We start from the raw sequence: 141,355 nt of genomic DNA on the forward strand, positions 1-141,355 counted from the left end.
TCTGCTGTAAATAGTTCTTGCACAATTTGGAGGTGTTTAGGGTCATTGTCCTGTTGTAGGATGAAATTGGCTCCAATCAAGCGCTGCCCACTGGGTATGGCATGGCGGTGCAGAGTGATGGCCTTCCTTATTCACAATCCCTTTTAGGCTATGTTCACACTACGTAAAACTACAGCCGTTGTTGCCGATGGCAACAACGGCCGTAGTTTTTGTGCAGTGCAACACAGCCTATTGAGCAATGGCATCCCGGCCGGCGCGTACACACATCGTATACGCTCTGGCCGGGATCTGTGCAGCCTCGCAAATAACTGACAGGTCAGTTTTCTGCGCCCGGAATTCAGTAAATTCCGGCCACAGAAAGACCTGTCAGTTCAAACAGTGAAGCGAGCGGCTCCGGTACTTACACCTATGTAGATATTGCACCAAAAACCAGACATTTGCAGCTAGAATAGTCATTTACCACATTAGCAATGTATAGAGTGTATTTGTTTAAAGTTAGGACTAGTGTAAAGTTATCTTCATTGAAAAGTACAGTGCTTTTCCTTCAAAAATAAGGACATTTCAATGTGACCCCAAACTTTTGAACGGTAGTGTATGATATTGAATCCTCTTTCCTTAATAAAATATAATATTGTATACTTGTTTGTTTGATTTCATTCTTTTAATATCTATAATATAGATATAGGGGGAAAAAAAAACATTTTGGAGGGTTCACAAACTTTCAAGCAGCACAGGATATCTCTCAGCCCTGCATCTTATTTCCCCTACTATTTACATTAATTCACAAATTTTACCTCATATCTAATGTCAAGGTAAGTCTTCCTGAGATGGTAGATGTAAGGGTGAGGCTTGATGTCTGGACTAGGTTGTCCCATTCAATGGACGGTTTCCTCTATATAAAATATCTTGGTGTCCATGTGGCCACTGATACAGAACTGATAAAGAGCTTGTCTTGCGGTGGACAAAAGTAATTTAAAGTTTATGGTGTAGCTGTAAGGGTTCCTGGACCCTTAAATCCACTGTCCTCTAATGTGCTGTACCACTGTCCTCTGTAATGTACTGTACCACTGTTCCCCAATATTGTACTGTACCACTGTCCTCTCTAATGTACTGTACAACTGTCCCCTCTAATGTACTGTACCACTGTCCACTAATGTACTGTACCACTGTCCTCTCTAATGTACTGAACCACTGTCCTGTGTAATGTACTGTAGCTCTGTCCCCTCTAATGTACTGTACCACTGTCCTCTCTAATGTTCTGTACCACTGTCCCCTCTAATGTACTGTACCACTGTCCTCTCTAATGTACTGAACCACTGTCCTGTGTAATGTACTGTAGCTCTGTCCCCTCTAATGTACTGTACCACTGTCCTCTCTAATGTACTGCACCACTGTCCCCTCTAATGTACTGTACCACTGTCCGCTCTAATGTACTGTACCACTGTCCTCTCTGATGTACTGCACCACTGTCCCCTCTAATGTACTGTACCACTGTCCTCTCTAATGTATTGTACCACTGTCCCCTCTAATGTACTGCACCACTGTCCCCTCTAATGTACTGTACCACTGTCATCTCTAATGTATTGTACCACTGTCCCCTCTAATGTACTGTACCACTGTCCTCTCTAATGTACTGTGCCACTGTCCCCTCTAATTTACTGTACCACTGTCCTCTCTAATGTACTGTACCACTGTCTTCTCTAATGTACTGTACCACTGTCCCATCTAATGTAATGTACCACTGTCCTCTCTAGTGTACTGTACACCTGTCCTCTCTAATGTACTGTACCACTGTCCCCTCTAATGTACTGTACCACTGCCCCCTCTAATATACTGTACCACTGTCCTCTCTAATGTACTATACAACTGTCCCCTCTAATGTACTGTACCACTGCTCCCCTCTAATATACTGTACCACTGTCCTCTCTAATGTACTGTACCACTGTCCTCTAATATACTGTACCACTGTCCTCTCTAATGTACTGTACCACTGTCCTCTAATGTACTGTTGTTGTCAAGGGAGATGAACCTGACAGTTGATGGATGTGACCTGAGAGAGGTCTGGAGCAGCCATTTTGAGAGGGCTGGCTGTAGTAGATGCAGACTGAGACCTGACGCCATCTACGTGAAGCAAATATCTTCTAGGACTCCCCAACTGCTGTGGAGAGCAGCTATACTAGTCTGTGACTGGGTCTTGTTGAGAGATTCGCAGAGACAGCATAGGAGTTGTGTCCAATCCAGTTGTGAAGGGAAACAACCGCCATCTTTGCTACAGAACTTTGACAAGAGGGGCCCCCTCATTCAGTAACCATCTAAAGGAGACCCGGGTAAGTAAGCGTGCATGCTAAACTTTCTGGGACAGATATTGGGCCTGTGGATAATTTAGTCAGGGCTATTGTCTGTGACAGGCCACGTTATATTGTGTAATGAACCTCACAGCACACTGTATATTCATGGGATTAGTGGGTATATGGCAGCCGGCCTATCTGAGCTTGCTAATAGTTGAAGGCACTGTGTGTGTAGTCATACAACATATTTCCAGGCAACACGCTGTGTAGCATAGGGGCCTCGGCCTAAGCCTGATTGTATATAATTTGGGTATATTTGAGTTGCTAGTGTGGTACTTGGCCAGTTACTGTAATGTTATTTGTCGTTATGCCAGCACTGTAGTAGTACACAGGTGTGATGTTGGTACCTGTTTTGTGACCACTTTATGTCCCCAATTGGTCGATAACCTCCGGGCTTGTTGCAGGTCCCTTGAGCACTTGTCACAGCAACCTGGAGTGGTAGTTGACCCACCCGGGATGTCGGTACCGCCACCCACAGAGAAGAGGAAAAATAACCTAAGGTAAATGGTGATGCGTATATGGGTGCAGGTGCGAATAGAGGAGGCCCCTGCGTTCAGTATAAAAAATAGAACACTTTACTGATTAATGTTGCAGGGAAACAGTACACTCAATACAGGTAGTGCAAATCTTGATAAATGTAGCTGCTGACAATAGAGTAAGAAACAGTGCTTTTCGGAGTAGGTGCTTGATGTAGTAGAGCTTTTGTAGAGAAGGAAGAGGAGAGGAGTTGCCAGAGGATCCCTGCCCAATGTAGGATATGTACTCTGCCGGAGTGTAGATGAGAAGTAAGTGATAAGTGATACTCGTGCTCACGTTTAGACTAAGTCTGACCCCCTCCTGCCCTCTAGTTGCGTAGAACCCATCCTAGGTGGGTAGCACGAGGCTCAGTCATCGGTTATCTGGGTGTAGCAGACTTCTAAGGTTACCCGGTAGTCCTGCACTGCGCAGTAGGATACGTAGACCTATTCTGGTAGCTTTGTCTTTGTGGGGTAAGCTCCTTTTGTATCAGGAGTCTGCCCTGCACAGTTTAGACACATTCCTGGTGTGGGCTAGGGTGATCCCAGGTGGCCTCTCTCCCCTACTTGGAGCTTAGCACTGCATAACTGTAGTAACTGCTTGCATAAAGAAAGTATTTGCGAGAGCTAGCTTCTCACAACATCCATTCACACTAAGAACCTAGTCTGAACTGCCTCACTTCCTCCCACACTGAACTAATTCCTCCTACAGGGGCTATATCTAAACCCTCCTGTGAGTGGTGGGGGTTAGTGTGTGCAAGAGAGAAAGGAGACAGGATAGGACAGAAAGAAAGAAAGAAAGGAAGAGCACCTGTAACTGGTCAGCAGAGAAACATATGACACAAGACTAGAGATGAGCGAACCTCGAGCATGCTCAAGTCCATCTGAACCCGATCGTTCGGCATTTGATTAGCGGTGGCTGCTGAACTTGGATAAAGCCCTAAGGCTATGTGGAAAACATGGATATATTCCTTGGCTGTATCCATGTTTTCCAGACAACCTTAGAGCTTTATCCAAGTTCAGCAGCCCCAGCTAATCAAATACCGAACGATCGGGTTCGGATGGACTCCAGCATGCTCGAGGTTAGCTCATCTCTACACAAGACCCATTACCCCTCAGCTGTGCATATAAGTTACAAAACAGTAGAGACATCTAGTGGGGAAGACAAAGCACTTCATCTCCCACTTAAACCTGAGTGAACGACTTACTGGGGTGCATACACAACACCTGTGGTGGAACACCACAATAATACCTTTGTATGTTTCAATAAAGTGCAGTTTTGTTTAAACTGGTGTTGGAGTCGCTTCCCTGGTTCCTGACTTCACTGTATCCTGGGGAGCCCACCCCGGTACACGGCTTACAGGAGGGCCATCTATCAGAACACTTGGCGATAACATATTGGCCTAAGACTGGAAGATCGCGTATGACATGATATGGACGACTACTGGATGCATGCAGGATACCATTACATGATGTGGCTTTTACAAAATAAAGAAGAGCAAATACTATAAATGATACGATGTACAGAAAAAATGAGGTTCAACTAACACAAAATCATATTGCTTTTGGTTAAGGAGCTGCATTTCTAGACCACACTGCAATACCTGAACAACTTTTGCTTGACCCATCATGTAGGGTTATTGGATAGGGGTCTGTACTTATGGGTATCCAATAACATAATAAAAATGTCACTTTCGTACAGAGCCCTGTCCAACACCACGACTGACCCTACCTTGTCCGAATTACGGAGAACAATGTATGGATAACTACTTAGGTCTTTAAGCCCTTACATTTACTCCTCATTAGATTATCATTGCATGGACCAATATTCAAGTTTACATTTCTAACATCTGTCTCAGCACGTGACTGGACGGAGTTCATGGACAGAGTGTGCAACTGTAAAGGGTAAAAGTCTGTTTAACCTTTTCTTCTCTGCATGCTGTTAAAAAAGACACAGCACCCTGGCGGCATTCAACGCAATGCCTGGACAGGCCGGATAAGGATTTACTGAGCGCGAGTCTGGATGCAGCAGATATAGCAGAGATATGTTCAGCAAGGCGTTTCTCCAACTTTTGTGACTTGTGACTTAGTGTTTTGCGTGCTACTTACCAGATGTCAGAAAGACCAACTATCAAAACGCTTGACGATAACATATTGGCCAAAGACTTCCCCCTCCTCGCTGCACACATAACCCCAGAAGAAAGGATCTTAGTGCACTTATCAACCATCATTGGTACAGGTAAGAGTTTATATACAAAAGAAGGAATTTCTAATGCACTGTACTGCTGTCCTCTAATGTACTGTACCACTGTCCTCTAATGTACTGTACCACTGTCCTCTCTAATGTACTGTACCACTGTCCTCTAATGTACTGTACCACTGTCCCATCTAATGTACCGTACCACTGTCCTCTCTAATGTACTGTACCACTGTCCTCTAATATACTGTACCACTGTCCCCTCTAATGTACTGTACCACTGTCTTCTCTAATGTACTGCACCACTGCCCCCTCTAATGTACTGTACCACTGTCCCCTCTAATGTACTGTACCACTGTCCTCTCTAATGTACTGTACCACTGTCCTCTCTAATGTACTGTGCCACTGTCTTCTCTAATGTACTATACCACTGCTCCCCTCTAATGTACTGTACCACTGTCCTCTCTAATGTATTGTGCCACTGTCCCCTCTAATGTACTGTACCACTGTTCCCCTCTAATGTACTGTACCACTGCTCCCCACTATTGTACTGTACCACTGTCCTCTCTAATGTATTGTGCCACTGTCCCCTCTAATGTACTGTACCACTGTTCCCCTCTAATGTACTGTACCACTGCTCCCCACTATTGTACTGTACCACTGTCCTCTCTAATGTATTGTGCCACTGTCCCCTCTAATGTACTGTACCACTGTCCTCTCTAATGTACTGTACCACTGGCCTCTCTAATGTACTGTACCACTGCTCCCCTCTAATGTACTGTACCACTGTCCTCTCTAATGTACTGTACCACGGTCCCCTCTAATGTACTGTACCACTGTGCTCTCTAATGTACTGTACGACTGCCCCCTCTAATGTACTGTACCAATGTACTCTAATGTACTGTACCACTGTCCTCTCTAATGTACTGTACCACTGTCCCCTCTAATGTACTGTACCACTGTCCCCTCTAATGTACTGTACCACTGTCCTCTCTAATGTACTGTACCACTGTCCTCTCTAATGTACTGTACCACTGTCCCCTCTAATGTACTGTACCACTGTCCCCTCTAATGTACTGTACCACTGTCCTCTCTAATGTACTGTACCACTGTCCTCTAATGTACTGTACCACTGTCCTCTCTAATGTGCTGTACCACTGTCCTCTCTAATGTGCTGTACCACTTTCCCCTTTAATGTACTGTACCACTGTCCTCTAATGTACTGTACCACTGTCCCCTTTAATGTACTGTACCACTGTCCTCTAATGTACTGTACCACTATATGTGGCAACTCCTATCATGAACTGTCAGCAGCAACCAGGGGAATACAGCCCACCGCACAGGCACATAACACTACAGGGGCCTAATAGCCAAAAAGGGCCACAGGACGGATCAATCATGTGCAGCTACTGTAACCAAGTGCTGATCACTGTGATCGGGTCACCTGTTAGGGCCTTTAACTCCAGAGGTAAACAGTTCTGGTCTGGGGCGGGGTGGGGTTGTAGGTTAAAGGACGTACCACACCAGAGCATAGCCCCATGGGTAACAGTATTAGTGTAGGTCATACTCTATAGGTCTTGGAGAAGCACAATGTATTATAACATTTTTATTGTTTCATAGCAATTTCTTAGCCCTGCATATATTTCTTACATTTCTCCAGCCTCTAATGGTTGGAGAACCCCTTAAAATAGTCAAAAACTTCCCGAAAAGAAGGAGTTCCCCATCTGTAGGCAGCTGCTCCGGGGTCCTTGCCACTCATTGTCTGGTGGAGAGTCCATTGACATAGGTCTGAGCGGGTAACCTGTCTCATTGGAGAGACCTCCAAGCTGTCTAAAGATGAGTGACTCTTCTTTCTGGAGGTTTAGCTGATAATCCTTGAGACTGATTCTAGAGGAGAAGGAATGATTGCGTCCAGTAGGTGGCAGCAGTGGGATGCAGCCTATGCTATGGAAACGACCCAGGAGCTGGGATGGGAAAGAGTGGCAGGCCCATGCTGCAAGGATGGAGGAGGATTGGCTGCAGGGATGGAGGAGGATTGGCTGCAGGGATGGAGGAGGATTGGCTGCAGGGATGGAGGAGGATCCTCCTGAGACTTGTCCATGTTTTGTAGTGACGTTTGGTTTACACTGCCCCTGTCTGTTCCTTCCATCCTCTCCCCTACAGACGTCCTTTGTGTGCTTGGGGCCCCTCCATCCCCCTCACAGAGCATTGCCACATCACATCCTCTATTTCCCAAAGAGCCCCCACCAAGTAACATCGACACCTGACCCTTTCCATTCCCTAGCCCAAACATAACCCATCCACCTTGTGCCCCCCAACCCCCACAGAATCCTGCCAGGTAGCTTTCCACCATACTGTCCTCCCCAGATGAGACAGATGATATCTATATAAGATCAAGCAAATATAGAAAAAGTTAATTAAGCATATACACTAGACTGTGTACTGACCGGGGGCAGCATATACACTAGACTGTGCACCGACCCGGGGCAGCACTTACACTAGACTGTGCACCGACCCGGGGCAGCACTTACACTAGACTGTGCACCGACCGGGGGCAGCACTTACACTAGACTGTGCACCGACCCGGGGCAGCATATACACTAGACTGCACTGACCGGGGGCAGCACTTACACTAGACTGTGCACTGACCGGGGGCAACATAATCACTAGACTGTGCACTGACCGGGGGCAACATAATCACTAGACTGTGCACTGACCGGGGGCAGCACTTACACTAGACTGTGCACTGACCAGGGGCAGCACTTACACTAGACTGTGCACTGACTGGGGGCAACATAATCACTAGACTGTGCACTGACTGGGGGCAACATAATCACTAGACTGTGCACTGACTGGGGGCAACATAATCACTAGACTGTGCACTGACTGGGGGCAGCATTTACACTAGACTGTGCACTGACCGGGGGCTTTGGTTACACTAGACTGTGCACTGACCGGGGGCTTTGGTTACACTAGACTGTGCACTAACATGGGGGCAGCACTTACACTAGACTGTGCACCGACCGGGGGCAGCACTTACACTAGACTGTGCACCGACCCGGGGCAGCATATACACTAGACTGCACTGACCGGGGGCAGCACTTACACTAGACTGTGCACTGACCGGGGGCAACATAATCACTAGACTGTGCACTGACCGGGGGCAGCACTTACACTAGACTGTGCACTGACCAGGGGCAGCACTTACACTAGACTGTGCACTGACTGGGGGCAACATAATCACTAGACTGTGCACTGACTGGGGGCAACATAATCACTAGACTGTGCACTGACTGGGGGCAACATAATCACTAGACTGTGCACTGACTGGGGGCAGCATTTACACTAGACTGTGCACTGACCGGGGGCTTTGGTTACACTAGACTGTGCACTGACCGGGGGCTTTGGTTACACTAGACTGTGCACTAACATGGGGGCAGCACTTACACTAGACTGTGCACCGACCTGGGGCAGCATATACACTAGACTGCACTGACCGGGGGCAGCACTTACACTAGACTGTGCACTGACCGGGGGCAACATAATCACTAGACTGTGCACTGACCGGGGGCAGCACTTACACTAGACTGTGCACTGACCAGGGGCAGCACTTACACTAGACTGTGCACTGACTGGGGGCAACATAATCACTAGACTGTGCACTGACTGGGGGCAACATAATCACTAGACTGTGCACTGACTGGGGGCAACATAATCACTAGACTGTGCACTGACTGGGGGCAACATAATCACTAGACTGTGCACTGACCGGGGGCAACATAATCACTAGACTGTGCACTGACCGGGGGCAGCACTTACACTAGACTGTGCACTGACCGGGGGCAGCACTTACACTAGACTGTGCACTGACTGGGGGCAACATAATCACTAGACTGTGCACTGACTGGGGGCAACATAATCACTAGACTGTGCACTGACTGGGGGCAACATAATCACTAGACTGTGCACTGACTGGGGGCAACATAATCACTAGACTGTGCACTGACTGGGGGCAACATAATCACTAGACTGTGCACTGACTGGGGGCAACATAATCACTAGACTGTGCACTGACTGGGGGCAACATAATCACTAGACTGTGCACTGACCGGGGGCAACATAATCACTAGACTGTGCACTGACTGGGGGCAACATAATCACTAGACTGTGCACTGACCGGGGGCAACATAATCACTAGACTGTGCACTGACCGGGGGCAGCACTTACACTAGACTGTGCACTGACCAGGGGCAGCACTTACACTAGACTGTGCACTGACTGGGGGCAACATAATCACTAGACTGTGCACTGACTGGGGGCAACATAATCACTAGACTGTGCACTGACTGGGGGCAACATAATCACTAGACTGTGCACTGACTGGGGGCAACATAATCACTAGACTGTGCACTGACTGGGGGCAACATAATCACTAGACTGTGCACTGACTGGGGGCAACATAATCACTAGACTGTGCACTGACTGGGGGCAACATAATCACTAGACTGTGCACTGACTGGGGGCAGCATTTACACTAGACTGTGCACTGACCGGGGGCTTTGGTTACACTAGACTGTGCACTGACTGGGGGCTTTGGTTACACTAGACTGTGCACTGACCGGGGGAAACAAATTCACTAGACTGTGCACTGACCGGGGGCTTTGGTTACACTAGATTATGTACAGCGCAGCAGCAGTATTTATACTAAATGAAAGGAAAGAAAAGGAAGGCAGGCGGCTGCACCTTGTGTGATACCGTACAGGTATATGCAGTGGAGCAGGTGAGCAGATTCAGCGCCACCTTTTTTCCCTTGGGCTTTGTGCGTTCTGTAAAAGAATAATGTACAAAAAGGGGGGAAAAAGGCCAAACTCAAATCTGCCAGAGCTGCCCCCAAAAACAGAGGGAAGTCCAGGATGTATAAACATAGAACATTTATTGTAGAATAATGAAAACAGGTATTACTGACTGTTCAAGAGTGACAAGAGCAGCATCTATAGTGATCAGCAACACTGACTATAGTGATCAGCACCACTGACTAAAGTGATCAACACCACTGACTATAGTGATCAGCACCACTGACTATAGTGATCAGCACCACCGCCTATAGTGATCAGCACCACTGACTAAAGTGATCAACACCACTGACTATAGTGATCAGCACCACTGACTATAGTGATCAGCACCACTGACTATAGTGATCAGCACCACTGACTATAGTGATCAGCACCACCGCCTATAGTGATCAGCAACACCGCCTATAGTGATCAGCAACACCGCCTATAGTGATCAGCACCGCCTATAGTGATCAGCACCACCGCCTATAGTGATCAGCAACACCGCCTATAGTGATCAGCACCACCTATAGTGATCAGCAACACTGACTATAGTGAACAGTACCACCGCCTATAGTGATCAGCAACACCACCTATAGTGATCAGCACCACTGACTATAGTGATCAGCACCGCCTATAGTGATCAGCACCACCTACAGTAAACAGCACCACCTATAGTGATCAGTACCATCTATAGTGATCAGCACCACCTATAGTGATCAGCACCATCTACAGTATTGTGATCAGCACCATCTATTGTGATCAGCACCACTTATAGTGATCAGCACCACCTATAGTGATCAGCACCACCTATAGTGATCAGCACCACCTATAGTGATCAGCACCACCTATAGTGATCAGCACCACCTATAGTGATCAGCACCATCTACAGTATTGTGATCAGCACCATCTATTGTGATCAGCACCACCTATAGTGATCAGCACCATCTATTGTGATCAGCACCACTTATAGTGATCAGCACCACCTATAGTGATCAGCACCACCGCCTATAGTGATCAGCACCATCTACAGTATTGTGATCAGCACCACCTATAGTGATCAGCACCATCTACAGTATTGTGATCAGCACCACCTATAGTGATCAGCACCATCTGGCTTGTGTGCCCGGTATAAGAGTAACCACCAAGCGTAGTGTACCTCTGTACTGAGAGAAGAAAGAACATTTAATATCTCCCCCCATCTTGGTCTGTGACTGTTTCTTTAATTGCTACCATGCCAAATCCACCTCTCACAGTCACATGACCTCTCTTAGAAGTTGCAGGGTCTGCCCCTTGCTTCGTCCCGTTCAGTCTCTTCCTTAATGAATACTTGTGTGCCAGGCTGTGCCATCCCTCAGGTAGGCTCTGCACTCTTATCCCGGGGTTACTGCTCACAATCCGGGGTGCAGCCGCAGTGCTTATATACTACAATCCTCCATGGGGAACCTCCACTAGACAGGGCTGACAAGACTGGGGTGGCCTGATCGATGTGGGGGGGGGGGGGAGGTTCTGCTAGTCTGCACACGCTGCCCTGGCTCTTAGGAGTGCTCCATCCTACTCTTTGTATGCCCCATCCTACCCTATGTATGCCCCATCCTACCCTATGTATGCCCCATCCTACCCTATGTATGCCCGTCCTACCCTATGTATGCTCCATCCTACTCTATGTATGCTTTATCCTACCCTATGTATGCCCCATCCTACCCTATGTATGCCCCGTCCTACCCTATGTATGCCCCATCCTACCCTATGTATGCCCGTCCTACCCTATGTATGCTCCATCCTACTCTATGTATGCTTTATCCTACCCTATGTATGCTTTATCCTACCCTATGTATGCCCGTCCTACCCTATGTATGCCCCATCCTACTCTTTGTATGCTCCGTCCTACCCTATGTATGCCCCGTCCTACCCTATGTATGCTTTATCCTACCCTATGTATGCCCCATCCTGCTCTATGTATGCCCCATCCTACTCTATGTATGCCCCATCCTGCTCTATGTATGCTCCGTCCTACCCTATGTATGCTCCGTCCTGCTCTATGTATGCTCCGTCCTGCTCTATGTATGCTCCGTCCTGCTCTATGTATGCTCCGTCCTACCCTATGTATGCCCCGTCCTGCTCTATGTATGCTCCGTCCTACCCTATGTATGCTCCGTCCCGCTCTATGTATGCCCCGTCCTGCTCTATGTATGCTCCGTCCTGCTCTATGTATGCTCCATCCTGCTCTATGTATGCCCCGTCCTACCCTATGTATGCTTTATCCTACCCTATGTATGCCCCATCCTACCCTATGTATGCCCGTCCTACCCTATGTATGCCCCATCCTACTCTTTGTATGCTCCGTCCTACCCTATGTATGCCCCGTCCTACCCTATGTATGCTTTATCCTACCCTATGTATGCCCCATCCTACCCTATGTATGCCCCATCCTACCCTATGTATGCTCCGTCCTGCTCTATGTATGCTCCGTCCTACCCTATGTATGCTCCGTCCCGCTCTATGTATGCCCCGTCCTGCTCTATGTATGCTCCGTCCTACTCTATGTATGCTCCATCCTACTCTATGTATGCCCCATCCTACCCTATGCATGCCCCGTCCTGCTCTATGCATGCTCCGTCCTGCTCTATGTATGCCCCATCCTGCTCTATGTATGCCCCGTCCTGCTCTATGTATGCTCCGTCCTACCCTATGTATGCTCCGTCCCGCACTATGTATGCCCCGTCCCGCTCTATGTATGCTCCGTCCTGCTCTATGTATGCTCCGTCCTACTCTATGTATGCCCCATCCCGCTCTATGTATGCCCCGTCCTGCTCTATGTATGCTCCATCCTGCTCTATTTATGCTCCGTCCTACTCTATGTATGCTCCACCCTGCTCTATGTATGCCCCATCCTACTCTATGTATGCCCCATCCCGCTCTATGTATGCTCCGTCCTGCTCTATGTATGCCCCATCCTACCCTATGTATGCCCCATCCTGCTCTATGTATGCTCCGTCCTGCTCTATGTATGCTCCGTCCTGCTCTATGTATGCTCCATCCTGCTCTATGTATGCTCCGTCCTGCTCTATGTATGCTCCGTCCTGCTCTATGTATGCTCCGTCCTGCTCTACGTATGCCCCATCCTACCCTATGTATGCCCCATCCTACCCTATGTATGCCCCATCCTACCCTATGCATGCCCTGTCCTACCCTATGTATGCTCCATCCTGCTCTATGTATGCTCCGTTCTGCTCTATGTATGCTCCGTCCTGCCCTATGTATGCCCCATCCTACCCTATGTATGCCCCGTCCTACCCTATGTATGCTCCATCCTACTCTATGTATGCCCCATCCTGCTCTATGTATGCCCCGTCCTGCTCTATGTATGTCCCGTCCTACCCTATGCATGCCCTGTCCTGCTCTATGTATGCTCCATCCTACTCTATGTATGCTCCGTCCTACCCTATGTATGCTCCATCCTACTCTATGTATGCCCCATCCTACCCTATGTATGCCCCGTCCTGCTCCATGTATGCTCCGTCCTGCTCCATGTATGCTCCGTCCTGCTCTATGTATGCCCCGTCCTGCTCTATGTATGCTCCATCCTGCTCTATGTATGCTCCGTCCTGCTCTATGTATGCCCCATCCTACCCTATGTATGCTCCATCCTGCTCTATGTATGCTCCGTCCTGCTCTATGTATGCCCCATCCTACCCTATGTATGCCCCATCCTGCTCTATGTATGCTCCGTCCTGCTCTATGTATGCTCCGTCCTACCCTATGTATGCTCCGTCCTACCCTATGTATGCTCCGTCCTGCTCTATGTATGCTCCGTCCTGCTCTATGTATGCCCCATCCTGCTCTATGTATGCCCCATCCTGCTCTATGTATGCCCCGTCCTGCTCTATGTATGCTCCATCCTGCTCTATGTATGCTCCGTCCTACCCTATGTATGCCCCGTCCCGCTCTATGTATGCTCCATCCTGCTCTATGTATGCCCCATCCTGCTCCATGTATGCTCCATCCTGCTCTATGTATGCTCCATCCTGCTCTATGTATGCTCCATCCTGCTCTATGTATGCCCCATCCTGCTCTATGTATGCCCCATCCTGCTCTATGTATGCTCCATCCTGCTCAATGTATGCTCCGTCCTGCTCTATGTATGCTCCGTCCTACCCTATGTATGCCCCGTCCCGCTCTATGTATGCCCCATCCTGCTCCATGTATGCTCCATCCTGCTCTATGTATGCTCCATCCTGCTCTATGTATGCTCCATCCTGCTCTATGTATGCCCCATCCTGCTCCATGTATGCTCCGTCCTACCCTATGTATGCTCCGTCCTGCTCTATGTATGCCCCATCCTACTCTATGTATGCTCCGTCCTGCTCTATGTATGCCCCATCCTGCTCTATGTATGCCCCGTCCCGCTCTATGTATGCTCCGTCCTGCTCTATGTATGCTCCGTCCTGCTCTATGTATGCCCCGTCCCGCTCTATGTATGCTCCGTCCTGCTCTATGTATGCTCCGTCCTGCTCTATGTATGCCCCGTCCCGCTCTATGTATGCTCCGTCCTGCTCTATGTATGCTCCGTCCTGCTCTATGTATGCTCCGTCCTGCTCTATGTATGCCCCATCCTACTCTATGTATGCTCCGTCCTGCTCTATGTATGCCCCATCCTGCTCTATGTATGCCCCGTCCCGCTCTATGTATGCTCCGTCCTGCTCTATGTATGCTCCGTCCTGCTCTATGTATGCCCCGTCCCGCTCTATGTATGCTCCGTCCTGCTCTATGTATGCTCCGTCCTGCTCTATGTATGCCCCGTCCCGCTCTATGTATGCTCCGTCCTGCTCTATGTATGCTCCGTCCTGCTCTATGTATGCTCCATCCTGCTCTATGTATGCCCCGTCCCGCTCTATGTATGCTCCGTCCTGCTCTATGTATGCTCCATCCTGCTCTATGTATGCCCCATCCTCCGTTATAAGGAATGGAGCAACTTGGCAAAGAACCTTCATTAAACTTGATGAGGAACTCTGTAAGCAATGCAGATTTATGTGTCTCCATGGTTACAGATATAAAAACACAGGGGGAGATTTCTCAAACATGGAGTAAAGTGAAACTGGCTCAGTCGCCCCTAGCAACCAATCAGATTCCACTTTTCATTTTCGAAAGAGTCTGTGAGGAATGAAAGGTGGAATCTGATTGGTTGCTAGGGGCGACTGAGCCAGTTTCACTTTACATGTTTGATAAATCTCCCCCACAGAGTGTACTCTGCTCCCATGTGTTCTGTGCGATTTCCTCTTCTACGGTCGGGAGACTATGAGGAAGGGAGAGCCTTGGCCGAGGAGTCGGACAGTTTTGCTGACTCATAACTTTTGGACTCTCTACAACACCATAGATATATCCCGTCTGTAAAGAAGAACATAACAGTCTCTTTCCTCAAAATGTCCGGCCAATAAAACGCAAAAGATCTTCAGCATTAAAGGGGTTCTCCAGTGTTAGAAAAACATGGCCACTTTCTTCCAGAGACAGCACCGCTCTTGTCTCCAGGTCAGGTGCAGTTTGCAAAGTCTAACAGTCATGTAAATGTCACTTTGCAAAATCAATAACTATCAATAGTACAAGCGATTTTAATAACCTCTGTAATAGGTTTTATTAAGCAAAAGAGTTTCCTTTTGTACTCACAAAACTCACTACCTTCCTCCTTCACCTCAGAAGAAGCAGGATTTCTGTGTCCATTATGGTCTATGGAGAGGGGAGGGGTCAAGGGGGATGAGTGAGCACAGGAAGGACAAAAGGAAGCCCTGTACAGCACATCATCCTGCAATCTTCTGTCACCAAGCTCTCAGACAAGCACTGACCTTTCTGACCTATGAATCCAGCGTTTTATGTGCCCAGACAGTCTCCAAATTGCTAACTGCTACTTGTCTGCTCTCCATGCTCACTCATACCCCTCGGACCCTCCCCCCTCCATAGGTTATAATGGACTAAGCAAACCTGTTTTCACTTTGCTCCTCTTTAATGTAGGCAACTTTGGCTGATAATGAAAAGAAAGAAGCAAGGGGGCGGGGGGCTGCAAAACAGCTTGCTGAACCTTGCAAGATTCTGTGTGAGTGGACATATAAGAAACAGCAGCAGGACAGTAAGGGCAGGGTTACACAAAATACTGAACTTCTGCTAAGTAGGTAAAAGGAGGGAGAGATTACACTGCAGCACCATGGGCATACAGCATTAGGTCCACTGTTCTTTACACAAGCAGAGTCTGAGGTTTAAGGGTGATGAAAGATGAGAGGGAAGCCTTGATTTACCTTTTTTGACTTTTTTGGCACAATTTTGACTGGCTCAGCTAGCAGTTACATAATCTTTCATTCTGCACATAGCATCTAAGCCCCACCCCATTTCTTGTGTTCTGTCTCGATTTATCTGTTACTAGAGACAGAATTCCTATAACAACAGGCAGTGGTTAGCAGGTTGCAGGGAAAAGAGACACCTAGTAGCCAATACTTTAGAGCTGTTTATCTGGGGTAAGGATGAAATGGTTTATAAATATGTTGTTTGAAATGACGGTCACCATGTAAGGAATGAATGTATAAAATGGAGCCTGAAGTACAGTGGGAACTTTAGCTGAGAGAGAGAGAGAGTAAAGACGAGATATAATAGTACATGGGTGATTATCCTGCCTATTAAAGGGGTACTCAGACGTTAGAGGGAAATATGCTGCAGCAGCACATAGAATTTCTTACACATCTGCCCCAGTTCTAAAATTACAGAAAAACCATTTGTTTTGTTGGTATATAATCATCTCCCCATGTACTCTCCTGTACCATACTACTTCCTGGTTGAGCATCTGCTCAGTACTACAAGTCCCAGAATGCATTGTTTCCTTCAGCTCTCACATCCCTCCTGTCCTCCCTACTCACCAGTCCCGCCAGTTCCCTTCTTAGAGCTGCAGAACCTGCTGCATTCACTATCGGTCAGCTTCTCCGCCTGTGGCATTGCTCAAGTACCCAAATTGCCTAAATGCCAAGATCCACAAAAAGATCCATGAAATTCCCTTGAGACAGCAATGAATGATGCATTGTCTTGTCTTAAAAAAAAGGTGCATAAGGTATTATTTTGGCATGAAAGTTTTATTCTTTTGCTGGAATCTTGTTGCACTGGTCCTAAGTTGCATCATTTCTTATGTTCTAGTTACATCCAGAGCTGTAATCCCAGTTCAGTTCTAATCTCCTTTCTCGTAAAGTCTCTCCACCTATCCTCCCATCTCCTAGGCTGCGGGACCTACAGCCATGGTTAACCGCCCTCCAATAAAAGTGGTGAGTGGGATGCCCATCCTGGGACCCTTTGCAGAAAACTGGGAAAATGTTAAACGTTTCCAGGCTAAAGATGGCGACCTGCTGATAGTTACTTACCCCAAATCAGGTGAGATCATGGAATTTTATCCACATATAACACACAAGGGGATGATCACGGTTTTGAGGCTGATTGTATTCTGATTACATACCTCTATGGCTTTAAATGAAGTCATAGTCGGCCATCTTGAAGGCTATGGAGACTTGTCTTTGGTCACCTGGCCACGCATCAGCACATATATCTACTCCTCTCGATACGTGTACAGATTCTCCATGTTGTTGCCATCGTCAGCTCCCTACCCAAAATGTCATTTTGACTGACAGATCCAAATTATTTTGGTGCTAAAAATGCATCTATTACCCAATAATATCCAAGGGTGGATTGTGGAACTGGAGATGTCTGTGTTTGATAAATGTCTCTTCTTACAGGCACCACTTGGATGAGTGAGATTTTGGACTTGATAGTACATAATGGAGATGTTACGAAAACCCAACGTGGAGCCATATTCGAGCGGGTGCCCTTTCTGGAGTATGCAGTGCCTGGCATGCCAACAGGTAAGTGATTACACAGTGGGGTATTATATATTATGGGGTTTCTATTGCACCACAACTGATGGGGCTACACCAACCAGTGGATGCTCCAGTGCACCGGGTGAACCATTGGCCGTGTATCTTTGAGTCCATGACTTATCTTGTCCAGCAGATTCATGCATATATAAGTCTAATTTGTCACCTCTCCTTCAGGAACCGAAGTCCTTGACGGACGGAATTCTCCACGCGTGATCAAATCTCACTTACCCGTGCATCTCCTGCCAAGCAGCTTCTGGGAGAAGAAATCCAAGGTGCTGGAAGTGGGATGTGCGTTCTGTGTAGATCATGGCAGATCACAAACCAGTATCTTCCTGATCTTCTGAGTGGACGCGGGTGTGATGAGAATTCTTTTCCATTTTTTCGTTGGTTTTTGTCCTACATCTTTCACCACTCATTATGTATAGCTGGTTTCATCCCCTGTTCTATATGAAAAGTCGTACTTCTAGTAGAACCAAGTCTATTTTCCACGCTTCAGAGCCTGGCTCTCTTGCTGTCTGTCTTTCTGTACAAGACTACTGGACTTTTTCTATATAAAATGTTGGATTGGATCTCTTGCCTTAAAGTATAGCTTCCTCTTAATCTGTTTGAGACTGACTGGTCACTGTTGTAAGATAACCACATCTATGAGCACCAAAGAACGAGCTCTACCACTGTAGTACGTAATCACTCCCGGAGGAGAGTCTCTACCAAGATCCTGCTCTCTTTCTGTAGCAATGGAACCAGCTCTTTCTCTCTTCTAGTGACTTGGACTATTCTTGGACAACATGTCCAGATGACTTTGTGGTAATCTGACTCTAAATCCAGATTTCTGGGTGGCTTGTTGGTCTGGGTGGTCTTGGACAATAATCTAAACAATCTACAATAATCTTAAATGGCAAATGGCAGAAGAATCCCTGCTATGGTCTGTGGCTTGGACTAGGCCTCCATTGAGGAAATGCAGATCTGTTTTTCATAATAAATGAATTTCAAAACTCCGGCACATGACAACCTAAAAAATCTAGCACAGCAGGTAACCTTTGGATAATTGAAAATAATTATGAATCAACATCTGTCATGTTCATTCACGTTACTATAAGGCTCCTAAATCATTATTTTCTGATGTCCAAAACTTCTAGTGTCCGACAACTAGATAGGTCTCCCTTTTCCTACATGACCAGAACTATGTGTCTCTATAGAACTAGATCTCTCTCTGGCCCTGTAACAGGTTTATCCAGGTAGACCTCGGCCACACTGTGTCGCCATATAGTGATTCTACAGACTGAGACATCACCGATTTTCCATCAGCAGAATATTTCAGTAACTTTATCTTGTGCTTTTCCCCCCTGCAGATTATTTACATGGCCCGAAATCCCAAAGATGTAGTTGTGTCATATTATCACTTTTACCGCATGGCCATTGTGCATCCAGATCCCGGGACCTTTGAAGAATTTATACAAAAGTTCATTGAGGGGAAAGGTACAGATAATAATATCTTTTTTTTTTCTTTTTTTTTTTTTTAATCAAAAGAATTTTATTATTTTTTGGTCAGACAACAGCAGCAGGGGTGGAGAACAGACACAGAGTCCACCCCTGGAAAAGACAACATACCCAAAGAAACAAAAATAAAGAATATTTTGGCAAAGTCCCAGACAATGTATCATAAAGTCCATCCTGAGGAATATAAAGATGAAGCGTCACAATGAGAGAAAATGATTGGGATTGAGTTCCATAACTTTGGATACAAATTAGGTTAATGCTCAGCTATCCAGCAATCAGCAAAGACAGTTCACCTGCCCGATGGTACTCCATCCGGGGGCGAGGGCGAAGGGGGGGTCCTGCCCCTAGTAAGCGATGCGGGCGCCAGTCCTGGCGTGTCAAGCCACCGTGCCCAGATTTTATCAAATTTCTTCAGAGCCTCTCTTTTTTCATAAGCATATTTCTCATTGGCTATGAGCCAGTTTACCTTAGCTATAAATGAGGATAAAGTTGGGGGAGTTTGATCCAGCCAGGACTGTGCTATCAATTTCCTGGCCATATAAAGTATACGGGCCAGGGCCAACAGATAATAATATCCTTAAACCATAACTGTGTCTTGTTAACACTTCACAGACTTCACAGACCTTGAGACTTATTATATCTGAGAACGTCAGACCAGACCTCTAACCTGATTAATAAAATTATTCCCAGAACAGCATGTAAAATATACTCAGATCCCAGAAAATAAATTAGACCCCAAACCAGACACTAAAATTACCAGATCAGGCTGCCAAAATTATTTCCCACTACAAACCAAATTCCTGTATATATCCAGACCGCAGTATGGTATCAGACCCCACAGCGGACCCCCTAGACCACAGACCAGACCCTAAAATAATTCGGACCCCAGAGCAGACCCTAAAATAATTCAGACCCCAGACCAGACCCTAAAATAATTCAGACCCCAGAGCAGACCCTAAAATAATTCAGACCCCAGAGCAGACCCTAAAATAATTCAGACCCCAGAGCAGACCCTAAAATAATTCAGACCCCAGACCAGACCCTAAAATAATTCGGACCCCAGAGCAGACCCTAAAATAATTCAGACCCCAGAGCAGACCCTAAAATAATTCAGACCCCAGAGCAGACCCTAAAATAATTCAGACCCCAGACCAGACCCTAAAATAATTCAGACCCCAGACCAGATCCTAAAATAATTCAGACCCCAGACCAGACCCTAAAATAATTCAGACCCCAGAGCAGACCCTAAAATAATTCAGACCCCAGAGCAGACCCTAAAATAATTCGGACCCCAGAGCAGACCCTAAAATAATTCAGACCCCAGACCAGACCCTAAAATAATTCAGACCCCAGAGCAGACCCTAAAATAATTCAGACCCCAGACCAGACCCTAAAATAATTCGGACCCCAGAGCAGACCCTAAAATAATTCAGACCCCAGACCAGACCCTAAAATAATTCAGACCCCAGACCAGACCCTAAAATAATTCAGACCCCAGACCAGACCCTAAAATAATTCAGACCCCAGAGCAGACCCTAAAATAATTCAGACCCCAGACCAGACCCTAAAATAATTCAGACCCCAGAGCAGACCCTAAAATAACTCAGACCCCAGACCAGACCCTAAAATAATTCAGACCCCAGAGCAGACCCTGAAATAATTCAGACCCCAGAGCAGACCCTGAAATAATTCAGACCCCAGAGCAGACCCTAAAATAATTCAGACCCCAGAGCAGACCCTAAAATAATTCAGACCCCAGACCAGACCCTAAAATAATTCAGACCCCAGAGCAGACCCTAAAATAACTCAGACCCCAGAGCAGACCCTAAAATAATTCAGACCCCAGAGCAGACCCTGAAATAATTCAGACCCCAGAGCAGACCCTGAAATAATTCAGACCCCAGAGCAGACCCTGAAATAATTCAGACCCCAGAGCAGACCCTGAAATAATTCAGACCCCAGAGCAGACCCTAAAATAATTCAGACCCCAGACCAGACCCTAAAATAATTCAGACCCCAGAGCAGACCCTAAAATAACTCAGACCCCAGGCCAGACCCTAAAATAATTCAGACCCCAGAGCAGACCCTGAAATAATTCAGACCCCAGAGCAGACCCTGAAATAATTCAGACCCCAGAGCAGACCCTAAAATAATTCAGACCCCAGAGCAGACCCTAAAATAATTCAGACCCCAGACCAGACCCTAAAATAATTCAGACCCCAGAGCAGACCCTAAAATAATTCAGACCCCAGAGCAGACCCTGAAATAATTCAGACCCCAGAGCAGACCCTGAAATAATTCAGACCCAGAGCAGACCCTGAAATAATTCAGACCCCAGAGCAGACCCTGAAATAATTCAGACCCCAGACCAGACCCTAAAATAATTCAGACCCCAGAGCAGACCCTAAAATAATTCAGACCCCAGAGCAGACCCTGAAATAATTCAGACCCCAGAGCAGACCCTAAAATAACGCAGACCCCAGAGCAGACCCTGAAATAATTCAGATCCCAGACATAATCCCTAAAGTTATTTAGACCTCAGACCAGTTCTCAAAAACTATAATAGAGAGAGGGGGCTCAACCTATGTCTATGTATGTATAATGCACAACGGGGGTGACACTCAGTGTCTGCAAACTATAATCTAAGCACAGACAATAGAGTAAGAAAAGAGGCAAGAGAAGCGTGAAACCCACACAGGCCATTAATATTAAATCACAAGATTTATTTTATTTTCATTCATGACAGGAAACACCACAAAAATTGTTAAAAACACTTAAAAATCCCAACAGGGAACAAGATATCTAAGGTTCACCCAAAGAAAAATATAACAATGGGTGTATAACCGACAGGGGGCTGCGTGCAAATACTATTGCTACCATGATCAGAGTGAGCAGAACACGTAAAATATATATGTGTAAGTATTTCAATAACAAATAATTCAAACCAAGCCAAAATATTAAGTGCAAAAAAAGTAAAAAAAAAAACGAAGTCACCGGCGACGGTGCGCGAGAAGTCTGCCCCGGGGCTCGCTGCTGAATGATCGACTGATTGAGTGATTAGGGTGTTGTTGCTTTGTGTGGAAGGACTTTTTTGCGCTTAATATTTTGTCTTGGTTTGAATATTTTTCTTTTTCTTTTTTTAATTCTAAATTTTATTCAATTTTCCAAATAAAGAATTCTTAACAAAAGGCACCAATTAGGCGCAAAACACATTTCAAATAATACAACAAATAAACAACAAGACAGGCGGTAATTGTGGTTACATATCAAGGACAAATTCTTTAACACACAGGGAAAACAACGTGGAACTCCCGTGCGTGTGCATGAGATGGTAGGGCAAAGTTCTGGGAGCAGGCTAGTGCCCAAAACAATCTGAAAACGGGAGGGAGGAAAGTGACAGATAGAAGAGAGTTTGGACTATTTTTTTCGTGGACGGGTTGACCCCAATTGGAAGTCTATATTATATTTGTACGTCAGCACTTTATTTTTTTCATAGTTATGAACACTTTTCACTGAGAAATGTACTGTGGGAATCCCTTCACAATCAGACCCCAGAAACAATGAATATATTGAGACCCCTTAAAGTGACACTGTCACCCCCTCTGTGCATTCTGACATCTCTACACAGGTGTAATGGGTAAATTTAGCGTTTTTCATACCTTATTTCATATCATACGTCATGGTGTGTGTTCAAGTAAAAAGTGTCCTTTTATCAACTGCAGATTGTATTAAGTGGGCGTGGTCTCATGGCATTAGCGCCACTTAGCACCATTGTCCCCGCCCCTTGACGCCCGTTGGTTGGCCGACGTAAAGGGGGTGGGGTCTAGACCAGCCTGTTCCAATGGCCGGCGAGGGGGCGGGGCCAACTGTGGCGTTGTGGGCGGGGCTAAGTGGCGCTATTGCCACGAGGCCTCGCCCACTTAACACAATCTGCAGTTGATAAAAGATGACTTTTTACTTGAACAAGCCCCATGACGTATGATATAAAATAAGGTATGAAAACTGCAAAACTTACCCTTTACACCTGTGTAGAGATGTCAGAATGCAAAAAGGAGGTGACAGTGTCACTTTAAGTTACTAGACCCCGGTCAGACCCCTGCAATGATTAAGAGCCCAGAAAAAACCCTAAAATAATTCAGACCTCAGATTAGACCCCGCTGGATTGTTTCATGATGCAAAAACAATCTGGTATCAAAATGGTTTAAAGGGATTATCCAGCCTTAGAAAAACATGGCCACTTACGACTCTTCTCTGCAGTTTGGGTGCAGGTTTTGCAACTTGGTTCCATTGAAGTGAATGGAGTGCAAACCACACCTGGACTGGAGACAAGAGTCATGTTGTCTCTAAAAAAAAAAAAAAATAAAGACCATTTTTTTTAATGCTGGGAAACTCCTTTTATCCCATAGGTGTCGGGAATGGGGGGACTGGACTGTGACCTTCTCTGGTGCAAACACTGATGCAAGTAGATATATCTTTTAACTAGGTCGGCAGCCTGGGCTCCAACTCTTGTAGAACTACAACTCCTAACATGCATGTGCAATCTCTCTATGTCTTTGCCAGGCTTTTACTTTGACCTCATCATTGTCCTTTTATCCCTAGTTGCCTTTGGATCATGGAGTGATCACGTGAAGGACTGGTGGAAGATTAGACACCAGGAAGACATCCTCTACCTCTTCTATGAGGACATGTTAGAGGTAGGAAACGATAGCCCTCCCGTGCATTGTCCTGGGACCTCCTCTTGTTTCTTCTTGTCAGCCCGTTCTGCTCCTCCTTTCTCGACCCAGCCAAACCAAAAAGCAGCAAAGTTTTCATCTGTAATTCCTGGTTTTGTTGAGTAAAATAGATCAAAAAGTTGTAAAATTTTCATGAATATAAAATTCTATAAATGAAGTGATGCTGATATGACACGAGACCCCTGGAGGCTTATATCATCACCCACATGTAGAAAAAGAAGCCAAAATCGTGACATCTGAACTCCAGGAACAGAACTCCCCCAGACCAGCCATGTTAGGTCAGGTTTTGCGTAAACTTCCTCCCTCTTTCTATCCGATTCATGGTATCGTCCTGTGGTATCTGGTTTGGTATTGGATGAAGAGCAGGGTAGGCTTTGAGGCTTTTTAAAATTTCCTATTCTCTTGGTGCAGGACCCAAAACGTGAGATCAGAAAAGTGATGAAATTCATAGGGAAGGATTTACCTGAAGAGATGGTGGAGAAGATCCACCAGCGAACTACCTTTAAGACCATGAAAGAAAACAGCATGGCCAACTACAGCACCATCCCCTCCTCCGTCATGGACCACAGTGTCTCTCCCTTCATGAGAAAAGGTACTGTGCACTTGGGACTCTACATATTGTAGTATTTATGGTCCCTCAACCTTGTATATCTGTCTTTGTAGGCATTTGCGGGGACTGGAAGGACCATCTCACGGTGGCTCAGAGTGAATTATTAGATGACTATTATAAGAGGGAGCTGTCTGACACCGACCTGACCTTCTGCTTCGAAGACTGAGAGGACAACCTGCAACCCCCATGTCTACCCACACTGTACCTGGGTGGAGATATTATGAAGAGTATTGAAGTAACAGCATTGGTGCCACCACACAAGATTTTATTGTTCATTCATATATCACCACGTAAAATAAAAATATATGACTTTTACCAGTAGTATAATAATTTTTCAGATTTTGGGGAGGCAAGTGACAGCTAAACTGTGTATAAGTCATGGCTTAAAGGGAAACTACAACATCGAGCTTGATTTGAGGGTTTTTGCTACAATAGATCAATATCCTATTATCTGCGGAGCCCAGAAGATGGCAGCAATGACCTGGAATCAGTCGCATCCAGATTAGTAAAGTAAATAAAAGCGTTAAAGAACAAGAATGTCGGCCAGCAAACGAATATAGCCACAGAAACATCAAGTTCAACATTAAAACTTAGAAATCTCAGCTGATCTAGAAGAGGGCTGGGCCGTATTGTGTTGTATACTGGCTGTCCATACAGTTACAGCTACACAGTAATCTCTACCTGCCTCCCTGCACTCATCTCTATCATCATAGAGAGAACTGTGTGGCTATACAGTTACAGCTATACTTACTGTATCCAAGTCCAGTCTCCTAAAGGCTGCTATAAAACAGCTATTACTTACTGTATCCAGGTCTAGTCTCCTGAAAGCAGATATATAACAGCTATACTTACTGTATCAAGGTCCAGTCTCCTGAAGGCTGCTATATAACAGCTATACTTACTGTATCCAGGCCCAGTCTCCTGAAGGCTGCTATATAACAGCTATACTTACTGTATCCAGGTCCAGTCTCCTGAAGGCTGCTATATAACAGCTATACTTACTTTTATCCAGGTCCAGTCTCCTGAAGGCAGCTATATTACAGCTATACTTACTGTATCAAGGTCCAGTCTCCTGAAGGCAGCTATATAACAGCTATACTTACTTGTATCCAGGTCCAGTCTCCTGAAGGCTGCTATATAACAGCTATACTTACTGTATCCAGGTCCAGTCTCCTGAAGGCTGCTATATAACAGCTATACTTACTTTTATCCAGGTCCAGTCTCCTGAAGGCTGCTATATAACAGCTGTACTTACTGTATCCAGGTCCAGTCTCCTGAAGGCTGCTATATAGCAGCTATACTTACTGTATCCAGGTCCAGTCTCCTGAAGGCTGCTATATAACAGCTATACTTACTGTATCCAGGTCCAGTCTCCTGAAGGCTGCTATATAACAGCTATACTTACTGTATCCAGGTCCAGTCTCCTGAAGGCAGCTATATAACAGCTGTACTTACTGTATCCAGGTCCAGTCTCCTGAAGGCAGCTATATAACAGCTATACTTACTGTATCCAGGTCCAGTCTGCTGAAGGCAGCTATATAACAGCTATACTTACTGTATCCAGGTCCAGTCTCCTGAAGGCAGCTATATAACAGCTATACTTACTGTATCAAGGTCCAGTCTCCTGAAGGCAGCTATATAACAGCTATACTTACTTGTATCCAGGTCCAGTCTCCTGAAGGCTGCTATATAACAGCTATACTTACTGTATCCAGGTCCAGTCTCCTGAAGGCAGCTATATAACAGCTATACTTACTGTATCCAGGTCCAGTCTCCTGAAGGCTGCTATATAACAGCTATACTTACTGTATCCAGGTCCAGTCTCCTGAAGGCTGCTATATAACAGCTATACTTACTGTATCCAGGTCCAGTCTCCTCAAGGCAGCTATATAACAGCTATACTTACTGTATCCAGGTCCAGTCTCCTGAAGGCAGCTATATAACAGCTATACTTACTGTATCCAGGTCCAGTCTCCTGAAGGCTGCTATATAACAGCTATACTTACTGTATCCAGGTCCAGTCTCCTGAAGCTTTTTAGTCTTGTGCTGGTAGAAAAAAAGAGACTAAACACGGGAAGTCTCGGCCAGTACAGGCTGTCACGGCTCAGATGAGCACAAATGACCAGTACCTTGTCTTTTTTTTTGACCAGCACAATACTAAAAAGCTTGAGACTGGACTTGGATTTCAGATGATGATAATATGCACTAATGATACTGTACAGACCTTTGTATTCATGGAGTTCGGGGTTGGAGCGTTCAGATAATAATAGTCATTATTTTATAATGACGGCCGTAACTAATGATCATGATCATTAATAATGGCTTTTTGTCAAAAAGATGTGTGCACACAGTCTTAAAGGGGGTTATCCAGTCTTAAAAACATGGACACTTTCTTCCAGAAACAGCACCACTGTTGTCCTCAGTTTGGATGTATTATTGCAGCTCAGTTCCATTGAAATGCATGGAGCTGAACTGTTATACTACACATAACCTGGAGGCAAGGGATGTGCTGTTTTTGAAAGAAAGTAGCTGTGATTTTTCTATTCCTGGATAACCACTTTAATAATGTTTCCTGAATGCTGTGTGACCTTTTATTTGGCTGCTATGGAGTTAATTTTTAGAAGGTTTTATGTTTTACCCAGTTTAGAGGGAATGGTGCCCAGGTGTCTAAATGTCACAATCACCAGCTCCAAAGGCTGATATTCTAAAGGTCCGGGGATTGGTAGTCTCGCGGTCCAGTCTGGGCTCTAGTAGTCTCGGGGTCCAGTCTGGGCTCTGGTAGTCTAGGGGTCCAGTCTGGGCTCTGGTAGTCTAGGGGTCCAGTCTGGGCTCTGGTAGTCTACAGGTCCGGTCTTGGCTCTGGTAGTCTACGGGTCCGGTCTTGGCTCTGGTAGTCTACAGGTCCGGTCTGGGCTCTGGTAGTCTATGAGTCTGGTCTAGGTTCTTGTAGTCCAAAGGTCCGATCCAGGCTCTGGCAGTCTACGAGTCCAGTCTGGGCTCTGGTAGTCTAGGGGTCCGGTCTGGGCATCTTGTAGTCTACGGGTCTGGTCTGGGTTCTGGTAGTCTAGGGGTCTGGTTTGGGTTCTTGTAGTCCAAAGGTCCGATCCAGGTTCTTGTAGTCCAAAGGTCTGTTCCGGGCTCTGGTAGTCTACGGGTCAAGTCCGGCCTCTGGTAGTCTATGGGTCTGGTCTGGGCTTTGGTAGTCTAGAGGTCCAGTCTGGTCTGGGCTCAGGTAGTCTTGGAGTCTGGTCTGGATTCTTGTGGTCCAAAGGTCCGATCCGGGCTTTGGTAGTCTAGAGGTCCGGTCTGGGCTCTTGTAGTCTAGGGGTCCGGTCTGAGCTCTGGTATTCTAGGGGTCCGGTCTGGGCTCTGGTAGTCTCGGGTCTGGTCTTGGTTCTGGTAGTCTAGGGGTCTGGTCTTGGCTCTGGTAGTCTAGGGGTCTGGTCTGGATTCTTGTAGTCCAAAGGTCCGATCCGGGCTTTGGTAGTCTAGAGGTCCAGTCTGGGCTCTTGTAGTCTAGGGGTCCGGTCTGAGCTCTGGTATTCTAGGGGTCCGGTCTGGGCTCTGGTAGTCTCGGGTCTGGTCTTGGCTCTGGTAGTCTAGGGGTCCGGTCTCGGCTCTGGTAGTCTAGGGGTCTGGTCTGAGTTCTTGTAGTCCAAAGGTCTGATTCAAGCTCTGGTAGTCTAATTCTAGTTTAATTACCAAGCTTAGAGGGAATGGTGCCCAAGTGTCTAAATGTCGCAACCACCAGCTACAAAGGCTGATATTCTAGAGGTCCCGTCTTGGCTCTGGTAGTCTAGCATTCTGGTCTGGGCTCTGGCAGTTTTGGGGTCCTGTCTTGGCTCTGGTAGTCTAGCATTCTGGTCTGGGCTCTGGCAGTTTTGGGGTCCTGTCTAGGCTCTGGTAGTCTAGCATTCTGGTCTGGGCTCTGGCAGTTTTGGGGTCCTGTCTAGGCTCTGGTAGTCTAGCAGTCTGGTCTGGGCTCTGGTAGTTGTGGGGTCCAGTCTAGGTTCTGGTAGTCTAGCAGTCTGGTCTGGGCTCTGGTAGTTTTGGGGTCCAGTCTAGGTACTGGTAGTCTAGCATTCTGGTCTGGGCTCTGGCAGTTTTGGGGTCCTGTCTAGGCTCTGGTAGTCTAGCAGTCTGGTCTGGGCTCTGGTAGTTTTGGGGTCCAGTCTAGGCTCTGGTAGTCTAGCAGTCTGGTCTGGGCTCTGGCAGTTTTGGGGTCCTGTCTAGGCTCTGGTAGTCTAGCAATCTGGTCTGGGCTCTGGCAGTTTTGGGGTCCAGTCTAGGTTCTGGTAGTCTAGCAGTCTGGTCTGGGCTCTGGCAGTTTTGGGGTCCTGTCTAGGCTCTGGTAGTCTAGCAGTCTGGTCTGGGCTAACATCAGTGCTTTGCTGCATACTATACTATTGCTCACCTGTAAGGATAAGGACATCTGTTTGTAGTCTTTATGTGACTTGGCAGTGGAACATGTCCTTATCTTCACTTTCATATGGAGCTGGTAAATGTTTACGCTTGGGGGTAGCATTTAAGCATTTGCTACAGTGCTTATTAGTATTATAATCCTATTATGAATGATACTGTCTGTCAGGCAGGTGTATCTAAGCCTAGTATGTGTGTGACCAGTGACACCTCCGGATTATGTCTCATTTCTCAACTCATTCATGGAAATAAAACTTTTCAGATAAGGTTCATAAAACGAGCGGGGTAACGTGTGAGGTCACCTGAGGATAATATTTGCCAATTCCTACCATCCTATCACTGGTGTTGGATTATAGCTTGTCCCTGATCCACCTCTTTTCCCATTGTGTCTCTCCTCCTATATATAAGAGGCCGGTGTGATTCCTGGCTGTGCCCGTCCTTCCCTGCGCCATCTCTCAGGTAGGTCCCGTCCTTATTCTGGATATGGCAGGTTGTTGGTTGGTTTTAGTGCTCCAGATTACTTAGCAACAGTGTAGCTGGAAATATTACTGGGAGTGTAACTGGAAATATTAGCGGGAGTGTAACTGGAAATATTAGCGGGAGTGTAACTGGAAATATTTTTAGTATTGAGATCTATAGATTTTGCAGTCCAAACAATAGCTGTATCAAATCAAATCTGTTAAATATCAGGCTATGTTCACACTCTGTATATTTTCATGCAACAACGGCCGTGATTTATACGAAAATATACATCACATTGCATTCTATGGAATCCCAGCCGGAGTGTATACACACGGTATACACTCCGGCCAGGATCCCTAGCGGCGCCACGAGAAACTGACATGCCAGTTTTCTGTGGCTGCTATTCGATGAATAGCAGCCACAGAAAACCCTGTCAGTGCACACAATGGAGCGAGCGGCTCCGGCCGTACACTCCATTGTGTGCAGTGGAGAGTTCTGATGCGGGCACGCACGGATACGCCCGCATCAGAACTCTGCGGCACTAAAGAACATCTGGCCGGTGCTGCAGTACTGGGATGATCTTTTCTGAGACCGACCGTTCTGTGACCCGGCCGGGTCATGGAAAGGCCAGTCTCTTACGAGGTCTGAACATGGCCTCAGGGTGCAAATAGAAACAGAATATTGATGCCCCCTATAGACATTTGCACACACTGCGGCAATCCCATCTCAAGATGGCGAGGGAAGGGCTGGAACTTCAAAGCTTATAATCCAGTACTACACAAAAAATAACAGGATGAGGCATACCAGGGGGGCTTTACCCTGTATACAATCTTTTATGTTCAAGACAAATTATTTCAGATTTATTTGAACCTTCAATGTGACCTGTAATTTGTTCCTTAAAAAAAGAAAAAAGACTAAAACCATTTAGAGGGGAAAATAAAATAAAAAAACTAAAATAATGTTGGTGCATAGGTGTGAACGGCATCTTAGAATTGGGCTCATGGTTGTGTTCAGAATTAGCTAATTATATTTACACTCATTCTGATTGACCTCATATAAAGTTCAGCTCTTTTAGTAGGATTTTCCTGACATCATCTCAGTTACATTTTACAGCAGAAACCATTTTCGGTAAACAGCTTAAAGGGATCTCATTGTTTTCAAGCGAAAGAAAAAAGAAAATATTTACAAGGCGATAGATATTCATGGAACACGGCGATGGCATCATGAAAAAGTGATACATCTGGTACAACAGAACAAAAGTTGATCAAGGAGTAAAAAAACTAATAATTCCAGGAGGTATGAACCAACACTGTGCATCACCAAAGAACACGGTACCACAGTGATGCATGGTGGAGGTAGCAATATATATATCAATTCTGAGACCAAACCTTCAGACCTCTGCTAAAAAAGCTGATGACAAAGAGGAAATTCACTGTTCTGCATGACCACGACCAAAACAAAGGGGTCAGGAGGTAATTCCCCATTACGCTCAACTTCTCTACTGATCTCATCTGTGGGTGGTTGTTTATAGCGATGAAAGAATAAGTCCTTTTACACACACACAGAGATATCTGACCAATTTATCTGCCGTTCCTGTGTATGGAGAGGAAGGATGGTGGACGGAAGAGATAAGTGACAGTCAGTATTGAAGGTATATGACGACCTTTATTGACTTCCAGAGCTGCATTCACAATAAAAGAACAGGTAAATTGTGATGACAGCTTTATAGTACACCACATAAGATGATGATAATAATAATAATAATAATAATAATAATAATAATAATAATAATAATAATAATGCCACTAAGCTTTATATGTCAGGACAAACTCAAGATAAATAAAGTTACTGAACTCTATAGGTAGAACTATAAAGGTATAAGGAAAGGTTTGGCACTACCGCTTGTTTTCCTGCACCATTGAGAATCAGCACACCGTCACCTTTTACTAATTCTGCCGGTCATTTCTGGTTATAGCTGAAATCTGTCTCCTTTTTCCCAGGTTAATAGACCTGCAGACATGGAAAAACAACGCCCCCCGCTGGGAGTCATGGGTGGGATGCCGATCGTGGGACACTTTTCCAAAAACTGGGAGAATGTGAAGCGATTCCAGGCTGAAGAAGGGGACCTGGTGATAGACACCTACCCCAAATCTGGTGAGGCCATGGACATTTCTGTATACAGAGGTTGTGGGTGCTGGAGCTCCAAAGTCCTGTATTACTACACTGCCACTTTCTAGAACATTTAGATAGCAGGTGTAATGGTCCAGAGCTATGCTGACCCTTGCCCTGTGTCGCGGCTTCTCAGGGACCACCTGGATAAGTCAGATTGTGGACCTCATTCTACATCATGGTGACCTGAAGAAACCTCATTCTAAAACCATCTTTGAGCGGGTGCCCTTTCTGGAGTTTGCAGTGCCTGATATGCCCACAGGTAAGTCATACAGACACTTGTACTCTTGTTACTCCTTCTCTCCTTTATGATATATGGCCCATCTTCTCCAACACCCATGTTATTGTATTGTTTTAGGCACTGAACTTCTTAATGCAAGGAAATCCCCTGGTTTGATCAAGTCCCATTTACCCGTGCACCTCCTGCCGAACACCTTTTGGGAAAAGAATTGCAAGGTACAAAAGTGCAATGTAAACCTGTCCGCCCATACAGCCAGGTTTTCCATTTCCGCTGTAGGCCATGGTCTACCTCTCTGATGCTGTAGAGCTTGGTTCCATCTCTATCCTATCATACATAGAGAAACAAGAGTGCACCCACCATAAAATTGTCCTTGAGATATAGTCCATATAAAAGAAGTCAGCAGCCCGAACGGCAGCACCCAAAGTGAATATTACAGCTGTTTCGTGCAATCAAAGCACTTCCTCCGATGTCCGAGGAAGTTTCGTTTCTCTATGTATGATTGAATTGTGAGGACACTGAGAGTTTAGTAACTCTGTTTGTTTTATTCCTCGTTACCTCTGCACCCGATACTGACATTAACCATTGCTGTAGTTCACTCTACACCTTACATCTTGTTCCATCTCTGTTGTTCTATAACCAGGTCAATATGCTGTACCTTCTACACCTATGGTCCACCTATAGTCAGGCTTCTCCAGATGTGGACCCCCTGTATCTTTCCACATAGCTAGGCCTACTTTTCCTTCTGTAGAGCTTGGCATACCTATGTTGAACCTCTATTATTCTAAACCAGTTCCTTCTATTGCATGTCCATTGCATATGACGTATTATGTCTCTTGCTGTAAGATCGATTGCTCTATTATCAGGTCTCACTATCAGCCCACTATATACTTCCATATGGCTATTTACAGGTCTATCTCTCTACATTACAGTCAATCAGTCTTTTCAATATCATCATATATTGGTAATGTTGCTTGCCAGATACTTTAACTCTATAGTTGTCATTTTGCTGTATTGTAGTTCTCGCCCAGCCCTGTGACATATTCTTCTCGTTTTGCTATTTCACATCTTTCTATTGATAGGAGTTCTGATCGATCTCTTTTATCCAGGTCCACTCTCTAAGAAGACTCTGATATTTGTATCATCCTTCCTTCAACAGGTCATTTATGTGGCCCGAAATCCCAAGGATGTATTAGTGTCCTATTATCATTTCTACCACATGGCCGTTGTCCACCCAGAACCGGGGACTTTTGAAGAATTTTTACAAAAGTTCATAGAGGGGAAAGGTACGTATACCATCTGTACACATTATCTGCTGGTTTATGTAAACTTGTATATGTGAAAACACTATGATACGTTACAGTTATATCAATTAAACCTTTTAAAGGGTTATTCCACCCAAGAACTAATATATGAAATGCTGTCAAACCTAGCTCACCAAGTCCTCTGAGTATTTTGGGCCGTCGTCCATCTTTTAAGCTGCCTCCGTAGTTACAAGTTTTTCTAAAAGCCTGGCTATATGCAAGATGGCGCCAGAGAGAAAACCCATCTTGTAATATTTGCCTATCGCTGGCACTATCTGTTTTTGCTTTGCACTGTAACCAAAATATCTTTATATCTTCTATCCATCTACATAGATAGGTTAGAAAGAAAGAGAGAGAGAGAGAGAGAGAGCGAACAACTGTGTTTCCTTTCTCCTATACTGCTCAGGAGGCTGTCACTGTTCTGTTGTTTACAGAGATCTTGTGACTTTGGTCTCAGAAGGAAGGGGGGAGGACAGAGAAGTGGAGACAGAGTCGAGCAGCCAGGGAGGATTTTCTGCAGCTTCAGGATGTAAGTCTGGAAGTGCTGCAGACAAACATAATAGAAACCTATTATACACAAGCTTAGATTATAGGTGGAGATTAAACATAGTTAAATCTTTATTAAGTGGAGTACCCCTTTAAACAACCCTAGCCTGGATAGGGGGGCAGCTGTGGATATAGTGTATCTGGACTTGGATGTGAGCCCCCATGCCTCATAGAATATTTAAGATTTTGTAACTGAATTGAAAACTGGTTTAAAGACCGTACCCAGAGAGTGGTGGTGAATAATTCCTACTCTGGATGGTCCCTGGTTTAAGCGGTGTACCCCAAGGGTCAGTGCTGGGCCCCCTTCTTTTTAACTTGTCTATGGAAGATGTGCAGATGTTACAGGATGACTTAGATGATGAGGTTCAATGTGGATAAATATAAATGTTATACACCTGGGTACTAATAACCCACATGTATCATATGTCCTAGGGGGAGGAATAACCTGCAGAATCATATGTCCTAGGGGGAGGAATAACCTGCAGCATCATATGTCCTAGGGGGAGTAATAACCTGCAGCATCATATGTCCTAGGGGGAGTAATAACCTGCAGCATCATATACACTAGTGTTGGTTACACTGTGAGAGTGGGTGTACTTGTAGATAATAGACTACAGAACAGCACACAATGTTCTTTCTCCAACCCTCCGTCCCCTCCTCTTCATCCATTCTCTCTTCATCCATCCCCTCCTCTTCATCCATCTCTTCCTCTTCATTCATCCTCTCTTCATCTATCCCCTCCTCTTCATCTATCTCTTCCTCTTCATCCATCCCCTTCATCCATCTCTTCCTCTTCATCCATCCCCTCCTCTTCATCCATCCCCTCCTCTTCATCCATCTCTTCCTCTTTATTCATCCTCTCCTCTTCATTCATCCTCTCTTCATCCATCCCCTCCTTTTCATCCATCCCCTCTCTAGGTTGAACATGATGGACATTGATGTTTTTCCACCTTACTATATAACTATCTTTGCAGGATACCCCTTTAATGATGTGACTTGTTTTTGTCATAGTGTCGTATGGATTATGGGCCGATCATGTTAAGGGCTGGTGGAAGATGAGACATCAGAGAGACGTCCTCTACCTCTTCTATGAGGACATGTTAGAGGTGGGAGAATCCTTTTACATCGGATGATTTTATAACTTTGTCAGAATTGATTTCTTTAACCGATCCCACTATGGCAATACACCGGCTAATGCTGGACCAAAGCATTCATAGTGTCTGACTGTATGTACACTGCCTACAATCTTCTATGTCTGAAGTCCATATTTATTCAGGTCCATTGTGTTGGTCATAAATGGTTTATATAAGAGTTGTTCTAAATCGCCGTTTAGGATCCAAAACGGGAGATCAGGAAAGTGATGAAGTTCTTAGGGAAGGATCTTTCTGACGATATCATGGAGAAGATCCACCAATGCACAACCTTCAAGGCCATGAAAGAAGACTATTTGGTCAACTACAGTACGATCCCCACCTCCGTGATGGACAACACCATCTCACCCTTCATGAGAAAAGGTATAAAGTGTCACCTCTGTACAATGACTATCATAGTAATATCTGACACCTGCAGTAGGCACCTCATACCGTTTTTCCCTGAAAATAAGACATCCCCCAAAAATTAGGCCTAGTAGAGGGTCTGCAGAATTCCTAAATAAAAGGCCTCCCTTAAAAATAAAAAGACGCTGGTTGACCTCAGGGAGATCAACCAAAACACCATCATGTGTCTCAACGTAAGGCTGCATTCCCACATTCCGTGATCCTAACGGAATACGTGGAATACATGTACCGGAGTCCCCCTGCGCCCGGACAGCATCTGTAATGAGATGCTGGGAGCGGGGGAGACTGTATTCATAAGCGCCGCGCTGTAATGATGCAGCCGCGCATCTAATTACAGATGCTGTCCGGGCGCAGGGGGACTCCGGTACATGCATTCCACGTCCGTGATCCGTCAGGTTCATGGAACGTGGGAATGCAGCCTTAGTGTATCTAGGACATTGCCCCCTGGGAGCATGCAAAAACACTGCAGAGACACCATCACATGTTTTGCATGCACCTACTAGGTGTTGCTCCCACTAGCCAGAATCCTACTCCACACTGATGAGGGGCAAACACCCCGAACAGCTTTCTGTGGATGGATACCTTGCTTAGGGGGTTTCCTTGACTGGAGACATTCCTTGGCTTGGTTGTTCCTTCCCGGAGGAAGGTCTGGCTAGCTCACTGATGCTGAGACACGTAATGGTGTCTCTGCAGTGTTTTTGCATACTTGATCACCTGAAAGTAAGACCAAAATTACATATAAGACACTGTCTGATTTTTGGGAAAACATGGTAGTTATTAAATCTCGTATTTTGTTCTTTCTAGGCACCTGCGGAGACTGGAAGAACTATTTCACAGTAGCTCAAAACGAAATATTTGATGACTATTATAAGAGGGAGATGTCTGACACCGACCTGACCTTCCGCTTCTAGGACCATAAAATAACCTTCATACCTTTTATATACTCCATACTTCTTGTATGTTATATTTTTTATTGGTTTTAAAGGCAACCTGTCACCCCCTCCCATGCCGGGGTGAAAGCTGCCCGACCCCCGCTAGAGCCCCGGATACTTACCCTATCTCGCCAAGTTCTGTTCCTGGAGCCGGTCCCAGGATGGAGATATCCCCGTCTGAAGCCTGGCGCGCTGCTGAGATGAGTCCGACGAACATAGAGAATGAATGGAGCCGTCATTCTCTATGGGCATCGGACTCATCCCAGCAGCGCGCGCCGGGCTTCAAACAGGGATATCTCCGTCCAGGGACCGGCTCCAGGAATGGGACTTGGCGGGATGGGGTAAGTATCCGGGGCTCTAGCGGGGGGTCGGGTGGCCTTCACCCCGGCACGGGAGGGGACAGGTTCCCTTTAAGCCTGCATGGTTTTGTTGGTTTGGTCCTTCTGATTGGTAACAAGGTAATTCTCTCCATTTCAGGAGATGAGACCAGAGCTGGACACACACACACAGATACTTCCTCCCTTAGGTCTCTAGCCAATCACAGCGCATCACCTAGTCCTTACTGCCCTGCCCTAACATAGTGCAAGAGAACAGGACTGAACAAGCGGGCACTGTGCTGGGCTGATTATTTATATAGGACAGCACTATAGATGGCATGTGGGGGAGAAGGTGTTATAGGTGGCACTGGCAATGCAAGGACCTATACAAGCAGAAATATAGGAAACCGCAGCAGCACAGCAAGGAAGGGGTAACACCATGCACTGCACAGCTGGAAAAGACACGTCTGCAGGAGAAGGGAAGGAGATTAGATACAGGAGTTGTGTATAACACAGCAGCACAGCAATGATGAGGTTACACTAAGCACTGGAACTGCTACTGCGTCTATAAAGCCTTGATTTACCTTTTTACGTGAAGTAACCATTTACAGAGAACTTTTTGGCTATTGTTCACCTTATGCTTTTTATCTTGGTTTTAAATATATCACTACTGTATGGAAGACAAAGTGCAGCACTGTAGTGTGTGCCCCCTTAGTAGTGCCTCATGGGTACTGGCCCTGTCCGCACTATGGCTACCTCCTTGACGATAGTAAAAATCGGATGACCCTGGATCCTCTCTGTCAAACACACAGTTATAACCTTTCCCCTGCACTCTCTTCATTGTATTTCTTGTTCTATTTCTGGTGATAAAATGCTAAATTACTATAGTGTACATAGGTGTGACCCACAGCGCACGTGCCCATATGCACATGCTGCAACGGGGGCCCCAATTCTCATGTGCTATCTATAGGTAGAGGGGTCCCTAGGCCCCCATAGAGAGCACAGCCCAGATGTCACCTGTAGGATGGCTGGGGCCTGAGGTCCTCTGCAGGTCAACGTTGTGGTCATGTCTGTCACATTCAGCCGTGTCCAGATAAGTAATGTCCATAAAGGGTTAAATAATAAAATGGTCGTCCAGCAAACAGTGTGATAGGAAATTGGTGGCCTGGATAAAGACCTAAGAAGATAAGGCTCAACTTGCTGATCTAGAAGAAGGAAGAGCTGTTAGGTGTAACTACGGCCATGGGAGTCATAGAAGCTGCTGCTAAGACTGTGAACAATCTTTTGACGGCCATACAGAGCATTCCTGGGTCTCTCTACTCGATCATGGAGATTTCTGCATGTCCATATAGTTACAGCTGCACAGTCCTCTCTATGCCCTCCCTGCACTCATCTCTATGATCATAGAAAGAACGGTGTGATCATACAGTTACAGCTGCACAGTCCTCTCTATCCCCTCCCTGCACTCATATCTATGATCATAGAGAGAACTGTGCGGTTATACAGTTACAGCTGCACAGTCCTCTCTATCCCCTCCCTGCACTCATCTCTATGATCATAGAGAGAACTGTGTGGTTATACAGTTACAGCTGCACAGTCCTCTCTATCCCCTCCCTGCACTCATCTCTATGATCATAGAGAGAACTGTGTGGTTATACAGTTACAGCTGCACAGTCCTCTCTATCCCCTCCCTGCACTCATCTCTATGATCATAGAGAGAACTGTGTGACCATACAGTTACAGCTGCACAGTCCTCGCTATCCCCTCCCTGCACTCATCTCTATGATCATAGAGAGAACTGTGCGGTTATACAGTTACAGCTGCACAGTCCTCTCTATCCCCTCCCTGCACTCATCTCTATGATCATAGAGAGAACTGTGTGGTCATACAGTTACAGCTGCACAGTCCTCTCTATCCCCTCCCTGCACTCATCTCTATGATCATAGGGTTACAGCTGCACAGTCCTTTCTATCTCCTGTTCCCGGGCGATGCTGGCACCTGGAGATCTGATAAGAAAAAGATGAAGAATTAAAAGTGTAATAAGAAAAATATTACATTTAACCCTTTGACGGCCCTAGACCACCAGAGTTCCATAGATTAACCTCATGACTGGCCTAGCTATAGATCTGCATCTGGCTGCTGTATAGTTAAACATTATAGAGTTATTATTACTTCCCACACAGTTTTGTATTACACCCTATTACACGGCGCGATAATCTGCTGGATCAGGCCAATTCGACAGATTATTGCTCTGTGTAATAAAGACAATGATCATCAGCTGATCGTGTCATTTAATCCTGCCTAAAAATCAACAGCCGATAAACGTGTAAAAAAATATGAAACCTTATACATTACACTTAAGGCAAGGGCTGCATGGACATCATGAATGCTATATATATATCTGATTATAGGCTCAGTAAGCTCGTGTAATACGGCCCTTAGAGGGAACAGTGCCTAAGTGCCTAATGGAGCGATAATCTGGCAAATCAGGACGATTCAGCAGATCATTGCTCAGTGTAATAAAGACAATGGTCAGCCAATGACAACGATCATCGGCTGATTGTGTCTTTAGGTCCTGACCTAAAACCATCGGCTGCCATGTAATAGTGACGCGCAGCCAACAGCTGATGACTATGAAAAAAAAATGTCTACATACCTCTTCACGCTCCCTGATGTCCTCCTAGCTTTGGCCCGCTCCCAGCAGTGTCTGAAGTGACAGGCCACACAACCAATCACCGGGACAGTGCTGCGGCCAGTGATTGGCTGAGCGGCCTATCCCTTCAGACACTGCCGGGAGCGCGCTGGAGCTAGCAGGACATCAGGGAGCGCGGAGAGGTATGTATAAGTTTATTATTTTACAAGGACTGCACAGATATTGGAAACCATGTTCGTGCAGACCTTGCTCCACAATTATCGGGCCATATATAGGTTTAGTAAGCGAGAGCTGATCTCGCTTACTTCAAGTCATCAGGCCGTGTAATATGACCTTAAATGCCCCAAATACCAGCTGCAAAGGCTCAGAGGGGACATTGTAGGGCATAAGCTATAGCTAAGCCAGTGATAAGCTATAGGATGTTCTCTGTAGTGGCTAGCCCAGTTCACAAGGTCCAGACGCTGGTAATATAGGAGTCTGCTCTCTAATGAGGTCTCATCTGGGGTCTGCTCTGTGCGGTCCTATAATTTGGAGATCTGGGGTCTAAATAATTTAGGGCCTGTGGTCTGATATTGTAGAGGTCTGGGCTCTGGTGGTCTAGGGGCCTGGTCTGTGGTCTGATATTAGAGAGGTCTGGGCTCTGGTGGTCTAGGGGCCTGGTCTGTAGTCTGATATTAGAGAGGTCTGGGCTCTGGTGGTCTAGGGGCCTGGTCTGTGGTCTGATATTAGAGAGGTCTGGGCTCTGGGGGTCTACGGCCTGGTCTGTAGTCTGATATTAGAGAGGTCTGGGCTCTGGGGGTCTACGGCCTGGTCTGTGGTCTGATATTGTAGAGGTCTGGGCTCTGGTGGTCTAGGGGCCTGGTCTGTGGTCTGATATTAGGGAGGTCTGGGCTCTGGTGCTCTAGGGGCCTGGTCTGTGGTCTGATATTAGAGAGGTCTGGGCTCTGGTAGTCTAGGGGCCTGGTCTGTAGTCTGATATTAGAGAGGTCTGGTCTCTGGTGGTCTAGGGGCCTGGTCTGTAGTCTGATATTAGAGAGGTCTGGGCTCTGGTGGTCTAGGGGCCTGGTCTGTAGTCTGATATTAGAGAGGTCTGGGCTCTGGTGGTCTAGGGGCCTGGTCTGTGGTCTGATATTAGAGAGGTCTGGGCTCTGGTGGTCTAGGGGCCTGGTCTGTAGTCTGATATTAGAGAGGTCTGGGCTCTGGTGGTCTAAGGGCCTAGTCTGTAGTCTGATATTAGGGAGGTCTGGGAACTAGTAGTCTACGGGCCTGGTCTGTGGTCTGATATTAGGGAGGTCTGCTCTTGGGGGGAACATATCAGTGCTTTGCTGCAATATTACTAATCTATAAGCACAAGGGCACACCTGGTAGCCAGGTTGTTATCCTTTTTATCTTATGTGACTCAGCAGTAGACTGTGTGATTACCTACGTTTTATATGGAGCTGGTAAATGTTTAGTCCTGGGAGGGCGATCAAGAGCGTTCTAACCTGACCTTCTGTAGTTACACCTGTCTCTAAACTTATTATGGCTTAATATCACGGATAAGCGAGCGCTGTGATAGTTTCTTCAGCTGATCGTTGTCTTTATTACACGGAGAGATAATCTGCTGAATCGGCCTGACTGGTAAGACTATCACTCCATGTAATAGGGCCTAGTATGAGTGTGAACAGTGGCACCTATAGAATACATATGACTTTTTACCTCGTTCATGGAAATAAAACATGTTCACGAGGGTCATAAAATGACCCTAAACTTCCTATCATTGGCGTCAGAGCGGAGCTCGTCCCTGATCCTCCTCTTTTACCTCTGTGTTTGTCCTCCTATATAGTTAGTTGTCGTGATTCCTGCTGCACCGTCCTTCTCTGCACCATCCTACAGGTAGGTCCCGCGTCGTCTTCTGGATATGGCAGGCTTATGGTTGGTTTCAATGCTCTAGATTATTTAGCGGGAGTGTCATTTCAGTATTTTGATCTTTCGATCCGGTGATCTGACGGTAACCATACCAAAGCAAACCTGTTAATTACTGTATTTATCAGGGTGCAAGCAGAACGAGGACAATGCCCCCTGTCCGTGAATATAGTATAGTATATACTGCAGCCATGCCTTTCAGGATCGTGTATGTAGACCGGATCCTCCTGATCCATGAATAGAATGACAGGACTGCAGTAAAGACTGACACTCTCACAGGTAAAGCTGTAGAACATAAGGACTATTACTGGTGGATGTAATGTATAGACAGTATACACAGTAATGACAGTGATAGATGTTAAAAAAAAAAAAAAAGAAGGGAAGTCGTCCTTCTCTGAAAAAGTCAAAGGCCGTCCATACAAGTGACGGGCTGGAAGGACACTCATCATCCAGTACTATACCAAAAACTAAGAAATTTAAAAAATATATATATATTGCAGCTCCCCCCTCACCTTTTACATCTCTTTAGTAAGTACAATGGCTTTAGACCGAAGCTATTATCATTCATGTGAGGAAAAATAAAAAATCAGACCAAGAAAACATTGACCTGTTATCTGCAAAATCCCACTGAAAGGCAAACCGAAGCCATTTAGAGGGGAAAATAAAATGAACAAAGCTAAAACAACGTGGTTGCATAGTGTGAACAGCCTCTTATAATTGGGCATGCGGTTGTGTTCGGAATAAGATATACTGTACATGGAACACAGTGATGACCTCATCAAGAAGTACAGAAAATATGGCACAAAAAGGATGTACCCCAAAAATGAAGGAAAAGATAAGAGAATTAAAGCGGGAGCAACCAAGAGGTTATTACTACTGGCAAGTCCTGGTTGTGTACTGCAGGTGGCAACAATCCCCTGTATTCTTCGTATGTGTGGCCTGTGGAGTATGGGGGCAAGATGGAAGCTTTTACCTACAAAGAAAAACAGCCAAGCAATGTTTTGCCAAAACGGACATCAAGTCTGTCGAAAGCCTGTGGGCATATGTTATGGTGTGAGGTAGTGGCCAACAATGCACATCACTTAAGAACGTCATACCCACAACAACACAGGGGTGAGGCAGCATTATCCTTAGGGGCTGTTTTTCTGCAGCTGAGGCTATTGTAAAGGTGGAGAAAATTATGAACGTTTTTGAATGTCAGACAGCGCCCAGACCTGTGGGCTGACCTGAAGAGGGCGCTGTACACAGGAAACACCCTCACAATCTGACAAGGAAGAGCAAGCAAAGACTGCCAAGTCATGTGCCACGGTGAATTATACAGCCACATTATTTTAATTGATTTTTTAACTGTAAAAAAAAATCTGTTGTATTGTACAGATCATAGGAGACAATGAAGGTGGAAAAAGTTCTAAAATTATTGGTACAGAGGATACAGGGCTGTAAGACGTGTATTCTCATTCACATCCAGAGCTGTAGTCATGATAAAAGTATTGCTGAATTGTGATGACAGCTTTGGAGTACAACACGTAGGATGATAATAAACCACTAAGCTTTATATGTCCAAACAAACTGTCTCCTAACTCAAGAATATTACAAGATAAATAAAGTTACTGAACTTTATAGGTAGAACCAATAAGGAAATGCTTGGCGCTACCGCTTGTTTAAAGGGAAAGATCAGCAGGTTAGCCAATTCTAACCTTATAATATCTCCATTTTGTGCAAGGAGTGCAGAGGATGGAGGTATGCCTCCTACCTTCATCCTCAGCGCTGTTTCCATGTATTTAGTAGTTATATCCACAGATTAATTGTTGCCTTGAAACACCAGGGGCAGGAGTACCCAGAGCACCTGTCCGCCTCCGGCCAGCCCGCCCCTCATAGTGAATATTAACGGAGCAGGCCAGCTGGAGGGTGGGCTGGATCAGTGCTCTGGGGGGGGGGGGGGGGGTAGTTACCGGAGGATATAACTACTAAATACATGGAAACAATGTCAAGGATGAAGGTAAGAGACTTACCTTCATCCTCAGCGCCATATGCACAATAGGGAGATAGCAGGTTACATGCATCTAACCTACTAATCATTTCCCTGTAACTCTTAAATGCATCATTAAGACTTGATCACCACACTTTTCCCAATGGCGTCATTCATTTCTTGTTATAGCTGGTATCTGTCTGGGCTTATAGACCTGCAGACATGGATAAACGACCCCCACTGGAGGTGGTGAGTGGGATGCCCATCGTGGGACACTTCGCAAAAAACTGGGAGAATGTGCAGCACTTCCAGGCTGGAGAGGGGGACCTGCTGATAGACACCTACCCCAAATCTGGTGAGGCCATGGACATTCCTGTATACAGTAAGGGGGTGCAGAGGATGTGGGTGTATCCCAGTGCTGAAGCTAAAAAGCCCCCTTTTACTGCACTGCCACTTTCTATAAAGTTTAAATATCAAATATACTAGTTCAGAGCTATTTTAACCCTTGTGTCGCTGCCTCTTAGGGACCACCTGGATCAGTCAGATTGTAGACCTAATTCTACATCATGGTGACCCTAAGAAGTCTCATCTTGGAGCAATTTTTGAGCGAGTGCCCTTTCTGGAGTTTGCAGTGCCTGATATGCCCACAGGTAAGTCATGCAGGCACTTGTACTTGTTACACCTTCTCTCCTTTATGATATATGGCCCGTCTTCTCCAACACCCATAGTATTGTCTTGTTTTTAGGCACTAAACTCCTTAATGCAAGGAAAGCTCCTCGTCTGATCAAGTCCCATTTACCTGTGCACCTCCTGCCGAACACCTTTTGGGAAAAGAATTGCAAGGTACAAAATTGTGAGGTGTGCTCTTCGTGGACCTGTGCCACCATACAGCCAGGTTTTCCATTTCCGCTCTAGGTCCTCGTCTACTTCTCTGATGCTGTAGAGCTTGGTTCCATCTCTGTTGTCCTATAACCAGGTCACTTTGTTGTGCCTTCTTCACTTATGGTCCACCTGTTGTCAGTTTTTTTGCGGGGCCCACTGTATCCTTCCACGTAGCTAGGCCTACTTTTCCTTCTGTAGAGCTTGGTATATCTGGGCCCCAACACTATTATTCTAAACCAGGTCCTTCTACTGCAGACGCGTCAAACTCAGGCCCTCCAGCTGTTTTAAAAATACAATTCCCATCATCCCTGGACAGCCAAAGCTTTAGCTTTGGCTGTCCAGGCATGATGGGACTTGTAGTTTTGCAACAGCTGGAGGGCCTGAATTTGACATCCCTGTTCTACTGTATGTCCTTTGCGTATGACGTATTATATGCTGTATGATGAGGTCCATCTATTGCTCTACTGTCAGGTCCTTCATGCTGTGAAGGCCACTATATACTTCCATATGGCTATATACTGTTCTATCTCTTGCACTACAGCCAGTCAGTATCTATAATGTTATTTTTTATCATCAATGTTGCTCGCAGACAACTCTATAGTTGCTGTAATGTAATTCTCGGATATCCCTGTGGCAGATTTTGATAATTCAGGTCTTTGCATTGATTTACATCTGGTCACTCTCTTTAATGCAGGTCCACTCTCTAAAAAGAGTTTGATAGGATTAAAACTTTTGTATACTTCTCCTCCAACAGGTCATTTATGTGGCCAGAAATCCCAAGGATGTATTGGTGTCATATTTCTATTTCTACAACATGGCCATTGTCCACCCAGACCCAGGGACTTCTGAAGAGTTTCTACAAAAGTTTATGGAAGGAAAAGGTCTGTATACCATCTGTACCCATTATCTGCTGGTTTATGTGAACATTGTGAATATGATATCCTACAGTTATGACCCTTTAAACATCCCATCTCTCTTCTTCAGTCTCTTATGATTATTCTCTGACCTACCTATGATCAGTAGAATTAGTGGAGGGAGCAGCTTTGAAATAGTTCACTTTCGATGACCCCTTTTGGTAATTTAGTATCTCCCACTATTTCGGTTATGCCTAAAGGGGTCATGTTCAAGAAATGTCCACCATTGCAACGCTCGTGTCAAAGAGCTTCATTAGCAATTCTAATGCCAAGCTTTACTTGCGCCATCATCTAATAGGTTTCATACCATAGAAAAGCAGGACTATAAGATGAGGAGTAGGAGACATAAAGAGGAGTAACGCATGTCGGGGTTAAACTTTAAAGGGGTATTCCACTGAAACATAACTTTTGATATGGTTCAGGGAAGAAAAAGAGTGCTGCACCTCACACCTATGGCTGATACTAGTACCTCTCGGCTGCATAAAAAACATCACAATTCTGTATGTGAATTGATCAAGCCACACTGCCCCATGTACCGCGTGCAGGTATCTGATACACATGGGTCCCTACACTAAGTCCACACCGTGCCAGTCAGCGACCACCACCCCCGCAGGCGTGCACAGTCAGGGAAGGGAGGCAAAGGAACGGCCCTGCAACCCCTATGCCACAGGGCCAGACCCAAAAATGCGGAGGTGGTGGTCGCTGACTGGCACAGTGTGGACTTAGTGTAGCGACCCATGTGTATCAGATACCTGCACGAGGTACATGGGGCAGTGTGGCTTGATCAATTCACATACAGAATTCTGATGTTTTTTATGCAGCCGAGAGGTACTAGTATCAGCCATAGGTGTGAGGTGCAGGACTATTTTTCTTCCCTGAACCGTATAACTTTTGATATGTTGCTGCCCATGGTGGGACTAACAATTCCTTCCATACTTTTTATTATTTATTCACTCTCCTTCCCCCGGTTTTCAGCTTCTGATTTTTGCTGGAGACAAAAAAAAATGTGTGTGTGAGCTTTTTTCTCTGTCACCCCTCCTCCCCCTCCCTTCTGAGACAGCTGATGTAATCAAGCCCCTGGCTTGAGGCTTGGAGGATTAATCACAGCGAGTTCATCAGCAACCTGACCTCAGATTAATCCTCCCAGCATTACAAAGAAGCTCAGAACTGGGGGAAGGAGACTGTATAGATAATAACAAGTATGGAAGGAATTGCTAGTCTCACCATGGGCAGCAACAAATCAAAAGTTATGTTTGAGGGGAATACCCCTGTAATGTGACTTGTTTACTTTCATAGTGTCGTATGGATCATGGGCCGATCATGTTAAGGGCTGGTGGAAGATGAGACAACAGAGAGACATCCTCTATCTCTTCTATGAGGACATGTTAAAGGTAAGAGAATATTTTTTTAATCCACTTATTTTTATATCTTTGTCGGTTTGGACTTCTTCGTCTAATGCTATATTCATGGGTGTAACTACCACCGTAGCAGCTATAGCGACTGCTACGGGGCCCGGAGCATCAGGGGGCCCAGTGGTCCACTCCTGCAATACTCTGGGCCAATGGGCCATCATCCTCATCCCCCGGTGGCTTAGCAGGTCTTCAGGGTGCTGTTAAATGGTAAAAATTATTACTACACTTGACGGGTTTTCATAGCAATCAAACGTTTGCTATGGGGCCCAGCCATTACTAGTTAGGCCCTTAGCTATAGTGGCACTGCACTGGCTCAGCTTTGACAATACTGGACCAAAACATTCATATAGTGTTCACCTGCTCTAGTATAACAGCATGTACATTCCCTACAATGGAGGTCATTGTCTATGTCTGAAATCTGCAATACAAAACACCATTTATTGTGTTGGTCATAAAGGATATATAACAGTTGTCCTACGTTGGTATTTAGGACCCAAAACGTGAGATCAGGAAAGTGATGAAGTTCCTAGGGAAGGATCTTTCTGACGATATCGTGGAGAAGATCCACCAATGCACAACCTTCAAGGCCATGAAAGAAGACCATTTGGCCAACTACAGCACCATTCCCACCTCCGTGATGGACCACACCATCTCACCCTTTATGAGAAAAGGTATAAAGTGTCACCTCTGTACAATGACTATCATAGTAATATCTGACACCTGCAGTAGGCACCTCATACCGTTTTTCCCTGAAAATAAGACATCCCCCAAAAATTAGGCCTAGTAGAGGGTCTGCAGAATTCCTAAATAAAAGGCCTCCCTTAAAAATAAAAGGACGCTGGTTGACCTTAGGGACACCAAAACACCATCATGTGTCATGAAGTGTCACCTCTGTACGATGACTATCATTGTAACATCTGACACCTTATAGTTATTAAATCTCGTATTTTGTTAATTTCAGGAACCAGCGGAGACTGGAAGAACCATTTAACAGTGGCTCAAAATGAAATATTTGATGACTATTATAAGAGGGAAATGTCTGACACCGACCTGACCTTCTGCTTCTAGGACCATAAAATAAACTTCATACCTCTTGTAAACTTGTTGTACTCCATATTTCTTCTATGCTCCATTTTTATCATTTCAAAAACATACATATAGTCTCAAAAGATTTTGAAAAGCCTGCATGGTTTTGTTAGTTTAGCCCTTCAGGATCGGTAATAAGGTAATTCTCAAGGGATGAGACAAGAGCTAGTTTATTCGCCAGCAGTACACACAGATACCTCCCTTAGTTCTTGAGTCAATCACGACACATCACCTAGTTCTGTTGTGTCACTGCATGAGAACGTGCTGATTGGCTGATGAATTATATAGGACAGCACTATAGATAGTATATGGGGGAGAAGGTGTTACACATATGCTGGCAATTCAAGGTCCTTTAGGAGCAGAAATATAGGAAACTGCAGCACAGAAAGGAAGTTATACTCAGCACTTCTGCTTCTATGAGGCCTGCAGAATAACAGGATAAGGGAGGGGGAGAATAGACACAGGAGGTGGCACTCTGTACATACAGCAAGGAAGGGATAACACTAAGCATTGAAACTGCTGCTGATTATATCAAGCCTTGATTTACCTTTCAGGAAGAGGTTTGGTCTTACTTGGGGATAGAGACAATCTCTCAGATTGCAGGTACACAGCCCAGGCTCCCTCCTCCTTTCTTGTAGATACTAATCCCTGCCCCTACTTTCTGTGTTCCATCTTGCTGCATCTATTACTAGAGACAGATTTCCACTAATAGGCAGTGAACAGCAAGGAAGGAAGTTGTTTGAAACAACAATGAGCATTTACATAAAACTTTTTAGATTAAAAGAGAAGTCGGGCGAATTTTTTTTTTAAAGTATTGTATTGCCCCCAAAAAGTTAAACAAATCACCAATATACAGTCATGGCCAAAAGTTTTGAGAATGACACAAATATTATATTTTCCATGATCTGCTGCCCTCTGGTTTTTATGTGTGTTTGTCAGATGTTTTTATCACTTACAGAAATATAATTGCAATCATATTATGAGTAACAAAAGCTTATACAGACAGTTAGATGAGTTACTGCAGCAAGTCAATATTTGCAGTGTTGACCCTTCTTCTTCAGGACCTCTGCAATTCTCCCTGGCTGCTCTCAATCAACTTCTGGACCAAATCCTGACTGATAGCCGTCCATTCTTGCACAATCAATGCTTGCATTTTGTCAGAATTTGTAGGTTTTTGTTTGTCCACCCGTCTCTTGATGATTGGCCACAAGTTCTCAATGGGATTAAGATCTGGGGAGTTTCCAGGCCATGGACCCAAAATCTCTATGTTTTGTTCCCTGAGCCATTTAGTTATCACCTTAGCTTTATGGCAAGGTGCTCCATCATGCTGGAAAAGGCATTGTTGATGGCCAAACTGCTCTTGGACAGTTGGGAGAAGTTGCTCTTGGAGGACATTCTGGTGCCATTCTTTATCCATCACTGTGTTTTTAGGCAAGACTGTGAGAGAGCCGATTCCCTTGGCTGAGAAGCAACCCCACACATGAATGGTTTCAAGATGCTTTACAGTTGGCATGAGACAAGACTGGTGGTAGCACTCACCTAGTCTTCTCCGAATAAGCTGTTTTCCAGATGTCTCAAACAATCAGAAAGGGGATTCATCATAGAAAATGACTTTCCCCCAGTCCTCAACAGTCCACTCCCTGTACCTTTTGCAGAATATCTTTCTGTCCCTGATGTTTTTTCTGGAGAGACCAGGCCTTGCTCCAAGAGTCTCCGCCTCACAGTGTGTGCAGATGCACTCACACCTGCCTGCTGCCATTCCTGAGCAAGCTCTGCACTGCTGGTAGCCCGATCCCGCAGCTGAAACATTTTTAAGAGACGGTCCTGGCGCTTGCTGGTCTCTCTTGGGCGCCCTGGAGCCTTTTTGGCAACAATGGAACCTCTCTCCTTAAAGTTCTTGATGATGCGATAGATTGTTAACTGAGGTGCAATCTTTCTAGCTGCGATACTCTTCCCTGTTAGGCCATTTTTGTGCAGTGTAATGATGACTGCACGTGTTTCTTAAGAGATAACCATGGTTAACAGAAGAGAAACAATGATGCCAAGCACCAGACTCCTTTTAAAGTGTCCAGTGGTGTCCTTCTTACTTAATCATGACAGATTGCTCCATTAACAAAGGTGTGGGTGTTGATGAGGACAGGGCTGGAGATCAATCACTGAAACAATGTTAGCTGGTCCTTTTAGGGTAGGGCTGCAATGATGTTGAAATCTGTTTTGGGGGATAAAGTTCATTTTCTAGGCAAATATTGACTTTGCAAGTAATTGCTGTTAAGCTGATCACTCTTTATAACATTCTGGAGTATATGCAAATTGCCATTTTAAAAACTAAAGCAGTAGACTTTTTAAAAATTAATATTTGTATAATTCTCAAAACTTTTGGCCATGACTGTACACTTATTACGGGAAATGCACATAAAGTGTTTTTTTGCCTGCACTTGCTACTGCATCAAGGATTCACTTCCTGGATAACATGGTGATGTCACAACCTGACTCCCAGAGCTGTGCGGGCTGTGGCCGCTGGAGAGGATGATGACAGGGTGACACTGAGGGACACAGGCCACTGGAGGGACACTGAGCATCCCTCTGCCATCATCCTTTCCAGCAGCCACAGCCCGCACAGCTCTGGGAGTCGGGTCGTGACATCACCATGGTATCCAGGAAGTGACATCACCATGGTATCCAGGAAGTGACATCACCATGTTATCCAGGAAGTGACATCACCATGTTATTCAGGAAGTGACATCACCATGGTATTCAGGAAGTGACATCACCATGGTGTCCAGGAATTGAAGCCTTGATGCAGTAGTAAATGCAGGGAAAAAAGCACTTTATGTGCATTTCCTGTAATAAGTATATATTGGTGATTTGTATAACTTTTGGGGGTCAATACAATACTTTAATAAAAATTTTCGCTGGACTTCTCCTTTAACCTTTTAGATTCAGATATTGTTGTTCTTTGGCATTGTATTTCTTTTTGGTATTAGATGTAACTTTACTATTTGCATGGAACACAAAGTGAAATACTGTACTTTGTATTCCCTTAGTAGTTCCTATTGGTTATTGATCCTATCCACACTATTGCTGCCTCCCTGAGGATAGTAAAGAGTGCATAGCCCTGGATCCTCCTTGTCATATACACTTTTTCTCTTTTCAAGTCTCTTAAGTTTTTTCTTTTTTCCGATAATAAAATGCCAGATTACGCTTGTAAACAATATTGTGACATCATGATCTTCCGATTAAACTGTAACTCTTACATGAATTACATTATGATTTTGGCTAGGTTCACATCACGATTTTGCTATCCGTCTCGCTGTATCCGTTTTAGAAAACGTACAGAAAAACATGGTCAACCACGTTTTTCTGTACGTTACAAAATGTAGGATAAAAGAGATCTGTTTTGATCCTTTTTTATAATGTAAATCAATCGAAAACAGATTAAAACGTATGGCAAACAACAGCATCTGTTTTTATGTCAACCACGTGACATCACTAATGTTACCTATATTATACAGAGTAGGACTTACAGCTCATGGGCCCCAAATTGCTAGAGGGGTAGAGGGGTCTCTAGGCCATATAGACCAGAGCCCTGATGTAACTGCAAATGATACCGGATATGATACGATATAATGAGACCATACTGTAATACGGTATAATGGTGATATACGGCACCAAGGGAATAAAGCAGCGCACTTTAATCCAGAATCTATACTAACAGGTTTAGATTATATGAGTTTCCTTTTAATAAAGGAATAAATATTGAAATAGTCATCACCAGAGATGCACTGACCGGAGTAACCATCTCACGGTGGCTCAGAACTAATTATTAGATGAATATTATAGGAGGAGATGTCTGACACCGACCCGACCTTCCACATTAAGGGTTAATGCACCAAAATATCAATATCCTACTATGCGCAGAGCCCAGAAGGTGGCAGCAAATTCATGACCTGGAATCAGCCGCATCCCGATAAGTAAGAAAAATAAAGTGTTAAAGAACAAGATAGACGTCCAGCAAACAGTATGTTACTAAACTGGTGGGCCGGATAAACATTCAAGACTATCAAGTTCATTTTTATACTTACAAACCTTAGCTGATCAAGAGGAAGGCAGTGCTGTTATATCCAACCGTATTGTGTGCGATACAGCCTGCTATGGCCCTGTATCCAAGCCCAGAGGGTGTATCTAACTATGGCCATGGCAGTCACAGCAGCTGTGGGCTTAGCATACAAGGGTTCGGCAGACCGTATCACACATGATGCATAGCAGCTGTTACAAGGTCTGTGGTCTTTTTGGGACCCTAACATTAGTTACTGAGAAAAATAAAATCACCAGATGTTTCCAGACGCCTTACCATTGTGCTGGAGAGACTGTGGGGAAGAAGGCTCGCTCCTACATACTTTCTGGAGCTGTCCTAAATTGGCGTCTTTCTGGAAGGAAGTGTGGTGTATAACCGACCTTCATCGATCGCCGTCTCCCCTTCCCCCCGGCTCTTTTCCTCCAGCACATCTCTGATATTCCTCTAAACGTCTACCACCACTTTGTTCTTTGTCACCTGATTAATGCCGCTAGATTGTGTATTCTGGCACTGTGGAAAAGTCCAGATCCTCCCAGTATCTCCATGTGGATACGCAAGGTGGAGGAGATCAAGCGTACGGAAGACCTCATGGCACAGTTGCACGACCCATCTACTCGCTTCTCCTACACCTGGTTCTACTGGGATCAATTCACCGACACGGATGAATATAAATCTCTTGTAACTCAGTGATAGGACAGTTTCTCCCCCCCATTTCCCCCTCTCTTCTTCTTTATTCCTCATAGAGAGAAAAAACAGTGTTGCCATACAGTTACAGCTAGACAGTCCTCTTTATCCCCTCCCTGAACTCATCTCTATGATCAGAGAGAGGACTGTGTCACCATACAGTTACATCTGCACAGAACTTCCTAGGCAAACAACCAACACGCAACAAATCCAGGAAATAAAGACCAATATTATCAATATACTAGTATATAAAAAACAAATATTGCCACACATTCAACTCAGTGACTTATACCATCTTTATATAGTAATTAGGCCCAATGTGAGCCCTCAGATAGTACTTAGGACCTCCCTATGATTCCTTATAAAACATAAGACCCCTCTGTGCTGCATATAGCAGTTGTGCCCCATACTGTCTCCATATAGTACAGGTGCTCCTTGTGCCTCCATATAGTAGTTAGGGCTCTTTACAGTACCTCTACAGTATTTAGGCCATCTCTGTGCATCCATATTGTGGTCAGGCCCCACTTTGCCTCCATATAGTATAGGTGCCACACACCCCTATAAAGTACCCCTGTACCCCCCATTTCCCTAACAGCAGGTTGGAGTCATCTAACCTGCTGATAGTTCCCCTTTAAGGGACTGGGGAATGATAACCACCTGTATGTCCCTTGCACTAGAAATCTACCTGACTTATCACCTGTCACCTCTGAACAACCCTGCAGTGATATCACTGTGATACACCTGGCATACAACTCAACTACAGATCATAAGAAATACCATTGTGGTGTCTGAACAAAACCTTTACCTTCATTTTAGTGTTGTAAGTACTGAAGGTGACAGGATAATTGTCTAGTGATATAGCAGATCCATGGCACCTTCTAGTATATAGAGATACATAGACTATGTTGGCACAACCTGGGCATGTTCTGTATATACAGTAATCCTATGTGTACAGCCTGTATATGTTACACACGGCTGGTATAAGTTATACATCTTCTGTATATAAGAAGTGATAAGGAGCATGGTGGTATAACCTTGGTATCACCTGTATATAATTATATATGTGCAGTTGGTATAAGTTATAATCTCCTGTGTATAGTGATATGGGGCATGCTGGTATAACCTGGGCTTTTTTGCTATGTACACCTGCAATGGTTATAGGACCTACAAAAAGCCTCACACATAACAGACCTATTGGGTTAATATGTCTACGAGTTTTACACAAGTCTTTTGTGTGTGAATAATCGGCTCAGTGTAAACCCCGCCCGCCTCTAACATTACAGATATCTGGCTCTATTACAGAAGACTTGGAACACGACATAGGCAAAGCAGAGAGCAGCCATCTGAGACCCGCATTATGGACAGTAAGAGATTATTACAGATTCATGCTCAGTTTTGCAAATCATAGACGCATAGTTAAATCAATAGGATTATTGAGCTATCCTGACTATGTATGGGATGAAGACATATGGGACATGATCATGCAGGAGACTGGGGGACAGGCATGAGGGTTGCTTATCAAATCTTCTTATGCTAATATAATATATATATATATATATAACCTCATGTAAGGAGATTGCTGGGGGCTCCTTAGCTATAATGATAGAGTACCCCCCTCCTGGCACTGCTGGATGTCCTCCCCACTTCCTGTGGAGACGGCTCTGGCACTCACCGCTTTCCCACCCCAATTTCCTCATTCTTATTTGCTAACTTTGTGATATTGGCAGAGAGGGGCCCTGTGAAAGTTTACAAGGTAAAGAAGGCTGGGACCGAGCTGGCACTTTTAGCTGCGTTTCCATCATGAAGCCTTTTAGCACCGTCCAATTTTTATGTCCTATATGAGCACAGGCGAGATGCCAGGATCTAGTTGCAGGCACTGAGGTTATATCTTGTGCTGCTCGTTCACATCTTTCTTCTTGTTGCATTTTACTTTGCACAATTTGTCATATTAAACTGAGCAAACATGTCCTGGCCGGCAGGCTTACGGGGCGGCAAACATGTCACATGAGTAATTTGGCAGAACCTGAATGTGTACAAAGAGCACCTGAGTATTACAGGGTCAAAAATCTAGCAATCTTATATTGTTAGGCCATGTTCACACAACGTATGTTTAGCATAAATCACGCCCATTGTTGCAATTTGCAACAACGGCCATGATTTATGCTAAATATACGTCTCATTTGAATGAATGGAATCCTGGCCGGAGCGTATACACATAGTATATGCTCCGGCCGGGCTTCCATCCGGCAGTACGAAAAACTGACATGTCATGTCAGTTCACACAATGGAGTGTGCGACTCCGGATTCACACTCCATTGCGTGCAGCGGTGAATTGGGATGCGGACGCACATGGGTACCGGCTGTAGTAGCGGCTGGGATGATCTTCAGTAACAGAATGGCCGTTGTTATACTATGCGTGAACATGGCCTTACAGTGTAAGCTAGAGCTATTTGCTCACAGTATGGTCATGCAAGAAATTTCCAATTTCCATATTTCAGCTAAGTCCAGTTCACACAACTGGGGGGGGGGGGGGGGTAAGGATAAACATGCACCTAAAACACCACGTTGATGCTTATGTCCTGGGTCTCCATGGCATGTCCGATTGTGTGGGTCATCTCAATTACACAGTCAGAAAATAATAACAGATTACAATAAATGAACTTTTTTTGTATCTGACTCTAATCAGTAAATTAAAATTTTGGTGACACATGCACTTTATACTCTTGTCCTTTGTACCTGTCGCTTGTGGCAGGTTTAATCGTTTTCATAAGGTGTATGGGATTCTCCCGACCGTCCACCAACAGATATCAGTGGAGAAAGGGGTCGACCTGATGAAAAAATGACTGCCCGCTCCCTTTGTTCTCGGAGACATAAGCCACAGTCAGAGATCTCTGGCTGCAGCTTAACCCTTCTCTCCCCATTGGGAACACAGGGACACTGAGCCATGCTGAACATTCCTATATATAGGAAGGATGGGGAGAGAACGGGAGAGTTAACTGACAGCGATCAGTTACTGAAGGTGTATGGCCATTTTGATCAAAAATAAATAAAACGAATATAAACATTTTTCAGAATTATATCATAATTACTACGGTTTTAAAGGACAACAAGAAAGACTATAAGAAGTTAAAAAAAGTTGTATGTAAAATCTTTTAAGTTGCTAAGTCACTTGCAGAAAAATTAACTTGTGAGCTCAACTAAGACCCTACTTTACGTTTTGCCTCCAGCTGCATTTTATCGCCCCCCTTTAAGACTGGTGGGGAGCATGCCTATTATTGGACCCTTCGCTGATAACTGGGAGAATGTGGAGCAATTCCAGTTCAGAGAAGATGATCTGCTGATTTCTACATATCCAAAATCAGGCGAGTATCCACTTCCAAGGTATACACGATAACACTGGCATCACGTTTACATACAAAAAGGCTATGATTGTCATGATCGTGCCTGAAAAGGCATCAGTGCCACCCTCTGCTGCGAAGATTTGTCCTCTGCGCCAAAGACTGCGCTTTTAGCCTTAAGTTCGTGCCTGGTTTTATTATGTTCTTGTTCTCCCTTCACTTACCTTGCTGTGGCTTTCTCACTAATTGTCTGCTGTGTTCTGATGGACAGGTCTCTTCTCCTCTGGCTTTCTGTGTTTCTCCTGCCTAAACCTATGAGCTTTGTGGCCGGGACTTGGTTTTCCTTATTGGTGTCTCTCTCCCTTCAGTCTGGGCTCTTGATAGCTTTGTCCAGCTAGCCTATTCAGCTAGATCCAGCCTTTGCCTTTCAGTCTGTATTCCTGGTTTCCTGACCCTGGCCTGTTTCTTACCAATCTTTGTCTTTTGGTTCTGTGTCTCACTTTGTCCTCAGTGTACCTTGCTTAGTCCTCAGTTCATCCTGCTTCTATCTCTGGCATTTGGTTCTCTGTTAATCTTGTAGCCTTGCTGCCTTCTTGGTTCTTACCTCTGCCTCTTTGGTTATTTAGTCTTGTCTGCTCTTATTATTCTACATTGCTTGTTGCTATATACCTGTTGGCTGTGTGTGTTTGTGACTTTGCCTGGTCTACTGTCATTGTACCTTGATTGCTTTCTCTGTTACTATCTATGGCTTTCGTACCTTGCTTGTCTGGTATTCTCCTCGGCCAGTTTGTATCGTTTATTTTGTGTCCTTTGTTTTGTTTGTCTGTGTTTTGCACTTATTTGAGTGCAGGGACTGACGCCAAGTTGCAGACGGTCAGTTAGGACCTGCACTGCAAGTAGGTAGGGACAGCGTGGGGGGTGTTAGCCATAGGGCCCACTTGTCCTGTGTCTCTTTGTTCCCCAGGGCCCTGACAATGATAATCTTTTTATTCTCAGGTACAACTTGGGTGAGTAAGATTGTGGATCTCATCCTAAACAAAGGAGACATGGAAGAAAGCCAGAAAGCAGCCATTTTTGAGCGGGTTCCTTTTCTGGAGTGCTCAGGTCCAGGTGTACCTTCAGGTATCTTGCAAATGTAGTGAGACAGTAACATATCTGAATAATAATTCACTATATGACTCATCATGGCCACCGTAAAACATGACATTTTGCAGGTAGATGGTGCTTTAACAAGAGATTATCCAAGTTAAAAAGTGATCATGGAATGTGCAAAGTTAAACACTGATGAGATCACGTTTCAGTCTTGACCGTGAAATATGTTTCCTTCTTCAGCAACAGAGATCCTCAACAAACTAGACTTCCCGAGGGTGATCAAAACCCATCTCGCAGTAGAGGTTCTTCCTCAGAGTTTCTGGGACAAGAAATTCAAGGTTTTTCATATTTAAAACTTATGTACAAAATAAAGTCTTTGCTTTTATTTTTTTTTTTGTTGAAGCACAAACATTCATAAGAGAATGTCCAAAACTCTAAGGCTATGACAGGGCTATCCTCGAAAGCTGTAAAATAGAATGACTGAAGACCAATTTGTTGAAATCTGTCCATCTAATAACCTCTAACACATCCTTCTAGATCATCTACGTGGCCAGAAATGCAAAGGATGTGGCCGTGTCATACTATCACTTCTATAGAATGGCATATGGGCATCCTGATCCAGGAACATGGGATGAGTTTCTGAACAGCTACATGGAGGGGAATGGTACGTGTGTCTATAGCTTTGTGAGGTTAGGTCAAAAAGCAGCCAAACACAAACGCTTAATCTGAATGTGATAGGCCAGATTCCATTTTTTTCACAATATGTGACATCACGCTTACTACTGGAAAAGTCTTGTAGCTATCAAAACCATCGGATAGCCTCAGATACTAATGAAAAATCCCAACTGGGTTGGATCTGTTGAGCAGTTGGTATAACTTTTCTGAGGTTACGTTCCCCAGTCCTAATGTCCTAAACATTCACTTGGGTCATCTAGATCAGTATGTTTACACAGCTTATCTACGCAGGGACAGAGGTGGTATTGGTGTACAACGCATTTCTTTAATAGTTTGATATATGTTAACATAGTTTCTGTCTCCACAGTTGCGTTTGGGCGCTGGAGCACTCATGTGAAAAACTGGTGGAAGATAAGGCAGCAAAAAGATATCTTGTACCTGTTTTACGAGGACATGCTTGAAGTGAGACGTGGTTCTTTGGTCCATTATCCTACCTCAGATATCTCTAATGAGTGTTTAACATTAACTATTTTTCTGGCAGGATCCAAGGCGCGAGATGGAAAAAGTACTGAAGTTCATGGAAAGGGAAATATCTGATGAAGTTATGGAGAAGATTCTCAATCACACGTCCTTTCAGGCCATGAAGAACAACCCCATGGACAATTATAGCACCTTCCCATTCATGGATCATTCCATCTCACCATTTATGAGAAAAGGTACAATGTAGTTCTTGTTGATGCAACAACAATATTGTCATTATAGGACTGGGTTCTGCATGTGATAAATCAGACACCGAATCAGTTTCTGAATTAAACGCTATTTCCAATGATGCATCAAGCACAGAGAACACATTTTAGGTTTAGAGTGTTGTGAATCAAGGTGAAATATATGTGGGAATGAGGAAATTATAGGGAAAGCCAATGGAGGTTTGGGAGACGCAAGATGTTCTGCATTGGTTTTGACTCTGGATATTCACATCTCCTCTTAGGAATCTTTGGAGACTGGAAGAATCACTTCACGGTTTCTCAAAATGAGAAGTTTGATGAATATTATCGCCAAGAGATGGCAGATACTGACTTGACCTTCCGTATGTAGGAATCAACATTGTTCAGGACCTTCCCATGAGAACAGGCCCGATGTCAGCTGGATATTTTTTCACATGAACGGACAAGAACATTCATTCTCCATGAAGTCATCATATTGCAATGTTCAACTTTTTTTTTACTTATTTTAATAAAATAAAAGTGTTTGCTTTTCATGGATCATCATCTCACTAACAAATCCAACTGAGGGTGGGAGCAGTGGCAGACCAACAGTACTAGCACGGTAGGGCTACTTTGGCACCCCATGTTAGGGATTCCCTTTCCCCACAAATCAGCTTTGCTCTGGCTGTGTAACAGTGGGCAGTATTGCTGTGCACTGCAGCACCCGGAGCAGAGAGAACCCCAGTTTCACATGTTCAATGGACCCTTTATATTTCTATTAACTGTAGGAGAGAATAAGTGGTTTTCATGAAAACATAGGCCAGCACTAAATCTACTGACCATAACAACATACTCCTCTGTTATCGTATTTTTTTTTATTTCCCTCGACAGATCTACTTCTTCAGTCCCCACTTCAACTGTGTGAGAGACACATACCAGGAATACTTGTTCTGCTCAGGGGATTTGCTAGGATTTCCAGTGTCAGATTTTGGTTCCGTCTCCAGGTCACAATGACTTTTGGGTCACTGTGTTCTCTTATGCAGTAGTTATATTCTGTATATAGGGGCAGTATTATAATAGTTATATTCTTGTATATAAGAGGCAGTATTATAATAGTTCTATACCTGTATATAGGGGGCAGTATTTTAGTAGTTATATCCCTGTATATAGGAGCAGTATTATATTAGTTAGATCCCTGTATATAGGAGCAGTATTATATTAGTTATATTCTTGTATATAGGGAGCAGTATTATAGTAGTTATATTCCTGTATATAGGAGCAGTATTATAGTAGTTATGAACCGGAGAGAATGGAACCGCTGCACATCCCATCCATGGCTGATACCAATGCCGCTAGGCCTATATTAAAAATCAACACCAGAGTGTCTGTATATGAATTGATCAAGCCATATTGCCCCGTGTACCACCGCGCAGGTCCTCTGGTCCACACGGGTCCCTACGCTAACTCCACACCGTGTCGGTCAGCGACCGCCAACCCCGCAAAGTGTGCACGTGCAGGGAAGGGAGGCCATGGAACGGCCCTGCAACCCCAATGTCACAGGACCAGACCCAAAAAGCCCCACCAAAACCCAGCCAGCACCACCGGCGGGGAAGGCTGCCCCCAAACGACACAAGTATGGATATGGTATTACACTTACCATTGCTGCTCTCACAGAATGGGGAAGACATAGGGTCCAGACATGTGAGCACAGGCATATCCTGCTAATTTTGGTCATGTGGGTCTTATAAAGGAGTGCTAGCTGTTCAGAGAGGGAGAACTGTAAAACACGAACTGGAGAGAATGGAACGGCTGCACATCCCATCTATGGCTGATACTAATGCCGCTAGGCCTATATTAAAAATCAACACCAGAGTGTCTGTATATGAATTGATCAAGCCATATTGCCCCGTGTACCACCGCGCAGGTCCTCTGGTCCACACGGGTCCCTACGCTAACTCCACACCGTGTCGGTCAGCGACCGCCAACCCCGCAAAGCGTGCACGTGCAGGGAAGGGAGGCCATGGAACGGCCCTGCAACCCCAATGTCACAAGACCAGACCCAAAAAGCCCCACCAAAACCCAGCCGGCACTACCGGCGGGGAAGGCTGCCCCCAAACGACACAAGTATGGATATGGTATTACACTTACCATTGCTGGGTCGCAGGGCCGTCCCATGGTCCCCGTTCCCTGACTGTGCACGCCTGCGGGGTTGGTGGCCACTGACTGGCACGGTGTGGACTTAGTGTAGGGACCCATGTGTATCAGATACCGGCACGAGGTACATGGGGCAGTATGGCTTGATCAATTCATACACAAAATTCTGATGTGTTTTTTATTTAGCCTAGCGGCACTAGTATCAGCCATAGGTGTGAGGTGCAGCACTCTGTTTCTTCCCTGAACCGCATTATAGTAGTTATATTCTTGTATATAGGAGCAGTATTATAGTAGTTATATTCCTGTATATAGGAGCAGTATTATAGTAGTTATATTCCTGTATATAGGGGCAGTATTATAGTAGTTATATTCTTGTATATAGGGGGCAGTATTCTAGTAGTTATATTCTTGTATATAGGAGCAGTATTATAGTAGTTATATTCCTGTGTATAGGGAGCAGTATTATAGTAGTTATATTCTTGTATATAGGGAGCAGTATTATAGTAGTTATATTCTTGTATATAGGAGGCAGTATTATAGTAGTTATATTCTTGTAGGTAAAATAAGATAATCCTTTAATAGTCCCACCATGGGAAAATTCAGTGTGTTATAGCAACATAGATATTACTCATACAAAAAGCTAAAAGGTAAAGTAAAGGCATTACGGTTAAAGTAGACAAAGAGAAAAAAAAGGTAAAAAGGTACAATAAAATAAAACCACAATATTTCTCTTCGCTTTATGGAGTGATCTTAGGTCGGTGTTGGTTGAACAGCCTAACCACAGCAGGAAGAAAAGACTTATGATATCGCTCCTTCTTGCACTTTGGGTGAATTAGCCGGTCACTGACAGTTCTGCCCAGTGCTATCACAGTCTCGTGCATGGGATGGGAGTCATTTTCCAGCATGGAGCTGACCACTCACAAAATCCTTCTCTCTCCCACCACCTGCACTGAGTCCAGGGGACTTCCAAGGACAGAGCTGGCCGTTCTGATCAGCTTGTCCAGTTTGTTCCTATCACTGGTTGATATGCCGCTCCTCCAGCAGGCCACTCCTAAAGGCCCTATTCCACCAACAGATCTGACGACAGATTATCTGCCAAAGATTTGAAGCCAAACCCAGGAGTGGATTTGAAAAAGAGGAGAAATTCAGTCTTTCCTCTATGACCTGTTCTCTGTTTATAGTCTGTTCCTGGGTTTGGCTTCAAATCTTTGGCAGATAATCTGTCGTCAGATCTGTTGGTGGAATAGGGCCTTTAGAAAGATGGTTGATACCACTACATGGTTAAAAAAGAAGTGCGCCCTGGACTCCAAAGGCCCACAGCCTCCTAAGCAGTTAGAGCCTGCTGTGGCCCTTTCTGTATGGGTGTTTATGTGGCAACCCAGTCCAGATTATTATTGAGGACCACACCCAGATATTTATACGTGTTCACTGTCTCAATGTCCGTCCCCCGGATGTCCACTGGTCTTGGAGGAAATTTGCGCTTGCAGAAATCCACCATCATCTCCTTGGTCTTCCCAGCATTGATCCTCAGGTGGTTCCTCTGGCACCAATGAACAAAATCCCTGTTCACTTCTCTGTACTTGGTGTATCTCCTGTATATAGCTGGTTTAACCTGGTTATCTCCTGTATGTAATTATATATGCACAGCTGGTTTAAAATATAATCTCCTCGATATAATGATATGTGTACAGCTGGTATAACCTAGGTATCTCCTGTTTATAGCTGGTATAAACTGGGTATCTTTTGTACATAATTATATATGTACAGCTGGTATAACCTGGGGATTTCCTATATAATTATATATGCACAGCTGCTATAACCTGAGTATTTACTGTATATAATTATATATGTGCAGCTGGTATAAGTTATAATCTCCTGTATATAGTGATATGGAGCATGCTGGTATAACCTGGGCATTTCTTGCTACGTACATCTGCAATGGTTATAGGACCTACAGAAAGCCTCACACATAACAGACGTATTGGGTTAATATGTCTACGAGTTTTACTGTAGTTAATAGTTTTTCCTGTGTGAATAATCGGCTCAATGTAAACCCCGCCTGTCTCTAACCTTATAGATATCTGGCTCTATTACAGAAGACTTGGAACACGACATAGGCAAAGCAGAGAGCAGCCTTCGGAGACCCGCATTATGGACAGTAAGAGATTATTACAGATTCATGTTGAGTTTTGCAAATCATAGACGCATAGTTAAATCAAAGGGATTTATGAGCTATCCTCACTGTATATGAGACATAAGGACCATGAGCATGCAGGAGACTGGGGGACAGGCCTGAGGGTTGCTTATCAAATCTTCTAATGCTAATATAAAATACAAACCTGGGTCACATAACTTAATGTAAGGAAATTGGTGGGGGCTTCTTAGCTATAATCAGTGTCAGACTGGGGTATCTGGGGCTCACCAAAGGATATAATCGTGGGGCCTCACCAATGAAGAACCAGTGGGAAATAACATGTCAGTCAGGGTTAGTACAGGTTCTAAAGTTGCAGGCCCACCGGAGGATCCTCTGGTTCTCTGGTGGGCCAGTCCGACACTGGCTATAATGATAGTGTACCCCGCTCCTGGCACTGCTGGATGTCCTCCCCACTTTCTGTGGAGACGGCTCTGGCACACGCCGCTTTCCCACCCCAGTTTCCTCTTTTTTATTTGCTAACTTTGTGATATTGGCAGTTCGCAAGGTAAAGAAGGCTGGGACCAAGCTGGCACTTTTAGCTGCGTTTATGTCCTAAGCATTGAATCTATAGAATTCATGAAGCCTTTTAGCACCGTCCAATTTTTATGTCCTATATGAGCACTATATGAGCACAGGCGAGATGCCAGGATCTAGTTGGAGGTACTGAGGTTATATCTTGTGCTGCTCATTCACATCTTTCTTGACGTTGCATTTTACTTTGCACAATTTGTCATATTAAACTGAGCAAACATTCCCTGGCTGGCAGCCTTCCAGGGTGAGAAACATGTCACATGAGTAATGTTGGCAGGACCTGAATGTGTACAAAGAGCACCTGAGTATTAAAGGGACAATGTCCAAAATGTAAAAAAAAAATAATTAGTCAGCAAATAAAAACAGATTACAATACATGAACTTTGTTTTTATCTGACTCTAATCAGATCACTGAAGGTGTATGGTCATTTTGATCAAAAATGGATAAAACGTATATATAATTTTTCAGAATTATATCATAATTACTACAGTTTTAAAGGGCAACAAGAATAAAAGAAGGTCAAAAAGTTGTATGTAAAATCTTTTAAATTGTTGAGTCACTTGCAGAAACATTAACTTGAGAGCTCAACTAAGACCCTACTTTACGTTTTGCCTCCAGCTACATCTTATCGCCCCCCTTTAAGACTGGTGGGGAGCATGCCTATTTTAGGAGCCTTCGCAGATAACTGGGAGAATGTGGAGCAATTCCAGTTCAGAGAAGATGATCTGCTCATTTCTACATATCCAAAATCAGGCGAGTATTCACATCCAAGATATACACGATAACACTGGCATCACGTTTACATACTGAAAGCCTATGATGATCTTTTTATTCTCAGGTACAACTTGGGTGAGTAAGATTGTGGATCTCATTCTAAACAAAGGAGACATAGAAGAAAGCCAGAAAGCACCTATTTTTGATCGGATTCCTTTTCTGGAGTGCTCAGATTCAGGCGTACCCTCAGGTATCTTGCGGATGTAGTGAGATAGTAACATATCTGAACAATAATTTATTATATGACTCATCATGGCCACCTTAAAACATGATATTTTGAAGGTAGATGGCGCTTTAAAAAGAGATTATCTAAGTTAAAAATTGATCATGGAATGTGCAAAGTTGAACATTAATGAGGTCAAGTCTCAGTCTTGACCGTGAAATATGTTTCCTTCTTCAGCAACAGAGATCCTCAACAAACTAGACTTCCCGAGGGTGATCAAAACCCATCTCGCAGTAGAGGTTCTTCCTCGAAGTTTCTGGGACAAGAAATTCAAGGTCTTTCATATTATCTTTTTTTTTTTTTTTTTTTAATTTAAATTATCTTTATTTTTATATATAAAATAAAGATGGACATATTTCACATCCATTTAAAAAAAAAAAAACGACATTTCACAGATCCTTCAGGGATACTAAACCGTAATTATCCATCATGGTATTACTTAAATAACGCAAACCACCTTACAATTATTAATTCCTCTACCATTTTTGCCAGAGGCGCTGGAATGTTGCTTCCCCTTTCTTTCCCTTTTCTGGCATAGCAGATATGTTCATATCACTATTTGCGAGACCATGTTACACCATTCCCTTACTGAATGGGGGTTAACATCCACCCAATTTCTCAAAATGGTCAGTCTTGAATAAAGTAGACTTCTTATTACTAACCTGCTATCATCACGGCGTAAAGAGCTAAGGGTTTCACCTAAGGGTCCGTTTACACACACAGATTATCTGACAGATTTTTGCAACCAAAGTCAGGAATGGACTGTAAACACGGAACAGGTCATAAAGGAAAGACTGAGATTTCTCTTTTTTTCAAATCCATTGGCTGCAAAAATCTGGCAGATATCCGTCAGATAATCTATGTGTGTAAACGGACCCTAATGCTAAGTTTACACGAGGCGATTATTGGCCCAATCGTACGATTAACGATTTCGAAGTAATGATTTTTTTTTTATAATGATCAGCGTTTAGACGGTACGATATATCTTACGGAAAAATCGTTTTGCGATCGTGCGCCCGCAGCCCGCCCCCCGCGCCGCCCCGATCGCCCCCTCCCCGCTCCAATCGCCCCCACCGCCGCGGCCAAGAACATACGTTACCTGCTCCGCGCAGCAGGTCTTCGGACATCCCCGGCTCCCCTCTTCAGCGCACTGATTGGCTGAAGAGATGAGCCGGGAATTTCAAACAGCTCCTCTTCAGCCAATCAGTGCTCCTCTTTAGCACTGATTGGCTGAAGGGGAGCCTTTTGAAATTCCCGGTTCATCTCTTCAGCCAATCATTGCAAGGCAGCACTGATTGGCTGAAGAGGGGAGCCGGGAATTTCAAACAACTCCTCTTCAGCCAATCAGTGCTAAAGAGGAGCACTGATTGGCTGAAGAGGAGCTGTTTGAAATTCCCGGCTCATCTCTTCAGCCAATCAGTGCGCTGAAGATGGGATCCGGGGATGTCGGAAGACCTGCTGCGCGGAGCAGGTAACGTATGTTCTTGGCCGCGGCGGTGGGGGCGATCGGAGCGGCGGCGGGTGGGGGTGGCGATTGGAGTGGCGGCGGGTGGGGGTGGCGATTGGAGCGGCGGCGGGTGGGGGTGGCGATTGGAGCGGCGGCGGGTGGGGGTGGCGATCGGAGCGGCGGGGGTGGCGATCGGAGCGGCGGGGGTGGCGATCGGAGCGGCGGGGGTGGCGATCGGAGCGGCAGCGATGGTGGCGATCGGGGCTGCGGGGGTGGCGATCGAGCCGGCGCAGGGGGCTGCGGATGAGAGGGGGGCCGGGCTGTGAGCGGGGGGCTGGGCAGCAGGCGGGGCTGGGGGCGGCCGGACTATCTCGCGACGACTGTTTACAAGGAACGATTGGCGAATTTTTTGCGATCGGCGAACGACGATTTATGAACCTGTTAAAAGATCAAAATGAACGATTTTTCGATCGTTCGCCGCGTTTACACGTACGATTATCGTTCGAATTCGATCGTTATCGCGAACATTCGCCCGATAATCGCTCCGTGTAAACCCAGCATAAGATTGCTACGTATGGTGTCAAGGGAAAGTTGCAACCAATCTTTACAACCAATATCTGCATGAACTCCTCCCAGTAGGTGTGTATCGCAGGACAAGCCCAAAACTTGCTCTAAATCTGCTTTAGTACTAGCAATTCGAGGACACGCTGATGTTTCCCTTAACTTCATTTTATACATCCAGAGAGGAAAGTAATAGCTCCTGTGTAAGATTCTGAACTGTGTTAATTTATGTTTTTCACATAATGCTACACTATTGATATTACCGACAACGCTATCCCAGCTCTCATCAGAAATCACGCCCCAGGTTTTCTCCCATCTAGAACGGCAAAATCTACTGATCTCCATGGCTTCTTCCGACATAATACCTCTATAAATGGCAGACAAGCCTTTCCTCATAGCCCCTATACCCTGTATAGTGTGCATAACCACATTGTACGAAGGGCCCAAGAAATCCACATCCGCAGACTTACTTGCTGCATGTGCCAACTGTAAGTAAAAAAAACCTAATTATTATGCAGCTGAAATTCTTCAGTGATATCATTAAATGCTTGGATTTTACCCTGGTAAAATAATTGTGATACCCATCTCAACCCCCTATCTAACCAAAATTGTTTATTCAGAATTTTCCCAAATTCGGGAAGGCACACATTGTCCCATAATGGAGTGAACGCCAAGTGCCCCTTTACCTTACATTTATCCTTAGGTGCATTCCAAACACAAACATATAACCGTTCTATTGTACAATCATCATTATTAGACCTCCCATTCAACCTTCCAGATTCCAGCAATTCAAATATATTGTGTGTCTTATATTTGTAATTCAAATGTCTAATAAGTGATACATTGTTATCCTTAACAAAGATAGCTGTGCCACCAAGAAATACACCCTAATATTAGGCATAGAATATCCTCCTCTCTTTCTGTGAATACTAAACTTCTCATATTTAATACATACACGCTTCCTCCCCCAAAACAAATTCCCCAATAAAACTTCTATTTTTGTAATCCATTTGTCGTTGATCCAGATGGGGGATGCGCAGAACAAAAACAACAACTGTGGCAGAGTCACCATCTTAATTATAGCTAAGCGGTCGGCCATGGAGATAGGTAGTCTCTTTCAGATCTCTTTTCGCTTTTTCAAATTTTGTATGAAAAGGGGATAGGTTTGCTGATATAAAACTCTCACTGTTCACCATTATTTTAATCCCCAGATATTCCAATGATTATGTGTTCATAACAATACGTATATTACCTATCGGGTTTACTATCTACTCATCTAGAGGGAGTAACCATTATTTGCCCTAATTAATTTCCAGCCCGAAGAGGGCTCCAAATTAGGGATGAGCAAACCGGGTTCGAGTCGATCCGAACCAGATCGTTCGGCATTCGATTAGTGGCGGCTGCTGAACTTGGATAAAGCTCTAAGGTTGTCTGGAAAACATGGATACAGCCAATGACTATATCCATGTTTTCCACATAGCCTTAGGGCTTTATCCAACTTCAGCAGCCACCGCTAATCAAATGCCGAAAGTTCGGGTTCGGATGGACTCGAGCATGCTCCAGGTTCGCTCATCTCTACTCCAAATCTCTCTAAAGTGGCAATTATCCCAGGTATATACCTCACTGGATCGGTAACAAACATCAGGATGTCGTCCACATAAAGTAAGATCTTATTACCTTCACCTTCAAAGCCAAAACCCTTGAAAACCGAATGCTGTCGTGACCATGCTGCAAGAGGCTCAATATACAATGCAAATAAAAGGGGGGAGAGAGTGCCCCTACTAAAGGGAAAACAGCTGGAGGAGGCACTATTAATCATAAGCTGCGCAACCGGGTCATTATACAGTGTCCGGATCCAGCCAATAAACTCCCGGCGCAGGCCCAAACGTGCCAGGCATTGCCATGAAAATCCCCACTCCACCCTGACGAATGCTTTAGTGGCGTAAAGTGACAGAATGTAGCGGGATCCAGGGGGACTAAACTGGATATTAGAAAATACTTTGGTGAGATTGTCTTGCACCGTCCAACCTGAGACAAAACCCCCCCCTGTTCTGGGCCTACAAGGGCAGTTATTATGCTTGCCAGCCGCTTTGCTATAACCTTTGCAAAAAGTTTAACATCAGTGTTTAATAATGATATTGGTCTTTATGCGCCCATATCTGCTGCATCCTTATTTTTCTTCTTGATAAGTATAATTTGGGCTTCCCTCATGGACTGTGGCAGCCTCCCCCTCCTACAGGATTCATTAAGAGCCTGAAGCAGCATGGGCAGGACAGCATCAGCCAAAAACTCTGAAATGGCAGACCATTGGCAGAGTTTCCAATAAAAGATCTCAGTGAATCTTTTAGTTCCTGCAAAGTGATATCCTCCTGCAACCACCCCCTTTTTTCCTTCGGGAGAGGAGCGAGGTCGACACTGTCCAAGAAAGCGCCGATCTCCCCCTCCCTAACTTCACTTTCCGAGCTACATAAATTAACAAAATAATCCAAAAATTCCTGTTATATCCTAGACCAATTGACCCTTACTATTCCCGATTGCAGAGATATCCTGTCTACTATGCTTTCACTTCAGAATCTCTGCTAAGATGTTATTCGGTTTGCCTCCACTCATATATCGTTTTTGACCCTGAAAGAATGCTTTATGTTGGGCTTTTTCGGTTAGGAAATTTCCATAGTTTTTTGGGCCTCCTGAAGCACCTTCCAACTCTCTTCTGATTTATTTGAGCCAAATGAGGCATTAGCTATATCCACCTCCTTAATAAGCCCTCTCTCCCTCCCGGCCAGCTCTTTTTTTTTTTTTTTTACAGACCAACTTGAAGAAGATACCTCTCAGGAAAGCTTTTAGAGTATCACAGACAATAAATATATCTGCGGAGTTTCTATTCCTCTCTCAAAAAGCAAGGATTTCTCTCTTTACTTCTTCATCCTTCTGAAGCACCGTTAGCCAATAGGGGTTTAGCCTGAAGGGAGGAGGAGCAAATCTCATTTTCCCACCAAGCTCAATAGTTATAGGAGTGTGATCTGATATTGATCTAGGTTCTATTTTGATTTTTTTTATGAATTTCAATGCCTTCTTATTACACAGCACCAGGTCTATTCTAGATGCTATGTCGTGTGAGGAACTGTAATAGGTAAACTCCATTCTACCTGGGTTCGTCACATGACAGGCATCCACCCTACCCAATTCCTCACAAAAGTCTACCCAATGGAGACATGGTCTGTTACCGAGGTCCTAGGGCACGTTTCTTATCCTCCATGTAGTTTATTACACAGTTAAAGTCTCCTACAACGTAGCTCGTTACATAATTCTTTTCATTCATGAACCCAGCTAATTTAAGCAGGATCTCACTTTTAAAGGGAGGGGCAATGTATACTGCTGCAAATATAGTTTCCACCCCCTCCAGCCTCCCGTGCAAAAAAATAAACCTACCATATTCATTAACCTTAACTGCATTAATAACTAAATCAATTTTATTATGAATAAATACTGAAATACCAAAGGAATATGACGAACAGACCGAATGATATTTTGCTTGCGCCCAGTTAGAAGGAGGAATAACATCCCTGGTAGCATGAGTTTCTACTAGAACAACTATTGCAGGTAGATGTTTATTTAGAACATCCGAAATTATACTCGTTTTCAGTCTGTCCGACATTCCCCTAACATTCCAAACAAAAACTCTATTGCTCAGAGAAGGTCTTTCATATTTAAAACTTATGCACAAAATAAAGTCTTTGCTTTTATTTATTTATTTTTTGTTGAAGCACAAACATTCATAAGAGAATGTCCAAAACGCTAAGGTTATGACAGGGCTATCCTCGAAAGCTGTAAATCAGAATGACTGAAGACCAATTCGTTGAAATCTGTCCATCTAATAACCTCTAACACATCCTTCTAGATCATCTACGTGGCCAGAAATGCAAAGGATGTGGCCGTGTCATACTATCACTTCTATAGAATGGCAATTCGGCATCCTGATCCAGGAACATGGGATGAGTTTCTGAACAGCTACATGGAGGGGAATGGTACGTGTGTCTATAGCTTTGTGAGGTTGGCTCAAAAATCAGCCAAACATAAACGCTTAATCTGAATGTGATCTACGCAGGGACAGAGGTGGTATTGGTGTACAACGCATTTCTTTAATAGTTTGATATATGTTAACATAGTTTCTGTCTCCACAGTTGCGTTTGGGCGCTGGAGCACTCATGTGAAAAACTGGTGGAAGATAAGGCAGCAAAAAGATATCTTGTACCTGTTTTACGAGGACATGCTTGAAGTGAGACGTGGTTCTTTGGTCCATTATCCTACCTCAGATATCTCTAATGAGTGTTTAACATTAACTATTTTTCTGGCAGGATCCAAGGCGCGAGATGGAAAAAGTACTGAAGTTCATGGAAAGGGAAATATCTGATGAAGTTATGGAGAAGATTCTCAATCACACGTCCTTTCAGGCCATGAAGAACAACCCCATGGACAATTATAGCACCTTCCCATTCATGGATCAATCCATCTCACCATTTATGAGAAAAGGTACAATATAGTTCTTGTTGATGCAACAACAATATTGTCATTATAGGACTGGGTTCTGCATGTGATAAATCAGACACTGAATCAGTTTCTGAATTAAACGCTATTTCCAATGATGCAGCACATACAGAGAACACATTTTAGGAAAATTACTAGTCTTGTTGAAAGCCAATGGAGGTTTGGGAGACTCAAGATGTTCTGCATTGTTTTTGACTCGAGATATTCACATCTCCTCTTAGGAATCTTTGGAGACTGGAAGAATGACTTCACGGTTTCTCAAAATGAGAAGTTTGATGAATATTATCGCCAAGAGATGGCAGACACTGACTTGACCTTCCGTATGTAGGAACCAACATTGTTCAGGACCTTCCCATGAGTAAAGACCTGATGTCAGCTGGATATTTGTTTGCAAGAACATAAATTCTCCACCTAATCATATTGCAATGTTCAACTTTTTTTTTTTTTTTTTTTAATACTTATTTTACCCCTGAGTGACCAAGCCTATTTGGGCCTTAATGACCAGGCTTATTTTTTTTTAAATCGGACCTGTCTCACTTTATGCACTTATAACATATGCTAGTGATTGAGATTTTTTTTCCTAACATATGGTAATTTATGTTAGTGGCAAAATTTGGTCACCATCTTCTGTGTTTTTTGGGAAAAACCTCAAAATATCGTGAAAAATTTGCACTTAACAAACTTTGAAATTCTTTGCTTCTAAAAAAAAAAAAAAGTCACATGACATAAATTAGTTACTAAGTCACATTATCAAAATGTCCTCTTTATTTTGATTTTATTTCGTAAACATATATTACTTTTTTAGGGTGTTACAGGGCTTAGAAGTTATCAAATTTTCATGAAATTTCCAGGGACCAGTTCTTTTTTAAGTGAATTTAGGAGACTTGTATACTGGAAACCCCCATAAGTGGCCCCATTTTGGAAACTAAACAGCTTAAAGAATCTAGGGGTATAATGAGCATTTTGACCCTACAGGGGCTTGAGAAAAGTATTCACCATTAGGCCGTAAAAAAAAATGGAAAATAGAAATTTTCCAATAATATATTTGTTTAGATTAAAGCATCTCATTTTCACAATAAACATGAGAGAAAAAGCACCCCAAAATTTGTAAAGCAGGTTCTCCTGAGTACAACAGTACCCCATTTGTGGGCATAAACCACTGTATGCCACTAATTAGCATTTCCAGTTCAGATTTTGCTGAAGTTGTTTCTAAGCACTAGGTGCGTTTGCAGTGCCCCTATAGTGCCAGCAGAGTAAAATCCCCCCAAAAGTCATCACATTTTGGAAAGTGCACCCCTCAAAGAATTCATCTTGGGGTGTAATGACCATTTTGACCCCACAGGTATTAGAGGAAAGTATACAAACTAGACCGTAAAAATGAAAAAAAAAAATGAATTTTTTCAATAATATGTTTGATTAGTTTGAAATTTCCCAATTTCACTAGGAACAGGGGAGAAAACGCACACCAAAATTTGTAACGGATGTTCTCCTGAGTACAACGGTACCCCATATGTGGGCATAAACCACTGTATGGGCACACAGCCGGGTTTAGAAGGGAAAGAGTGTCATTTTGGTTACAGGCAATCTGTGGGTGTTTACTGGCTATCTGGGGGGGTTTACTAGCTATTAGGGGTAGTGACAGGCAATCTGGGGTGGTTACGGGCAGTCTGTGCCAATCTGGGGTGGTTACAGGCAATCTGGTGTGGTTATGGGCAATCTGGGGGTATTTATTGGCTATCTGGGGTGGTCACGGGCAATCGGGGGTGTTGACAGGTAATCTGAGCGGTTACAGGTAAACTGGAGTGGTTACAAGTACTATGGGGCACTTGACTTTGGTGACGGGATAAAAAGTGCAGGCAGCATTTGGAACAAGCGATAAGCGGTATATAGTATATACCGCTGATCGCTTGTACCAGGACCACACCAGGTGACCCCCAATTATTGCCCCATGCTCTCTGCCACCTCTGGTGGTGGAGAGAGTGGGGCTTTGATCATTTTTAGCAATCCATCACTGTGAACAGAGTCTGTGATGGCGGCGGCCATCTTGAATCAGATGGCCGCCCAGGGAGGGGAGGGGTAGTAACCGGGTCACTAGGGTTAATCCTGGGGACGTTTTCATCTCCTCTCACCGTGTATTCACGGTGAGAAGAGATTATAATTATTATTTATAGAAAGTGTTCAGCTGTGCTGGCAATGCCCGTGGCCGCCGTTATGCTGTTAATAACGGTGATCGCCGGTGAGGGGACTGGACGGGACTGACCCCACACTCTGCCCCAACCCCTCAGCTACCTCCGATAGTTAAGAGGAGGGGGCTGCTGGACTTACCGGCGCTGCTGCACTATTCTGCGCCATCGCCATAAAGAGCTGATGGCAGCAGAATAGAGCCCATTAGTGACCGCAGTAAAAATCCATATCAGCGGTCACTACTAACATAATAAATGTATACTCTGAGTCACTGCGGTTATACCGATACCAAATTTGTGTAGTTTTGTTTTTACCTATTACCACTTTGGCGCAATAGAAACTATTTTTCTTGCAAAAACCCACAAAAACTGGTCATCACATTTCAAGATCTATAGCGTTCTTATCCTTTGCGCGACAGAGTTGGTTTAGGGCTTATATTTTGCGGGAAGATCTGTAGTTTCTATTGATACCAAGTTATATATGTATATGACTTTTCGATCTCTGTTATCACACATTTTCTAAAGCGGATTGATAAAATACAGCTATTCTGGTAGTTTTTTTTTTTACAGCGTGTGTTGTGCGATATAATTATTGATATAGTGTTATAGATTGGGTCGTTACGGACGTAACAATACCAAATATGTATAGGATTTGTGTTTTTGATCTGTTTTATGTAATGTTTTATAGTGTATGGGGAATGTAATGCATTTTTATTATGGGGGAGTGTGTGGGGGGGGTGTTTTGGCGCACTTTTATTTTACTTTTACACTAGTGTACATTACTGTACACTAGTGTAATACTAATCAGTGATCTTTGATCACTGATACAATACACTGCACTACTACTGTATTGCAGTGTATTGTATTATGCATCATGCTGACAGGCAATCTGCACAGCCATGCCTATCGGCATGTTGGCGTGTCCATGGTATGCCCGATGGCCTTTAACAGGCCCCCGGGGACTACCATGGACTACCAGGCCCCCGGGGACTACCATAAGATGCCGCTGTCATGATTTGACAGCGGCATTTAACGGGTTAAACTACCCGGAGGTATATAGGAGCAGTATTATATTCCTGTATATACGGGCAGTATTATAGTAGTTATATTCCTGTATATAGGAGCAATCAGTGGCGGTCTTTGGCACCAAGCACCCCAAGCGATCGCTTGGGGCCCCCAACATCCAGGGGGGCCCCCATGCTCCGCTCTTGTGCTCAAGACCGCTGGACAGGGCCGCTGCCCCGCTCGCTGCTGCCATCTAAACTGTAACTATGAGCACTCATAATGAGCGCTCATAGTTACATGCAGCAGCACTGACAGGGCGGGAGACATTGGCCCCCTTCCTGTCAGTCACTCTTGTGGCTGCAGGAAGGGTTTTCCCTGCGGTCACAAGTGGCAGCTTTGTCCTTGTGGTGCCGGCGCTCTAGTGACATCACTGGAGCATCGGCGCCAGGACAAGGGGAGTGCGGCCTCTTGTGACCGCAGGGACAACCCTTCCTGCGGCCACAAGAGTGAAGAGAAGAGGAGACGCCCGGACCCAGGTGAGTATAAGTGTTTGTTTTATTGTTATATACTATATGGGAGGGGGAGCACAAAGGGGCCTGTGTAACTGGGGGAGCGCACATCGGGGGTCTATATAAATGGGGGGAGCACACAGGGGGGCTATATAACAGGGGGAGCACACAGGGGGGCTATAGACTAATGGGGCAGCAGAATGGGGTCTATATACAACTTGGAGAGCACACAGGAGGTCTATATCCAAGTGGGAGAGCACACAGGGGGGCTATACACTACTGGGGGAGCATACAGGGGTCTATATACTACTGGTGGGGCACACAGGGGGTCTATATACTACTGGGGGAACATAAAGGGGGTCTATATACTACTTGTGAGGCATACAGGTGGTCTACATATAACTGGGGGAGCACACAGGGGTCTGTATACAACTGGGGCAGCACACAAGAGGTCTATATAATACTGGGGGGGCACACAGGGGGTCTATATAATACTGGGGGGCACATGGGGTCTATATAATACTGGGGGGGGCACACGGGGGGTCTATATACTACTGGGGTAACCACACAGGGGGTTTATATACTACTGGAGGAGCACACAGGGGTCTATATCTAAGTGGGAGAGCACACAGGGGGTCTATATCCAAGTGGGGGAGCACACAGGGGGGGATAAATACCCCTGAGGGAGCACACAGGGGGCCTATATACAGTGGGGGAGCACACAGGGGGTATATACAACTGGGGGCAGCACACAGGGGGTCTATATACTTCTGGGGGAGCACACGGGGGGCTATATATAACTGGGGGAACACAGGGGTTTATATACTACTGGGGGAAGCAAACAAGGGCTATATCCTACTGGGGGCAGGACACAGTATATATTACTGGCGGTAGCGCACAAGGGGTATATACTACTGGGGGCAACACACAGCGGTCTATTGTTTTGGAACGCGTGTCGAGGGGGGGGGGCCCAGACATAACTTCGCTTGGGGCCCCAGAAATGCCAAGACCGTCCCTGGGAGCAATATTAGTTATATTCCTGTATATAGGAGCAGTATTATAGTAGTAATATTCTTGTATATAGAAGCAGTATTATAGTAGTTATATTCCTGTATATAGGAGCAGTATAATAGTAGTTATATTCTTGTATATAGGAGCAGTATTATAGTAGTTATATTCCTGTATATAGGAGCAGTATAATAGTAGTTATATTTTTGTATATAGGAGCAGTATAAAAGTAGTTATATTCTTGTATATAGGAGCAGTATTATATTAGTTATAGTGGGGAAGTGGAGCAACAAAGACCTGAGCACAACCGGCGTAGCAATCAGTCCAGCCGATTCAATGGAGCTCAGGATAAACACAGGTGGGCGGCTACTCCAATAAAGACATCTGCGTGGTGGTGCACGGAGAAATAAACAGTCAATATGAAGATATGGAGAGAAAAGAAAATGTCCAGCACTCACCAATTGCTTGATAGCAGAACTTTATTCCGTCTTTATTTCATTGAAGTGAAGCGGCAGGGAGGGGAGAGGTGCGGAACAGGTCTCTAATGGTGACGGCCGTTTCTGGCCTCTAGGGCCTGTCGTCTAGCCGAGAGCATGCGCCGTGCAACAGGAAGGGGAGTGAAATAGACACAGGTGCAATCACGTGACTAGTGATGATTAAAAACATATTCACTTAGCAACAAAATATCACAAGAACACAGTTAGATCGTTTCTTTCATTTAGGCCTAGGGGACCCGTAGCATCAAGACCTGTAATCCATAAGGACTCTCTCCTAAGCAGGGTTTGGTGCTGGTCTCCACCACCTCTGCCGAAAATAGGGTCTAACCTATATCAACGATCAGCCGATGATCGTTGTCGATCGATAATTCGGCCGATTATCGTTCCGTGTAATAGTACCCTAATCATCAATTTGTGGACGATGTGTTTATGGTATGGAGTGACTCCAAGGAATCTTTCTGTGAATTCGTGCAATTCCTTAATGAACAAAATAATAGAAATATGTTTTTTACATACAAATTTGGGGGTACCACATTAGAATTCCTAGATGTCCTCGTAGAGATAGATAATGACAACATAAAAACAACATAAAAACCTCTGTATATAGAAAGCCTACTGCGTGCAACTCCCTTCTCCACTTCGCCAGCTCACACCCAACTGTCGTCAAAAAAGCTATCCCCTACGGACAAATGCTACGTCTACGTAGAGTTAATAATGATGACGACACATTTAGGGTACAGGCTGGCGATTTGGAGAAGAGACTGGCACGCAGGGGTTACTCACAGACCGTGGTCCAAGATCAGTGGTGGATTATAATATGGGCGGCCGCCCGGGGCCCGAGGCTCCAGGGGGCCCATGCCGCCCACATTATTACTATGCATGAGGTTACACAGCAGCACATCACTTTCGGGGCCCAGTGGGCCCCTGAGTGATGTGCTGCTGTGGCGTGCTGTCCCTAGAGTCCCCCCCACTGTCCTGCATGAACTGCGGCTGTACGCTGCTCCAGGTGGGCGGGACGCAGCGCAGCGGTCAGAGGAAGCTGTTGATGCAGGAAGTGAGGCTGAGCTGACCGCGTCTGTGCCTCATTGCAGCCAGCAGTCTGGGGCCCTGTTTCCTCCCCTATCTGCTCTCCTCTGCTGTCGGGGGAGGAGCGGAGGAAAACCCGGTGCCCACCTGGAGGAAGATAGAGGCAAAACTGCAGTGAGCCTGCAGTCTGGGGTCCTGCATGGGAGGAGGGGGAGGGACGGAAGAACCCAGTGCCGGGACCAGGAGGAAGGAGGAGAGGCGCAAGAGGCTGCTGTCTGCTGACAACAAGGAGTTTCTTTGTAATAAGTGTGTGTGTGTGTGTGTGTGTGTGTGTGTGTGTGGTGTTACACTGGGTCAGGCTGTATACTGTGTGTGGTGTTACACTGGGTCAGACTGTATACTGTGTGTGTGGTGTTACACTGGGTCAGGCTGTATACTGTGTGTGTGGTGTTACACTGGGTCAGGCTGTATACTGTGTGTGTGGTGTTACACTGGGTCAGGCTGTATACTGTGTGTGTGGTTACACTGGGTCAGGCTGTATACTGTGTGTGTGGTTACACTGGGTCAGGCTGTATACTGTGCGTGTGGTTACACTGGGTCAGGCTGTATACTGTGTGTGGTGTTACACTGGGTCAGACTGTATACTGTGTGTGTGGTGTTACACTGGGTCAGGCTGTATACTGTGTGTGTGGTGTTACACTGGGTCAGGCTGTATACTGTGTGTGGTGTTACACTGGGTCAGGCTGTATACTGTGTGTGTGGTGTTACACTGGGTCAGGCTGTATACTGTGTGTGTGGTTACACTGGGTCAGGCTGTATACTGTGTGTGTGGTGTCTTGACCAGGGGATTGCTGACTTACCGGGCCAACACCCTCCCCCAACCACAATTAGCCACCATACTTCCCCAATAACGACAGACAATAAGCTTTTCGGAAAATATGGCCACAGCAGCCTTTTATTAAGCAGCACAAAATAAATAACATTTTAACTCCTAGTGCTAAACAGTTAACCCCCAAGTGGTCGGTCCTCGAAGCCCGAAATAATAATCCCGCTGGCAGTCCTTCTTTTCCAAGCACAACCCAATAACCTGCAGCCGAAGTAACGCCGGCTCGCAAGCAAAGTTAACAAGGTATGTGCGTTACCTTCCCACCAGCCACGCTCCCAACCTTCCTTAACATTAAATAACTACTGCCAGTTCCAACCAACTCCGTCACCTTGCCAACCATAACGTATAGGGAGTCCGGAACAACTAGTTCCCTCCCAAACTATCCATAACCGAGAAGCCACCCGACTTCGAGGACCCTCCACCCTAAAGCTGCTGCGACAGAAGACCCACTTATTACCCCCACCAGCAGCAAACAATCACAGAAGAAAAAAGGGGGGGGCGGGTGGGTGGGAGATTCCTCCACGGCTTAAGGCCAAAAGGTAACCTCCCCCCCTGCACCTGCCTTAAATACCCCTTAACTTCCCCCCACCCCCTCACCTCTCTCCCACCAATCAATAACCCCCATTAACCCCAGGGCTCCTCCCTCCCCTTTTTGCCTAACCCCTCACCCCATCACCCAGGCAACCTCCCTCATGCAGCAAGGCCCTGTCATGAAGGCCTCCCCTTAGGGTTTTTTAACCCCCTAGTCCGGCCTAACTGTTACACTGGGTCAGGCTGTATACTGTGTGTGGTGTTACACTGGGTCAGGCTGTATACTGTGTGTGGTGTCACACTGGGTCAGGCTGTATACTGTGTGTGTGGTGTCTGTCACACTGGGTCAGGCTGTATACTGTGTGTGGTGTTACACTGGGTCAGGCTGTATACTGTGTGTGGTGTCACACTGGGTCAGGCTGTATACTGTGTGTGTGGTGTCTGTGTCCCCCAGTGCATACAGATGTACATTAGTAATAACATCCATGTATGCCCCCCAGTGCATACAACGCGGCTGCAGAGAACATCTATTCCTCTAAGTTCGGTCTTTGACATCTCAGACGTTGTTCATAGAGGACCACAGTAAAGAGATATGGAGACAGCATCCAAAAATCGTGAAAGTGTAGCATTATTCACCAAGCCATGCAACGTTTCGGCTGTATATCAGCCTTTCTCAAGCATGAGAAAGCATGGAAGGAGGGAAGGGGGGGCCCAGGTAGGGCAGACAGCCGGGGGCCCAGGGTACATTTAATCCGCCACTGTCCAAGATGCATATATTAGAGCAGTCAGTCAAGATAGAACTTCCCTTCTAAATTCTGCGAGTAGGAAGAGTAAAGAGACAGAAAATAGATTTATGTTTATCCTTCAGAACTCCCCACTAAACGATATAATACGGAATGCCATAAACCGGCACTGGTTTTTACTTGAAAATGACCCCGACTTACATGAGATTGCCAGTCGCAAACCCTGTATAATGCACAGAAAGAACAAAACGATAGGAGACATGCTTAGCGGCAATGCAGACCAGACCAAAAAATGTAACTGGCTGAATACGTCTCTACCGCAAGGAAACCGCAGATGCGGTCAGTGTAATTACTGTACCCAAATGTTAAATACTGCGTACATACATCTAGGAGATAAGGATTGTTTCATAAAAGACTTCATCACCTGTAAGTCCACTTATACAGTGTATGCAATAGTGTGCCCTTGCAGGAGATATTATATCGGAAAGACGAAGCACCCCCCTATGGACCAGATACAAGGAGCATATGTACTCCGTACGCACTAGCAAGGGGGTGCCCCGTCTTATCGACCATATCCGGAAAGAACACGGGGCAATACTAAATGTATTAAATTCCTTGGACTCGAAAGGGTTAATTCCGGCAGAGGTGGTGGAGACCAGCACCAAACCCTGCTTAGGAGAGAGTCCTTATGGATTACAGGTCTTGATGCTACGGGTCCCCTAGGCCTAAATGAAAGAAACGATCTAACTGTGTTCTTGTGATATTTTGTTGCTAAGTGAATATGTTTTTAATCAGCACTAGTCACGTGATTGCACCTGTGTCTATTTCATTCCCCTTCCTGTTGCACGGCGCATGCTCTCGGCTAGAAGACAGGCCCTAGAGGCCAGAAACGGCCGTCGCCATTAGAGACCTGTTCCGCACCTCCCCCCTCCCTGCCGCTTCACTTCAATGAAATAAAGACGGAATAAAGTTCTGCTATCAAGCAATTGGTGAGTGCTGGACATTTTCTTTCCTCTCCATATCATTATATTAGTTATATTCTTGTATATAGGGGGCAGTATTATAGTAGTTATATTCCTGTATATAGGAGCAGTATTATATTAGTTATATTCTTGTATATAGGGGGCAGTATTATAGTAGTTATATTCTTGTATATAGGAGCAGTATTATAGTAGTTATATTCTTGTATATAGGAGCAGTATTATAGTAGTTATATTCTTGTATATAGGAGCAGTATTATAGTAGTTATATTCCTGTATATAGGAGCAGTATAATAGTAGTTATATTCTTGTATATAGGAGCAGTATTATAGTAGTTATATTCCTGTATATAGGAGCAGTATTATAGTAGTTATATTCCTGTATATAGGAGCAGTATTATAGTAGTTATATCCCTGTATATAGGGGGCAGTATTATAGTAGTTATATTCCTGTATATAGGAGCAGTATTATAGAAGTTATATTCCTGTATATAGGAGCAGTATTATATAGTTATATTCCTGTATATAGGAGGCAGTATTATAGTAGTTATATCCCTGTATATAGGGAGCAGTATTATAATAGTTATATTCCTGTATATAGGAGGCAGTATTATAGTAGTTATATCCCTGTATATAGGGAGCAGTATTATAGTAGTTATATTCTTGTATATTTAGGGGCAGTATTATAGTAGATATATTCTTGTATATAGGAGCAGTATTATAGTAGTTGTATTTTTGTATATATATGAGCAATATTATAGTAGTTATATAATTGTATATAGGAGGCATCCCTTCTGGAGACTAAAGCCCCTATTACATGGGGTGACTGTGAGGAGCAAACGAGCACTGTTAGCACTCATTTGCTCCACATTCCCTGTGCGCTGCCGCCACTACTGCACATGGCGGCAGCGAGCGGGTGAATGCAGAGGGGGCCGCAGGCAGGCTGCCCGGGTGATCACTAAATCGTCTGGGCAGCCCATACCATATAGCAGCAGTCTGCTGCCGCCGCTCCTGTTCCGCAGGATGATGGCAGCAGATCGCTGCTATACGAGTCGTTTGTCTTTCAACATGTTGACATCATTCATGTCAGCTGATCGTTGTGTTCTATTACACAGGACAATTATCGTTCGAATACGGCCGATAATCATTCCGTGTAATAGGGGCCTTAACATTTCATTCCATACATGTCATTGCCTTATCTGTCTCCCTCCATCAGTTTTGAGCTGCTGCCTTCTGCTAAAGACACAAAAAACATAGCCTTTCAGCCCATCTCTGCTCTCAGCCCCCTCCTCCCCCCTCCCTTCCAGACGGCTGATGTAAACAAGGGAGGCTTACAACTATAGACCTAACTAACGACTATCAACTAAACTAACAACTATCGTTCTCTGTAATATGGTGAACGATTTCAGATTAACGATAAACAATCTCGTTTGTAATTGTTTATCGTTAGTTGTTAATCTTTAAAAATCGCTTTGTGTAATAGGGCCCTTAATCTGAGGTCAAGTTGCTGGTGAACTCACTGTGATAATCTCTCCCTTCATTACAAAGTTGCAGATAGGGAGTTGTTTACATCAGCCACCTGGAAGAGAGGGGGGGGAGTGGGTTGAGAGCAGAAACAGACTCAGCAGCTCTCACACAGTTTTCTATATCTTTAGCAGAAAGCAGCAGCTCAAAACTGATGGAAGGAGACAGATAAGGTAATGTATGAGACAGATATGTATGGAATGAATTGTATGTTTACAGCAGAGGGGATAGTTCAATATATATTTTACTTAACTGGATAACCCATTTGAGAAACATAGATATATGCTGTGGTAGATAATATAAAGTGGCTGAGCGTGGTGCGATGACCAAAGAAACATGACAATGCACATGTACAGGTAGAGGTAACAGAGTCCAGCACTCACCGCTCTCCAGGTTCAGGCTCAAACTTTATTCCATTGAAGTTACACAGCAGGGAGGGGATGGATTAGGGTGCAGGGTGTATGTCCCGAGGCAACAGCCGCTTCAGGTGGTCTGCCTTTTTTCCAGCCTTTCTTTTCAAAACATTCCAAAGATCATTCTGCACCACCAGGAGTGTAATTCTCAGTCTATGCAGCACATCAGCTTAAAGAGACTGACACAGGCCACATGGCTGTAAAATCATTAACAAAATAAATAATGCACCGAGAAGGAGCTGTGTATGTGACTGTAATGATGGAATATTTATAAGTTATTACAATATTAGAGGGAAATGATATTCTTAAATACATTTGAAAAAGGCTCTAGTACCCTGTTGGACACCTCTAGTCTAGATACAAGATATGGTTTGGCATGAAGGATACAGGTTCTGCATTGCATCCTGTGCCACATTTGCCCACAGATGGAGCAGAAGCGCCTGTAGATCCTGTATACTCATAGATCAGAATGGCCTAGATAGTGGGTAATTCATCTATTCTAAACAATCATCTTGATATTCTCAGTCCAATGATAAGACCCCTCTCAAAGTTGGTCAATGGGACAAATCATGTCTAACAGTCACAAACCAGTCAGACAGTACTGAAGCCTGTAAGAGCTTTTCTACAGGGTGGAGCAGGAAGCACTTATATACTTATATGCCCTCTTGCAGCAATATCCAGTCTCTAATCAGACCTCACTAAGAGTATTTAGAAAGAGGTGTATGTTTTAAGGTGGCCTCCCAACTCCCCCCCCCCCCCCCCAATGACAGATGAAGAGGAGAGAATGGTCAGCCATGTTGGATTTGTACACCTGATTCTATTGGTCTCAGCAAGGTAAGAAGCCACCAGAGGTGTCTGGCAACAACTTTGACTGCTCCCTCTCTATTCAGAATACAAGTGTGGTGTGGTACAGACGTGCTGACTGGGTTGTGTGCTGAGAGGTATGAAAGAAGATCAGAAGAGTAGAGAGGAGGATGGCGTGAGAGTCCAAATCCAAGTAGTACTGTGCTCTGCCAGGATTTTGGAGGTAGAAATAGAAGAATCCTTGAGGAGAGAATACTTGTGCCTGTGTTTTGACTCTTTGGTCGTTGCACCACCTATTGCCCACCAGTGTCGAGTGACCCATCCTAGAGGGTGACACAAGTCCCAGACCTTGTTACCTGGGATGAGCGGAATGCTGAGGGTTCCCTGCTTACACCCGCACTGCGAGATAGAGTTTATAGGCTTCTAGCAACTTTGCTCTATCCGGATCCGGTTCCTTTACTTGCTTATGGATACTGTCCTGCACTGTGTCTCTCCTGGTCCACGGCGTGGGTTGGGATGATCCCTGACTTGTCCTCTCTAGTGGAAGCTTAACACTGCGTAGTGTTGAGTGGAGTTACTTAAGAAGAAACGGTAGGTTGTGTCCTGTCTCTACAGAGTCTAACGACAAAAGACTCTACACTTCCTCTACCCATGTGACTTCCTTCCTACAGCCCCTTTAAGGTGTGCTGTGAGTGGGTGAGGAGAGCGTATGTGTGAAGTAAAAAGAGAGATGATAGAAGAAGAAAGTACTCTCATTGGCCTACAGATCCATGTGACATACAAATAAATAATAACTCCTTAACCCCTAGATGACCCTGGACGTACAGTTACACCCTGGGAGTCTGTCAGACAACCCTGGTTGTTACTGTACGTCCAGGGTGTTTATCCTGCTATGAACCTTCATAGCAGGTGGGGGCAGGCCGCAGTGAGTAGCCGGGTCCCCACCATTAATAATTAGCGATCACGCTGCAGCCTGCCATTAACCCCTTAAACGCTGCGGACCGCCGGAGGTCTCTTACCTTCCTTGGTGCAGTCCGATCGGTGCTCTGTTGCAGAGCGCCTATAACACTGATCAATGCTATGCCTATGGCATAGCATTGTACAGTGTATGCAATGTACTGATTGCAGGTAAAAGTCCCCCAAGGGGACTTAGAATGTGTAAAAAAAAAAAAAGTAACATTGTTTTTAAAACTACCCCAAAGCCCCTACCCCAATAAGATAAAATCACCCCCATTTCCGACTATATAAATAAAACATATAAAAATAAATAAATAAACATATATATCATAGTGTGCATAATTGTCCGATCTATTAAAATATAACAATTGTCATCGTAAATGGTGAACGGCGTAGAAGGAAAAAAGTGCCAGAATTGCCGATTTTTTGTTACATTATAGATATATAAAAATAAAAATAATAAAAAGTGATCAAAACGTCCGATCTACACAAATGGTATTAATAAAAAGAAGAGATCATGACGCAAAAAAAATGACACCCCATACAGCCCCGTAGGTGACAAACTAAAACCATTATAAGCATCACAATACGTCTATTTTATTAATAATTAATTGAAAAAAAAAAATGATTTAATAAAGAAATATATAACATAAGAAAATCTGTATAAACCTACATATGTGTCACGGCCGCGGCGGCGGCCCGTGTTCCGGACCGCCACCGCGACCTCTCCATGCAGCTGCCGGGGTCCATGTACAGGGACCCGGCGCTGCTACTAGTTCGGCCCCGGGGGGCGCCTTACCTCGCCCCTCTCCCGTCACCCGCTGTGCCGGCCGGCGCGCGCGTCCCCACCTCCTAGGGCGGCTGTCTCAGATTTCAAGGGCCAGTCCGTCCCTTATTGGAAGGTGCTCTTATCACTTCCTATAAATTCCAGCCCTGCCCCTCTACAGGTGTTGGAGCCTCTACTTGCTTCCCATAGCATTTGGCCCAGCTCCCTGTTGTTCCTGACCTTAGTCCTTGTCCCTGTCTTCAGTCCTTGTTCCTAGTCCTTGCCCGCTGCCTTCCCATTGTTCCTGAGTCCTATCCGCCACCTGCGAGCACGTCTACAGTCCTCTGCCTGCACTATCTCCTGCCTACTGCTCCTGCCACGCCTCGCCTGCCGTCACTAGCAACCAAGCCAGGGGTAGCGACCTGGGGGTCGCCTGCCGCAGCAAGTCCATCCCGCCTTGCGGCGGGCTCTGGTGAAAACCAGCGGCCCCTTAGACTCCGCTCCCTGGTGAGGTTAGTGCCATCGCTAGTGACGGTCCAGTGGATCCACTACTCCAGGCGTTACAGTAGGCTCCAACCATGGATCCCGGCGAGGTGCCTGATATCCGTGACGTAGCCCGAGTGGTCGCCCAACAGGCGCAACAAATCCAGCAACAGTCGCAGCAGATCCAGCAACTCACTGCCACCTTACAGCAGCATACTACAGCCCAGCACACACCACCTCCTGCTGATTTTTCTACACTTCGACTGGCTCTCCCAAGCAAATACGCTGGTGACTCCAAGTTGTGCAGAGGATTCCTGACTCAGTGCACCATGCATATTGAACTTTTAAGTAGCCAGTTTCCCACCGAGCGCTCTAAAGTGGCTTTCATCATCAGCCTATTGGAGGGTAGAGCTCTGGCCTGGGCCACGCCGCTGTGGGACCGAGATGATCCTATTGCTGCCAATCTCTGAACCTTCCTAGTCGAGTTTCGCTCAGTCTTTGAGGAACCTGCCCGTGCCTCTTCAGCTGAAACTGCTCTCCTCAACCTCTCTCAAGGGAGCTCCTCTGTTGGTGACTACGCCATCCAGTTCCGCACCCTGGCGGCAGAATTAGACTGGAATGAGGCCGCTCTAATAGCCACCTTCAAGAAGGGCCTGTCCAGTCGGGTGAGAGACGTGCTTTCCGCCCGAGACCTACCTACCTCCCTGAAAGAACTCATCCTACTGGCCACCAGGGTCGATACCCGTTTTTCTGAGAGAGGAGGAGGTCTGGCATGAACGGCGACTAAGCCTGTCCCGTCGCCATCACCAGCTGGCGCCGGTCTTCCAGAATCCTGGCGTTCTGGTGTCCCAGTCGACTCCTGAGATTCCTATGCAGGTGGAACGGGCTCACCTGACGCCTGATGAAAGAATTCGTCGTCTGGAGCTGAATCTCTGCCTTTACTGCGGTGGTTCGGATCACTTTCGGCTGAGATGTCCCCAACATCCTCAAGCGTCCGGGAAACGCCAGCACCTAGGTCCGGTAGGAGAGGTCTCCCTCCTTCTGGAACTTCTCCTCCACAAGGTCGGGTGTACCCTCTCTCGGTACCCAAGACTGAGGCCATGTCCTCTTATACCCGGGAGAACTTACAGAAGGGTTTCATCCGCAAATCCACATCCCCTCGCCACATAGGGATGGACTTCATCACTGATTTGCCTCCATCTGCAGGCAAGAAAGAGGGGGAGGCCAAAGGGGGGGGGGTACTGTCACGGCCGCGGCGGCGTCCCGTGTTCCGGACCGCCGCCGCGACCTCTCCATGCAGCTGCCGGGGTCCATGTACAGGGACCCGGCGCTGCTACTAGTTCGGCCCCGGGGGGCGCCTTACCTCGCCCCGCTCCAGTCACCCGCTGTGCCGGCCGGCGCGCGCGTCCCCACCTCCTAGGGCGGCTGTCTCAGATTTCAAGGGCCAGTCCGTCCCTTATTGGAAGGTGCTCTTATCACTTCCTATAAATTCCAGCCCTGCCCCTCTACAGGTGTTGGAGCCTCTACTTGCTTCCCATAGCATTTGGCCCAGCTCCCTGTTGTTCCTGACCTTAGTCCTTGTCCCTTGTTCCTGTCTTCAGTCCTTGTCCCTAGTCCTTGCCCGCTGCCTTCCCATTGTTCCTGAGTCCTGTCCGCCACCTGCGAGCACGTCTACAGTCCTCTGCCTGCACGTCTACAGTCCTCTCCTGCCTACTGCTCCTGCCACGCCTCGCCTGCCGTCACTAGCAACCAAGCCAGGGGTAGCGACCTGGGGGTCGCCTGCCGCAGCAAGTCCATCCCGCCTTGCGGCGGGCTCTGGTGAAAACCAGCAGCCCCTTAGACTCCGCTCCCTGGTGAGGTTAGTGCTATCGCTAGTGACGGTCCAGTGGATCCACTACTCCAGGCGTTACAATATGGTTGTGTTCTGGCTGACCTATAGAATAATGGTATCATGTCACTTTTACTGTATAGTACATTACGTAGACACAGGAACCCCCCTAAACGTATTTTTGGGGTTCCATCATACATGTTATGGTAGAATGAAAGGCGCCATTACAAAGTACACCTATTCTTGAAAAAAAACAAGTCCTTACATGGCCCTGTAGATAGAAAAATGAAAGTGCTAGAGCTCTTTGAAGGGGAGGAGAAAAAAACAAAAACGCAAAAATGAAAATTTGTGGGGTTCACTGGGTCATTTTGGGCTTGGTCTTCAAAGGGTTAAGCACTACAGCTGTGCAATACCTGAATACACACACTTGCAATAGCGTCTTGTGGCGAAACTCTGGTACTACATCACCACTTACACTCTAACACTAACTAACTCTTACCACACAAGCATACTAGGATGAGTCAGTCAGGTGTGCACATACATTTATGGAAGAGATGAGCATTGGCCATTTAGCCAACAGCTATCTACAATGTACGACATCAATCAGGTCATTAAAAGTGCAAAGTCCGTCAGTGTCCAGTAGTAGACTGGGTGGTCAGGTAAAAATACAACATTTCAACTGTGAAGGTCTTCATTAAGTATACCTAAAGACCATAACAGTCCAAACACTGTATTGATGCTGTTAAGACTTTGGACATTTTTAGTTTTTATGTTCACTAACCAGGGTTGTGAACTACTGACATGCATCCTCCTCCTCTTTCTGCCTACTGATCAGCTGGTACTGCTGGACCCCATTGCGCTGTTTGATTAATCAGGTCATTATCATGCTGGGATTTGCCTTACAGATCAAAGTGTACCAGTTATGCCCCTGGTAAATGGGATTACTTCTTCACATGTCTCCACAGAACTCAAAATATGTAAAAGGGATTATTTAAGGCAGTTCTTGATAGTTATCTCTAACATTTATGATCACGTGGATGCTGATTTGCACCCATGTGATCACCAATAGAAGTATATGTAATACACAGCTATAGCAGCCCCCACTACAGTTACAGCAGCCCCCCACTACAGTTACAAGTCCCTGCTACATCTACAGCAGTCACCACTAAAGCCACAGCAGTCCCCACTACAGCCACAGCAGTCCCCACTACAGCCACAGCAGTCCCCGCTGCAGATACACCAGTCCCCACTACAGCCACAGCAGTCCCCACTACGTTTTTTTTTTTTTTATTTCGGACACCAATGACTTTAATGGGATCTGTCGGGTTTCTGTCATGGTGTCCAGTATTTTATCTCAACATTGGTCAGTATTTTTAATAGAATCTAAGGGCACTATTACACGGGATGATTATTGTGCGAAAAATAGTTATATCGTTCGAATTTAAATGATAATCGTTCTGTGTAATTGCAGGTAACGATCGAAAAATCATTCGTATGTCGTTGATTTAGATCTGAACCTAAAATTATCGTTAATTGTTCGCTGTAATTCCACATTCGTTTGCTCAAGTTCCACGTTTTTTCACTAATCGTTCAGTGTAAATGCACATTGTTCATTGTTTTGCTGGGATCAGAAGGAATAAGCGATAGTAACATAGTAACGATCGCAATTACGATCGTAGTAACGATTATTGTTCTGTGTAATAGGGTGAACGATTTCAGGTTAAAGATAAAAAATCTTGTTTGCAATCGTTTATCCTTAGTCGTTGATCGTTAAAAATCGCTCAGTGTAATAGGACCCTAAGATAGCGGTACCTAGGGGCCCTATTCCACCGGACGATTATCGTTCAGATTATCGTTAAATCGTTCGAATCTAAACGATAATCGTTTGTTTGAATAGCAGTTAACGATTAACGACCGAACGAGAAATCGTTGATCGCTTTATAAGACCTGGACCTATTTTTATCGTTGCTCGTTCGCAAAACGTTCGCATTGAATAAGATGTCGTTCGGTCATTCGCAGTAGATATGAACGCAATAGCAAAGAAAAAACGATTGCAAATACGATCATAAGTAACGATTGTCGTTCCATGGAAATGAGTGAACATTTTCAGGTCTTTTGCAATAGTGGTCATTTGAGATCGTTAATTGTTAACGATTATTCGAACGATAATTGTCCGGTGAAATAGGGCCCTAACAGGCTCTCCAGCGTAGGTATAGACTAGTCCTAACCTGTCAATGTACATCCAATGTGTTTCCAAGTGGTGAAATGGTTAAACTTGACTCACTCACATTCCTCTCACACAGCAGGTTCTTTCTTTCAGTCCCCAGCCTGTGCCTCTGACCCTCCCTCCCCACATCTCTACCCCTTATTAACAATTCTGACCTACATAACACCATTCTCTTATCTACGGATATAGTTTATTGCACGAAATGCCCACAGTCCACGTCCCATTCCCAGAAGGCCTTTATGCATCATGTGATTCCCTGATGATATTGTGGCTTTTTATCCTATTGGCAAACATCTCCAAAACAACCTGCAATCTTCCATAGGAACACTTCTGGGGAATCTGCAAAAATTGCACCAAAGACAAGTATCTTGGAGTGGAATTATCCATTCATTGGTGTTGTCCTGCAAACATTATGTAATACTGCAAACAGTTAAGTGAAGTTCATGGCCTGAGAAGAGGGAGGTGGTGAGAAGGAGGTGGCTTTTTTTTATCTCCATGGCCAGAATACAGAGTTCTAGGAACCGTGTGGGAAACTCTATAGTGACTGCAGACCAGTGAGTGACACTGTAAACCCTGAAGAAAACTGCTAGACACGAAATGCAAGGGGATGGTCCACTGTTGTAGTATAGACAAGAAGAATATCAATAGAAGAGGTCTTCACTAGTCGGAAAAGTTTATTCTCTTGCTTTTTCCAGCAGATCACATTTGACACGATGGGATCAGATTTTTTTCGGAAAGATTGGGTTAAGATCCGAGGTGTCCCAATAATCTGTGCTTGTACCCCAAACTGGGAGAGGATTGATAATTTCCAGGCAAGAGAAGATGATATTGTTATCGCCACATACCCCAAATCAGGTCAGTCATGAGTTCCTTGTACTGTATAGAGGTTTGATGGTAAACAACATCTTAGATAATTTGATTGTATTGTCAAGGTACAACATGGATGAGCGAGATTGTGGATATCATCCTGAATGATGGGGACATAGAAAAGAGCCAGAGAGATGCCATCTTCAACAAGGTCCCGATGCTGGAGTTTTGGGTGCCTGGTGCGGTGCCCCCAGGTACGCGGAAAGTTACATCCTCATGTCTGATAGTCAATGTATATTTTCACTTTCTACCACAGGACTAATTGATATATTGTTGTGGTCTGACCACAAGAACTGCAGTCATCTATGTATAAGAATCTAACTACTATAATACAGTCTCCTATATACAAAAATATAACTACTATAATAAAAAACGAGAGAGATAAGGGCACTCACCGGCAAACTGGAATCTTTATTCAGGCATAGTTCACAGCGGGGAAGGGAGGACAGGTGGAAGTGTGGGCGTACAGTACCCTAGTCTTATTTAGGGACTATACTATAATACTGCTCCTATATACAAGAATGTAACAACTACAATACTGCCTCCTATATACAGGGATATAACTGCTATAATACTGCTCCTATATACAAGAATATAACTACTATAATCAATGAGGAGGAGAGAGGTTGGCACCTCTATAGTACCAGCGTAATAAGAAAATCGTGTCTGAATTGACTCCTAGGGCAGTGCACAAAATGCAATGAGAAATGTAATGATAACTATAGAAAAAAAAGACGTCTTGCACTCTACCAAGAATAGTGGAATCTTCAGTTTATTGTAGACCACAAAGAGCAGGCAGGGAAGGGGGAAGGTGGCTCGTCGGCACGTCTCAGGAGGCGACCGTCGCAAACAGTCGCCTCCTGAGACGTGCCCGTCTACCACCTTCCCCCTTCCCTGCCTGCTCTTCGCGATCTACAATAAACTGAAGATTCCACTATTCTTGGGAGAGTGCAAGACGTCTTTTTTCTACAGTTTCCATAACTATTATAATACTGATCCCTATATACGAGAATATAACTACTATAATACTGCTCCTATATACAGGGATATAACTACTATAATATTGCCCCGTATATACAGGAATATAACTACTATAATACTGCTCCTATATCCAGGAATATAACTACTATAATACTGCTCCTATATACAAGAATGACTACTATAATACTGCCCCCTATATACAGGAATATAACTACTATAATACTGCCTCCTTTATACAAGAATATACTACTATAATACTGCTCCTATATGCAGGAATATAACTACTATAATACTGCTCCTATATACAGTAATATACTATTATAATACTGCTCCTATATACAGGAATATAACTACTATAAATATGCACAAGCCAAAAAGACAGAAATGGCTGCACATCGCACCCATGGCTGACACAAAAGCTTATTCAGCTACATTTAAAACCAACATCAGAAGTTAGTATATAATTTGGCCAAACCATATTGCCTCATGTACCACGTGCCGGTCTTCTGATACACATGAGTCCCTAACCAAAAAACATCACTGTGCCGGTCAGCAACCATAATCCCCGCAAAACGTGCGCAAGCAGAGAAGGGGGGCCACGGAATGGCCCTGAAACCCCATTGTCACAGGACCAGACCCTAAAGGGCCCCCCCGAACCCCGCAGGCGCCACCGGCGGAAAAAGTGGATGCCAAGCAACACAAGTGTGAACAAGCTCTTACCTCTCTCCATTCCTCTGCAGGTAGAATGGGAGAATACTAGGAGATCCTTCCCTTATGTACACAGGTGCTTCCTGCTAATTTGGATCACATGGGTCTTACACAGCACGAGTGCTAGCCACAATGAAAAAAAGGGAGAGAATACATAAAATATACACAAGCCAAAAAGACAGAAATGGCTGCACATCGTACCCATGGCTGACACGAAAGCTTATTCAGCTACATTTAAAACCAACATCAGAAGTTAGTACACACTATGGTCACAGATCCTTCCACATTGAACAAGAACAGATGGGAGGAGGCACAAAAACTTTATAGTGATCACTTATTGAAAATTGCTGAGGACAAACGCTTCTTCCAGAAGCAACGCTTCTTCCAAGAGGGGGAGAGTGCTGGTCACTTATTGGCCACTATTGTAAAAACACAGGAGGGCCCGAACCATATTGTGGAATTGGCTGACGTGGGAGGACAGTTAGTAAATACGGATAAGGGCATACTAGAGGTACTGCTTAGCTACTATACAGATATATATACTTCCACTCTGACAAAATCAGACGCGGAGCTGGACCACTACTTACACTCTATTGACCTACCCAGCCCGACTCCTGAGCAGAGGGATTTGCTGGAGGGGCCTCTGGCGGTTGAGGAATTGGAGGACGCACTCCAGTCCCTCTCTAATGAGAGGGCCCCTGGATGTGACGGTCTTCCTGCCGAGTTTTATAAAAAACACCAGAATGTCCTACTTCCTCGTCTGTTAGAGGTCTACCGTGACTCTTTGCAAGAAGGCACTCTACCCCCTTCAATGAGGGAGGCTACAATAGTAGTCATTAGAAAGCCAGGCAAGGACCCTAAGGAGCCAGGCTCTTACCGGCCCATATCTCTGCTAACAAATGATGTCAAGCTCTTGGCCCGGGCTTTGGCAAACAGATTGACACAATTAATAACTTCCCTGATCCACAGTGATCAATCGGGCTTTATGCCAGAACGGTCCACTGCCCTTAATTTACGTAGGCTCCACATGAACATACAATTGGGGGCGGGGGAGACGGGGTCCCCGGCGGTGGTCTCACTCGACGCTGCGAAGGCCTTCGATAGCGTCGAGTGGGCCTTCCTATGGGCTGTCATGAGGCGGATGGGATTTGGGCCCCAACTTCTCAAATGGGTACAATTACTGTATAAACAACCAAGGGCCAGAATCCGGGCTAACGGATGTCTCTCAGAGGGGTTCGAGCTGGGAAGGGGCACAAGACAGGGTTGTCCCCTGTCGCCCCTTCTTTTTGCGATTACTATAGAGCCACTGGCTTGCCTTCTGCGCACGACCTCAGCATTTCAGGGCTTCCCCAGGGGTGTCAGAGAGGAACGTGTGTCGTTATATGCTGACGATATGCTTCTATACGTTGGTAATATCCTTACATCTCTCCCTAATATTATGTCTATTATAGAAGAATATGGAGTAAGCTCTGGACTGTCCATAAACTGGACTAAATCAGTTATCCTTCCCCTCAAACCGCTGCCTGAAGGCGCTCTAGTCTCCACTAATTTGCAAATTGTCACTGAATTCAAATATCTAGGAATAATAATAACCCCACACATTAGAGATTTTATTGCCAAAAACCTTCAGCCGTTACTGTCTAAATTCATGATTAAAGTAGACACCTGGTGCCGCCTCCCACTCTCTGCCATAGGGAGAGGCAATCTCCTAAAGATGATTCTGATGCCCCAACTGCTTTATGTTATCCACAACTCCCCTGTGTGGATACCACTCCGCTTTTTTCATAAGATCCAGGGTATATTCCGTGATCTAGTCTGGCGCAAAGGTACACCACGTATCAAACTAGAAACGTTACAGAGACATAAGACTGCGGGGGGATTAGCCCTTCCAAACCCCTATATCTACTTCCTGGCCTCCCAGTTACAGCATTTACGTGGTTGGGGCTGTCAGGAAGCTATGAGTCAGACTGGTAAATTAGTTAATTGGCTGAGTGGACATAAACTACCCATTATGGCTTTAGAGACTGGAGACACCAAATGGGAGGGAAGGGTTCTCCCGACATTAGCTCTAATGATCAAGGTTTGGGCCAAGGTAAAATCTCTGCTTGGTATTGGTAGTTTTACCACCTTTGCTCCCCTGTGGCGTAATCCCCTACTGCCAGAATTTTTTAAACTGGAGGGGTTTTCTCCATGGGAGGATAAGGGTATTCTATTCCTGCAACACATCATCCGGGAGGACGGAATAGCCACCTTCGAATATATTCGCACGACCTTTGACCTTCCTCATACCCGGTTCTACCAATACTTACAAATTCGGCATGCTTATGAGGCACAAAAAAGACAGACTGACTTGAGTATCACTTCTCATGACCTGTTTAGCTATATATCTAAAGGGGACTCTACTAAGGGCCTGATATCAACCTTATACAATCAGCTCCTCTCAGAGCACTTTAGTCAATTCCCATTAACGATACGTGAGAAATGGGAGGCGGATGTGGGAAGTCTGTCTGATGAAAACTGGAGCGACGTTCTTGAACTTACCACCATGGTTTCTCTTAGTGAATCTCAGCGGCTCTCGCAGCTATTCTTATTACATAGAGCCTATAAGACACCCATACTTCTCCATAAAATTGGTGCTTGGCCGACTGCAGACTGTCCAAGGTGCCACTCAGAGAATGCCTCACTATTGCATATGATATGGGCGTGTAGCCAGCTAGAGACCTTCTGGAAGGGGATACTGGATATAGTCACTAAAATATACGGCCTCTCTCTACCTATGGAACCAAAAACTTGCATACTGGGGATTATAGAGTTCCCAAATATAGACGATACTGACATGATCGCAATTCAAAGAATGCTATATCAGGCACGGAAAGTAATCGCATCCAGGTGGATTCAGACAGACCCCCCTACAATACAGGAATTTATGACCAAAATGAACCTCACCATCAGACTGGAAAGAGGTGTTTACGTTAGGAGGAAATGCCCGCATAAATTTGAAAAAATATGGGGGCGTTGGTTAGACACGGCGGGACTACCCTCGAGGTCCTTATGGGACTGTTGTAGAAACCCTATACAGGTCATGCTCAACTCAGTGGCAAGCAGCCATTAATGCAAAATGTCAAACGGATACGCGTATCCTATCTCTCGCACTATATGATCTATTGTAGGGCTTAGATGTGTCTATGGAACTTTTTATAATATGATCTCCTCGGTGCTACGATACACGTGTATGTTTGTTCACTGTTTTTTCCTTAGTTAAGGTTGTCTGCTAATGACTGATCTTGTTCTTTTCTTGTTCCTTTTTTTCATATCACCTATAATTGGGACTCTAATTGTACCTAACACAAGGGCATGTTAAGTCGCTTCCAATGTTACATGATGTAATATTACACGATGTAATTATTTGATTGCAGATACCCCTTTTTTTTATGTTTCCCTTTATATATCTGTGTTTAAAAATTGTTTTGTTAAAAAAACAAATAAAAACTATCTGATTAAAAAAAAAACATCAGAAGTTAGTATATAATTTGGCCAAACCATATTGCCTCATGTACCACGTGCAGGTCTTCTGATACACATGAGTCCTCACCCCCCCCCCCCCCTGCATGTATTGAAGCGCACCTCTCAATAAACCAATCTGAAGACATACCGGCCTGGTGAGTGCACGCTTCTATCCCTTACTGCATTTGCATTACGTTTCCTATTCAGCGGAGCACCACTGGAAACTGTCTCAGCGGTTTGAGCTGCCTACACTCTGTCCCAGCCTCAGGTGTTGGAAATTGCTTGGGTGGTGCTGTCCACCTCTCACTCCATAGAATAACTACTATAATACTGCTCCTATATACAAGAATATAACTACTATAATACTGCACCCTATATACAATAATAAAAGTACTATTTCTCTTCCAGGGTCTCAGGTCTTAGACGCTCTTCCTTCTCCAAGAGTGATCAAAACCCATCTACCTGTGTCTCTATTTCCCAAGTCATTGTGGGAAAAGAAATGTAAGGTACTGGATACTGTGCTTTATTCTCTTCTATATAGTAACACATAGTCATTTTAGTATAGGCAATTTTGAATTGTTCACTGATTTGTGCCTGTATCAGATAATCTATGTAGCGAGAAATCCTAAAGACGTTGCAGTGTCATTTTATCACTTCGATAAGATGAACCAATTACATCCGGAGCCTGGAACCTGGGACAACTACATTGATAAATTCATTCAAGGAAACAGTGAGTCATCCCAAATTGAACTTTTTGTTTTTGTTTTTTTACACATTATGGTGTCACATTATTGGTCATTTACATATTTACTCTTTTTCCTAGTGGGATTTGGGCCATGGGGTGCTCATGTCAAAGAATTTTGGGCCCTAAAACAAGAAAGAAATATCCTTTATATGTTCTATGAGGATATGTTAGAGGTAAGCCTTCTTCACTTCGTACTTCCAGAGGGCTTGGCAGGTAGACTCAGTTTCCCCTATTTTTCCTGAGAGAGAAAGAGATAAATTCTTGGAAGCAATTGGTTAAATCGGAGAACCTCTCACAGGTTTTTAGTGTGACAGAAAGTATGTTGTTTCTCCCCCTGGGGAATCCTAACATCCTGTATGACCTATTCAGTAGTAGTAAATGTTGACCATTTCTTTTATATAAACAGGACCCAAAGCGGGAGATCAAGAAAGTGATGAAGTTTCTAGGAAAGGATTTCTCAAATGATGTCCTGGAGAAGATTTGTCTACAAACCTCCTTCAAGGCAATGAAAGAAAACCCCAAAACAAACTACAGCGCCATTTCCTCTTCTATTATGGACCAGTCGGTCTCTCCGTTCATGAGGAAAGGTACAACGCTGCCACCTGGCTGCCATAAGAATAGGGAAGAAAGAATATGCAAAAGAGTTCTTACACCATTCAAATCAGTATTTTACTTATTCTAGGAGTCTAAGGGCCCTATTCCACCGGACGATTATCGTTCAGATTATCGTTAAATCGTTCGAATCCAAACTATAATCGTTCGGTTGAAATGCAGTTAACAATTAACGACCGAACGAGAAATCGTTGATTGCTTTATAAGACCTGGACCTATTTTTATTGTTGCTCGTTCGCAAATCGTTCGCATTGAATAAGACTTCGTTCAGTCGTTCACAGTAGATACAAACGCAATAGCGAAGAAAAAAAACTATCGCAAATACGATCATAAGTAGCGATTATCGTTCCATGGAAATGAGTGAATGTTTTCAGGTCTTTCACAATAGCGGTCGTTTAAGATTGTTAACGATTATGCGGACGATAATCGTCCGGTGGAATAGGGCCCTTAGGGTCCTTAACACAGAAGGATTATTTGACAGATTATCTGACAAAAGATTTGAAGCCAAAGCCAGGAATGGATTTGAAAAGAGGCGAAATCTCAGGCTTTCCTTTATGACCTGATCTGTTTATAGTGTTTCTGGCTTTGGCTTCAAATCTTTGGCAGATAATCTGTCAGACAATCTCTGTGTAAATGGGCCACTAGGGCTGTATTATGCTGCGTTTACACGGAACGATTATCGTGCGAATTCACACGATAACGATCGATTTCGAACAATAATCGTACATGTAAACGTTGCGAACGATCAAACGACGAGCGTGAAATAGTTTATTTTGATATTTCAACAACTTCTCAAATCGTCGTTGATAGTTTGCAAAAAATTTGCAGATCGTTCCGTGTGAACAGTCGTTCGCCGATTTAACCAATGTGTGAATGTGTGAAATAGGCTTAAGCGATCGCAAAACGAATTTTCCGTATGATATATCATACCGTCTAAACGCTGATCGTTATGAAAAAAAAACGTTACTCAGAAATTTTTAATTGTACGATCGGGCGAATTATCGTTCCGTGTAAACGTAGCATTACATGGCCCAATCACTTTTGTTAACTAGCGTCAAACTGCTAGTTCATTTACTGCCTATTACACGGCTCAATTATCATACAGAAAGGTGTGTGTGTGTGTGTGTGTGTGTATGTATGTGTATGTATGTATATGTTGCAGTGAAATGATAGAATCAGAGATTTGATCAAATCCCCGAAAACTATGAAATGGCCAAGCCCTTCCATTATTTCCCTGAAGAAAGTCAATTATTTGATCAAATCACTGACCCCTTTCAGGGAAATGATGGAATAAACGAGTCAGGAGTCGCCCGGCTCTAGATTTATTAACACAACAATAGTCATTGAAACAAAAATTATTTATTCAAAACTAATTAACAAAGGAAACAGGTAACTAAACTGTTAATTTTTAGGGAGCAGGAGATGGACAGGGGAACAGATGCAGGAGCAGGAGGCATCAGCACACAGCACACAGAACCGAAGGCGGACATGGGGAGCAGAGCCGGGAGCAGGAGGCATCCTCACATGGGATCGGAGGCAGACAGGGGAGATGAGCCGGGAGCAGGAGGCATCACCACACAGCACCAGAGGAGGGCAGGGGAGCAGAGCCGGGAGCAGGAGGCAGCATCACACAGCAAACGGGATCGGAGGCAGACAGGGAAGCAGAGCCGGGAGCAGGAGGCAGGATCACACAGCAAGCAGGGAGTAGGAGATAGCATCACACAGCAAGCAGGGAGCAGGAGGTGAAAGGGGTCAGTGATTTGATCAAATCCCTGTTTCTATAAAATAAAAAATAAAATAATAATATTATGTATACATTATATTATATACACACACACACACACACACACACACACACACACACACACACACACTGGTCGAGATGGGACTGCCGCAGCAAATGATCGGCTGAGCAGCCTGTCAGTTCAGACACCGGCTCTGAAGCTACAGCGCTGGCTCCAGGAGGTGAGAAAAAAAAAGTACAACACCAGGGAGCATGTAGAGGTATGTATACAGTTTGTTATTTATTTTTTTGGCACAGTCATCAGCCACCGGACACGCATTGCTATTACACATAGTGATGCATGCCCGACTGACAATGATTTTAGATCAGGGCCAAAAGACACGATCAGCCGATGATCGCTGTCATCAGCTGATTGTTGTCTCTAGCACACGGAGAGATAATCAGCCTGATTCTGCCTTTTATCACTCTATGTAATAGGGCCCTTAGAACATTGACTGGGGATCTATGCCAAGCCAAACAATCCCTTCAAAAGTAAGGACTTCCCATCTGCAGCACAGCACAGTAATTTGAAGTAGTTGTGATTATTTTAGATTTATTTGATGAATAATTTTTAATGTATGTTATATTAGGAAGCGCCAAGTTCATATACAGTGGTGGTGGAGGGGAGCAGAGCTTTTTAGGAGACAGTTTGATTCTTTTTCTTACTTTGGTGTGGCTCTGGTAATCTCCAAAAACATTCAACATCCAAAAAGGCCTAAAAATTCAAACTCCATGTTGGTGGTTTCTAGATGCACCAGCTAGCAGACCCCCACATACAGCTCATACTTGGCATAAATAACTAACAATTTTACTGAATGCAGCCTCTAGTGGTTGTTAGTCATACTACAATATTTTTTTTTTTATTTCTCTGCATCCTGATATTTTTGTTCTTAAACTCACCTGAGCAGTACGAGGTGCACTATGATGAATACACTGTAAAAGGGTGGAAACAACTGAAAAATACCAGAATTTGCATGGCTTTGGCTTATCTGTACAATCCTTGTCGACTACTTCCTGCTATGTCCAAAAACAACATCAACTGCGTAGTATCTTGAGCTGATGGCTCTTTCGCTCTCCCTTTTTTCAGGAATCTGTGGAGATTGGAAAAACCATTTCACAGTGTCTCAAAGCGAGAAATTTGATGAGTATTATCAGAAAGAAATATCCAAGACCGACCTGTCTTTCCGTTTTCTTGTCTAATGTAACTCAAGAACACTGTACGCACGACAGTGATTACTGGTAACGTGTGTATGGATATAGAGAAACCTGCGGAAAGTCTTGATAGCCAAAATAAGAAAAAAAGCATGACACTGGTGGTAGGAAACTAAAAACCTTAAGAAAGATATACCCCATAATGAACTGGAAGATGAGCAGCTCCATGTACACGAGTAAAGACATAATCAGTCAATCACGAGTGGAACACATGGATGAGATGTATTGATTTACACACATTTTAACATGGATTTATGATCAATATTCACCTCATTTTATTTATTACAATTTGGCATCATAAGTGGGAATGATGTCCCAACTAGCAAAGCCTTTGGAGTCGTTATTATGGAATAGATGATCCAATGTGGATGAGAGGATGTAAAAATTGCTGGAGGGGACACAAAAAAAGAGGAATAAGAAAAAGACCTTCACATGGTTGGATGGTATAATGTCTCAAGCATCTTTCCATTACTGGGCAATCAGATGGGTCGATGACCAATAGAACCACCACAACAGCTTTCAAAGACTTCTTAATTGCAATATGCCTAACTACATTGTTGTTTCTACACACAAGAAATATTTTAAACAGTAACTCAGGTAAACAATGCTGTTATATAACCTGTTGGGCCAGAGGCAGACCTAAAAATACCAATGGCTCTAAGAGAATGAGGAACTAGAAACCATTCACGGTGGTGGTGGTGGGAGGGGGGGGCGTTGGGGGAATCCCCTTTGTAGACAAAATTCCCTGTTTCTTTCTAGTAAATGTTAATTAGAAAACAAATGTTGCTCTTTCCTTGTACTGTAATTATTAACAGAGGAACTGTAGTACCATATAAAAGGCATGATTTGTTTTTCTTGCAAAAATGACGAGACCTGACTGAAGCTCTTTTACTTCCCTCATATTTCCAATACAAGTAGAAAAAAATATTACTTTATTAAATTACTCACCCAAATTTAAGTTTTGTCAAAGTTATTTTATTTGTTTGTCCTTTAACATGTTGGTTTAGTTAGTCACCTAAAGCCCCTATTCCACGGGCCGACGAGAGGAGCAAATGAGCACTGTCCACGCTCGTTTACTCCTTGTTCCCCGATCACTGTCACCGCTATTACACGCGGCAGCAGCGAGCGGGTGAGCACAGGAGGGGCCACGGGGAGCTGTGGGGGCAGCCCCAAGGCGGTAGTGGCGGTCTGCTGCCGCCACTCCTATTCCATGGAGCGACGACAGCAGATCGCTGCTATCCCAGTCGTTTGTCTTTCAAACAAGACAAACGATGCAACGATCAACAGACATGAACGAAGTCGGCTGATCGTTGCCTTCTATTCCACAGGACTATTATCGGCCTTAACGGCCAATAATCGTTCCGTGGTATAGGGCCTTAAGTTATTATAAAGAGCAGTAATCTCCTATATAATATGGGCATTTGGCTTGGTCTAGCTTTTATGAACAATGGGGGGCAGATAAGCCCTGGGTATAGAAGCTCTGATGCTGCTTACCTCAGGGTGCATAACAATGGAATTGGCAGTAAAATACCACTGCTGTAATTTCACCCATAGATGTCTGGTATCTCCCTATATAAAAAAAGTTCCACAGCTCAGAGCGATAAAGGTTAAATTGTGAAATCACAGACAAGAGTAAATATGAGCTAAACCAACAACATAATACAAAGACACCTATCGTATGCTTACAGCTGTGTTAACATTGGGCAGTCATATCCGTGGTTCTACACTGAAAATAATTGTACGTGTAATATAACAGCAGTGTATTACATGACTAAGGATCAAACTGGCTTACCATAAATTACTTCATGGATATTAGCAAGCAAAAAAAAAAACAAAAAAACACCAATCTGTGATACAACAAAACAAATGTAGTAGAGGTGAAGGACACTACAGTAAGTTCCATTGCAGGAAACCCTGAACACTGTGCATTTGCCTCCCAGTGGCTGGAGAAGATTGATGCAACCCTAAGGCTGCCTGGAAAACATGGATACTGCCCATACATCTTCTCAAGCCATTGGGAGTCAGATGCCGAGCTATCAGCGTTTTCTAAAACAGCACTTACTGTAGCTTCGCTCATCCTTTATGTTGTGTGTTTCAGCCGTGCATGTGGATGCTATTCGACATATTGTCTTCCCTATGTGTGCACATGTGTGCTTATTTGTTTATTACCCCAGTTTAACTTAGGGCCCTATTACACCAACAAATTATCTGACAGATTTTTTTGAAGCCAAAGCCAGGAATGGCCTATAAACAGAGAACAGATGATAAAGGAAAGACTGAGATTTCTCCTCTTTTCAAATCCATTCCTGTCTTTGGCTTAAAAAAATCTGTCAGATAATCTGTTGTTGTAATAGGGCCCTTACTCAGTTACTAACAATTACATTATATTAAAGGCTATATCTAAGGCTTACTACAATAGTTTTTTTTTTTTTAAATCAGATAATTTATTAGGTTTTTAGCAAAACAATTTTAACAGATATATAGAAAGAAACACAACAGAAAAAAAGGAAATATCTGCATTCAGATATCAGCAATCAAGTAATTACATCGTATAACATTGGGAAACGACTTGACATGACCTTGCTTTAGATACAGTTAAAGGGAACCTGTCACCCCCCGTGCCGGGGTGACAGGCTCCCGACCCCCCCGTTAGAGCCCTCTATACTCACCTAATCCCGCCGGGTCCCGCTTCTGGAGGTAGTCGGGTGATGAAGATCTCAGCCGCTGCAGCCCGGCGCGCGCTGAGAGATGAGTCCAACGCTCATAGAGAATGACGGAGCGCTGGACTCTCCTGTCATTCTCTATGGGTGTTGGACTCATCTCTCAGCACACGCGCCGGGCTGCAGCGGCTGAGATCTTCATCACCCGACCACCTCCAGAAGCGGGACCCGGCGGGATTAGGTTAGTATAGGGGGCTCTAACGGGGGGGTCGGGAGCCTGTCACCCCGTCACGGGGGGTGACAGGTTCCCTTTAAGTCCCAGGTATAGGTGATATGAATAGTGATAGGTGATAGTGATAAGAAAGAAACAAGATCAGTCAGTAGCAGATAACAAACGTAGACGTGTACCACAGAGCCGAGGAGATCATATTATAAAAAGTTCTGTAGGCCTACAATAGTACTTTACATAGAAGAAAAAGTAGTGAATTATATCACTCTATGTGCAAATATTTACTGAAATAATGTTCCTCATTGTCATTTTGGAAACGTCTGTACAGCATGTCAGCTTTCATAGTCACTTTACTCTAGTTGGTAGTATAGCTTTTAGCTAATGATCTTAATCCAGGCGTCATCCTCCACCCTGAAAGCAGCATGAAGAGAGACATTGAAGGTGGTCTTGTAGGTGTATAGGTGGCAGATGGGGTCGCTGAGTTGATAGAAGGACAGCTGACCGGCATCATAGTCCAGATATATTAGAAATCTCTGACAGGAATTCTCGACATCTACGTGGATTACTTCAGAGTTATGTTTCACTGTATACTTATTATTCGATTTCCACAGACACCAGGACTGGTCAGTAAGACCCAGGAAAGAGAGAGAGCCTTTCCTTTCTATGGTTGAATAGGCCACCCCAATCATCCAGTCCCCAGAGTTACTTGCCTCTATCTCCCATGAATGTCGGCCTGAAGAAAAGCTCTTGGTGCTGAGAACCTGGACACAATAAAACCTTTCAGGTTTTTCTGGCCTGCGAAGATTTATGGCCGAGCTGCTGGCAGTTTTCTGGTCTCCTGAGAGGACTACGTAGTCTCCAGCCGTGTTCACATCCAGCAAAACCTCTGAGACCTCCAACACCTGAAATTCTTCCACAGCATTTACATTTTTCACAATTTTAGCTAGATTTCTGTGCAGTGTCATAGAAATGAGAATCTCATCAAAACTTTCCACTTGGTAGACACTTTCATCAGTCGGCTTTCTGCCGCAGCCATTTGTCATTGAGTTTGTCGGATGGGCTCTTAGGATAGACAGTGGATCGCTCATCTGACACCGCTTCTCAGTATCAAATATTTGTTTCGATAATCTCTTCAGTTTAATTTCCAGCTCTTCAACCTGTTCAGACAGAGAATGTAACACAAGGTCTTCCTGCCTTGAAACCTCTTTCAAAACCCCTTTTTCTAGGGCATCTAGCTGTGCCCTTACATCTGTAAAGAGACGGGTTACTCGGTCTGTTATGGCTTCCGCTTTGTACTTCACGCTGCTTATTTCCATCTTAAAGTCCTCAATTTTACCTTGAGTCCTTTCCTTTCTTAAGATGCGCTTTTCCAACAAACCTCTGAGTTTCTCTTTTTTTTTCTCAGAAGCAACTTGAAGTGTTTCCACCGGATGTGCCTTATGGTTTCCAATCAGAAGGCAGGTGGTACAGATGAAAGAACCATCCTCTGGGCAGTAGTACTTCAAAACCTCATCGTGGACTGCACATTTGTGGTAGCGCACATCCATGGTGGGCTCTACTAACACATGATCTGGTGACTTGTGGACTTTCAGGTGTTTCTCACAAAGAGAAGCATCACAATTGAGACATGTCTTCATGGCAGGTGCAGGGAGCTGCACACAGTAGGTGCACAGAACCTCTGCCTCTTCTTGCTTTATATTTGCCTTACATTCAGAGCACTGATCACTGTCTTGTGTGCACTCTGCTTTCTTCATGCAGTATTCACAGATAACATGTCCACATTGCAGAGTTGCAGGATTAAAACAACAATACAGGCAGGTAGAACAGGTCTGGACTTCAGAGATCTTAGCAGATGCCATCCTTGAAGGGAACAGCCGCTCTGGACGGTGATCTGTCCTCTTCTAACATAAATTCTCGTGTGTTATGTAATTCACTGGAAACTCCTCACACCGTCAAACAAACTTTCCCCAGATTTACTTTTTACCTCCCAGTCAATTACAACAATGTGTGACAGGTATGCAGGAAATGTTTTTGCTTAATATTTGCATAAACCTAAAGGTGAAGATTCCCATAACTATAGTAAGGTTGGCTGAGAATACAATTTCAGTGAGACCTGCCATCCATCTAATGTGTTTGAGGTGTCCAGCAAACATTTATTAGGCATAAGCATGTGGAAACATTGGACATGTTCATTTTCACCACCTGATCCTTTGTTTTCAGAGATGTCTAGCAATGGTTTACTCTGCTCTCCCCCAAGTATACATTCATATGGGCAGCTTTTTACCAGTGTCTTTGGTCTAAACCTATTGAATGTGTATGGCCACACTATGCAGTCCACATAAGTAAACAGTGTTGGCGGGGGATAAATCGTTGACAACATTTCTCACAATAGTTCTATTTTATTTACACCATACCGTTCGGTTAAGAAGCTGCCCCTTAGTTATCATAAAGTTGCACATGGCTTCATAACAGAGGTGCAAGCCCTTATGCTATGTCTAGGGATTTGCAATGTCTTGACTGTATCTATATGTCTTGACTGTATCTATATGTGGTCCAGGCTGAAGTGCCTTTTGTACAAATAAATAAGGCTTTAATCTAAGTTGCAAATTATAAATCACATGTGAAACCCCAAGCAACATTGAAACCTACCTTTTCATCTGTGTCAAGTGTTAGCTAAAGATCAAAAAGTGAAAATTTTCGAGCAATATAAGTGCAAAAATCTGAAAAAAATATATGCATTAGGCATTTTCACATGTACCGCATCACAGGTGATTTCACACTGCGAGTTTCACAGTGGTACTCTATAGTTAAATTTAATTTCAAATGCATCTACATTCTCGCTGAGGATTTTCATTCTGCTGCAAGAATGTAGCCACGCTCCCATGTGGTACTCCACCGTTCAGCTAATTCATGTGCTGTCCCACCGCAGTCACTTATTGGCTAGGCAGCAGGCCAGGGAGCCGGGAGAAGCAGGTAATGTATTAGCCAGGCAGCAGTGGGTTAAGTGGGCAGGGGGCTACATGAATGAAAATCCGCTGGCAGAATGTAGACCCTTTGCATCAAAGTCCAACTCAGTTGCAAGTATTGCGACATGACAAGGGTTTATCCAAAGCCAGGCATCGATCCACAGACAGCTGTTTCATGGTATCGCTCCTCATTTGTCTTCTTTTCATTGCCCCGGTTAGCCAGAATCCTGCTCCACACTGACGAGGGGCAATAACCCGAAACAGCTGTCTGTGGATGGATGACTGGCTTTGGATAAATCCTTGTTATGTCCTAATACTCGCTAACGAGTGGGACTTAAAGGGGTTGTCCAGCGAAAATGTTTTTTCTTTCAAATCAACTGGTGTCAGAAAGTTATATAGATTTGTAATTTACTCCTATTAAAAAATCTCAAGTCTTCCCACACTTATTAGCTACTATATATGAAGCAGGAAACATTGTTTTATTTTCGGTCTGTCACAGTGCTCTCTGCTGACATCTCTGGCCGAGACAGGAACTGTCCAGAGCAGGAGAGGTTTTCTATGGGGATTTATAGAAAACCGAGACAAAGTTCCTGTCTCGGCCAGAGATGTCAGCAGAGAGCACTGTGTCAGACTGAAAATAAAACATTTCCTGTAGGACATACAGCAGCTGATAAGTATGGGAAGACTTGAGATTTTTTAATAGAAGTCAATTACAAACTTACTGATATCAGTTGATTTGAAAGAAAAAGATTTTCGCTGGGCAACCCCTTTAAGGGGCTGTTGTATCAGAGTGGTTTGGTGATCTCCCCCACTGGAAGGCACCCCTTGGTAACAGGTTCTCTTTTCTCTAAAAGGATCTGGCTATTTCTGTGTTTTGAGACTCACAACTGAGGCTCCCTGGACCCCTTTTTGGCATAAAGAACTTGCGGAGTAAAATCCGCTGTGATGCGGTACGTGTGAAACTGGCTTAAGTGCAGAAAAGTGATAATCCCCCCACACACTCGTATAGGAGGTGGAAGGTATAGTGGTCAGGAAATTAAAGGGTTATGTTCCTTAACCCTTTAAGAACCAAACAATGTTTTTGTTTAGCAATCCTCACATTCCAAGAGCCTTACGTTTTTTATTTTTCTGATGATGCAACTGTATAAGTCCTTGTTTTAAAGGGAACCTGTCACCCCCGTGCCGAGGTGAAGGCCGCCCGGCCCCCCGCTAGAGACCCTTATACTTACCCTTTCTCTCCAAGTCCCACGCCTGGAGCCGGGGTGTCGGACTCATCTCTGCAGCGCACGCCGGGCTTCTAACGGGGATATCTCCATCCCGGGACCGGCTCCAGGCGCGGGACTTGGCGAGAAGGGGTAACTATAAGGGTCTCTAGCGGGGGGCTGAGCAGCCTTTACCCCGGCACGGGGGTTGACAGGTCTCCTTTAAGCAGGATGAAATGGATTTTTCAGTGCCGCCACTTTGGGATACACATAATTTACCTGGACTGATCTTGGATTAAAAGCAGCTATGCGAAGTGGTTTGGGGAGTCGCTTTAAAAGGCCATAGCACTTGCATTTCTTTACCTAGAGTCCCACATGAGCTCTTATTTTTTACGCCACTAATTGTATTTTGCAATGACCGGCTTAGTTTTTGCAAAATGTATGCTGTGAAACCTGAAAAAAAATTATAAAATAAAATGCATTTTTTTTATTTGGGGGGTTCGTGTTTACGCAGTTTGCCTTATGGTAAACTGTATGTTTATTGGTGACAACGAGTTAACCTGTAAGCATTACTGACAGGTTGCTAAGGGCAACACCATACACTGTATACATAATTTATACCTCTCTATACACAGGTTTATTTACCTCAGTGACAGCCCTGTCAGCAGCAGCAGCCGCCTCTTCCTCCTCCTGACATATCATATTCACCTCAGGGAAAATCCCTGTCAGTAACTACAATGGCGCCAAATCATAAACTGAAAAAAAAGCCAACACGCTCCGCCCACTACAAATACGACAAGGAAAACACGCCCCGCCCACTTCCAACTGACGAGACCTTACATGCTCCGCCCACAACAAACTGACGAGGCCTAACTAGCTCCGCCCATTATGTCAACACGGCGTCGTCATGGAATCCTCGGGCGTAGTTCGCGCCTGCGCACTATGCCGCCCCGGCTGCAGGGCTGCTGCTGTCTCCTGTCCCGGGCGGGTAGTGCTGTGCTCGGGCTCCGCTCTCTGCTCCATACACTGCCAACCAATCACGGAGCTTCCGGCAGGTAAGTGGGTTGGGATGCCAGGCTCTTCATTGGCATGGGTTGTGCCCAATCGCCCCAGAGAATACTGGTAGTTATTAGTTTATATGACTGACGTGCCTGCCGGTGCCGCAGCCTATTGGACGGCGGCGTCACGTGACACCTCGTCTCCATGGACGCAACGTCACTGAGGCCTATAAGGTCACATGAGTTGCCACAGTTAAAGAGAAAGCCACCAATTTTATACCATATCAGGTCTCTGCTTGTTGTCACAGCCTACCTCCGCTGATACATTGTACCAAATCCTCCGCTGATACATTGTACCAAATCCTCCGCTGATACATTGTACCAAATCCTCCGCTGATACATTGTACCAAATCCTCCGCTGATACATTGTACCAAATCCTCCGCTGATACATTGTACCAAATCCTCCGCTGATACATTGTACCAAATCCTCCGCTGATACATTGTACCAAATCCTCCGCTGATACATTGTACCAAATCCCCTGCTGACTCATTGTACCAAATCCTCCACTGACACATTGTACCAAATCCTCTGCTGACACATTGTACCAAATCCCCTGCTGACACATTGTACCAAATCCTCCGCTGACTCATTGTACCAAATCCTCCACTGACACATTGTACCAAATCCCCTGCTGACACATTGTACCAAATCCCCTGCTGACACATTGTACCAAATCCTCCGCTGACTCATTGTACCAAATCCTCCACTGACACATTGTACCAAATCCCCCGCTGACACATTGTACCAAATCCCCTGCTGACACATTGTACCAAATCCCCTGCTGACTCATTGTACCAAATCCTCCGCTGACACATTGTACCAAATCCCCTGCTGACTCATTGTACCAAATCCCCTGCTGACACATTGTACCAAATCCTCCGCTGACACATTGTACCAAATCCTCCGCTGACACATTGTACCAAATCCTCCGCTGACACATTGTACCAAATCCCCTGCTGACACATTGTACCAAATCCTCCGCTGATACATTGTACCAAATCCTCCGCTGATACATTGTAACAAACTTATCTCCTACAGTCGCCCGTCCCCGGCTCTCGAGTGGTTGCAAAGCTGCTCCGACAGGTTTGGGAACCCGGCTATAGAGTATTGTACAGACAGGATACACTATTGTACAGACAGGATACACATGTAGCAAACCCTCAGCTGTGAGAAGTGTTCTCAGTTTGCCGTATGCCGCAGTTCTTCATCCATTCTCTGCTGTCGGTCAGTGGCAGCTGCCATGTTTACAGCCAGATGCTAGAAACCTCCGCACAGTCCTCTTACTTCTCACAGCGGAGGGTTTGCTACAGTTGAATCCAGTCTGAGCAATCCTCTGTGAGCAGTCCGGTGTGGCCGGCTCGCTGACCTCCCAGCCGGGGAATGTGTGGCACTGTGCCCAGTACCGTGCATCTGCTAATGAGGGCTTTCCTCTAATGTACCCAACAGACAGTGCCTTTATGTGACCGGCCACAGCAGCACAGAGGATTTCAGGATGTGTGATGTCTTATGATGATTTACTGATGGTGTCACCTCTTCCCTTCACATAAGTCGTCTCCACAGCTAGGTGTGTGCCCGGACGCACGGATGGTGGCAAGTACCCTGACTCGTCTTATTACCACCGCCTCCATCACTGCTGCGGTAGCTGCGCTCACAAGGTGCGCACATCACATGACATCATTCTGCAGAGTATTGCACCTTTCCTGCAGCACATGACATCACATACACATCACATGACATCATTCTGCAGAGTATTGCACCTTTCCTACAGCTCTCAGAATTCTATTCCAGACCTGAAATCAGAATCGGATCGGCCATTGATTAGCTTAGTCTCAGATGGTTGTACCTCTTCCCTGGTGTTCTGCTTCTCTAGTCTCCTACTTCCCTTGTGTCCCGCTCCCCCTGTGTCCCGCTCCCCCTGTGTCCCGCTCCCCCGGTGTTCTTCTTTCCTAGCATTCAGCTTCCTTAGTGTCCCTCTCCCCCGGTGTTCTTCTTTCCCAGCGTTCAGCTTCCTTAGTGTCCCGCTCCCCCTGTGTCCCGCTCCCCCTGTGTCCCGCTCCCCCGGTGTTCTTCTTTCCTAGCATTCAGCTTCCTTAGTGTCCCTCTCCCCAGGTGTTCTTCTTTCCCAGCGTTCAGCTTCCTCAGTGTTCAGCTTCCTCGCTCTGATATCACACAGACTCTGGGAAGGGAATCCATTTTTGCACACTATACGGATTGCTTGCCGATCAGGTAGACTGGCTCCTCTGTATTGGTGAGGAGAGGCCAGCACTGCTGTGGGGATCAGATGACAGCGGGGGATTATGTACGTGCCTGGAACGCCCCTGCACTGATCTCTACCTGTCTCTTCTTCCCGCAGCGTCTTGTTGTCATACTGGTACCGCACCCGGAGCCGCCCGTCCGCCACCATGACACACATCAAGGCTCTGACCTCTCCGTACCCCGGCTCCCAGGTGGAGAGGTGGCCGGTTCCTCAGGAGAAGGTCAGCTGGTCTGTAGACTGGCCGGAGTACCAGCCGGTGGAGTACACTGCCCCCTCTGTTCTTGCCCGGCCTCCTTGGGCAGACCCTCCGCAGAGGTGAGTGAGGCTCTGACATCGTCTGACTTGTCTGTCCAGCTTAGTCCTCCATTGTCTATAGACCCTCGGGGCCTGTTCACATGCCGGTTCTTTGTTGCTGGTTTCGTAAATGGTGATGTATCCTCCTTGGTCAGCCATTGGAGGATCTCGTCACATGACTCTGTCGCTATGCTCATCCACCTGTGGCTCCCCAGCAGCTGCACCCTGTGCACGAGCATGGAGCATGGCTGGCCGTCTGTCACCCGTCACACCACTAGTATGAGGGCCACCTCTCCAACAAGCCGTGTACTGACACCGAGCCTGTAACACAGCCCGAGAGCTGACAGGGGGGCAGCAGTCATGTGATTGCTGCTCTGGTTGTGGTTGGAGCATACTGAACATATAACACAGCCCGAGAGCTGACAAGGAAGCAGCAGTCATGTGGTTGCAGCTCTGGTTGTGGTTGGAGCATACACTGAGCCTGTAACACAGCCCGAGAGATTACAGGGAAGCAGCAGTCATGTGGTTGCAGCTCTGGTTGTGGTTGGAGCATACTGAGCCTGTAATACAGCTTGAGAGCTAACAGAGAAGCAGCAGTAATGTGGTTGCAGCTCTGGTTGTAACTTGAGCATACTAAACATATAATACACCCTGAGAGTTGACAGGGAGGCACGAGTCATGTGATTGCAGCTCTGGTTGTGGTTGGAGCATACACTGAGCCTGTACTACAGCCCAAGAGCTGACAGGGAAGCAGCAGTCATGTGGTTGCAGCTCTGGTTGTGATTGGAGCATACTGAACATATAATACAGCCTGAGAGCTGACAGGGAAGCAGCAGTCATGTGGCTGCAGCTTTGGTTGTGATTGGAGCATACTGAACATAGAATACAGCCTGAGAGCTGACAGGAAAGCAGCAGTCATGTGATTGCTGCTCTGGTTGTGGTTGGAGCATACTGAACATATAACACAGCCCGAGAGCTGACAGGGAAGCAGCAGTCATGTGATTGCTGCTCTGGTTGTGATTGGAGCATACTGAACAAATAATAGAGTCTGAGAGCTAACAGGGAAGCAACAGTAATGTGGTTGCAGCTTTGGTTGTGACTGGAGCATATTGAGCCTGTAATGTAGCCTGAGAGCTAACAGGAAAGCAGCAGTCAAGTGGTTGCAGCTCTGGTTGTAATTGGAGCATACTGAGCCTGTAATACAGCCTAAGAGCTAACAGAGAAGCAGCAGTAATGTGGTTGTAGCTCTGGTTGTGACTGGAGCATACTGAACATATAATACAGCCTGAGAGCTGACAGGGAAGCAGCAGTCATGTGATTGCAGCTCTGGTTGTGATTGGAGCATACTGAACATATAATACAGCCTGAGAGCTGACAGGGAAGCAGCAGTCATGTGATTGCAGCTCTGGTTGTGGTTGGAGCATACACTGAGCCTGTAACACAGCCCGAGAGCTCACAGGGAAGCAGTAGTCAGGTGGTTGCAGCTTTGGCTGTGATTGGAGCATACTGAGCCTGTAACAATGTCCATGTTCTCGATGTGATTTGCAGCGATGAAAGCTTCAGCCCGCGATACAACGCTCTGGACGGGAAGGTAGAGAGAAGCAGCTTTGAAGGAACCTATGAAGTGATGAAGGGATCCCCCAGGTAAGAGGGGACGACATAGACTGGGCCCCATCGGGGTCCGGGGTCGCCTGTCACCTACTGACCGCAATCTTTCTGCAATTCTCAGAAACCCCACAGGGCGGACAGGGGTGATAGGAAGAGGATTATTGGGGCGATGGGGGCCTAACCATGCAGCGGACCCCATCATAACAAGGTGAGCGCTGCCGCTATACTCCTGCAGCCGTGGATGCTGTGCCGGGATCTGTGTGACACTGTGTGCCCCCTACAGGTGGAAGCGAGACAGTGCAGGGGAGAAGATGGCGCACCCCGAGTCTGCGAAATACTTGTTACAGTTTGTGGCGATCCAGAGGAAGGACTGCGGGCAGTGGGCCATCCCCGGGGTGAGTAGTGTCTACCAGGGGGACGGGGGCAGTATATAAGGAGAATAAGGATAAGTCTTATGTGTGGTTGGTACAAGAGTGTGTGAGCAGGAGTACACCTCATATGATCACTGACATGGGGAACACGGCCTGTCACTCCCTATAGAACATCCAACACACAACAGGGTAGGATGTACGGTAATGACTGATCACAGGGGTAATAAATCTGTGATTAATATAGTAATAGAGTATGTACAAGACCATCTGTACTATAATACACTGTGTGACTGTTCTCACAGGGCATGGTGGACCCGGGGGAGCTGGTGACGGCCGCTCTGCGCAGGGAGTTCTGTGAGGAGGCGCTGAACTCTCTGGAGAGCACAGGACAGGAGGAGGAGACGGAGGAGCGGATCCGCAGCCTCTTCTCCCAGGAGCATCTGCCGGTAATGGTCACACACTGGGGTTCGGCTTTGGCCTCATTCTGCAGCGGATCTTTTGTCGTGCAGCTATGTTTCACCCTGTTTTACCCAAAAATAAGACTACTAGAGGTTTTGCTGAATTGCTAAATATAAGGCCTCCCCCTAGAGTAAGACCTAGCAAAGTATTTGTTTGGAAGCATGTCTGCATACAGAACACCAGGGCATGCAGCTGGGATTATTTTTAGCCGCCGCCGTTGTCCCCTACCTTCACCGTCCATTGCAGAGCAGCTACATGCAGGATATGAAGACAGCCACTCGCCGCCATCCCTGATGTTCCCTACCGCGGCCATCACTTCTAAATGTGCAGGCAAGGCATCTAGAGGCCCATCGCCTGCCGCCATCCCCTTTATTCCACCACCAGGTGTAGAGCTGCACACAGTCTGCTGTTATCCTGTCACCTGCCACCATACCATCCGCTCTGTCCCTGCTGTGCTGTACGAGTGTGGTGAGCTCCCCCTAGTGGCTTGAAGCCGCCATACTGTATGCTGTCCCTGCTGTATGAGTGTGCTGTGGTGAGCTTCCCCTGGTGGCCAGAAGCCGCCATACCATCCTCTCTGTCCCTGCTGTGCTGTACGAGTGTGGTGAGCTCCCCCTGGTGGCTGGAAGCAGCTATACCGTCTGCTCTGGCCATGCTGTGCTGTACGAATGTAGTGTGGTAAGCTCCCCCTGGTGGCCAGAAGCCACCATACTATACGCTGTCCCTGCTGTACAAGTGTGCTGTGGTGAGCTTCCCCTGGTGGCCAGAAGCCGCCATACCGTCCGCTCAGTCACTGCTGTGCTGTACGAGTGTGGTGAGCTCCCCCTGGTGGCTGGAAGCTGCCATACCATGTACTCTGTCCATGCTGTGCTGTATGAGTGTAGTGTGGTGAGCTCCCCCTGGTGGCCAGAAGCCACCATACCATACGCTGTCCCTGCTGTACAAGTGTGCTGTGGTGAGCTCCCCCTGGTGGCCGGAATCCGCCATATCGTCTACCCTGCCCCTGCTTTGCATGTGACATGAATTCTTCTTCAGTGAAAAATAAGACCTAGCGCATCTTTGGGAGCAAAAACTTATATAGGATCCAATATTATTATTGGGGGTACATAATGGAGTCACATGAGCAGGATAAGTTCCCATTAGGGTTCTCCAGTCATTGCAGCTTTTTTTGCACTCCTCCAAGAGGAAATAAATTTGCTGTACACTGCCCCCTACTGATTCCAGAACAGGCGTCTATAGATGGGTCACTGTCCCTACTGATCGATAAGCGTCTGTCTACAGATGGGTCACTGCCCCCTACTGATCCCTAAGCACCCGTCTACAGATGGGTCACTGTCCCTACTGATCCATAAGCGTCCGTCTACAGATGGGTCGCTGTCCCTACTGATCCATAAGCGGCCGTCTACAGATGGGTCACTTTCCCTACTGATCCATAAGCGGCCGTCTACAGATGGGTCGCTGTCCCTACTGATCCATAAGCGGCCGTCTACAGATGGGTCACTGTCCCTACTGATTCCTGAACAGCCGTCTACAGATTGGTCACTGTCCCTACTGATCGATAAGCGGCCATCTACAGATGGGTTACTGCCCCTACTGATCCCTAAGCGGCCATCTACAGATGGGTCACTGTCCCTACTGATCGATAAGCGGCCGTCTACAGATGGGTCACTGTCCCTACTGATTCTTGAACAGCCGTCTACAGATGGGTCACTGTCCCCTACTGATCCCTAAGCACCCGTCTACAGATGGGTCACTGTCCCTACTGATCCCTAAGCACCTGTCTACAGATGGGTCACTGTCCCTACTGATCCCTAAGCACCTGTCTACAGATGGGTCACTGTCCCTACTGATCGATAAGCGGCCGTCTACAGATGGGTCACTTTCCCTACTGATCCATAAGCGGCCGTCTACAGATGGGTCGCTGTCCCTACTGATCCATAAGCGGCCGTCTACAGATGGGTCACTGTCCCTACTGATTCCTGAACAGCCGTCTACAGATGGGTCACTGCCCCTACTGATCCCTAAGCACCCGTTTACAGATGGGTCACTGCCCCTACTGATCCATAAGCGGCCGTCTATTGTTATTATTATTATTTATTTATAAAGCGCCCTTAGTTCCAGAGCGCTATACAATAGATAGGCAGGAACAATACAAGATCAGAAAACATTACATGAAGGAAAAAGACAGACTGGTACATGGGGGAAGAGGACCCTGCCAGCGAGGGCTTACAATCTATGGGGTATAGGGAGAGAAACAGGAGGTAAAGTGCAGCCATTCAAGTGTGATGCAGAGTTATTGTAGGTTGTAGCCTTGTTTGAAGAGATGGGTTTTCAGGTTACTTTTGAAGGACTTGATGGTGGATGAGAGACGAATGTGTCGGAGTAGCGAGTTCCAGAGTATGGGGGAGGCTCGGGCAAAGTCTTGGAGGCGGTTGTGCGAGGTACGAACAAGGGGGGAGCGGAGAAGGAGGTCACTGGAGGATCGAAGGTTGCGTGAGGGACGGTAGCGGGATATCAGGTCAGAGATGTACGGAGGCGACAGGTTATGGATTGCCTTGTACGTCGTGGTCAACAATTTAAAGTGATTACGTTGGGCAATGGGAGCCAGTGGAGGGATTGGCAGAGGGGAGAGGCTGAGGCAAAGCGATGGGAAAGGTGGATTAGTCAGGCAGCAGAGTTAAGGATAGACTGGAGGGGGCAAGGGAGTTAGCTGGAAGGCCAGAGAGGAGGATGTTACAGTAGTCCAAGCGGGAGATAATGAGAGCATGGACCAGCAGTTTGGTGGAGTCAGGGGTGAGGAAAGATCAGATTCTGGAAATGTTTTTGAGGTGAAGGCGGCAGGAGGTGGTCAGGGCCTGAATATGTCGTTTAAAGGACAGGGCAGAGTCAAAGGTGACGCCAAGGCAGCGGACTTGGGGGACAGGGGACAGAGTGCAGCCATTGATAGTGATTGACAGATTAGAAGGCGGGGTGGAGCGAGATGAGGGAAAGATGATTAGTTCTGTTTTGTCCATGTTGAGTTTTAGAAAGCGGGAGGAGAAGAAGGAAGATATGGCCGATAGAGACCCTGGAATCCTGGATAGCAAAGAGGTGACATCCGGACCAGAGAGGTAGATCTGAGTGTCATCGGCGTAGAGGTGGTACCTGAAGCCGTGGGATTCTATGATCCAGGCCAGAGGTGTAGATGGAGAAGAGAAGAGGCCGAGTACAGAGCTTTGGGGAACACCAACAGTAAGGGGACGAGGAGAGGAGGTGGTGTGAGAGTGGGAGACACTAAAAGTGCGGTTGGAGAGGTAAGAGGAGATCCAGGAGAGGGCTAAGCTAGTGACACCAAGGGATGAGAGGATTTGTAAGAGGAGAGAATGGTCGACTGTGTCAAAGGCAGAAGATAGGTCAAGGAGAAGGAGCACAGAATATTGGCGTGAGGTTGGCAGTCAGCAGGTCATTGGCCACTGTGATGAGGGCAGTTTCTGTGGAGTGGTGGGGGCGGAAGCCGGATTGCAGGGAGTCAAAAAGCGAGTAGGATGAAAAGTGGGAGGACAGTTCATGGTAGACATGTTGTTCTAAGAGTTTTGAGGCAAAGGGGAGAAGTGAGATGGGGCGGTAGCTGAATAAGGAGGAAGGGTCAAGGGATGGCTGTGGAAGGATGGGTGTGATGGTTGCATGTTTATATGGAGATGGGAAGATGCCAGAAGTTAGTGATAGATTGAAGAGATTGGTAAGTGCTGGGACAAGTGGTGAGGAGAGGTTGGGGATAAGGTGGGATGGGATTGGGCCAAGTGCGCAGGTGGAGAGTAGTGTGGAGAAACGTTCTTCAGTGATGGTGGAGAGGTGAGTTAGTGGGGACGGGCAGTAGACAGGCATGAGGGGGGGCTGAGGGGACTGTGAGTTGAAGCTTCCTCTGATGTCATCGATTTTCTGCTTGAAGAATGTGGCGAAGTCCTCAGCAGAAATAAGAGATGTGGGGGGCGGAGAAGGGAGTTGAAGGTGTTAAACAGTTGCCTAGGGTTGTGAGATAAGGAAGATATGAGGGAAGAAAAGTAGTCCTGTTTAGCAGAGGTGAGGGCAGATTTGAACTCAAGGAGTGCTCTCCTGTATGTTTGGAAGTGTTCCTCAGAGTCAGTCTTCTTCCAGCTCCGTTCAGCAGCTCTGGACACTCGCCTTAGTTGTTTGGTTAGGTCGGTGTGCCAGGGCTGTCTGTTCGTGCTTCGTGTTTTCTTTTTCGTGAGAGTGGCAACAGAGTCGAGGGCTGAGGTTATTGTGGAATTGTAGAAGGTTGTGGCTGTGTCAGTGTCGTTCAGAGAGTGTATGGTGGAGAGAGGCAGAAGGGAGTCAGAGAGTGTTTGAGTGTTGAGGTTTCTGAGGTTCCTGCGAGGGTGGGCAAGTTTCTGGACTGGGGGGGCAGATGAAGAGAGGAGAAACGAGAAAGTTAGGAGGTTGTGGTCAGAGATGTGGAGGGATGTGCTGGTGAGGTCAGATATGGGGCAGAGGCGGGAGTAGATGAGGTCCAGTGTGTGGCCCTTTTTGTGAGTGGCCATAGAGGACCACTGTGTAAGGCCAAAGGAGGAGGCTAGTGATAGGAGTTTAGAGGCGGGTGATTTGGTTGTGTCGATGGGGATGTTGAAGTCGCCCATGATGATGGTGGGAATATCTGTTGAAAGGAAATGCAACAGCCAAGTGTTAAACTGGTCAAGGAAGGTGGTTGCGGAGCCTGGTGGTCGGTAGATGACGGCCACTTGGAGGTTAGAGGGGGAATAGATACGGATAGAGTGTACTTCAAAGGAGGTGAGGGTGAGGGCAGGGAGAGGAGGGCTTGGGGTAAAGGAGCAGTTGTCCATTAGCAGCAGGCAAACCCCGCCACCCTGTTTATTGCCAGGGCGAGGGGTGTGAGTAAACTGGAGCCCACCGTAGGAGAGTGCAGCAGGGGAAGCAGTGTCAGTAGGGGACAGCCATGTTTCACTTATGCCTAGGAAGAAGAAGTTGTGGTAAAGAAAGAGATTGTGTATGAATGTAGGTTTATTGCAGACAGAGCGTGCGTTCCAGAGAGCAGCAGAGAAAGGGACAGGGGGAGGGGGGTCAGGACGGATGCGTATGGTCTACAGATGGGTCACTGTCCCTACTGATCCATAAGTGACCGTCTACAGATGGGTTACTGCCCCTACTGTTCCCCAAGCGTCCGTCTACAGATGGGTCACTGTCCCCTCTGGGAGTGTTTCTGACGTGCCAAGTAACCTTCAATCATGTCCCTATGTATATTGAGCATTGATTAGATGGGAAACTTCCTCCAGTAGGTGGCAGTGTAGAGCAGGTTCTTTTCCTGCTTGAAGGGGAGATACTTCTCTTTTTATTCCCATGGAGCATTGCATGGCTTGTAAGACTCCTCCAGGAGATATTCTAAAATCTTGGTCCTACGTGCCTCACGTGTCGCTGTATTCATGCACCAGGAAGCACAGGATGAGCTCTTTACAGTTAGAGGGGAACCTACTGGTACTTTCATGGTGGATGATATATACAGCTCTATGTCTTCACTTTTCATGACAGATATACAAGGGGTATGTGGACGACCCTCGTAACACTGATAACGCCTGGATGGAGACCCAAGCTGTGAACTACCACGATGAGACAGGTGGGTGTGTTACAGTCTAATGGTGATGATATAGCCTTCTCTGTCCTGCCAGTCTCTGATGCCACTCTTTGCCATCTTCTATCAGGGCACATCCTGGACAAGCTGGCCTTACAAGCTGGTGACGACGCCGGCAAGGTGCAATGGGTGGACATAAGCAGCAGCTGCAGCCTGTACGCCAACCATGCCCAGTTCATTCAGATGGTAGCGGAGAAGAGGGACGCCCACTGGTAGTCACACCTGGGTACCTGTCTACACTCCATAGACAAGTGGGCAGCCATAACATTAAAACCGCTGACACTGAAAGTCACGTGTGCATCAGACCTGGAGCAATGGAGGAGACGCCTGGTTTGATGGGTAACGTTCTCCATCATGGACACAGACCAGCGGGTCTCATCGGGTCAGAGCACAATATGAGACGGGGGTTTTATTGTTATGGCTGATCAGCGTGTACTGTGTGTGAATATTACAGACGTCTCTGGCACTTCCTGAACTCACCGATGTATTTTCCATCTGTTCTTGGCTCGGGAGGAGACGTGACTTATTTCCAACCTTTGGAATGTAATAAAATAAAAATATCCTTATTGTCAGTCGTGTTCAGGTCTTGGGTAAAAGAAAGATTGTGCAAGCCGTACGCTGAGAGGGACTCTACCCAAAATACACTGCGCCCCCATCCACAAGAGCTGCCTCACCTTTACCCTTTTATAGGAATGTGACCCGGTTGTCACAGCCACACCCCTCCGAACACGGCTCATTGTAGGGTCTGTATTACAGCCACAATGATTGGATATACTCCAGAGCTCCACAGCTGAAATCTCCCAGTGTCCTCTATGTTACACAGAAACATAGAAGATTGTCGGCAGAAAGAGACCACTGGGTCCATCTAGTCGGCCCTTTTAGTATTTCCCTTCTTATTATCTTAGGATAGATATATGTATATACCAGGCAGGTTACATTCTGTTATTGTAGATTTACCTACCACATCGGCTGGAAGTTTCCTCCAAGCATCTACTACTCTTTCAGTATAATAATATTTTCTCACGTTGCTTCTGCTTTTCTTCTTGAGTTGTGTTTTTTTTTTTTTTCTAAAAAACTAGAGATGAGCGAAGCAGCGAAAAGGTTTGCGAATTTTGGGTCGAACTTATTAAGATTTGCAAATCAAATGCAAACGAATTTTTAATAAAACAGCCAAACTATAGTAGCTATAATACTGGGACTATCACAGAGCAGAGGTTGTTGTAAAAGTGTCAAAAAATTAGACAATTTTTAAAAAAATACAATTGGCCAATCAATCATTGGACGCTGGTAGAACAGCGGCGTAAACTATATAAACTTTCTAATAAACCTTTCACACGTTCCAATCCCCCTTCCGGTACCCTTCACCTCCCCTTGTGTGGCCCCCTTTGTATCCAGTTAAAGTGGCTCCAATGTAAGCGCCAATTTCTTTTCGATTTCATTTGGATATTAATGTAGAGGTAGAGTGACCCAGCGTGAGCGGCAGTCTGGTAACAGTACCAATGACGGCCATCGTCATTAACAGCCTTCAGGAACGACTCAGGGGTCTTGGTAATGGTGGCGATCCCAACTGGCTCAGGTTGCAGCTCCCAGTAAGGGTCCTATTACACGAAGCGTTTTTTAACAGTTAACGATAAACGATCGCAAACGAGATTGTTTATCGTTAACCTGAAATCGTTCACCATATTACACAGAACGATGGTCGTTAGTTACGATTGTTATAGCGATCGCAACTATGATCTTCTGATCCCAGCAAAACAATGAACAATGTGCAATTACACTGAACCAAATGCGGAACTTGAGCGAACGAATGTGGAATTACAGGGAACGGTTAACGATAATTTTAGGTTCAGACCTAAATCAATGATCACCAACATATGAACGATTTTTCGATTGTTGCCTGCAGTTACACGGAATGATTATTGTTTAAGGTCGAACGATATAACGATTTTTTGCACGATAATCGTCCCGTGTAATAGGGCCCTAAGACCCAGTGGTCAGGCAAATATTAGCCAAGTTGGTACTGTGGAAATGATTCTTCAGAGCTGTTCCTGCTCCACTGCAGTCAGTAGTCAATCCCGGAGCCAGCACTCATCAGACAGGTCCTCACGTAGTAGTGGCAACACCAATTCATACCAAGGGCAGGACCTTTCCACTGCACTGTGTCTTGTCATGTCTCGGCAGCAATTCGGCTTTCAAGGACCATCAGCAAGAGAGCTACTGTCAAGCCTAGCGCTCCCCCCAGAGTCTCAGCCGCTCTACCCTGAAGATCTTTTGGAGGAATGTCAGGATAGTCAGTGATTTGAAGGCAACATTGGGACTCCACTGGTTTATAGCAGGAGAAAGGTTAGGAGAGGATAACTTTGTTCCAGACCACACTGATGCTGTCATAGACCCTACGTGAGATCTTGGTCCCCAGAGGTCGTCATCATCTTCAGGGGATGAGGATGGATTTTTTCCAATGAGCCAGTGCCAGTTCCATCCACTGCTTTTTGTTCCAGAGGCAAAAGCGGGAGGGCTACAGCTAGTCGACAGACTGGTGTTCAGGAAGGTACAGGCACTCAAGGAGAACCCCAAGGCAGCGGCGGGGCTTAATAACAGTCTAGTACAGAGAACCGACCACTGTGTTAGTGGCGTAAAAAAACATGATGCTACAGATGGTTCCAGGGTTAACATGATCCCTGACCCAACAATTGTGTCAGGGAGCTACGTTAAGTCAATTAGGTGTCATTGTGATCAAGTTAAGGCTGAGTTCAAATCATGTTTTTGCAATTCCTTTTTTTTTTATCCGTTTTTGCAAAAAAAAGGATGGAAAAACTTATGCATTTGTGTGCATGCATTTTGATCTGTTTTTCCCTTGACTTCCATTATAAAAAAAAAATATGGATCTGTTTTGATCCTTTTTTTTTAATAATGGAATTTAATGGAATCCATTGCAAAAACGTAGTGTGAACCTAGCGTAACACAGGCTACATCTGTATATATAGCATCTGTGATCATAAAGTGGGACAGGTTTTGTTTAAGCCCAGGTGCAACTTCTACATATATATATATATATATATATATATATATACAGCCCAGCATACTATTATATATACACAGCCCAGCATACCATTATATATACAGTCTGGCATACCATTATATACATACAGCCCAGCATAGCATTATATATATATATATATATATATATATACATACACGAAGCCCAGCATGCCATTATATATATATACAGCCCAGCAAACCATTATATATACAGTCTGGGATACCATTATATACATACAGCCCAGCATACCATTATATACATAGCCCAGCATACCATTATATACATAGCCCTGCATACCATTTAAAAAAAAGAAAATATATATATAGACCAACAAAACACAACAATCACTGAACTCAGGGAGAACAGTGAAAAATTCCATTGTAGTACTCATTTAAGAGTCTCCATTGATTGTTCCATACAAAATTTGAATATGCAAAAAAGGGGTCCGTGGAGCCTCAGTTACGAGTCTCAAAACACGGGAATAGCCAGATATCCCTCTCTCCAGAGAAGGAAGCCCGTTGCCAAGGGGCGCCTCCTAGTGGGGAGAGCACCAAACCACCCTGATACATAGTCCCTCAGGTCCTCACTCTGTTGCGAGCTTTGGGACCTAAATAGGGAAACACCAGGGTGGCCCCTGCAAGTCAAAGTCTAACTCTGTGGCGAGTATAACGACATAAGACAAGGGTTACCAAGGCTAGGCATTCATCCACAGACAGCAGTTTCGGGGTATTTGCCCCTCGTCAGTGTGGAGCAGGATTCTGGCTACTGGGGCAATGATAAATAGACCAACAAAACACAACAATCACTGAACTCAGGGAGAACAGTGAAAAATTCCATTGTAGTACTCATTTACGAGTCTCCATTGATTGTCCCATACAAAATTTGAATATGCATAAAAAGGGGTCTGTGGAGCCTCAGTTACGAGTCTCAAAACACGGGAATAGCCAGATATCCCTCTCTCCAGAGAAGGAAGCCCATTGCAAAGGGGTGCCTGGCATACCATAACTTGTGAGCTTTGGTTCCTCTTTATTATTCTAGATGAAGGTAGAAAAAAAAAACTGTCCTAAATGGTAGAAATTTCCCCGCTGATCTCGACTGATTGGACTCGAGGAACATGAAAAACAAGAATCTTCTACATTTTTATAAGTGTTATTTTATTCTAAGAAAACAAGATTTTCAACTATCTAGTAAAGAAGGCCTGCCATGTCTGGAGACTGAACCTTCTCTCCCCAGGAGGGGGGGGGGGGGGGAGCGGCCCCTTTCAGAGGGTTTTACCAGGAACTACTTTTGGCCGTATTGTTTGTACGAGACATTTATATATTTATTATCTCTGTCCTATATGACCAAGAATAAAAGGTTTTAATCGTTCCCCATAACTGAAGGGGCCTCCATACACGGTATACAGACACTTCCGTCAGATGAGGGTTTTTTTTTAACTCATAATTTATTAAAAACAATATTTTTATTTATTTATTTATTTGGCAGTATTTTTTCCCCAAGAATTCTATGCAATTACAAAATAAACTCGAATTCTTGTATTTTCTCCAAGCAGCTTCAGTCAGCTGAATGGCAGAGGGAACTATTGTCACTTTACTGCTGCTGTAAAGAGAAGATGTTATCAGTAGGGTGGTCTCTTTATATATTCGGGTGGGGATTGGAATGACAGAATGTCAGTGTGACGGCTGTATTGTTCTCCTGATAAGGCGCAAATGGGGCCGTGCTGAAATATATCGCTATCAGTCACACCTGTGTAAACAGAACGTGCGGCCGATAGCAGTATATATAATGGCCACTCACACCCTATATCTATAGGCCACTAGTACCATCATATCATCATGACTGCTACCATTACCACAAGGAGCCCCGACCAAGTACTGACCGCATTTACTGTACAGGCTTTTCATTTGGGAGACATTTCTGTCTTACGTTTCTTTTACATTTGGTCTTATATAATATTCTAATTTTCTGAGATAATGAATTTTGGGGTTTTCCTTGGCTGTCACCATAATCATCCACATTAACAAAAAGGAACACTAGAAAAAGGTCCCTCTGTGTGTAATGACTTTATATAATATATATAATGTGTGTAATGACTGTATATAATATATATAATGTGTATAATGTGTGTAATGACTGTATATAATATATATAATGTGTATAATGTGTGTAATGACTGTATATAATATATATAATGTGTGTAATGACTATCATATATAATGTGTGTAATGACTATATAATATATATAATGTGTGTAATGACTGTATATAATATATATAATGTGTATAATGTGTGTAATGACTGTATATAATATAATGTGTGTAATGACTGTATATAATATATATAATGTGTATAATGTGTGTAATGACTGTATATAATATATATAATGTGTATAATGTGTGTAATGACTGTATATAATATATATAATGTGTGTAATGACTATCATATATAATGTGTGTAATGACTATATAATATATATAATGTGTGTAATGACTGTATATAATATATATAATGTGTATAATGTGTGTAATGACTGTATATAATATAATGTGTGTAATGACTGTATATAATATATATAATGTGTGTAATTACTATCATATATAATGTGTGTAATGACTATATAATATATATATTGTGTGTAATGACTGTATATAATATATAAAATGTGTGTAACATCTCTATATAATGTATGTTATGTGTGTAATGACTGTATATACTATATATAATCTGTGTAACGTCTCTATATAATATATAGAACAAGTGTTATGACTCTATATAATTTACAGTGGCTCCTTGGATTACGAGCATAATTTGTTCCAAATCCACTCTTAGACCAAAGCAGATTTTTCCATAAGAAATCACTGATCTGCAGACAATTGGTTCCACACTCCAAAAATAGATTTTTTTTTCTGATAAACATGTAGAACAGATGAAACAATGAGAAACAGCTGAATATGTGATATTATAAGTTACTGTACTTATAATATATGTAATGTGTGTAATGACTGTATATAATGTATATATCAGCATGTGGTGTATAATATATAGTAAGTGCATAAACCTGATAACACAGCAGCAGTTTGTAGATACAGGATGGAGCTGCAGATCCCCATAATGCAGTAGTGTAGTACAACAGGCTAGAATAGAGGAGCAGGGCTGCTGTCAGAGGTCTGTGTGGTCACATGACTGCAATGGGAAAGGGGTGTGTGTTCAGCATGGGCCAATCAGGAAGTGAGAATCACAGTGGACAGTGACAGAAACTTCTATATACAGCAGTGTGTATAGCTGAGTGTGAGTGCAGGCACATTATAGCAGCAGTGTGTATAGCTGAGTGTAAGTGCAGGCACATTATAGCAGCAGTGTGTATAGCTGAGTGTAAGTGCAGGCACATTATAGCAGCAGTGTGTATAGCTGAGTGTGAGTGCAGGCACATTATAGCAGCGGTGTGTATAGCTGACTGTATGTGCAGGCACATTATAGCAGGAATTAAGGGGATGGGAGACACAAAGTGTGTGCAGAGTATAGCAGCACTCTCTGTATGGGGAGAGAAGGGTTACAGCTATGAAGAGATTACCTCTACAGTCCTGTCCCCTGATGCAAGCCCCAGCCTGAAATGGATCTGCTAAGGTGCGGGAGACTTCCTGGGTTAGAGTACCGCTGTGAGCTCTTCTTGCCAAACGCTCTCAATCCAAGTTACTCTTAAACCAAGGTAACACTGTATATAATATAGGGGCTTTCACTTTTTGAATTGAATTACTGAGAAAAAAACACTTTTGGATGATATTTTTAATTTATTGAGATGCCCTTGTAGAGGTCTCCAGCCATGGAGCCTCGGGTATTTTTACAATGTGTGTCACTCAGGAGTTTGGGAAATTTGGGGGCCGTCTCCATGAAAAGGATCCAGCACTTTTCGTTCACACTAAACCTGAGGGGATCAATATATATGCAGGTGCGTGAACTATATTGGGAAATTATTTGTCCCGTTATTTAAACGTATTGTGGCTCCAATGTTACAATGTTGTAGTTTCCCACATGACAGGCGTCTGGTGGTTCTTAACATGCTGGGAAAGTAGCACTGTGGGGGGGTCTAAGATTGTATCCAACATATGAGGCTTAGATACGGCACAGCATGCCTTGGTGGTAATGACCTGGAATGTCTTAGCTGCAGGATATGGTAAGGTTGGGCATGGGAGGACTGAGCTCCGTGCCCCGAGTTTGACGCCCAGACTGGTTCTGGTCATGTGTGTACGGCGGCAGGTGGATACCTGTCAGGAATGCAGGTGGGTGTGCCCAATAGAGACTTAACCTGATAGTTGCCAGTGCGACCTCAGCACACTCAGGGATTACATGTCCTTTTATCCCGCAACAGGTGAGTCTTCTATGAGGACAGACACATGACCCAGAGCTGTCATGCCAGGGGCATGGCGAGCGCCCACCTCTGTGAGCAGCGGACAACCTTTATCTAAATCTGCTGATCGTCAGCTCTCTATCTGCTGATTACAACATTCCCTTCCAGTCCAGAGAGCAGGTAGAAAGAGGGCGCAGCTACAGGGCAGGGTGCCAACTGCTGAAAGGCTGGTGTATCTACAGCGCACAGGAGAGACCAGGACTCTGTGCCCATATACTGACCTCTACTCTGTGCCAGGAGACAAGATCCATCACTGGATACAGGTGTACAGATTGTGTGCCAAACCAGACAAGCAAAGACTGTGCCAGGACAGGAGCGGAGGCTGGGTGCCAGGTGAGGAACAAATTATCTGTGGTGGGGGGCATTCTGGATGCTGTGCCAAGGAGATACACACCAACAAAGCCCTGAGCTGGTTGTTAGAAACATTGTTCTGAGAGGCAACCTATAACTGTGGACTAGATTGTGAGCACCAGGATGGCAGCAGTCAGTGTGCCAGGAGAGGAGAGAGGGGGTACCACAGAGCTGTAGATAACCAGGTAGGTCCTTATCAAGACAGGTGAAGAGGGGACATTGGTACCCAGGGCAAGGGTAGGTCATATGGGTCAGGGCAGCGGCATGTGCTATCTCTGAAAGTATCATGTGTCAGGGCACTGTGTGGCATCTACTAGTGGACTAATTGTAAGTGCCCTGTATGAGAGGAGTAGGTGCCTTGTATCAGGAGTAGGTGCCCTGTATCAGAGGAGTAGGTGCCCTGTATCAGGAGTAGGTGCCCTGTATCAGGAGTAGGTGCCCTGTATCAGGAGTAGGTGCCCTGTATCAGAGGAGTAGGTGCCCTGTATCAGGAGGAGTAGGTGCCCTGTATCAGAGGAGTAGGTGCCCTGTATCAGAGGAGAAGGTGCCCTGTATCAGGAGGAGAAGGTGCCCTGTATCAGGAGGAGTAGGTGCCCTGTATCAGGATTAGGTGCCCTGTATCAGAGGAGTAGGTGCCCTGTATCAGAGGAGTAGGTGCCCTGTATCAGAGGAGTGGGTGCCCTGTATCAGAGGAGTAGGTGCCCTGTATGAGAGGAGTAGGTGCCCTGTATCAGAGGAGTAGGTGTCCTGTATCAGAGGAGTAGGTGTCCTGTATCAGGAGGAGAAGGTGCCCTGTATCAGGAGTAGATGCCCTGTATCAGGATTAGGTGCCCTGTATCAGAGGAGTAGGTGTCCTGTATCAAAGGAGTAGGTGTCCTGTATCAGAGGAGTAGGTGCCCTGTATCAGAGGAGTAGGTGTCCTGTATCAGAGGAGTAGGTGCCCTGTATCAGGAGGAGAAGGTTCCCTGTATCAGGAGTAGGTGCCCTGTATCAGGATTAGGTGCCCTGTATCAGAGGAGTAGGTGTCCTGTATCAGAGGAGTAGGTACCCTGTATCAGGATTAGGTGCCCTGTATCAGGAGGAGAAGGTGCCCTGTATGAGAGGAGTAGGTGCCCTGTATCAGGATTAGGTGCCCTGTATCAGAGGAGTAGGTGCCCTGTATCAGAGGAGTAGGTGTCCTGTATCAGGAGGAGTAGGTGCCCTGTATCAGAGGAGTAGGTGCCCTGTATCAGAGGAGTAGGTGTCCTGTATCAGGAGGAGTAGGTGCCCTGTATCAGAGGAGAAGGTGCCCTGTATCAGAGGAGTAGGTGCCCTGTATGAGAGGAGTAGGTGCCCTGTATCAGGATTAGGTGCCCTGTATCAGAGGAGTAGGTGCCCTGTATCAGGATTAGGTGCCCTGTATGAGAGGAGATGGCACTGCAGTCAGTAATCCTGTGCCTGGGCACTGTGCAGTGATAGTTTCCGGGCAGTGCCCATGGCTGACACAGAGAGGAGGCGGCTGCTGCAGTAATGTGAACAGGAGCATCCCTCCTCCCTGCGCTCTAATATCCTGCAATGTCGCCCAGCTCCAGCTGGATAGTAATACTCGGAGCTCTTCTCCTCTTCCTCAGGTCCTGCTGCCCCCGGATCAGCTGCTGGGCCCCGACTCCTCTCACCATGCTGCCCCCCTTATATTACCTGGTGCCAGTCCTGGGGGGCTATGCTGCCACCTCCTATTATTTGCTGAAGCATCCTGACATCCTGCAGAAGAAGAAGAGACTGGCCTTCTACTGCCGCCACATCTCCCACCGAGGGGGTAAGTCATGCCCCTGTGCCCACCAGCACCCCAACATTTAACCCTTTCATCATGGGGAGCATTGGGACCCCCCACATCTGTAAACTGTGGGTAATATAATAATCAGCACTGGTTATTATAGCTGGGGGGCAGGCGCTGTCATTGTCAGTCATTTCTCAGTCCTATCTGTTTCCAAGAAAGCTGGGTGACTGCAGCTACAGGGGTGGCATACCTAAGCGATTGGGAGAGCTGGGTGGAATAGCAGCCATCTTGGTTGTTACTCACTTTCCCATACTCCTGAATGGTAAATACTGAGTCACCTATCAGGAGTCTGGGAAAGCCGGGGCGCTGTGCACAATGATGTCACCGTGTTATTACCCTGTCTTCCAGGAGCCGGCGAGAGGATTGAGAACACAATAGAGGCGTTCGATAAGTAAGTATGACAGAGCCATTGTTTTTGGGATGCAGTGTTGTCCTGTGGGGGGCACCATTGTCCTGCGGGGTGCAGTGTTGTACTGTGGGGGGCACCATTGTCCTGTGGGGTGCAGTGTTGTCCTGTGGGGTTGCAGGGTTGTACTGTGGGGGGCACCATTGTCCTGTGGGGTTGCAGGGTTGTACTGTGGGGGGCACCATTGTCCTGTGGGGTGCAGTGTTGTCCTGTGGGGGGCACCATTGTCCTGCGGGGTGCAGTGTTGTACTGTGGGGGGCACCATTGTCCTGCGGGGTACAATGTTGTCCTGTGGGGGGCACCATTGTCCTGCGGGGTGCAGTGTTGTCCTGTGGGGGGCACCATTGTCCTGTGGGGTGCAGTGTTGTCCTGTGGGGGGCACCATTGTCCTGTGGGGTGCAGTGTTGTACTGTGGGGGGCACCATTGTCCTGCGGGGGGCAGGGTTGCACTGTGGGGGGCACCATTGTCCTGTGGGGTGCAGTGTTGTCGTGTGGGGGGCACCATTGTCCTGTGGGGGGCACCATTGTCCTATGGGTGTGCAGTGTTGTCCTGCGGGGTGCAGTGTTGTCCTGCGGGGTGCAATGTTGTCCTGTGGGGTGCAGTGTTGTCCTGTGGGGGGCACCATTGTCCTGCGGGGTGCAGTGTTGTACTGTGGGGGGCACCATTGTCCTGCGGGGTGCAGTGTTGTCCTGAGGGGGGGGGGGAATGTTGTCCTTTTTGGTGCAGTGTTGTCCTGTGGGGGGCACCATTGTCCTGTGGGGTGCAGTGTTGTCCTGTGGGGGGCACCATTGTCCTGCGGGGTGCAGTGTTGTACTGTGGGGGGCACCATTGTCCTACGGGGTGCAGTGTTGTACTGTGGGGGGCACCATTGTCCTGTGGGGTGCAGTGTTGTCCTGTGGGGGGCACCATTGTCTTGCGGGGTGCAGTGTTGTCCTGCGGGGTGCAATGTTGTCCTTTGTGGTGCAGTGTTGTACTGTGGGGGGCACCATTGTCCTGCGGGGTGCAGTGTTGTACTGTGGGGGGCACCATTGTCCTGTGGGGGGCAGCATTGCCCTGTGGGGTGCAGTGTTGTCCTGCGGGGTGCAATGTTGTCCTGTGGGGTGCAGTGTTGTCCTGTAGGAGGTGTTGTTGTAATGTGGGGTGCAGTGTTGTCCTGTAGGAGGTGTTGTTGTAATGTGGGGTGCAGTGTTGTCCTGTAGGAGGTGTTGTTGTAATGTGGGGTGCAGTGTTGTCCTGTGGGGTGCAGTGTTGTCCTGTAGGAGGTGTTGTTGTAATGTGGGGTGCAGTGTTGTCCTGTAGGAGGTGTTGTTGTAATGTGGGGTGCAGTGTTGTCCTGTAGGAGGTGTTGTTGTAATGTGGGGTGCAGTGTTGTCCTGTGGGGTGCAGTGTTGTCCTGTGGGGGGCACCATTGTCCTGTGGGGTGCAGTGTTGTCCTGTAGGAGTTGTTCTTGTAATGTGGGGTGCAGTGTTGTCCTGTGGGGTGCAGTGTTGTCCTGTGGGGTGCAGTGTTGTCCTGTAGGAGTTGTTCTTGTAATGTGGGGTGCAGTGTTGTCCTGTGGGGTGCAGTGTTGTCCTGTGGGGTGCAGTGTTGTCCTGTGGGGTGCAGTGTTGTCCTGTGGGGTGCAGTGTTGTCCTGTAGGAGGTGTTGTTGTAATGTGGGGTACGTTGTTGTTCTGGTAGTTGTGGGGAATCTCAGTTTTCCATAGCAACCAATCAGGTCACAGGTTCCACTTTCCAAGAGGCCTCTGAGAAATGAAAGCTACAATTTGAGTGTCCGCCAATGGCAGAGCCGCCTCTCACTGATAATCCATGAATCCTATAGTATGGACATAGACCAGAGCCTTCAAGGGGCTGTCCAGTATGGAGAGCTCTGCTCAATGGTAAAGTTCCCTCAGCCTGTCCTAACACAATGCACCACATGTCCTTCCAGCCTGCGGCTGTCAGGGCATAATGGGAGTTGTAGTTTTGTAACTGCTGGAGAGTCACAGGCTGGGGGACATTCCCCCAAAGTGTCCCTGACCTCCATCCAGGACGGCGGATATGCTTACATATCCCTCTCATTACAGCGCTTTGGCCCATCACACCGACCTCCTGGAGCTGGACTGTCACATGACCAAAGATGGCCGCGTTGTGGTGTCACATGACGGCAATCTGTTAAGGCAGACAGGCTGCAATGTCAACATAAAAGACGTCACATATGAGGTAATGTCTTCTGTAACATCTCTGCTTGCTGTCAGTGAACTGAGGCCTGAAGACTCATCCAGACCTAGTACCTCACAGATGAGGGTTTGCCACCATGTATTCAGTATAGACAATCCTGTGAGAGGGGCGGCCATGGATATTATGTTTTATTTGTCGTCCGCAGGAGCTGCCGCAGTATAAGGAGTCTCTGGAGGTCACCTTCTTCCCAGGTAGGTTGGGGTCTCCATGCTGGTGTAGAACTATAAGTCCCAGCAGTGCCTGTACCTCATAACCCAGCAGACGGTGTAGTGTTCTCCATCACTGGGGTCTTGTCTGTCACAGGTCACATGTCGACGGGCACAGACCACCGCATCCCCCTGCTGGAGGAGGTCTTCCAGAGATTCCCGGATAAACCCATCAATGTGGAGATTAAGGAGGACAGCGACGAGCTGATAAAGAAGGTGAGTGCGGAGTGGGGGCTTTGTACAGTGAGGGGTGACCCCCCCTTATGTGACCCCACAATGAAGGAATGTGACTATCAATGTGACCCCCACATTGTGACTTCACAATGTGACCCCCCTTATGTGACCCTACAATGTGACCCCACAATGTGACCCCCCCCATGTGACCCCTTCCCTGTGTCTCAGGTATCGGAGCTGGTGAAGAGGTACCAGCGTGTGGACAGGACTATCTGGGCCAGCACCAGCGACAGAGTCATGAAGAAATGTAGGAAGGAGGTAACAAAAGTGTAATGTATCTTATTACTACTACTACTACTACTTCATCATCCCCTGTTGTACTACCACTACTCACCTCACTGTATATTACTACTACGTCATCATCTGTACTACCACTACTCACCTCACTATACTACTACTACTACTACTTCATCATCATCTGTACTACCAATACAGACCTCACTGTATACTACTACTACTACTTCATAATCATCATCTGTACTACCACTACTCACCTTACTGTATAATATTATTATTATTACTACTACTACTACTACTACTACTACTACTTCATCATCCCCTGCTGTACTACCACTACTTACCTCACTATACTACAACTACTACTTCATCATCATCATCATCATCATCTTTACTACCACTGAACACCACACTGTATACTACTACTACTCCATCCTCCTCTGTAATACCACTACTTACCTCACCATACTACTACTACTACTACTACTACTCCATTATGCTCTGCTGTACTACCACTACTCACCTTACTGTATATTATTATTACTACTACTCCATCATCCTCTGCTGTACTACCACTACTCACCTTACTGTATATTATTATTACTACTACTACTACTCCATCATCCTCTGCTGTACTACCACTACTCACCTTATTGTATATTACTACCCCTTCATCTTCCTCCAGGCATCTCAGATTATACTGCTAGTACTCCATTATCCTCAGCTGTACTACCACTACTTTCTTATCCACTTAAAGGGGTACCCCAGTAAAAACAGTCTTTCAAGTCAACTTTGTAAGATTTGTAATTTTCTTCTATTAAGAAATCTCCAGTCTTCCCATACTTATCAGCTGCTGTATGTCCTGCAGGAAGTGATGTATTCTTTCCAGTCTGACACTCTGCTGCCACCTCTGTCCATGTCAGGAACTGTCCAAAGCAGCAGCAAATCCCCATAGAAAACCTCTCCTGCTCTGGACATTTCCTGACATGGACAGAGGTGGCAGCAGAGAGCACTGTGTCAGACTGGTAAGAATACACCACTTCCTGCAGGACATACAGCAGCTAATAAGTACTCGAAGACTGGAGATTTTTTTAACAGAAGTAAATTACAAATCTGTATAACTTTCTGAAACACCAATTAAAAAAGAAAAAAAAAACAGTTTAAAAACCTTTTTTCCCTTCTTAATTCCCCTTAGTTTCTTCCTTCTGCTTTCTTACATCTCCATCTTCCATAATTCTCTACTTTACTAATTCTCCCAAATGTACCGTTCCCCCTGTTCATTAACCTCCTTTGTTCCCCACCAGTACTTCTACCCTCATCCCCCTATTCTTCTCTTGTATCCCCGGTTCTTCTTCCCCTTCCTTTGCTGTTCTTCCTCTGTACTTGTCCTCGGTCACCCAGCACAATATGGCTGTATATATATATATATATATATATATATATATATATATATATATACATCATCCTGTAACTACTCTCATCATCTTCCTCCTATCAGAACCCACAGATGCCATTCATGTTCACTCCACGCCGGGGTCTCACCCTCCTCCTCCTCTATTATACTGGGCTGCTGCCATTCGTGGATTTACCGGAGTCGGTGGTGGAGACGTACATGCCGTCCATTATAAACAGGTTGGTGTACATTATATACGGGAGGGAGGGGGGCTGGGTCATTGCTGTATACGGAGGTCTCACCCCGGGTATCTCTATAGGACGTATTTTCCAGAACACGCTCTGATGAGGAATCGCTTCCTGGTCTACCTGCAGGAAAAGTGAGTGCAGAGCGCCGCCCTACAGGTCCGTCAAGGGGAACTCCACACTGCATGGTGTGCGGGGTTATCATTTCCTGGACTAGTCTGTAATTAACGCCATATAGTCACCAGGTCTCCTGCGCCTTAGAGCAGTGCATTGTGGGAGCTGGGTTAGGTCACATGACCGCCTTGCTTCTGGTAGAGAGAATTGTCGCCGTCTCTTTGGATGTGACTGGAGCAGATGATGTGATATAACTCAGGATCAGTAATGGGATCAGTAATGGGATGTATGTATGACGTGACTCAGTGTTATATGGAGGGGTCACACCTTCATATAACGCTGAGGTTATATTATATTACAGCACAGCCAGATGTTATAGATGTTATGTTTCCTCCATAGACTGATGATGAGGAGGAGTCTATTCCAGCATCTCCAGGACAGAGGCATCCAGGTAACAAGATCATATACGTAGCACGTATGTTATACCCCGACCTGGTGATATCATGTATGTTACACCCCGTCCTGGTGATATCATGTATGTTATACACCGACCTGGTGATATCATGTATGTTGCACCCCGACCTGGTGATATCATGTATGTTACACCCCGTCCTGGTGATATCATATATGTTATACACCGACCTGGGAATATTATGTATATTATACACCGACCTGGTGATATCATGTATGTTATACACCGACCTGGTGATATCATGTATGTTGCACCCCGACCTGGTGATATCATGTATGTTACACCCCGTCCTGGTGATATCATATATGTTATACACCGACCTGGTGATATCATGTATATTATACACCGACCTGGTGATATCATGTATGTTATACACCGACCTGGTGATATCATGTATGTTACACCCCGACCTGGTGATATCATGTATGTTACACCCCGACCTGGTGATATCATATATGTTACACCCCGTCCTGGTGATATCATGTATGTTATACACCAACCTGGTGATATCATGTATGTTACACCCCGACCTGGTGATATCATGTATGTTATACACCGACCTGGTGATATCATGTATGTTACACCCCGACCTGGTGATATAATGTATGTTACACCCCGTCCTGGTGATATCATGTATGTTACACCCCGACCTGGTGATATCATGTATGTTACACCCCGACCTGGTGATATCATATATGTTACACCCCGACCTGGTGATATCATGTATGTTGCACCCCGTCCTGGTGATATCATGTATGTTATAATCCGACCTGGTGATATCATGTATGTTATACACCGACCTGGTGATATCATATGTGTTACACCCCGTCCTGGTGATATCATGTATGTTATACACCGACATGGGAATATTATGTATGTTACACCCTGACCTGGGAATATTATGTATGTTACACCCCGACCTGGTGATATCATGTATGTTATACACCGACCTGGTGATATCATGTATGTTACACCCCGACCTGGTGATATCATGTGTGTTACACCCCGACCTGGTGATATCATGTGTGTTACATCCCGTCCTGGTGATATCATGTATGTTATACACCGACCTGGGAATATTATGTATGTTACACCCCGACCTGGTGATATCATGTATGTTATACCCCGACCTGGTGATATCATATATGTTTCACCCAAACCTGGTGATATCATGTATGTTACACCCCGACCTGGTGATATTATGTATGTTATACCCCGACCTGGTGATATCATGTATGTTATACCCCGACCTGGTGATATCATGTATGTTACACCCCGACCTGGTGATATCATGTATGTTATACCCCGACCTGGGGATATTATGTATGTTATACGCCGACCTGGTGATATCATATATGTTATACCCCGACCTGGGGATATTATGTATGTTACACCCCAGCCTGGTGATATCATGTATGTTATTCCGCGACCTGGTGATATAATTTATGTTATACCCTGTCTTGGTGATATCATGTATGTTATACCGCGACCTGGTGATATCATGTATGTTATACCGCGACCTGGTGATATAATTTATGGAATACTGGTCATATCATGTATCTAATATCCCAAACTGGTCATATAATGTGATACTTCAGATCACTTAAATAATATGTCTATACTGGTAATATAATACCTGTGATTTTACAGACTGGAAATGTATCATGTAGATGAAGTATATATGTACTCTCATGTATCATGTATGTGATATGTATGTTTTCTCATGTATCATGTATGTCCTCTCATGTATCATGTATGTGATGTGTATGTACTCTCATGTATCATGTATGTACTCTCATGTATCATGTCTGTACTCTCATGTATATGATGAGTCTGTACTGTCATGTATCATGTATGTGATGTGTATGTATTCTCATGTATTATGTATGTCCTCTCATGTATCATGTATGTGATGTGTATGTACTCTTACGTATCGTGTATGTCCTCTCATGTATCATGTCTGTACTCTCATGTATGTGATGTGTATGTATTCTCATGTATCATGTATGTCCTCTCATGTATCATGTCTGTACTCTCATGTATGTGATGTGTATGTATTCTCATGTATCATGTATGTCCTCTCATGTATTATGTATGTACTCTCATGTATGTATTCTCATGTATCATGTATGTCCTCTCATGTATTATGTATGTCCTCTCATGTATGTCCTCTCATGTATCATGTATGTGATGTGTATGTACTCTTACGTATCGTGTATGTCCTCTCATGTATCATGTCTGTACTCTCATGTATGTGATGTGTATGTATTCTCATGTATTATGTCTGTACTCTCATGTATGTGATGTGTATGTATTCTCATGTATTATGTCTGTACTCTCATGTATGTGATGTGTATGTATTCTCATGTATTATGTCTGTACTCTCATGTATGTGATGTGTATGTATTCTCATGTATCATGTATGTCCTCTCATGTATCATGTATGTCCTCTCATGTATTATGTATGTCCTCTCATGTATTATGTATGTCCTCTCATGTATGTGATGTGTATGTATTCTCATGTATTATGTATGTCATCTCATGTATTATGTATGTCCTCTCATGTATTATGTATGTCCTCTCAAGTATCATGTATGTCCTCTCATGTATCATGTATGTCCTCTCATGTATTATGTCTGTACTATCATGTATCATGTCTGTACTATCATGTATGTCCTCTCATGTATCATGTATGTCCTCTCATGTATTATGTCTGTACTATCATGTATGTCCTCTCAAGTATCATGTATGTCCTCTCATGTATTATGTATGTCCTCTCAAGTATCATGTATGTCCTCTCATGTATTATGTATCTCCTCTCATGTATCATGTCTGTACTATCATGTATGTCCTCTCATGTATCATGTATGTCCTCTCATGTATGTCCTCTCATGTATCATGTCTGTACTATCATGTATGTCCTCTCATGTATCATGTCTGTACTATCATGTATGTCCTCTCATGTATCATGTATGTCCTCTCATGTATCATGTCTGTACTATCATGTATGTCCTCTCATGTATCATGTATGTCCTCTCATGTATCATGTCTGTACTATCATGTATGTCCTCTCATGGTTGTTGTATTGCTCCCCCTGCAGATTTACCTCTGGGTTCTGAACCAGGACTCAGATTACCGCCGAGCCTTTGATTGCGGTGTCACCGGTGTGATGACAGACTACCCCTCTAAGCTTCACTCTTTCCTGCGGGAATATGATGGGGAGCAGAGGACTCAGGGGGCCGGGGCCCAGGATGTCACATCAGGAGATGACCAGCAGAGGGGGCATCTGTGAGGACAGGACCCCTGTATATAACCTATAGGGACGGCTGACAATGTAAATAAATGGTTTATTTTACAGTAAATGTACAGGCTGTGAGTCTGCGGTGACCGCCAACATGTCAGGCACCGGGACCCTGGAGAGGTCTGACCTCAAAGCTATATACACTATGGGAGACGGTGCTTCACAGTCCATATCGCATCTCCCATGTGCTCTCTGCTGCAGAACATCTTCCCGATCCTCCCCTGTATCTACCACTGCTCCGTCCTCTCTGCTGCAGAACATCTTTCCGATCCTCCCCTGTATCCACCACTGCTCCATCCTCTCTGCTGCAGAACATCTTTCCGATCATCCCCCGTATCCACCACCGCTCCGTCCTCTCTGCTGCAGAACATCTTCCTGATCATCCCCTGTATCCACCACCGCTCCGTCCTCTCTGCTGCAGAACATCTTCCCGATCCTCCCCTGTATCCACCACTGCTCCGTCCTCTCTGCTGCAGAACATCTTCCCGATTGTCTCATGGTGGATCTTGGCTCTGGAGATCTTGGCTCTTATGCTGTGCCAGTCGCTCCGCTCTGCTCAGTCAGGCACCATGTGACTTCTTCCCTCACCCTGTAGTCCTCATGCGGCTGTGCCGGACCCCCCTCATGTCCTCCGGACCCCTGTCTCTGGCATCAGAGGCCCCTGGCGGTGGCCGGTGAGGGCAGGTACCAGGGGGGTGTATATATTTGCTGCAGAAACGGGGGCTGAAGTGCAGAGAGCGGGTAACTCAGTCTAACGGGCGGAGCGGCCCAGGACCCCATAAAATAGGGGGAAACTGGGGGGAGTGTAGAGAGGGAGGAAGAAAATGGAGCCAAAGCGGAAGGAGGCGGATGAGCAAATCTGTGGAGGAAGAGGAGCAGTGAGACGTAGCAGAGCCAGGCTGAAGGAGCCGAGCACAGAGACAATGATCAGACCTTACCTGTGAGGGCAGGCGGGGGGAGGGTAGGCTGTCACTGACAGCGGAGAGATGGCGGCAGGTAGAGCCCACACTGGTCTCTGGCTTATGGGGTCCCACTGCAGCAGACTGTCCGTCCTGTGGGAGGTCTCGTCTCTGTCCTCTGAACACTCTCTCTGTCTCCGCTCTCTCCCCTGTGCCGGGTCTGTGGAGTCTGCCGGGTGTCTCGTGTCACCCACCCTGGTGCGCTCTATTCCAGGTGTCTGTCTCTTTTCTCCTTCATCCTCTCTCTGCTCCTCGGTTGCGCTCTCTTCTGACACATGAAGTCTCTCATCTTTATCCTCAGTGTTCCCATCTAAGACAAGCGGACTCTCCACTCTGCTGTCTCTCTGAGATTGTGTCTGCGGAGCTGCGCTCTCTCTATGTCTCTTACACTCTGAAACACAGAAATCACTGTCACTATAACTGTGCCCGTGCACCCCCACCAGCAGAATAGTGAGTGCAGCTCTGAGGTATAATACAGGATGTAACTCAGGATCAGTAATGTAATGTATGTACACAGTGACCCCACCAGCAGAATAGTGAGTGCAGCTCTGGAGTATAATACGGGATGTAACTCACCTGGGGACCCATCTTCTTCTGTTCTCGTCTTGTTCTGCTTTTTCCTCGGGGTGCTGCTGAAATAAAGAAGATTAGTGTTGTATGAATTATCGATGTGTCCGACATACCCCCAACCTCTTCCCGCCATTAGGGGGCGATATACATAGGGGCGGACCACACTTACTGTTCCTGCTGACTCTTGAAATATTTGATCCCTTTTGCAAATGGATTTTCTTCAATTTTTAATAAGGAAAGCTACAGGGGAGATAAATAGGTTAGAGGTGGGGCTAATGTATGTGGGAGGAGAAAGACAGAAAGGGAGGGGCTAATGTATATGGGAGGAGACAGACAGAAAGGGAGGGGCTAATGTATGTGGGAGGAGACAGCAACAAAAGGAAGGGACTAATGTATGTGGGAGGAGACAGTGACAGAAGGGGAGGGGCTTATATATGTTGAAGATTGAGACAGAAGAGGAGGGGCTTATGTATGTGGGAGGAGAAAGTGAACCCAAAAATAGACATTTCTTCTCTTCCATTTATATCCCTATGCGCATGCATAACTTTGCTGTTTCTTGTTATTGGAGAGCAGTGCATTGTGGGAGGTAACATGAAACAAAAATGGGGCATACAGGGGGCGGTGAGGTATATGGGGGTGTACAGGGGCAGGTGATGTATATGGCGGTATACAGGGGGCAGGTGAGGTATATGGGGGTATGCAGAGGGCAGGTATGGGGGTATATGGGGGTGTACAGGGGTCAGGTGATGTTTATGGCGGTACACAGGAGGCAGGTGAGGTATATGGGGGTATGCAGGGGGCAGGTGATGTTTATGGCGGTACACAGGAGGCAGGTGAGGTATATGGGGGTATGCAGGGGGCAGGTGATGTATATGGTGGTATACAGGAGGCAGGTGAGGTATATGGGGGTATGCAGGGGGCAGGTGATGTATATGGTGGTATACAGGAGGCAGGTGAGGTATATGGGGGGTATGCAGGGGACAGGTGAGGTATATGGGGGGTATGCAGGGGACAGGTGAGGTATATGGGGGTATGCAGGGGGCAGGTGATGTATATGGTGGTATACAGGAGGCAGGTGAGGTATATGGGGGGTATGCAGGGGACAGGTGAGGTATATGGGGGGTATGCAGGGGACAGGTGAGGTATATGGGGTATGCAGGGGGCAGGTCATGTATATGGTGGTATACAGGAGGCAGGTGAGGTATATGGGGGGTATGCAGGGGACAGGTATGAGGGTACACAGGGGGCAGGTGAGGTATATGGGGGTACACAGGGGGCAGGTGAGTTATATGGGGGGTATGCAGGGGGCAGGTATGGGGGTACACAGGGGGCAGGTGAGGTATATGGGGGGTATGCAGGGGGCAGGTATGGGGGTACACAGGGGGCAGGTGAGGTATATGGGGGGTATACAGGGGGCAGGTGATGTATATGGGGGTATACAGGGAAGAACGTATCCTGACCTTCGGGTTCTGGTAGCTGGTGACCGCTATGAAGGAGGTCTCAGGGAAGGAGATGGAGGAGGCGGGCCGCGGGTGGGCGCCATTACTGGAGGTGGGGATGACGTATAATCGCAGGTAGTAGCGGTGCATGGACTGCAGGACGATCTGAGGAAACAACAGAAAACATAGAAGTACAAGGTCCTGCCCCGGCACTGCGGACAAACAGACTGGGACTATGTGTGAGCCCAGACCGGCACTATGTGGGCACCCAAACTGACACTATGTGGGCACCCAGGCTGGCACTATGCAACTACCCAGACTGGAACTATGTGAATACCTAGACTCACACTATGTGGGCACTCAGGCTGGCACTATGCGGGCACACGTATCACTAAAAGTGAATGCCAGGGGAAACAATTCAATGAAATTCCATTTTCGGGAAATTCTGCCCGGATCTCTGGACAGTATGCCCCCCGGGATCAGAGCCCTCCGTACCTGCCCCCCCTGCCGATCTCTGGACAGTATGCCCCCCACCCCCTGGGATCAGAGCCCTCCGTACCTGCCCCCCCCTGCCGATCTCTGGACAGTATGCCCCCCACCCCTGGGATCAGAGCCCTCCGTACCTGCCCCCCCCCTGCCGATCTCTGGACAGTATGCCCCCCACCCCTGGGATCAGAGCCCTCCGTACCTGCCCCCCCTGCCGATCTCTGGACAGTATGCCCCCCCACCCCTGGGATCAGAGCCCTCCGTACCTGCCCCCCCTGCCGATCTCTGGACAGTATGCCCCCCCACCCCTGGGATCAGAGCCCTCCGTACCTGCCCCCCCTGCCGATCTCTGGACAGTATGCCCCCCCACCCCTGGGATCAGAGCCCTCCGTACCTGCCCCCCCTGCCGATCTCTGGACAGTATGCCCCCCACCCCTGGGATCAGAGCCCTCCGTACCTGTCCCCCCTGGTGATTTCTGGACAGTATGCCCCCCGGGATCAGAGCCCTCAGTACCTGCCCCCCCTGGTGATCTCCGGACAGTATGCCCCCCACCCCTGGGATCAGAGCCCTCCGTATCTGCCCCCCCTGGCGATCTCTGGACAGTATGCCCCCTACCCCTCGGGATCAGAGCCCTCCGTACCTGCCCCCCCTGGCGATCTCTGGACAGTATGCCCCCCACCCCCCAGGATCAGAGCCCTCCGCACCTGCCCCCCCCTGGTGATCAGAGCCCCTCCGTACCTGCCCCCCCCTGGTGATCAGAGCCCCTCCGTACCTGCCCCCCCTGGTGATCAGAGCCCCTCCGTACCTGCCCCCCCCGGCGATCTCTGGACAGTATGCCCCCCACTCCTCGGGATCAGAGCCCCTCCGTACCTGCCCCCCCCGGCGATCTCTGGACAGTATGCCCCCCACTCCTCGGGATCAGAGCCCCTCCGTACCTGCCCCCCTGGCGATCTCTGGACAGTATTCCCCCTACCCCTCGAGGATCAGAGCCCCTCCGCACCTGCCCCCCCTGGTGATCTCTGGACAGTATGCCCCCCACCCCTGGGATCAGAGCCCCTCCGCACCTGCCCCCCCTGGTGATCTCTGGACAGTATTCTCCCCCGGATCAGAGCCCCTCCGTACCTGCCCCCCCTGGTGATCTCTGGACAGTATGCCCCCCACCCCCCGGGATCAGAGCCCCTCCGTACCTGCCCCCCCTGGCTCAGGGTGTTGTTGGTCAGTCGGATCTTGTTGAAGCAGATGGGTCTCTCCATCCATCGGTGACCGGGGGCTGGGGAGTCGGGGTGGAGGTAGAGGCGAGTGGGGGGTCCCGGCTCCGCTCTGCCGCTCATACTCCAGGACCCGTCACGCCACTTGTAGCGGTTCTCCCCATCAGGGACGGCCTGGACACACAGAGAGTAGAGGCCATGGGGGTCCAGGCCGGAGAGGGAGACGGAAAACTCCGGGAACATCCGCCTGTCAGGACAAGAGGGACAATCATTATCAGGAAGAGTTGTCAGCTGTACTCACCTCCCCCTGCTCCCACTCCCCTGAGTA

General features: G+C 45.7%; 10 protein-coding genes and 1 long non-coding RNA gene across 31 annotated transcripts in view; 8 read left to right on the forward strand and 3 right to left on the reverse strand.

Annotated features, from left to right (window-relative positions):
- The first annotated feature begins 4,826 nt into the window (after positions 1–4,826).
- LOC138801559 (sulfotransferase 1A1-like) lies at positions 4,827–24,948 on the forward strand. 4 transcript variants are annotated; one of them, XM_069984509.1, is made up of 8 exons: positions 4,827–5,102; positions 17,143–17,293; positions 17,653–17,778; positions 17,968–18,065; positions 19,143–19,269; positions 23,890–23,984; positions 24,435–24,615; positions 24,687–24,948. In XM_069984509.1, the coding sequence occupies exons 2-8, from the start codon at positions 17,161–17,163 to the stop codon at positions 24,797–24,799; spliced, it is 873 nt and encodes a 290-aa protein (XP_069840610.1). In that variant the 5' UTR covers positions 4,827–5,102; positions 17,143–17,160; the 3' UTR covers positions 24,800–24,948. The 4 variants fall into 4 exon arrangements, with proteins under 4 accessions (XP_069840610.1, XP_069840609.1, XP_069840608.1 ...); XM_069984508.1 differs by having other exon boundaries at positions 4,828–5,102; positions 17,063–17,293; XM_069984507.1 differs by lacking the exon at positions 4,827–5,102 and adding an exon at positions 11,166–11,250 and having other exon boundaries at positions 17,063–17,293.
- Positions 24,949–29,440: 4,492 nt separating this feature from the next.
- On the forward strand, positions 29,441–36,266 carry LOC138801560 (sulfotransferase 1A1-like). 2 transcript variants are annotated; one of them, XM_069984510.1, is made up of 8 exons: positions 29,441–29,511; positions 31,515–31,668; positions 31,820–31,945; positions 32,042–32,139; positions 33,081–33,207; positions 34,783–34,877; positions 35,105–35,285; positions 36,132–36,266. In XM_069984510.1, exons 2-8 carry the CDS (start codon positions 31,533–31,535, stop codon positions 36,236–36,238), a joined length of 870 nt encoding a protein of 289 aa, XP_069840611.1. In that variant the 5' UTR covers positions 29,441–29,511; positions 31,515–31,532; the 3' UTR covers positions 36,239–36,266. The 2 variants fall into 2 exon arrangements, with proteins under 2 accessions (XP_069840611.1, XP_069840612.1); XM_069984511.1 differs by lacking the exon at positions 29,441–29,511 and adding an exon at positions 30,558–30,810.
- On the forward strand, positions 36,200–47,379 carry LOC138801561 (sulfotransferase 1C2-like). Of its 5 annotated transcripts, XM_069984513.1 has the most exons (9): positions 40,332–41,104; positions 41,263–41,413; positions 43,293–43,458; positions 43,628–43,753; positions 43,849–43,946; positions 44,740–44,866; positions 46,196–46,290; positions 46,802–46,982; positions 47,273–47,379. In XM_069984513.1, exons 3-9 carry the CDS (start codon positions 43,326–43,328, stop codon positions 47,377–47,379), a joined length of 867 nt encoding a protein of 288 aa, XP_069840614.1. In that variant the 5' UTR covers positions 40,332–41,104; positions 41,263–41,413; positions 43,293–43,325. The 5 variants fall into 5 exon arrangements, with proteins under 5 accessions (XP_069840616.1, XP_069840614.1, XP_069840613.1 ...); XM_069984515.1 differs by lacking the exons at positions 40,332–41,104; positions 41,263–41,413 and adding an exon at positions 36,200–36,283; XM_069984512.1 differs by having other exon boundaries at positions 40,332–41,413.
- Positions 47,380–53,413: 6,034 nt separating this feature from the next.
- LOC138801563 (sulfotransferase 1 family member D1-like) lies at positions 53,414–58,519 on the forward strand. Its single transcript, XM_069984517.1, has 8 exons — positions 53,414–53,520; positions 55,384–55,518; positions 56,491–56,616; positions 56,827–56,924; positions 57,124–57,250; positions 57,629–57,723; positions 57,803–57,977; positions 58,250–58,519. Exons 1-8 carry the CDS (start codon positions 53,514–53,516, stop codon positions 58,354–58,356), a joined length of 870 nt encoding a protein of 289 aa, XP_069840618.1. The 5' UTR covers positions 53,414–53,513; the 3' UTR covers positions 58,357–58,519.
- Positions 58,520–62,196: 3,677 nt separating this feature from the next.
- On the forward strand, positions 62,197–71,029 carry LOC138800513 (sulfotransferase 1A1-like). Its single transcript, XM_069982246.1, has 8 exons — positions 62,197–62,277; positions 63,464–63,598; positions 63,684–63,809; positions 64,020–64,117; positions 69,749–69,875; positions 70,032–70,126; positions 70,206–70,380; positions 70,617–71,029. Exons 1-8 carry the CDS (start codon positions 62,271–62,273, stop codon positions 70,721–70,723), a joined length of 870 nt encoding a protein of 289 aa, XP_069838347.1. The 5' UTR covers positions 62,197–62,270; the 3' UTR covers positions 70,724–71,029.
- Positions 71,030–81,680: 10,651 nt separating this feature from the next.
- LOC138801566 (uncharacterized) lies at positions 81,681–107,132 on the reverse strand. 2 transcript variants are annotated; one of them, XR_011364626.1, is made up of 3 exons: positions 106,879–107,127; positions 104,715–104,785; positions 81,681–81,896 (listed from the first exon to the last, which is right to left on the reverse strand). It is a non-coding gene; the product is annotated as an uncharacterized lncRNA (long non-coding RNA). The 2 variants fall into 2 exon arrangements; XR_011364627.1 differs by lacking the exon at positions 81,681–81,896 and adding an exon at positions 97,521–99,055 and having other exon boundaries at positions 106,879–107,132.
- Positions 89,264–100,134, forward strand: LOC138801565 (sulfotransferase 1B1-like). 3 transcript variants are annotated; one of them, XM_069984528.1, is made up of 8 exons: positions 89,264–89,318; positions 89,463–89,619; positions 89,697–89,825; positions 95,233–95,330; positions 95,428–95,554; positions 95,648–95,742; positions 95,976–96,156; positions 99,052–100,134. In XM_069984528.1, exons 2-8 carry the CDS (start codon positions 89,478–89,480, stop codon positions 99,162–99,164), a joined length of 885 nt encoding a protein of 294 aa, XP_069840629.1. In that variant the 5' UTR covers positions 89,264–89,318; positions 89,463–89,477; the 3' UTR covers positions 99,165–100,134. The 3 variants fall into 3 exon arrangements, with proteins under 3 accessions (XP_069840629.1, XP_069840628.1, XP_069840627.1); XM_069984527.1 differs by having other exon boundaries at positions 89,266–89,318; positions 89,460–89,619; XM_069984526.1 differs by lacking the exon at positions 89,264–89,318 and having other exon boundaries at positions 89,327–89,619.
- On the reverse strand, positions 102,159–104,600 carry LOC138800514 (E3 ubiquitin-protein ligase TRIM39-like). Its single transcript, XM_069982247.1, has one exon. It carries the CDS (start codon positions 103,922–103,924, stop codon positions 102,440–102,442), a length of 1,485 nt encoding a protein of 494 aa, XP_069838348.1. The 5' UTR covers positions 103,925–104,600; the 3' UTR covers positions 102,159–102,439.
- Positions 107,126–118,495, forward strand: NUDT9 (nudix hydrolase 9). Of its 7 annotated transcripts, none has more exons than XM_069984518.1 (9): positions 107,126–107,288; positions 108,842–108,857; positions 109,647–109,865; positions 111,393–111,488; positions 111,574–111,660; positions 111,736–111,847; positions 112,126–112,269; positions 117,824–117,908; positions 117,994–118,495. In XM_069984518.1, exons 1-9 carry the CDS (start codon positions 107,141–107,143, stop codon positions 118,137–118,139), a joined length of 1,053 nt encoding a protein of 350 aa, XP_069840619.1. In that variant the 5' UTR covers positions 107,126–107,140; the 3' UTR covers positions 118,140–118,495. The 7 variants fall into 7 exon arrangements, with proteins under 7 accessions (XP_069840619.1, XP_069840626.1, XP_069840622.1 ...); XM_069984521.1 differs by having other exon boundaries at positions 107,198–107,288; positions 108,740–108,948; XM_069984522.1 differs by having other exon boundaries at positions 107,198–107,288; positions 108,740–108,883.
- A 6,727-nt stretch (positions 118,496–125,222) lies between these two features.
- Positions 125,223–136,425, forward strand: GDPD3 (glycerophosphodiester phosphodiesterase domain containing 3). 3 transcript variants are annotated; one of them, XM_069984532.1, is made up of 12 exons: positions 125,223–125,240; positions 125,330–125,701; positions 127,330–127,514; positions 127,884–127,926; positions 130,009–130,144; positions 130,308–130,353; positions 130,466–130,584; positions 130,771–130,860; positions 132,338–132,471; positions 132,552–132,611; positions 132,991–133,042; positions 136,164–136,425. In XM_069984532.1, the coding sequence occupies exons 3-12, from the start codon at positions 127,376–127,378 to the stop codon at positions 136,353–136,355; spliced, it is 1,011 nt and encodes a 336-aa protein (XP_069840633.1). In that variant the 5' UTR covers positions 125,223–125,240; positions 125,330–125,701; positions 127,330–127,375; the 3' UTR covers positions 136,356–136,425. The 3 variants fall into 3 exon arrangements, with proteins under 3 accessions (XP_069840633.1, XP_069840632.1, XP_069840635.1); XM_069984531.1 differs by lacking the exon at positions 125,223–125,240 and having other exon boundaries at positions 125,266–125,701; XM_069984534.1 differs by lacking the exons at positions 125,223–125,240; positions 125,330–125,701 and adding an exon at positions 125,806–125,904.
- The window catches only part of LOC138801568 (T-box-containing protein TBX6L-like), a 6,650-nt gene continuing 1,709 nt past the window's right edge, over positions 136,415–141,355 (reverse strand). Inside the window, exons 3-8 of one of the 2 annotated variants that reach the window (XM_069984530.1) lie at positions 141,007–141,274; positions 139,354–139,497; positions 138,063–138,133; positions 137,900–137,952; positions 137,303–137,714; positions 136,415–137,223 (exon numbers count right to left, since the gene is read on the reverse strand). In XM_069984530.1, the coding sequence (XP_069840631.1) occupies positions 137,016–137,223; positions 137,303–137,714; positions 137,900–137,952; positions 138,063–138,133; positions 139,354–139,497; positions 141,007–141,274 (1,156 nt within the window). In that variant the 3' untranslated portion in view covers positions 136,415–137,015. Of the gene's footprint in view, positions 137,224–137,302; positions 137,715–137,899; positions 137,956–138,062; positions 138,134–139,353; positions 139,498–141,006; positions 141,275–141,355 lie in introns of both variants that reach the window. The other variant, XM_069984529.1, reaches the window with a different exon arrangement.

This window comes from Dendropsophus ebraccatus, chromosome 9, assembly GCF_027789765.1.
Source record: "Dendropsophus ebraccatus isolate aDenEbr1 chromosome 9, aDenEbr1.pat, whole genome shotgun sequence".
NCBI lineage: Eukaryota > Metazoa > Chordata > Amphibia > Anura > Hylidae > Dendropsophus > Dendropsophus ebraccatus.

What these genes read in the sequence shown, in the direction of transcription:
- LOC138801559 (XM_069984505.1), top strand. Translation starts at nt 11,215, where the DNA reads ATGAATACTTGTGTGCCAGGCTGTGCCATCCCTCAG. An exon ending in CAGGCTGTGCCATCCCTCAG is followed by an intron (nt 11,251 to 17,142) that starts GTAGGCTCTGCA and finishes CCCATCTCCTAG; the next exon opens with GCTGCGGGACCTACAGCCAT. An exon ending in CTCTCCCTTCATGAGAAAAG is followed by an intron (nt 24,616 to 24,686) that starts GTACTGTGCACT and finishes CTGTCTTTGTAG; the next exon opens with GCATTTGCGGGGACTGGAAG.
- LOC138801560 (XM_069984510.1), top strand. Translation starts at nt 31,533, where the DNA reads ATGGAAAAACAACGCCCCCCGCTGGGAGTCATGGGTGGGATGCCGATC. An exon ending in AGACACCTACCCCAAATCTG is followed by an intron (nt 31,669 to 31,819) that starts GTGAGGCCATGG and finishes GCGGCTTCTCAG; the next exon opens with GGACCACCTGGATAAGTCAG. An exon ending in AGTGCCTGATATGCCCACAG is followed by an intron (nt 31,946 to 32,041) that starts GTAAGTCATACA and finishes GTATTGTTTTAG; the next exon opens with GCACTGAACTTCTTAATGCA.
- LOC138801561 (XM_069984515.1), top strand. Translation starts at nt 43,326, where the DNA reads ATGGATAAACGACCCCCACTGGAGGTGGTGAGTGGGATGCCCATCGTG. An exon ending in AGTGCCTGATATGCCCACAG is followed by an intron (nt 43,754 to 43,848) that starts GTAAGTCATGCA and finishes TCTTGTTTTTAG; the next exon opens with GCACTAAACTCCTTAATGCA. An exon ending in TTTGGGAAAAGAATTGCAAG is followed by an intron (nt 43,947 to 44,739) that starts GTACAAAATTGT and finishes CTCCTCCAACAG; the next exon opens with GTCATTTATGTGGCCAGAAA.
- LOC138801563 (XM_069984517.1), top strand. An exon ending in TTCTACATATCCAAAATCAG is followed by an intron (nt 55,519 to 56,490) that starts GCGAGTATCCAC and finishes TTTTATTCTCAG; the next exon opens with GTACAACTTGGGTGAGTAAG. An exon ending in CTCACCATTTATGAGAAAAG is followed by an intron (nt 57,978 to 58,249) that starts GTACAATGTAGT and finishes ATCTCCTCTTAG; the next exon opens with GAATCTTTGGAGACTGGAAG.
- LOC138800513 (XM_069982246.1), top strand. An exon ending in CAGCTACATGGAGGGGAATG is followed by an intron (nt 69,876 to 70,031) that starts GTACGTGTGTCT and finishes CTGTCTCCACAG; the next exon opens with TTGCGTTTGGGCGCTGGAGC. An exon ending in TTTACGAGGACATGCTTGAA is followed by an intron (nt 70,127 to 70,205) that starts GTGAGACGTGGT and finishes TTTTTCTGGCAG; the next exon opens with GATCCAAGGCGCGAGATGGA.
- LOC138801565 (XM_069984528.1), top strand. Translation starts at nt 89,478, where the DNA reads ATGGGATCAGATTTTTTTCGGAAAGATTGGGTTAAGATCCGAGGTGTC. An exon ending in GCCTGGTGCGGTGCCCCCAG is followed by an intron (nt 89,826 to 95,232) that starts GTACGCGGAAAG and finishes TTTCTCTTCCAG; the next exon opens with GGTCTCAGGTCTTAGACGCT. An exon ending in CTCTCCGTTCATGAGGAAAG is followed by an intron (nt 96,157 to 99,051) that starts GTACAACGCTGC and finishes CCCTTTTTTCAG; the next exon opens with GAATCTGTGGAGATTGGAAA.
- LOC138800514 (XM_069982247.1), bottom strand. Translation starts at nt 103,924, where the DNA reads ATGGCATCTGCTAAGATCTCTGAAGTCCAGACCTGTTCTACCTGCCTG.
- NUDT9 (XM_069984518.1), top strand. Translation starts at nt 107,141, where the DNA reads ATGGAATCCTCGGGCGTAGTTCGCGCCTGCGCACTATGCCGCCCCGGC. An exon ending in TGGGCAGACCCTCCGCAGAG is followed by an intron (nt 109,866 to 111,392) that starts GTGAGTGAGGCT and finishes TGTGATTTGCAG; the next exon opens with CGATGAAAGCTTCAGCCCGC. An exon ending in GGCAGTGGGCCATCCCCGGG is followed by an intron (nt 111,848 to 112,125) that starts GTGAGTAGTGTC and finishes CTGTTCTCACAG; the next exon opens with GGCATGGTGGACCCGGGGGA.
- GDPD3 (XM_069984532.1), top strand. Translation starts at nt 127,376, where the DNA reads ATGCTGCCCCCCTTATATTACCTGGTGCCAGTCCTGGGGGGCTATGCT. An exon ending in CCACATCTCCCACCGAGGGG is followed by an intron (nt 127,515 to 127,883) that starts GTAAGTCATGCC and finishes CCTGTCTTCCAG; the next exon opens with GAGCCGGCGAGAGGATTGAG. An exon ending in ATGCCGTCCATTATAAACAG is followed by an intron (nt 132,472 to 132,551) that starts GTTGGTGTACAT and finishes GTATCTCTATAG; the next exon opens with GACGTATTTTCCAGAACACG.